The sequence below is a fragment of the Falco rusticolus genome, chromosome 2, assembly GCF_015220075.1.
Source record: "Falco rusticolus isolate bFalRus1 chromosome 2, bFalRus1.pri, whole genome shotgun sequence".
In the NCBI taxonomy this organism is placed as follows: domain Eukaryota; kingdom Metazoa; phylum Chordata; class Aves; order Falconiformes; family Falconidae; genus Falco; species Falco rusticolus.
In genome coordinates, this window is record NC_051188.1 from 117,712,308 (window position 1) to 117,856,486 (window position 144,179).

Sequence of the window (144,179 nt, forward strand, 5' to 3'; positions counted from 1 at the left end):
GCTGGTCCTCTTTCCTCTCCTGAATGCAATGCTTCATGGGCAGTATCTGAAGTCTGGAAAGTACTTGCAGGGTTTTCTCTTTTGCCTAGACTAACTGGCCTTCACAGAGACTAAATATAGTGGATCTTAATCTACTAGGGCTGTGAAAAAGTCAGTCAAGTCCTGACAGCATAAACCAAATGAAATAGGCTTTTTTTTTCAAGTATAATGTACTTTAGAAAAGCAGATGTTACCACCTTCTGGCAGAGAAAAAAAGCCACATTTTCATGCAAAACAACCCCTTAATACATACTGAAGAGCTTGCAGAGCAATACATTTGGTGTGATCCAGAAAAGTCCAATTTGTGAAAGCAAGTAATTGCCTACAGCTATCTTTTGAGGCCTCCCAGGAAAGCAGAAAGCCACTGAAGAACCCACCCTTCTATGGCCAGCAGGGTCTGCGGTGCTACATCCTCATTACACCAAGCACCACGCAGAGTGCAGCTTGTAGAAGACTGAATATTTTAAGGGCATCCTCTACAGTTACATATATTCACAAAACCAGGACAGCTGGTCTGTTTTGAGCTAAACCTGTTCACTTGAATCCAAATTCTACTTGAATGAAGTTGTCCTCACATTCCATCTTCCATGTCAGACACAACTCATCTCTGTTTTAAAAATTGTTCAGGTGGGAAGGAAACTCTAGAGATCGCCTCGTTCAGGCCCTGTTCAGGCAGGGTCAGTTGGAGCAGGTTGCAAAGGACTGTGTCCAGGCAGGCAGGCTTTAAATATCTGCAAGAATGGTGACTCCACAACCTCTCTGGGGCACTCACGCCGGTGCTCAGTCACCTACATAATAAAAAAAAAAAGTGTTTTCTTATGGAATTAGATGGAATTTTCTTTGTTTCAGTTTGTGCCCACTACGCCTGTTGTCCTTCCACTTAGTACCACTGAAGAATTTGGCACGGTCTTCCTTCGTCCCCGCATCAGATATTTAGAATTGATGAGATTCCCCTAAGCTTTCTTTTCTCCTGGTTGGCAAGTCAGAGCTCTCTTATAGCCTTTCCTCACATGAAGAATCCTCTGGTCCCTTAGCCATGAGTCTCCATGGCCCTTAGATTATCCAGCATGTCCATGTCTCTCTTCCACTGGAAACCCAGCTCCAGACACACTGTTCCAGATGCAGCCTTGCCAGCAGTGTGCAGAGGGGAAGGATCACCTCCCCCAGCCTGCTGGCAACATTCCCCCTAGCGCAGCCCAGGATGTCGTTGGCTGCCTTTGCCATGAGGGTGCATTGCTGGCTCATGGTCATCTTGCTGTCCACCAGGACCCCCAGGTCCTTGTCCGCAAAACTGTTTTCCAGCACTATGTGCTATCTGAGCCTATGGATGCACATCAGGGCAGGAACATGAGTCCTCATTGCTTGCGGTGATCATCTACAGCCAGAAGATGTGCAAGCATCACATCGGGCCAAACACCACAAGACAGCTGGATCGGCAAGTAACTGTACTGCAACCGACATTCACTGGCTGTCCTCGAGGTATTTTGTATACTCTATTTTCCTCCGAAGAATGGCAGGGAGCAGTTGGAAAGCTTCTCAACTAACTGGCTAAGCCACCCTTACACCTGACATACTATTCCCATAGTCTTCTGTATAACTACTGTTTCCAGTGAGTCTGAGAACACCTGGCTGGCTGCATGCTTGGTTTACGTATGACAATGTAACCTCTTGATCCAGCAGCCAAGAACATGTCTTGGAATTTCCAACAGCAATTTACACCACCTTGAACCTCCCTGGGAACCCTCAAGGGGCTGCACAGCCCCAGACTGCCCTGGCTGCTGTGCTCTAATGCCTACACTGGGCTTGTTTTCTGTGCTTCAGACTCAGATGCAACAGCAGGCTGACAGCATCCCTTGCTGCCGAAGGACAACAAACAGGATTAGTCAATTTGAACATCCACTTCCAACCATTCTTCAACCTTGAGAGCCTTTGAGTACTTGCCAAGTTAACTCTCTTAACTTTTATACAAGTCTTTGCTGATTCACAGAGGCAGAAGAAAGTAATGATGGAAACACATGTAATACTAAAGAAGAGATCTTTGTATAAACAGCCCAGCTGGATAAAACAAACGACAGAAACCTTATGAAACAGTTTTATCCTCAGCTTCCACTCAAGCTGTGTGGCTTCTCCCACGCACAGCCAACTCTCACCCCTCCAGGACTGCTTGCGACCAAGCTGCAACCCACCGCATGCCATGAGGTCCCGAGTGCAGCCTGCATGACGCACGTGCACAAAACTCAACAGCAGCCCTTTATTCAGCTTACTGGAGAGAAAAATCTGCGCTTCCTCTGCTTACCAGTTGTGCTGAGCCAGAGATGAGCAAGGCGGAGCATTTCAGAGTGGATTCCTGCTAACGAGCTAACATTTCCAAAGCGGCTCAGGCAGATGCAGCTGTAAAAGTACTGCAATTCCAAATCATCGGCCCCTAGTGGAAATGAAGCAATGAATAAGACAGCTGCTTAACGGTGATCTAAGAAAGAAAATTATGACTAACATTTGTGTTATTGCTCTAACACCTCCCTTTTTGCTTTATACAAAGGCAAAGTGTGCTGAACATAACATTCAAAGAAAATATTTTAGCACTAATTTGTCTTCCTTCTTACTACAAAGCTAAACATCATCTACCCCAAACAAATACATTTTTGATGTACTGAGGCACGTGGCTATCCAACGAGCATGTCTTCTCTCCCTTCAGTGGAGCTCTGGTGTCGAAATTATGACACTTCCCACCCACAAGTCTTTTGAACATTTGACTTCATATGACATCCAAAGTCATTCCTTCATGGTCTAAACCAGTTTGGCAAAAGTTGTCATCATTCCTCATCTGCCACATATAATGTAGTCATTTGAACAACATGCCATGAAATAGCTACAACAGATCATTGACCCACTTGGCATGTAACCAGTGGGCTGAGCAAGGAACCCTCCCACAGCTTTGGTGCCTAGGGACCTGCTTCACCTGCTGTTCACAGCGAAACACATCAGTAGTCTTCCAACGCATCAGTCATCATCTATGTTGGGACCACAAGTCCTTCAGAGAACCTGCTCTGCCGTTGAGGAGCAGCAACCTCCGAGCACCAGCCAAATCATGCTCCGTGACACCCCTCGAGCACCCACATCCATGTAACCGCACCAAGCTCCTGCGCAGCAGCCTGTGCGCGGAGACACGCTCCTGCCACAGCTGGGCTCACTTCAGACTTCTTATTCATCTGGGATCCTGCCAAGTGCTTCGGCTGCTGCAGCTGAGGGCAGGAAGGCATGCAAATACCCCTCCCCGGCAGTAAAAACGGAGGCTCAGATTCAGGCATGTCCCACTCTCTAAATAAAGCTTACAGGGACGCAACTCTTATAGAGCTAAAAGAACCACTGCTCTGTCAAACGCTTATTTTGGCAGGTTTTCTTAAAGCAGAGGGGCTTCTTCGAGCCCCCTCTGAGACAGGCTGCACAAACCCTGGGCCGATGCTAGAGAACCTGCACTGACACATGCTCACAGCAAAGTTTTTCCACAGCCACATATTTCTCCTGCAACCGTCTAAGCAGAAGTGTGAAGCTACTGTTTGGCAACACTTGTACTTGCCAAGACAGTTTCAGCTATAGACTCTTAAAAGGAACATTAACATATTTTGCAAAGTTTTCAGTATTTGCTCTCCTGTACACTTCTCATGTACTTTTAAAAGCTCTAAATTAATGTGGAAACTAACCTTCTGCATTACTTCACTGTTTTTACAAAGCTGTTAGATACAGGCACCCTCTTCAAGAACTTGAAATACAAGTATTTCTTTTCCAGCCTAAATGATTGTACGATTTACAAGGCTGTGTGCCTTGCAAAATTCACCACAGGTGCAGGGCACTCAGGGTACACCTGACTCTTCCCCCCTTCCCGTTATAACTTACACAACTACCAGGAGAGTAGCTTGCACAAGGAATAAAGGAGGGAACTTGACAGCTGAAGGCATGACTCCAGAACAGAGTGGTAAACCATTTGACATCTTTTGTAGACGAGGATCAAAAGGGGACTCCTAATGCATCAAAACAACAAGATGGAATTACTTGTAGAAAGTGCAGACTCAGGTGAATCAATAAAGAATACCTTATAATCTGAGCAGCTGTGATTTTGTAATTATTATTGCAAGAAGCAGGGTACAACAAGCCCAAAAAAATGCTCATGTTGAAGGCTGGTAGGTCACCAAACAAACCGGAAGCAGATCTTCTCTTGAAAAGAAATAATAATCCCTGAAAATGAGAATTCTTTTCATCATTCATATGCCACCTAGAACATTGTTTCTATTGCAGTGATGCTGAGGGTTCACAGACAATAACAACATCCAAACGAACTGTGCAATTAACTTCAAGGGCCACATATTCACTCTGATTTTCAAAAAGGTTTCCATGTGAAGCCCTTAGCTTTTCTGTAAAAGAAATAAAAGAACTGGCACCAAAAAGCATCATCTGGGTCCACACAACCGCCTCACTTAAATTATCGGTAGATAAAGCAAAGTGGAGACAGCACTTTGGCATGTACTGATTCCCCTGATGTGTGGTCAGGCCAGCAAACAGTAGTTCTGTTAGAGGAAGCTGTGCACATCCGTGTGCCAGCCTCTGGCACCCCCAAGCACACCACTGACACCAGTTATCCTCCTTCCAGGGCACCCACCACCCCCTGCTATACTTACCAGCTGGCCCAGCAGCTCAGCTGCTCCTCCTCTTAACCAGCTCACCTCTGGATGCTGCGTCTTGCAGGCTGCTTGCTTGATTTCTTTCTTCCTCTATAGCTAGAGGCTATCAGGTGGTGTGCGACAGATCCATCAGCAGCCTCTGTCATCCAGCTGTGACCTGCAACAGCCAAGATGTCTGTACAGCTGGGCCTTGTCCCTCCGCCACCCTAGGGAGCTGCTGCCCAGATGCAGCACCCCTTCTGAACATCCAAACCACACCAAAGTCAGCAAGCTCCCCCCCGAATGGCTTGTGGCTCTATGCCAGACACCGTGGTACATGCTCTGAGGTTGGGAAGTCCCAGGAAGGTGGCTTCATGGCCCCTTCGGCTAATGGAAAAGTAAAATAGAAGAGGGGAAGAGAACAACGAATTTTTAAGAATCCAAATCTGACCTTCTGCAGCCAAAATAAAACTTCATGTGCAATAAGCACGCTGGCACTAGTGCGCATTGCATAGGTAAAAGTGTGCTCAAATAAATTTCTCGGTTACCTGTCAGATCAGTCACTGTGAGAGGCAACAGCAGGGTTTTACTGACATTTTCATACTGCAAACAATTTTTATTCTATTCTGCCATGTATTCCAACAGCTGTGCTAGCAATGCCCTTGGTAATAGACGTCAGATTCTCCTGTTTCTTTCTATATGCTATATTTAGATTTGTTGTTCAAACCTCTTTATCTGACTATTGGCAAGACTCATCAATTGTCGGCAGCGTATTATTATAACTAATCAGCATCTTACAATTACATACAACGGCTTCTGAATAATATCAGCTGACTGGAATCCTATTTGAGCCAGTCAGCAGTAGCCACTAGAGAAAAAGCTTTACCATTTCTAATTTTGTGTTATTGATCCAAAAATGCTAGAGATAAAACACTGCTGGAAAACTTCCTGGAGGTTATGTCAATACATGCTGAGTATTAATACAATAGTTTTTAAGAAGCCAGACACAATGGTTCATCCCTTTTAGCACGTGCCTGAACTTTGGAATTACCCGTTATGATTTCTGCATCATCATTTAACTGAAAAGCACATCTTTTGCCCAAAAAATGAATTTTAAGGTTTAATGGGAAAATTCATCCCAGCCTGAGCAACAGTTCTCTGAGTAGTTTCTTTAAGTGGCCAGATCTGTGCAAGCACCCAGGCAGCTACACACATGAGCTATGAATTAATACATTTTTGTCACGGTCCCCTACGCTGCAGTTCATTCTCGACGCATCACAACAGAGCTCAGCCAAAGCCATCTCTGGGCTTCGTTGCCTCTGGCCGCCCAGCACAGCCTGTGAGAAGACACGAGTGACACCGGTGGGAGCTGTGGCATCTGGGGAGAGGCAGCAGCCTCCAGCTTCAGGCACACTCCGAACTCTGCTTTGCCAGGAGCCCTGCCTCCTCTTAGAGGTACAACACACTGCTTGTCAGCTCCTGATGGCATTTGCCTCCCAGGGGCAACCTTCCAGCTTCCCCTGTTGTTTACGAGCACGCTTCACCTATAATTTTTTAGCAAGGCACATCATGATCTGGCATACCAAAAGGGTTGCCAAGTCCAGGGAGAAGCTATTTAAAAATGCTTTCATGCCAATATTATTCTTCCTCATTCCTGTTTCTACCAGGGAATAATTTTTAGCACAATGAAAAGAAAAAATATATCACTCTCCTGTCTTTTCAGACTAAGGCTATTCAAATGGGAATTAAAACAGTATCTTTACAAAGAAATCTTTGTTTGCAAGCCCGGCATACCAAGCAGTACCTTTGGAGTGCCAGTGAAGTTTAATCAATGGCATCACCTTTCCCAACAAGGCACGAAACCTTCAAAAAAAGCCATAGGAAATCTGAAACATCTCATCTTTCAACAGTTTGCATTTGACAGTGTTTATTGTTAGCGCCCTCCTTTTAACTCCTACTCACGTAGCAGAATTCACTGGTTGCCGGCTCATATGGCATTAACTGCATCTACAGGCACCCCTGGCGCCCTGCGACACCACGACACGCCAGGGCTGTCAGCCTGCGGATCAACCTCCCCAGACTGCGTCCCGAGCCCACGTGAGTTTTAAATGCCCACAGCGATCAGTCACGCTTAAATAACAGCACAGCAGCAATAAGAACACTGAGCCTGTTGCTTTTTTCCCTTTCTTTACTCCTCCCACCTCCAAACTACGTCATTTAAGCTCTTTTTTTCACTCAAGCCTCTGACAGTACTATAGAACTCGGTAGCAGGGTGATGAAAAAAAGGTACAGCTCAATCCCAGACTTGCCTTGCTGCAAGGCATGGGAGCAGGGAGCACACCTCACTGCTCATGGATCATCAGGACACCTCCCTGAGGGTCTCACCCTGCCACGTCACTCTGCTGGGAGGCTGAACATCTTCCTATTTTGGGAGACTCTGGGACCTACCTATATGGAAAAGCTGTCCCTCCTTCCCACGTGCTGATTTTGGGGAACAAAACTGAGTGGACATGGTTGATGTGCAGGAGAAATACATCATCTTACTCTTCGCAAAGGGCAGATTCTGGAACAGGCACCTGGTCTGGGAAGACAGTGTTTAAAAGAAGAATGAAAAATGCAGCCAGAATGGCGGTAAATGGGTTTACAGCTAGTCATAAAGAGGCAGAGAACTAGAAAGTGGGTTCAGGCTTTTATCCAAAAATTGTTGAGACGGCCTCACAGTAAATACAGCCCTAGACAGCAGGATTCACAGCAGCAGCATCCATTTTATCCTGAAAGGTCCTTGCTACCCATGTCCCACCAGTGTCAGTCCGGTCCCAAGCCACGATTTCATGTGGCGCCAGGGTGAGTTCTCACGCATCAGGTTTGATCTTGTACAGATCTTTCCTCCTTGGCATTTCCATGTAACATCATAACCGATTTATGAGAACACTGACACAGGTGGATTTACTGGCGCCTCAGCCCTACACAGGGTCCAACCCTTGTACCGTCACCGAGCCCAAGTCCATCACTTTTCCCACACCATATTTTCTTTTTGCTTTACTCATCGGTTCCAAATCTAAGAGGCCAAAAGAAGTGGAAGGGAGGAAGATCACCTCTTCCAAACAATCCTCTTTCCCAGGAAGAGTAAGCTGCTTTGATATGGACAGTCTGAGCAGTTGCTCAGACTAAACAAAGACAGCTCCCGTGATGAATACATGACAGCGCAGGATTTCAAATGAGCAAGTAAGTGCTGGAAGTGAATAAATAATTCAGTAGGAGAGATGGCAAGCGTGCCATTCAGCTAAGATTTATTATCAAAGAAAAAGACTCACTGGAGATGATGAGAAAACTTTTTGGAGGACAGATTTTCTAGCAGCCGATGATTTGCACAAGGACTACGTTGGTTGACTTGTATTTATTTCAGAGGCGTTGACAAGAAGCGGCCGTACGCTCACATCCCTAAACCGCTGCATTGTTGCCATGAGCATTACCCACAGAGTCCGCCACGTCCTGCACCGCAGCAACCACGTACTGGGCTCCCTTGAGTTCAGAGATCATCCTGCTAAGCTCTGGAAGAGTGATAATAACTGTTGCAGATTCAAGCCGAAACAAATCAAGTTAATAGATTTGTTTCCTTGCTAGGGAAGGAGATTTTATATCAGGCATATGCATCTGTGCAGCAGAACACATAACCTTGTGGCACTACTGTCCTCTGAAGAGCTTTTCTGTGGTTCCAGTGAGCTTTTAACATCTTCATGGGGAACAGATCTCAGCCACCACCACACGCTTAGCTCTTCTGCCACTGCCCCCCGTGAGGAAATGAACCAGAACTTCTAAAAGGGTTTGGAGCTGCCCACGGGAACTCCCTTCTTCTGCCCAGTTCATGGTCTTGCTCCCCCAGTCTGTGCCTTGTGTAGTCAGTTCTGATTGCACCTAGCAGAAGGCACTGGATTTCCCAGCCAGATTCTCATCTTGGATGCAGCAGCACAAATCCAAACAAACTATATCAATAAGCTTATTTACTTTGAGAAAGCAGCCTCACTTTTAGCACTCTAAATAATTGCCAAATTATGGAGTATTTTCACATTCTAGCAGAGGCAGAGACTAATTCCTGAAAGCTTAACTAGATTAACTAACTAGATTAACTCTGCAGACATTTATTGCTCAAGCTCACACTCTTTCCTTCAGTAATTACTGGTCTCTCTAGAAGAAAGACTTTGAGGGCCAGTCATTCCAATGAGGGTTAATTAGTTTGTGCCTGGTCTTTGTCAAGAAGCAGCAACGAAGTCTCTGAATTTATCCTATTGAAATCATTTTACTGCTCATATATTGTAATTTTCAGATGAACACAGGCATTAAGTTTCAATGGATAGAGCCTTCAGACTGAACGTGCCCAATGCAGCCAAACAGGATGCTACTGCCCAAGGGCTGGGCTGGCTCCCCCAGGGACACCAACCCCGCAACCACCACCCCCATTCTGTCCTGAATGCTCACACCACCTCCCATCGACGGGGTTGGCTGCAGTGCAAACCTTTGATCCAGCCAAAGAATATCAACCCCCTCAAAATAACCACAAACAGATCGGAGTCAACTCATCTGTCATTTTCCTGACAGCCAGACAAGACGAACTGTTGGACGCAGTGGGAGCAAGCAGCTGAGACACTGGTACGGCCTCCTGCAAATATCAGCTGCTATACAGTTGAATTAAAACTATGGTTTCATACTGTGCTAAGTTATCAAATGGAGAAGAAAAAGAAGCTGTTTCCACCTTGTTGTGGCAACGGATTGAGGCATGGCAGTAGGATCGGTAAAACTATAATCTGATGAAGGAGTTTGCTTGGTTTTTGGCTGGGATAGGGAAGGTGGTAGGGAGGAGGTAGAGCAGGAGGATGAAAGATTCTCTAACAGACTGGTTACCTACAGGGAGAGATGAACACCCTAGCTTTAATTTTAGCCTAAGCCATTTACATGAAGTAAAAACTTTGGAAGATATACCCAAGTCCTGAGTATTCCCATGGCATTGATCACAATAGCACTTGACGTGAGAAATTGGGAAAAGCAGCATTTTTTTAAAACACAAAAAGATCAACCTCTGTAGCCCACTGCCCAATGAGAGGAGGGTATGTTGTCAGAAATATGCAGAATTTAGAAACAGGACAGATGCATTAATGGGTGAGCATCAGAACTCCGAACCCCCCACTGCACCATGGAAACAGACCTCAGTGCTCCAGGGTCCAGCTTAATGACACACCACCCGAGTGTCTCGCTCCTTTACTTGAAGCACCTTTTTTGCTTTTCATGAAAAAGGATGAGAAGTCAATTACACTTGAATTAAAGATGCTACTTGACTATGAAAACTACACCAAGAACCAAAATAAATCATCTCTTTACAGGAGGAGAAAAACCCATCCGCACCTTACCACCTTTGAGCCCTCCTGTACGTGTGAAGAATGGATTTCTGCTAATGGAGCCTGGCCCAAAGCTCTCCTCGGGCGGTCCTGCCTGCTGGTACCAACCCATCACTGCAGAGAACCGCCTCTGCAGAACACACCCGAGGCAGAGCCAGCTCTGGAGCACACTGGAGGGTTTTCAGTTCCCGTGGAAGATTTTTGTGAGCTTGCTAGCTGCCTGGACTGCCCTGAGACATGGTATGCCACAGAGGGGAGGTCTCCAGGAGATCCCTCTGGTGTGCGGAGAGACAGCGATGGACTTGTTGGAGCCTCTGAAAGTCACAGTGGTGCAAACCTCTCAGTCTTACCAGGCAAGACAACAGCAGCGCCTGCTGCCTCCCTTTGTCACTGTATTACCATGTGGCACTGGGTGACCTTTGCGTGCAGCATCTCCATTGCTGGTCTCTGTAAGGAGCTCACCCGGGGCAGCTAATTCCTAGCTTTGAATCCAGCGGAGCTATCCTGGCAGCACAAAGGCTGGGTTAGCCTCTGGGTACGTGCTCCAATGCCATCTTAGTTGGAACTCTGATTTATTTATTTCCCAGTCAGTAAAAACACTCAACCCTACCAATTCAGTTTAGCACAGGTGCAACTTTAGTTTTCTCATTTCCCTGTACCTATTCATTTTCATTTCTATGCTAATTTGACTTTTCACTATTCTTTAACCTCATGCAGCAGCCTCTTGCAGATTTCTTGTTATTTACTCATCTGCACTCAAGTGTTGTCTGTGACCAAAATACCCCCTGAAGAGTTCAATGACTCACTAGCTTTTCCCCTCCTTCCCCAGCATCGTCCTTCTCAGTGCTGTACCAGGAACAGGGGCTCCAATATCAGAGCTCATTGCTACAGAAAGATGCAACAGGATTCCTGAGTAAATGAGCTCCCATCGGCAGCGTTCCCTCCAGCACTGCTGCAACGACCGGGGAAAAAAAAGCAGACAACTAAGAGGCTTCTGCTTCATTTTTTTTTTTTTTTTTTTTTTAAAATTTTCAACATCAAAGCAATTAGAAGTGAGATGACCTACAGATCGGAAGGTCTGCTGCTCTGCAAATGCCAGCTCTCCTCAAGCGTCCCCTTAGCTCTGCTTCACTACAAACCCAGTAGCTTTCCAAGCACTGGTATGGTAAACAGCCTTGAGAAAGCAGCATTTCCCTCACCAGTTCAAACCACTGGCAAATCCAACCCAGTAACTTCCCTGCAACAACAGCCAAGCTGTCCCACTGCAGGTGCCTGCAGAAGCACAAGAGGTTTTGCCCCCTGAAGTCATACCAACCTGCGTGCACTCAGCCCCAGGCTCAGCACCACAGCCTGGCAGCACCCACCCATCGCAGGCTTGCCCTCCCTGCTGGATATTCTTCCCCAAACCAAGGCACCTGCTAGAGATGTTGAGTCAGGAGAACATTCCCCTCCCTACGATCCAAGGTCTGCCCACAGCACCCTTCTCCATAAAGCTGATAGAAAAATGCCACCCCACAGCACCCAGCTCCCCTTCTGGCACCCCTCCTTGCCTGGCCAGGCAGCCCCCCGCGTGCAGACGGGGGGAGCAGGGATCACAGCCGAGCCCCTCATTAGCACCCAGCTTTCCTTACACCGCCAGGGAGCCGAGACAGGTCAGTGCTGTTGCAAAGCACACAGCTGCGGCCGGGCACGTCTCACCAGGCACTTACGAACGCACCTTTAAATTGCAAATGAAGCTGCAAACCCCACAGCAGCTGCACAAGCCCATCTTTGGCAGGTCTGGGTAAACTCTCTGTTTACCCAGGACTTGGAAGAGCCTTACAAGCGTCTTGCTTAGCACACCATGGCACTGCAAAGGATTTCTTCCAGGCCCTCCAATTAGTTAAAATTTTCTTTATTATTCAGTAATGGATCTAGATGTTTGTGTTCCAGATTCTTCCACACTACCAGTCCAGGCTCCGCTGTAACTACAGATGGACCTTTCTTACCAAGGTGCAGGAGCAGAGATGCAGGGGATAGAACCAGGACAAGCACAATACGTGTCACTTCAGATTTATGCCCAGGAAGGACACATCCCTGCATCCTTCTAGAAAAAAACCAGGTCTTCACTTCAAAGGCACTTCTGAGCGTTAAGGAAAGAAATGCTCCCTACCCTTTTCTGCACCGACGGATGAGCTGGCACGTTCCAAGCTGCAGGGAGGACACCGATGTACCAGCCCATAGGCTGCGTGTGGCATCTCCCCTCAGCCACCGCAAGGAAGGCAGGCTGCCCCCCATGCTTAACTGCTTTCCTCAACAGCTAAAAACTTCCTTTTCAAAATGCTGGCAACTTGATCTTGTACCTCTTTCTCCAGCCTTTTGAGATTTTTGATGTGCCCTTGGTATGAGACTGATCGGTGCCTTCATGCTAGCAAGATTTAAAGTCCTTAGAATTCACACCGGATATCCAGTTTCCCAAACTAACTTCTTGATGCATTTTGTGGAATATCTATTTTTCAGCACTTCCAGTAATGCTTCTATTTAAATGCTACATGCTGCTCCTTAACAATGCTCTTCAGCAAGCAGCTCAGGACAGGAAGGCAGGGCTGTGGATTTTCCTAGACAAAACCAGGTAGGATAAAGAAGAAAAAAAGGGAGAATAATTACATAGAAACCCCCTGGCAATCAGCAAGTTCCTTTCAGAGTATCATGTTTAGACCAATAATAAAATGGTAAACCACAAAAAAAAAAGTTTTTACATATTATAAATGTTTGTGAAACTAAGCATATGTGTGTTTCTGGGCATAAAAGAACCTTTTCTCCACTTTCCTGTGCCCACGTCTGTACAAAGGCAGAAATTGGATGTGTCTATTCATTTATAAGAAGTTGAGCATCCACATCCTTGGCTACACATCCACCACTGCCTAAACTTGCATGTGTCATAGCTGATCAGCCAGCACTACACTATATCCGAGGAAATACTGCTCCCCTGAAAACGGTGATTTGAATTTTACACTAACTGGTTTATACCCCAGGGGTATTATCAGCATTGCAGTCAGATTTCTACAATTAATTAGTTCATCGTCTGCCCTTGATGATTACGTGGCACTTCTCCATGGCAACACTGATTGGCAGAGTTCACTTTCAGAAGGAGAAGAAACCCACAAACCCTGAGATTTCAGCTCTGCTGGTGACACCGGCAGCGGGAGCGCTCGGGCTGCAAACCCGACCAGGTGGGAGCTGCTGGGCTGACTTGTGCTGTGCTTCGGCGACCGGCGGGTTTAGCCATGCCCAGGCTCAGCTAGCCCTCTGCCATGGGGCTGGTGGCTCGTTAGTCACGTGTTGACTCATTATTTCAGACATGCTAGAAAACCAGGCAAAAGGAAAGGCACGGGCTTTGTAACACCTCAGGTACCATCCTCACCTCAACGGAGCCGGGATGCTGGGGAGGTGCCCTTTATTCCTTGCCGTGTTACAGCAGGAATTGGTTCAAGCTTTCCCTGTTGCCTGGCTCAATCATGCCTCTGACACCTCCTACTTCGTAATACTAGTAGCACCTAGGCTTCAGACTGTTCTCTACGCTGGAAGATCCTGACAGTTTGTATATTTGGTGAAGCACACCCAAGACATCCAACAACTTGCCCAGCAGTGAAATATCGACCCCTCTGAGTTGCAGTGATACCTGCTTAGCAGAAGACACGAAAGCTGCCACAAAGCAGTGAATTACCATAGCAAAATCAGACAGAATTAACCATGACTATACCTGGGCTGGAAAGAGTTAGCAGAAAAGCTCTGAGTTGGCAGTATTTCCTCATTCTTCGATGAATCAGGGACCTACTGCTATTTTGTAAGAAGAAACGAAACCCCAGAATTAACCAGTAAAATGAGGATACTTACCATGGAGCCAGAAAAAAAACAACTCCAAAACCTCCTCTCCAAGCAACTTTTGCCTCCGTTGTACGGGGATGCTTCGATGTGGGAGCTGATGGCTACTCCCATCTTTTCCAGCCCGGCTCCCAGCATCCCCTGCTGAAACTTCTCTGTTTTGAAAAATTAACCAGAGCAGGGACAGAAACATCACTGTCTGCCCACCAGATAGCTTCATAAAGGTATTGGATTTTCTCTCCTCTCTAGCAAACATCTCATTGTTCATATAAAAAAAACAAAGCACACCTCCATCGGGAGAAACCTTCCCATTTCAGAGCAGTCCTTGCCCTCATGCCTCCTGTCCTGCCTCTTCCAGGGGGGCCACAAACCGTGCGGACCCTTCACAGCACAGGTTCACCCCGGCTCTTCGCCGGCTGTACCTCTATTGTGCAAAATGCTGGGTGGGTGGGGGGAGCTCATTTGGTGCTCACGTATCTCATAAAAGTGGAGCTGTCTAATTGAGTTACAGTAAAAAATCCTAGGGTTTCAGTTTCTGCTGCATGCTGTTGAAGCCTCACTCAAAGGCATCACTGCTGTTGCAACCCCCAGCTTCCCATCCCTGGTGTCAGTGAACACCAAGTATCTATTTTGGATGCAAAAAAGCAGCAGGCTTTAAAAGTGGCACAAGTCATTAACGAACCCCCAGGCAGCAGGTTCCTTGCGCAGGCTGCAAGGGGGACGCCGGGTGGGAGCAAAGAGGCAATTACAGCTCCAGCAATGCCTGACTGATTTCAGATGCTCTGTTCCCACTCGCAGCTCACCAGCCAGCAACTTCAGCAGTGCCCCAAGAGCTCAACAGTACTAATTGGTAGGATTTCAACTACACTACAAGTCTACAGCGCTTCCTGGCCGCTCTGATGGAATTAATTTCATCCCAATGCCTCCATGTTCATATTATGCATCCTCCTCCTACAAAAATAGCATTTCTAATAATTAAAGCCGGGTTAATTCTCTGGCAGCTGCTGCGAATGTTTACAATGCCACCACATGTGGCAAAGGAACCACATGCCCCATGCTGTTTCCCATGGATGGGAAAAACCCACCCTTCTTGTACATTTTAATGAATAATGCTACTAAAACACGTATGTTACATATGAGATTGGATGGGGTTATTTGGTAGGAGATTTGAAAGCCTAAATAACAACTGTTCTCGACAAAGGGGGGCAGAGGAGGGCTCAGGAGCTGTCAGTCCCTTGGGTGGTTACATCCCTCAGTCTGGCATTGCCCATGGAGAGCTCTACTTTTTAAATCCAGCCCAGCGAAGGGCAAAGGAGAAAGGCAGCTGCTGCGTACAGATGCACCAGGAGGTAACAACCGCACCACCAAAAAGGAAGAATTCAAACTGAAAACAATACATCTTAAAAGTAAATAGCACGGATTGGCCAAATATACCTGCACACTGGAGATCAGGAGGGCCCCAGCCAGCAGAGCTATCAGGTGTTTGAACAGTCTTTCACAGAACAGCAGCTTTCCAGGGGAAGCAATGCCAGCCTGTGAAAGCAAACAGAAGAGCAACCAGCTGTGGCGGTGGAGAAGCTCACTTTCACAGCCCGAGATATCCCCCATGTCTTATGTTCCAGTTCTGAAGTGCTCCGTATGTCTCAGCAGGGGACATGCCCACCTCCCCCAGGCACCAACCTGAGTCTCAGAGCTCAAGTGTCTGTAAAAACAGGGAAACTGTTCGCCTTCCAGGCTTTTGATCAACTCACCATCCAAACTGGGAAGATGAAAGCATTTCTGTTCCCTGGGAAACATGGACACTACTTGCTTTGGTTTTTCTACAGATAAAATATCCAGGACTACACGAAAAAAATTTCTAAGTTGCAGTAAGGACTTTGTAAGACTCAAGAGGTACATGGTATGAGATCTGTTACACCCAAAGCAACAAGTAGCCTGCGATCTCTCTAATTTCATTTGCAGCTTGGGTAAGTCAGAGCCACACTTTAATCTGCTGCTGTCAGTTCAGACAGCATTTTTCTCCAGGTTCATAAATGTTACCCAAGTGAGTTTCCAACAGAAATCTGCTTGGACATTAAGATGCTTAACTAGCAATACACAACTAATCCTCGTCCCTCTTTCGCTGCTCATCACATCACTGACAAGCCTGTTTGCGCTGTCAGCTTGAGGCAGCCCCAGTGAAGCCCGGGCACAGCCACCTCCCACCGCTGCATCACGGAGGGGACCGAAGGGGCTGCTTCAGACCGAGCCGCGAACCCCCGGCAGCTAACGGCACTTTCAAACCTTCGTGTCCTTTGCTGGTCAAGACTAATTTTCTATTTTCAAGAACTGCAGAGTAGATCAACAACAAAGAATGACAAGCACAGTTTAAAATTAGAGTTCTGAAGCGGACCGTGCCTACCCCTTGACTTCATTTCTGATGCCAAATAATTCACTATTTGTTACCAACCCCTACCATGCTGCTTGTGGGATTGTTTTCAGGGACCGGATATATGTGTGTGTGTGTGTATATATAGCACATTATTTTTTAATTCGACTTGGCACACCCACAGAGGTCCATCAGTCTTTATCCTGACAAAGAGCAAGCCATGTTCCTTCCCACTCATAACCCTTGACCCTCAACATGATTCCATTTCCATAAACACTGAATCTGGGTGCTCCAGTGACTCCGAGAGCAAACCCCACCTTTGCCTTCACCTAAACCAGATCACATTCACGTGCTGCCGATAGGGAAGGATGCCTGCAGGACAGCAGACAGGTCACTGTGCCAGGCTGCTTTGCCTTCCCCCTTTGAGATCCGAACACAACAAAGCAGATTCAAGGACAGCAGCGTGAAAAACCGCGTTCTTGCACAACAAGTCTAATACGCCTACTAAGTTAGAGACAGCTTCCTGAAAACTGGGAAAAGTTCTATGAAAAGTCTTAGTTAAAAATTAATTACCCAAAACCTGTGATAAAGGTAAAAGACCGGTTAGGTTCATACGTTGACACAGTTACTAGAAATTATCCTGTTATGAAGTTACACATGACAATAAGCCATGCTGTGTGATCACCTGCTGAAGTGATTCTGTCCATACAACAGGATTTATGAAGAAACAGGGCCATAAAGTGTCACTGCATCATTGATCCCTCCTCTACCCACAAATAATCAGATTTTTTTTTTTCCTTAATAAACTATTTTAGCTGGAGCAGGTCTCTGGAGATTATGAAGCAGCATTAAAGGCACCATTAAGAGGCTGAGCTCGTCGTGAGCTGCACCTACCGTAGCTGTGCAGTTTGCAAATAACCTTTGGTTCATTACCATGGCAGTGGAGTGAACCATGACCCTGCAGCGTGACAAGTAGACCACAAGCCCACAGCGCAACCAAACACACAAAGCAAACTCTCACTTTATCAGGGAGTCACCATTTTTATCAAGGTCAAATTTCAGTGACCACTACCCACCATCACCTGACGCGCAGTACACAGCTGCACTAAACCAAGCAGCTAGCAGGACGCAGTTCCTCTGTTCCAGAAGCTTTACTTGAGCTGTATGTTCAAAACCAGAGGACCAAAAAGCAGGCAGCAAGTGTTGGGTTCTGCAGAGGAGTACCCGGGGACCCTGGTGTCAGCAGCACCCGGGGTCAGGTCAGCAGCATGCCCTTGCAGCAGCGAGGGCCAGCTGCCTACCGGGCTGTACTGGTAGGAGTGTAGTCAATAGGTCAAGAGAAACTGTTCCTTCCTTCTCTCCACGTTTGTGAAGCCCCACATGGAGTGCTCCATCTAGTCTTGGCCCTCCCAATGCAAGCCAGCATTTGCCATGTCTCTTGTAGTGACCAGGGGGGACAAAAAAAAATAATTCCAGACTTCCAAAACGAAGCAAACAGAGCTGAAGCTGAAGTACAGCACGTTTCCGAAAATCTTCTCCCCATCTGTAAGTTCAGTCCACCCGTGCAGTCTCCAGAGGTTGTTCTGGCACCACATGCAGTTCTGAGAGAGGCATCCTATCAGTCTACCCTGTGTTCACCAAGATGATCTGTGTTCTTTTTTTTAAGCAATTCCTGAAGTACTTGGGGCATTTTTAGTCACTCAGGACCGCAAGCAACGGCAAAAAGCAGTCCTTTAATTACATTCGCACCCCATATGGTTAGCTTCGAAGGCACGGGAGCAGACTGAGGACTGACAGCCCGTCTCCATTTAGCGGGGGTTTATGTGACGAGCGACACGCGTTCAGCATGGCACACACCCTAACCAAACCCCACGCCTGCTACACCGTCACCTTCATCCAGAGACACTGAGTGGCTGTCACAGCTACCGTACCTGTGACGGCCACAGCACACAGACGAGCCTGTTTCAGCGCCCGGCGCCTGCTGCAACACCATTTCCAGCTGCCGAAAGTCTCCCACCACGATGCAAAAGGCTCGTTTTCTTTGCTCAGTTCACCCTGCTTCCTAAGCTGCACTCACATAAATGAGTGGAGAGAAGCGGCGCTACCAACAAACCAGAGAGATCTGTTCTTTGGCTAGACTTACTTTCATTTATCAGTAAAAAAGCCACTGAAACAAATTCAGAAAAACTTCTGACTTACTACAAAGTATCACAGCTGAATGCCTTTCTGAGATACAGGCATCGAAGGCAAAAAACCCGTGAGGGAGGGAGGACACCGCTGAACACAAATTGAGCGGTATTGAAATAAAAACAAAACTTACTGCCTTCCAGGAGACTTTTTTCCTTGCAATCCGACATGAAGAATTTGCACAACATCCCGAGATGCAACTAGGCTTCAAGTTAACAATAAAACCACGCAGACTGCCCCCCCCCCAAAAAAAAAAAAAAAAACCCAAACAAAAAACCAACCCACCTTTATGACTCCATGTGGTTTCATAAGGAAGCTCTTCTAATGCACACCAGGACTGTTTCAGATGGTGCTTGTTGAAGAATGCTGGAGCAGGTCCAAAGCAGCTCCAAACCCATTCAGGGCATCCACTAGCTTGCTAGGACATAAGCACACTCTGGTCTACCGTAGTTTCTTTAAATCAGCATCTCAGGAGCGCACCGACATCAGTTCCTTTTGGACATTAGCATTTAAAAAATATTCCCCAAAACACTGCTAAAAACATCAACAGGGGGCACGGGGGAAGAAACTAGCAAGGGGAGAGGCACAAAAAAGTCCAGAGTTTGGTACCAACTACAATTGCTGATGGCAAGAGAACCTGAACCGCAGCAGAAGCCCTTCTGCTGACGCCACCAGGCAGCCTGGCAGGAGAGGGGCAGCTCGGTAAGAGCTGGAAGCGGAAGGCGCAGTGAGCACCTACAGCATTCAGACATCTTCACCCCCACGGCTTGGTCTTCGGACACAAAAGGCCGATGAATTTTTCAAAGTTCTGCAAAGTTTCAAAGCATCTTCAGGTAGGATCACTTGTATTTTCGCAAAAGGAAGACTTACCTGAGGCTTCCGTCACAAGAAGAACTGATGTCACAACTTGCTGTGGTTATTCGGTTGCACTTTAAGCTGTTTACTTTAAGCTGCCACGTTGTGTTCTGCGATTTTGACAGCAGCATTGCCTCCCCCAGTCTTCTTAAAGAAAACTGATTTTTCTTCATTAATACAAAATTACCGAGTTATTTCCCAAAACAGTAACTGAACTACTTACCGTATAATTACTGCTTTTAGATACAAGCATCCACCAGGCATTGCATTTCACGCGGATATCCACCGAGTCCATTACACTCACTGTACAAATCGTTCACTCGTGCCTGATGAGTGACACCAGAAATTCTATTATCTTTGGCTTTCTAGACAGATCTTTTGATGGACTAGGGAACAGCTACGCAGCTATTTAATCTGTACACAGATTCAATCTTAAAACAGACGGTAAAATTTGGATGTGATTTCACAGTAACACATTTGAAAGTGACAATTCTTAATCTCTCACTTTGTCTCAAAAAAATGTGGCTTTTGCATACCCTGCCGTAACCCACACCAACCAGCTAAGCAGCACCAGCATCCAAACCAACTACATCCCTCCTGCTACTAGGACACATCCGAAACTGAGTGGCTTTCTGGACAGTTTGTTTCTTTAAAATGGTTTCAGAATATTGGTCAGTCACTGCTTGGACAGAGAATAGTATTTTTTTCTTGATTGGTAGCACTATATTATCCTAGAGACAGTCAGCTCATTTCTGCCATCAGATCAAGATATGAACTCCCACTACTGAACATGCTCCTCGCTAGCTGTCCTGCCTCAGGAAGGCAACAGGCAAGCAGCCCAAAGCACAGGGCTGTTTCCTCCGAACTACTGCACTCCATTCCATGCTTACCTTTTTTCTTGCTTACTTTACGTCAGGCATCCCCTGGAAGTAAGGTGATTAACCATTTGCAATGCTGCACCTTCTTCATTTTTTCCAGCTACAAGGAACATAGTTCACGTTGACAAGTTTCCCATTTTCCACTTTGAAAATCTCTCCCAGTTAAACACATACACCCCTTCCACATCCCTTCACAGATGCCATTACAGAGCATAAGAAAAAAAAAAAAAAAAGAAAAAAGCAACATAATCTCAACCATTTCCATACAGTGAATGTCTACTTTCCATAGAGTCAGAAATTAGTTAACACTCCCAAGAAGGCAGAGCAGAAAGAGAAATAAGGTACAACATAAAACCTGTACTTCATCCTAGAAATGCATTATTTTCTCCTTAATAAAGCCTTAGCTAGGCATATTGGTGGGAAATATTTAGCCAAGAATATAAAGAGAAAAAAAAAATCCTCAGGGAGAGACTGCTGCCTATGGATGTAGAAGGAGCAAAGGTGTAAGGAAGGGATAGGAAACAGACAAGCTGCAGAATTAACAGAAACAAAATAGGGTTTAAGGTGTCTGACAGCTTCTTCAATCTGAATTATTTTAATTAATAACCCTGAATAGAACTGAATGAAACAATGTGAATCCGTGGAGCTCCCTTTTAAAGGTGGGAAATGCAGCAGACCCACGTTGCAGGTTCTGGTTTATGCAACCAGTGCACAGCATCGAAGCCCCTGGTGTCCTCCGGCTGAGCAAATGAACACTGGGAGATGCTGGAAAGTCACCTTTCTGTCCAGAGACAAGCCTTGATAGCAGCCATGCCAGCTGTGGAAAATTAAGAGACTGCTCAACTTTGGTGCACGGAGACACACCTGTGCCATACAGCTTAAGGTACCAAGTCCAGCCAGGAAGAATTCCTGATCTCCAGGGCAGGGGGAAGGGTGGGACTTTTAAGATCCAATTTTTTGTTAGCCAAGTTTGAAAGAGCTTGAAGAACAAACACAAACTACATCCCGACGTGTAAGCGCCTTACCCAGTATTTGTTACTAATCCAGGGCTTCTACCAATATTCCTGGCCCCAGGAAAGGCTCCAGCTGACGGTAAGTGACATAGTAAGTCAAGTTCCAAGCATTAGTAACAAACCCCTGCACCCCAAAACCGTGCACATCCTCCTCCAGCAACCTTAAGCCTTTTCCCCATTTGCTTAGCCTACCTGGATGAACCCTTCGACAAGTGACACTATCCAGTCCATCTGGACTTTAAAACCACCTGGATCAATTCAATACAAAAGCATTTTATTTGCCCCTAGCAATTTTCCTTTTTCCTCTCAATTCATGTGAAAGGACGAAAGAACTTTGTTAGTTGCGGGATTAAACTCAGGCAGCTTCAGTTTTTACACTTAATAGCAGCAGTCGCATCAGTAGCTGAAGTCTTCAAATAGCCAATTTAGTCAATCAAAACAGAAAACCAAATGCTCTACATTTTCATTACCATACTTGACAAGGAATTCAGCTTTTGTCACAGGCAGTACCTAAAAATAATTATTCCACAACCACTACTGCATTTTGGAGAGGTTATGTAGATTTGTGGACTTTCTGACGCGTACCACACAGTGCAGTGACAGGAGGGAGCACACCTCATCTTTTTTAGCAGACGCTCCCCCCCCCAGCCGAGCAGGGCTCACACACCTTTGCTGGTGCATTGCTGCCCTGCGCCTGACCCAACGCTGCCCATGTCCATAAACCAGCAAGAAAAATTTTACTTTCTGAATTTTTCAGGAGCTGAATGGTGTAAACAAACAAATACCGGCCCAAAATATTTTGTGGTCAACAAAGGAGCTGTTCAAGCACAGAGTATCAAGTCATACAGAGAACTATAAGAAACTTAATAGGACACACAAAATGAAGCATCAGGAAGATTGAAACCGCAGGCACACCATCCCTAAGGATCTAACGCAGCAAGGCCCCTGGGAGCAAGATTTCAGAGATCTAGGAGTAATAAACAAATACAACTGAACACCAAGAAAAGGGCAAGTGGAAAAAAGACAGTTGAAAACTTTACACATCACCTCTTAACCACTTTGCTTACAATCCTTAAATGACGCAGCCAGATTATTATTTTCATATAGATGCAAACCTGAACTTCCCAGCATTCCAACTGAAGTCACACAGCACTGGACTGGAACCAGGGGCAAAAGTAGCAGAGAAGGATTTAGTCAAAGGCACCTAAATTATCGAGTCACATTATGAGCAGTAAGAGTATCTGATATACTGCTACAGGCATCATAAAAACACAGCACCCGCTAGAGTAAGGTTCTGCTGGAACTGGAGCAAATTCAGGTGTGCTGCAACAGCAAATACTTAAAATCTTCCTCTGGTAATCGGCATTATTTCCTGTAAATCTGTGTTCAATTATAATTCTAATTTATCCCAGTGGATGAGCACATTTCAAGTTGGAATATACTAAATCTGGCTGAACTTAGTCAAATTAAAATTACATTTTAAGATATTTACCATACTGTATGCAGTCAGTGTATAACCCTGCATAGTAAATTCAAATTCATCTAAGCTGGTGGCAAGCTGGAGTCCACTTTTCTCCAACTTGGAATGTAGCTTACTATTTTGAAACCAATTGTACAGTCTTGATTACTAGTCACGCAAAGGGTAGAAGAAGCACAGCTTGACTCGTAGGCTCTGAAGTAGAATTTATTTTCTACTGGCAATTCAAGGATCTAGATTTAGATACAGCATAAAAATCAACTCACATAAGATGACAAAAAAGACTAGGAGAAGCTGCCCTGAAGGATTGCCAGTGCACATTAAAATGCCTAACACATCTCTGGTTGGGTTTCACATTGTCTGAATAATTATTACTAAGACTCAGAATCTATTTTTTGTGCATTTTCCTTCTGTTTCATTCAGCTAGAAGTACGAAGCTAATTACCATGCACAATGCCATACTTTTCAATAAATACAAAAACATCAAATCTTTGCTTTCTGTCAGGAACTCTGAGGTTTGCTAGAAGTTTGGGCCAGAACTTTGACAGGTAGGTCCCTTTACAAGCCCAGTTTTTGGGTAAGGATCAAATCATACGCCTGCACGTTTCCAAGCAGCTGGTGATACCAGAAGCAGCGTAATCTAAAAGTTGCCTGAGCTTCTGAAGCCAAAGTCTTTATGGAAAGCACAATGAGGTCCCTTCCCAGGCTGGTTTCTTAGCAAAGTCACGCCTGCCTAGCAGTTTCTCACTGCTTACAAATAGTTTCAGAACAGGTCATCTCAGTTACACAGCAAGACAGAAAACAAAACAAAAAAAGAATGAGGGTTGGTAGGTTTTAATGCCACTGAATTTTCTAAGCCATCTACATCCACAGGGCAAAACCCCAAAACTTTTATTATGTGTTATTCTGCCGAGATTCAACCACTCTTCTGCTTTTGCTTTTTACTGGTTTTCACCACATTTACAGTTTACCATAACTTTTACGTATCTTTTGAGCATTTCATTAGAACAGAACTATCTTGAATCAGCTTCACAAAAACTGGTCAGGTCATTCACATCTTTCCACACCAAGCAGGTTGTTCTCAGTTTCCCAGTAGTCCAGAGCTCTACACCCCCACATACTTAAGATCAGGTAACACAGCTTTGAACCACCACTAAAAATGCAGGCTAGCCTGATTAATCTCAAACTTAACGTCTTGATGACATTGGCAGGATGTCATACATGTAAGCAGCAATGAAGCATTACCTTTGCTACTGGAAAGAAACATGTTTTCAAAAGCCAAACCCAGTCTTCCAATACTGGACACATACCACAAGTGGACAAAAAAACCCCAGGACACCTCCCACTAGGTGTCCACTGTTCTTAACTGAGCAGTTAAGAACAAACAAGGCCATTTTTTTATATTTTTTTGCCTGGAGCTTTAGCTCTCCAAGTCGGTAATCTCTGAAGCGAAATTGTTTTGACAACTTAAGCCACCTGCTCTGTTACTACAGCACTCACACGCAGAGCCTCCAAACACAGCGGTTCACATGAGTAGCTTCAGGTCTGTGGCATCAGAGAAGTTACCATACTATATTTTAAGGACTTACCTATACAAGACAGCATTCTGCACTCAGTTTTGTATCTGAGAAGATACAGAAAAGAATCTCAGAAGACAACAGCAGGAGCACTGCCAGAAAGCAGCTAAAGCCAAGAACTGGAAGGTGAAAACCTTCCCTCCACTCTTCATGAATTATCAACACCTTTACTGGGCTTTCCTCAAGCTGGATACCCAATACGTTACATCATTTTGTGACCTAACAGCAGTGGTCCCTTAATGATCTCTTGTCAAGCATTTCCCCTTTTATAAATAGTACATTTTTTTTTAGTTTTCCTTTTTTTTTTTTTTTTTTTTTTACACATCCAAAACCATTTTGGATGCATACCAAACATGAAATCTTGCATTTCCTGTAATTAAACTAGCTTGTAGAATCTAAAAGATACTTGAGCAGAGGACAATCTACATTTGCCAAAACTAGAGACATACACAACTCCTCCTCTTCTCGGTTCCGATCTCCTTCAACAGTGATTTTGGTTGTGCCATTTACTTAAGTGCTGGCTTTACACAAAGTTCTGTATGCCCCCCGTTAAATAAAACAAACGTTGAAAGGATATCTCGTTTCAGCATCTGGTGCCACAGGTATTCAAAAGTGGTGCTGTTCAGAGAAAAACACATACCCCACACATACAACCAGAGAGAAGGAAACTTATCACCAAGAAAAGTGGATGCATTTTCCATACCTTAAGCAATCTTAAATCTAAACAACATATGCAAAGTTCCTATCTTCAATGCTTTTATTCAAATCAAAAGACAAATACAAACATTTGAAAATGTACAAAAATAAAAGAGAATGTTTTCTACATCTTAAAGCAGATCAAACTTACTTCTACATGTGCAATCCTTTCTGTGGGAAATCCTAACAGGCAGACGTTTTTCTGTTTTCTTCAGAGCACTCTGCCAAATCCCCTCCCTCAAATCTCCAGCCACACTTAAGACTACAAGCAAGGGTTCAAAAAACTTAACACACGCAATGTCTCTGAACAGGTTACAAAGAAACCACTTCTCACAGGTAATAAACATAATATATCTCCCTAATGACTTCAGGGCAAACTACACGCTGACAGGTGGTCTGCAATTCCAGCTTCCCCTAGTTTGTCAATACATAACGTGGGCAGCGCAGCTGGACTACAGTTCTTCTACCTAGTTTTATAAATCCAAAAAAAGCAATAATAGCTTTGTTGATAGCATTCTTCCTTCCCCCCTCTCTCCCCCAAAGTTCCAACCCTTCAAACAAAAATGTATCTGCAAATAAGAGGCGGTAGAAGAGGTCTCAACCCAAAATAATTGGTTTTTTACATCATCCGCCAGCACAATAGAAACTGAAATGATCATCTGCTCAAAATCACATTGTACTAATGAATGCAGTGGAAGCATTATCACAATAACAGCTTTAAACAATCCTATAATATATATCCCAGTATTGTTTGTATCAAGGTTTTCTCAGTGATATTGATCAAATTATCTCAAGCAGTATAGTTATCTCGATGTTCTGTCATTCTCTTTGCTTTAACATTTGGCCAGGACAGTGTTTTCTTTTCACGATCTGGCAGTAAATGCTTTTTGCAGCTGCAGTAATGTAGGGATAGGTGAGGCAACACTGGTGGGAAGAGGTAGCTGCTGACACTGATGTTACTGGAAAATATATTTTTGGGGCACATAAGCCCTCGTTAAGGTCTCAAATACCACAGGAGGCTTTGAAATTGAAACCAGTTGCTCGATTTACGCAAATGTGCTCAGTGCCTAAGAGAAAAAGCAAGTTAACAGCATTTCAAAGAAAGCTCCCAAGAAATAGATTCTCTCCAACCTTTTCCTTTGCCATTCCTTCAGTTGTCAACCTCACCCACATCATGTAATCTCTTGCTTAGCAAGAGAACAGTTAATGTCCACTTGTACAGTGTCCAGAAAATAGGCACCTAAACCATAATCATCGAACTGCTACCTGCAACAAACCAGAAACACTAACCCAGCCCTCTGTGGGCAGGGACCTCGAACTTCTACTACGATGGAGATAAATGCAGGTTGAATATAGGCTGTATAATGGCATCCTGCCTGCAGCACACGACTAAACTACCTTGCAATTTTATTCCTTCTACAGCTACGACTCTTCCCTCTGAAAAATCCAATCATCTGCAGAAAAAACAGTAAATATTACAGAAACTATGTTTAATTCTGAAACAATAGCTAGCTCAGTATGACATAGCCATTCTCAATATTTTGCCTTCAGGTCATCTGACTGAAAATCATTATTCTGTACCTATGTGTATAGAATTCACTAGTTGTTTAAGTTTCTCTAGCAAATTTTAATCACTGTCTTATTTCCTGCTGTCTTAAAATACTTTAAGATTTTCCTGTGAGCTCATTTCAGCACTAACACATTATATACTTTTTTTTTTACTTAATATTTTTCAGTCCAAAGGAAAACTTGTTTTTCTAAAAAGATCCTGAGCACATTTTTTCAATCATTATCTTCCCCCCCAAAAAAAACCAAAATCAAACCCACCAACACCTGATGTGGGATACTGTTAGCACTGGTAACATCGGGACATTCTCCAGTTACTTCACACTACTGGTTAAGGTTAAAGGACAGTGCTGAAGACTACCTGAAGTCTGCTTGAGGCTTTCTTTTTCTTGCTAATACATAAGAACACATCACAGGCAGTTTTACTGCAAACTGAGAAGCAGCCAAAAAACTTGAGATGTATTTATTACCAAACAAGACAAACTCTGCAACACTTAACATAGGACCCATACCTGGAAAAAAGGCTAAATATCAATATGTAGGTAAGATGCAGCTACATGTAAGACAATTTTCAGAGAGTTAAGTCTAATAATCTACTTCTTGCAACCAAGTTTCACATAGACCTAGTGTGAAGCTACAACCAGCAAGTACACCAACTGACAGGGAAGACCAATATGAAACACGAAGTTTTTGATGTAAGAAAATTGCTTCGCTTTTAACAAGGTGGGAAGACACACAACATACATTATGAAACAGGCAAGTCAGTATTTGAGAGGTAGTCTAGTTGCTCATTTGACTGGGAGAGGTAGAGCTAGTTGACAAATCAATAGCCAGTCAAAATTATAATGATCCCAAAGTTTTCAAAGATGCAAAAAAATTACTTTCAGCCCAAGACTGCTTATGCCACCAGGGATTCGTTTGTCTTGCTCATATTTACTCACTTTTACACAGGTAAGGGTATTATAAAATATCCAGTCAGGGAGAGAATGCTCCCAGAAATAACCAGGGAAACAGCTTAACTACGTTTTGGCATGTGCCAACCAATTAATCTAATTTATACATCTTATGACTAGGAAGGTTAGTAAAGCTAAACGCTCTTCTCTTTTGGCAGGTTGATAGAACTACAAAACCAAATACATATCAAAAACTAGAAGCAAGTTAAGTCTCAAATTCTATAGGGTTTACCTACATAAAATTCTCCATGCGATTTCTTCCCACGGGAAAAAAGACCAGTTAGTTTAGAGAGCAAAGCCAATGAGACATATTGGTCAGACAGTCAACAGGTATTAAACCCCTCGCATCTTAAAAGTTAAGACATCTGGGTACGGATTCATACATAATGCTCCCTTGGATTGATGTAGACTCTTCCAGGTCCTGAGTTTGGCGGGTATCTGCTGCTCCAATTTTTGTAGTATGTTTGCTGATAAACAGGATACATATGCTGCAGACCTTCCTGCTCCTGTGGCTCTTCCACCTCGCAAGTAAGTTGCCCTCCATTCACAGCCTTCTAAACACAAACAAGAAGCATATCAGTTTCACAGTTCACGTATAGTACCTGCAATTCCTATTCTTGTTAAAGCTTTAAGCAAAACAGAAGGCGCATGATGTCCAAATCAGTCCTATGGATCAAGAAACAGGAACTGAAAAAAATTCCAATCAGTAACAGACACAAAGTAATAGTAACTACTCAGAGTTAACCTCAAAATGTTGTTTCAAAGCAAGTCAGACTTTAAGGCTGAAAAATGCTAACAAGCAAATCACAAACTATAAAAACATCTGTTAGCATTCCTGTGCTTTGTTATTTTATTCAACAAAAACTTCAAAGCTGTAGTGTCTATGTATTTAAACTCAGTCAGCAAAACTACCTAGGAAATACACGCTATGAAAATGATAGATACTTTCTGCTTCATGGACACCAAACCAACACATCCAAAGTCATCGACTGGGACGGACAAATACTTTGTTCTTCATGAACAACCTCCTTATAAGCTTATTCTAAGGAACATGATGAAATGAAAGCCTCAATCAGGAATTCAAGCCATCTTATTATTTACCATGCGCTGCAAGTTTCCAGTATCCTTCTCTCTGTACTGGCTTTGCAAAGCAAAATGTTCTTTCTGAAAGAAGAAAGTTACAGTGGAAACAAGTCAAAATTCAACCCTGCAGCACAGATTTGCTTTATACAAAAGTGCTAATAATCACAAAATACACTCTGCCTTGTGAAGTCTTAACTGAGCACCATTTAGAATGCTTCTTACAAGTTAATCTCTGGCAGCAAAAGATGCTATTGTCAATTTAAGAAGTGTTGTTTATACATTTAATTTTGACCTTTTTATTTAAGCATAGATCTTTTTAATCTTTCTCAAATGTGCTTAACATGACATTATTTTAGGTAAGCCACAGGCTAAAAAAAAAAATATCCAAAGGTTTTCACAAGGATCATACAGATTGATGCTCAGTGATATTGCACAAAAGTATTAACTGGAAAGGAATTTACTTGTACGCTACTGAGAGTAGAAGGGAGTACATTTGCTTTTTAACTTCATAAAATTAAATTAAGCACTTCCTACTGAAAAATTTAAAACTTCTAATGAGACTACTGAAAACAAATACAAGAAAATGCTTTTCATTACAACTCATTTTATTCTACCCTTCTTAATTAAAGCAGCATAGATATATTTACAACTCATCTACTCAAGTTTGTTTTGCTGACTGCTTTTCCAACTGACAGCCCACACTCCCTAGATGTTTTACCATTAGCTTTTTCTGTGAGGTCTAGAACCTGTTCCTCAAAGCATGTCTCTCCAAAATATGAGTTCAGAGGTCTAGGAAGGCTGGATAGCTAGATGTACATCAGGAACTAACTGGCATTCTATCCACAGGACAAGACAAGAGCTGACAGCAACCAAAATCCTCCTGAACACACATCACGTGAACACCCCACATCTCAACATCAACTGCGGATCTGCTCCTACTGTTCAGCATGGCTTGCTAATGCCACCGTAGCCATACACAGCAGTAGGTTCTGCAACTCAGGTAGGAGTCCACTGCTTGGGTCATGAAGCCCATTAGTCCTTTGGAAAATTGGCTATGCTAGAGTAGGAAAAAAAACCACAAACAACAACTTGCTGTCCAGCTGGGTCCTGCTACCCGATTCCCTCTCCTGCTTATGACAGTAGTCTTCAAAAGTCAAGTCTGTTCTGCAGTTCTTCGCCCTTTGTTGTCCCCTGGAGTCCCACCACCAAGATCAATACAGGTCTACAGGCTGCTTAACACTAAGTTTCAGAACTCAATAGCAGCACATAGCTATCACAGTAACAAAAAAAGTCATAAGGTGACAGTGATCTAGTGATCAAAGCATTTGAGAGGCGTCTCTATCGCTTAATGCTTCAGCCAGGTCCCACAGAAAGTCCATGGCAAAAGCAGAGGTTCTCAGCTGGCAGATGGCCCGCGGCGCTCTGCCCTCTGACATTTCGCACCAGAACGGTTCCCGGGGGTACCGGGGCCCTCAGCAGCTTTCTGAGCCACAGCAGCCACCAGCACTCCCAGTGGCACCACTCCACTTGGGCCTGACACGAGTGCTGGTGTTAGCCCTCAGCTCCAGAGAGCAAACACTGGTCGGTAAAATTACAGGTACACAGAAGATACGTAAATAATGCAGATGTTACCCCTGTCCATTAGAATACACACGGGTTAAAGAGTGAAGACACACAACTTCTAGATAGAAAATTGTATCCTACAAAGCTTGTCATGTCAACTATGTTACCCCTGGAACAGCTGGTCTTTGTTGGTACTCCTGACTTTTAAGAGGCCATAGTTGTGGCTTACTTGGTATACATTTTACTGATTCATGGCAACCAAAACAGTATTCAAGTACACAGATGCTTCATAACCAGCTAAGCTGAAACCATCTAAGAAACAGCACCAGATGGAAGTCTTGCTCACTGCATGCAACTGAAGAAAAATGAGCTACACGTAGCTTATCTATACTTCATGTACAGTTAACATGCAAAGACAGAAGTATTAGTGTTTATCAGTAGATGCTATTGTTAGAAAAGCAGCTACACTGGCACATAAATCAGCACACTTGCTGTGCTCTTGGAAGCAAGCTAGAAAAACCTGGCAGAAGGGAACTTCCGCCAGAGCTCACCCAGACATTTTGTTGAAGTAGAATCACCCATACCTATGTCTCGCCTGAACAGTGTTTGGAGATACTATTCAAAAGCAGGTCGGACTACAAATAATTTTCCCAGACAGCCTAGTATCCTCACTATTCTGCTACTAGCAAAATCTCATTTCCTCAAATATGTTTTTTTGGTGGGTTTATTTTTTTTTTTTTGTGTGTGTGTGGTTTCTCTTTAATTTTCTTGGTTTTTGTTTTGACATCCAAAGGAAAACAAGTAAATTTCTGTTCTTTGCAATGGTCCTTCACTTGGTAGGAAGAACATCGCATGTTCCAGTATTTCTTTCACAACGGCCAACTGCCTCCTTCAGCCAATCAGCCCTGTACAAACCGCGATAAACACTGTTCAAGTGCCCCACGGGTCCTCCGATCGTCTCATGCTTAAAGTGGAAATTTGCTCTCATCTCAACAAGCAGACTACTGCTACACTTGGCAGCTGCTGGCAGACAAGAACAGATGTTTATCTGAGTGATTTACCACACTGATCCAATCATAGACACCAGGCATTTAGGTTTTGCTCAGGTCTCTACCTAGTGGGATCTTGGGACTTAGACTGCTTGAGTCACAATCCACTAGCAGCATTTCTCAACTAAGAAGATGTTTCCCCCACCAACTTCAAGCTTCCTTGGTAAAGCTCAGGACTCCCAACTCATTCTCCTCCCTCAGTCATCCTCCTAAACCTCAGCCCTCTAGCAACCTCTGGGATTTTTTTGGAAAAGGCAGCAAAACTCCTGGAAAACATGCAGTTCCTGTTGCGTAAAGAGGGTAAATAAAAGAAGTTCTCTTCATAGTAACATACAACTAAGTGTATCTGGGTCATGTATAAGGAGCCTTCAATGACTATCAGATTTATTCAGAAAACAGAGAACTCTGCAGCTTAAACCCGCATGTTTTAGCTCCAGTCTGCCACTAACCAATATCACAACTTCACCAGTTGTCTGCCATCAGCAGCCTCAAGGTGACCAAGTTGGAAAAAAAGCTGAAATAACATTACAGCAGCTGAAAATAACAGGCTCAGGTATAGCCAAAGGAAACAAACATATACCTTGAGGTTACACTGCCACTGGTCTAAGAGATATCACAGTTACGACTCGAAAGGTAAAACTTTACAGACGAGCAGGACACAGCCTGAACAGCTGTAAGATTATGGAAGACAGAGTGGACCAATATATGGTGCCTGTGATTTTCTGCCAAAGGAGAGGGCAACTGCACTGCGGTAAGAGTAACCGCATGAAAGAAACCCATCAATCAAAGCTAGTAAAGAGCCATCGTATCACGAAGAGCTCATTTCTTTAACAGGGTTCATATCAGAACAGAATACAAACAGGCTGCATTCTCTGCGGTTCACAATAAACCTATTCAGGCTAAGTTGGATAGTTGGATATAATTTTTTCTTCACTGCAAACGGGTCATTATTTCCAACACCTGCCTGCATACATGAAGTTGCTGAATACTTCCATGCAATTAGTAGTTACAGCACTGATTAGCTTATATATACACATCTTGAACATGTAAATTAAGTTAGATTTTGGGCTAATAAGAGCCCAGTTCTGGAACTGCCTCCCTGATTTTCCCCTAAACAGTCAAAGCACAACACAAGAGCAGAGCACTGTCTCCTCGAGGACAGACAACGTAAGACCTTCCAAACTCTGACCCAAGAGCTAAACAGACGCTCAATTATTTACAAAACCATTAAAATAAACACAACTTGTCACTTTGTGCATGTTTATATACTCACCTCTAATTTGATTTTATCTGGCAGACAAAGTTCTACTCATTTCAGGAAGAAATGCTTCCTTGCCCTTTTTCTGGGCTCTATTGAATAAATACACTGCACACGTTACACAGCACACTTGAAGGCGTATTTTCAAATCCCAAGCAACTCGGATCCTTCTTGGGTATTTACGGCTTTAAAGTCTATCAGAAGGGGTAGAGAGTATCTAAATGTTACACTTCAATTTTCTTCTTAAACTTAGTTTAATAAAAACCTATACTGCAACTATACATTTGCAGCTCTGTGAATAATGGTATTTTTCCCAGGGAAGAACTAGCACAACCAAACACTTCCTCAGGCAGGAGCAGAAAACCTTCCTGCAATTCAGTCAGCTCACTGAGGGGCCACTTTTGATCACGAATTTTAGATTAGACAAGCTATAGAATATATTAATGATAACGTCATTTACTTGACACAGAAGATTCGACACCTTCTTTTGTAAAAAACTTTTCTTTTTTTTTGTCACCATTATGGTGGAGTAACTTTTAGTGAAACAGGTTATTTCCAGACTGACAGTTAATCACCAGCTGCCTGAGTGGAAGAATGGCCAATTTTAATCACACCAAGCAATGCTACCTAAGAATTATAGTTTAGGATATAGTTTACACCATGGTATCACTAATTAACTTCTTCCCTGTGTGCCTCACTGCTAATCGTACAGGGACACAACAGGCTAAAGCAACAGCTTTTACACAATTGGCAATTTGTTCCTGGTTGGTAACTCCTGCTTTCCCCAAGAGCCTCACAGTGGTAGCAACAACATGAAGTAGCAAAGTTGCAGGTCTCACGGCAGAGCCCCCCCAGACACCCAACAAAAATTCAAACAGGGAGGTAACGTTTGCACTGGTCATACACCCACGTTCTCACCTTCAAAAATATTTTGGCAAAGAACCCAATCTCAGTAACACTTCATTCTTTTCTCCTCCCTTGCCCTTAACGTTTTACTTTTCCACATTCATTATTTAGTTCAAGTTTTTAAGCAATTTTGAGTTAACTTGTAACGTGACCTGCAAATGCATTGTGTAACAAGTTCAAAAAAATAATCTTCTAATGTTTTCTACCTACTCCACACTTCCAGTAGTTCTTTGCTACCATCTTCACAGGCCTGTGACTCCAACTTTAGTTTGCCATGTTTTCTGTCTTCTAATTAAATGGAAGGGTTTTTTACCCCTGCCCTTAAGGCCACACTGCGTTTGCTTGTTGGGTCCTAGAATGCAATCTGCAGACCAGTTCTGAGAATATGTGATTTACCACTTATCAGAAGAAGACACTGCTCTTTCATACCTGTGCTAAGAGCATGAAGTCACCACATCAAGCAGCAAAAAGAAGAGAAGTCTTAAAGGCACAGCAGCAGGCTGTCCCCACGTGCCAAAAGACGAGCCAGTGGGGCAGACCACCGGCCTGGCTAAACAGAGAGCTTTGGCTGGAACTTGGGGAGCGGGGGAAAGGAGAGCTTACCCCTTGGAGAGGACTACAAGGATGTTGTGAGGTTACACAGAGCAAAGGTTAGAGAGATAACAGCCCAGCTAGAGCTCAGGCTGGCCACTGCTGTAAAACGTAACAAAAGAATGTTTTGACAAACACATTAGAAACGCGAGGAGGACGAAGGATAATCTGCATATTTTACTGGCTGCGGGGGAGAACGTTGCCACAAAGGATGAGGAAAAAAAAGCTGAGGTACTTCATGCTCTCCTTGCCTCAGTCTCTAATAGCAACACCAGCTACCCTCAGGGTAACTTCCAGCCCTGAGCTGGAAGACGGGGATGATGAGCAGAATGAAATCCCAACAGTCCAGGAAGAAACCGTTAGTGGTCTGCTGCTCCACTTAGACATACACGAGTCTATGGCGCCAGATGGGATCCACCCAAGGGTGCTGAGGGACCTGGCAGTGGAGCTCACCAAGCCGCTCTCCATCATTTATCAAGTCCCGGCTAACCGGGGAGGTCCCATCAGACTGGAGATTAGGCAAAGTGACAACGATATACAAGAAGAGCAGGAAGCAGGATCCAGGGAACTCCAGGCCTGTCGGCCTGAACCTGGTGTGGGGCAGGTTATGGAGCAGGTCATCCTGAGCACCATCACACAGAACACGCAGGACAACTGGGGGAATTGGGCCCAGCCAGCGTGGGGTTATGAAAGGCAGGTCCTGCTTGATGAACCTGATCTCCTTCTACAACAGGATGACCTGCTTAGTGGATGAGGGAAAGATCATGGGTGGTGTCTACCTGGACCTTAGCAAAACCTCTGACCATCTCCCAGACCATCTCCCATCTCCCTGGAGAAACTGGCTGCTCGCGGCTCGAACAGGTATACTCTGTGCGGGGTTAAAAGCTGGATGGACAGCTGAGCCCAAAGAGTGGTGCTGAACGGAGTTACACCCAGTTGGAAGCCAGTTCCACATGGTGTGCCCCAGGGCTCAGTAGTGGGGCCAGTCCTGTTTAATACCCTTATCGATCTGCATAAGGGGACCGAGCGCACCCTCAGCAGGTCTGCAGCTGGCACCAGGCTGGGGGGAGTGCTGACGTGCTGGGGGCAGGAGGCTCTGCGGGGGGTCTGGGCAGGCTGGGCGGATGGACCAAGGCCAGTTGTGTGAGGTTCAACATGGCCAAGTGCTGGGTCCTGCCCGTGGGTCACAGCAGCCCCACAGTGCTGCGGGCTGGGGGCAGAGCGGCTCAAAGCTGCCCCATGGAAAGGGCCCGGGGGTGCTGGTCAGCAGCCGGCTGGACATGAGCCCCCAGTGTGCCCAGGTGGCCCAGGAGGCCAACAGCACCCTGGCTCGGATCCGAAACGGTGTGGCCAGCAGGGCCAGGGCAGTGCCCGTGCCCCTGTGCTCGGCGCTGGCGGGGCCGCACCTCGAGCCCTGGGTTCAGTTTCGGGCCCCTCAGGCCCAGAGGGACGTAGGGGGGCTGGAGCGTGTCCAGAGCCGGGCAGGGGGCTGGGGAAGGGGCTGGGGCACACGGCTGGGGGTGCTCAGCATGGGGAGGAGGGGGCTCGGGGGGGACCTGATCGCTCCCTACAGCCGCCTGACAGCGGGTGGTAGCGAGGGGGTGTAGGAGGTGTAGACATCTCCCAGGTAAGTAGTGGCAGGACAAGAGGAACCAGCCTCAAGTCCTGCCAGCAGAGGTTTACTTTGGCTATCAGGAACAATTTGTTCATGGGAAGGGTGGTCAGGCACTGGCACAGGCTGCCCAGGAAGGTGGTGGCATCACCATCCCTGGAGGTGTTTAACACACACGCAGACGTTGTGCTTAGGGACATGATTCAGTGATGGACTTGGCAGTGTTGGGTTAATGGTTGGACTTGATGGTCTTAAAGTTCTTTTCCAAACTAAATGACTACGAAACACACGAGGAACAAGAACCCCTGCACCACCACCAAAGGCTAATGTTCTGTGAGCAAAAAACTGCCTGCTCAAGAATTTCTACCAACAGTGGATTTAGACATGATTTAGACAAGCACTGGAAACCAGAACTGGAAATTCCAGTGGGTTCATTTATGCAATTAATTTTAGAGGCAAAGAAAATCTCACGTGGTATGCAAACACAACATCTTTGCTACAGAACAAAGCTGTACCTTTTACTGCCATGCAGCAAGTGATTGAACGAAAATCGTCAGGTTCACTGTAGCTGGTGTTGAGCTACAGTGTTTCTATGCAGAAAAACACAGTGTACCTGGGGTTTTGTGCTTGGATACTTACCTTTACATCTTCCAGAGTTTCATAAAAGCATTGAGTTTCATTTTAAACATGCTCCTTCTCCAAGTCCTTTAAAAGCCTAAAGCAATTATCCCATCATCATCATCTTACATTTTCTCATCCTTTCCAATTTAGAAATCCCATTACAAAAGCCTCCACCAGTAAAAAGCTTGTGCCTCATCTAGTCTCTATCTGGTTAATTGTTTTTTCCATTGTAAGATCCTTTTATCAATACAGATGAGTTTATCTATGCACATTTTGTGCTTCCTTCCTTCCTTGTTAGCCTAAACAGCTCTTCAATCTAAGGCAAATTATAACAATAATGCTTCCTTCTTCATCAAGGAAGAGACATTCCCACCTGTATTAAGACCATTAGGAAAAAAACCCCACAACTAGAAAAGTGCAAGAGTGCCACAATCTATAAATGAATCAATATTATGCTAGGTTTCAGAGTACTGTGGATGATCTTTTCAAATTTGATCCAGTAATGCCTTCGTTCAGTAAATAGCGTTATATGCTTTTAACTGTGCTAATAAAATTCCATCATCTTCTTCCCCGTGTCAAACAGAAATACAAATATTACCATTAAGGAGCTTTAGCATTTGACAGGGTTGCCTGGCTAAATACGTGACATATTCTTTCAGGCTGGCAGTCTCAAGTCAGCCTTCTCATGGCTAGAATTACCTACTGGGCTGCTTCTCCCTTCTCCACTTCTATTTCTGTCACTACAAAAAAGCTCTATTATTTTTTAATATTTCAAGAACTCTGAACATTCATGCACTCCATTGTACAAAACTACATTTCCCCCCTGCTTTCCTTCAAAAGCAAACCAGACATGAATTCAGTTTTCACAGTGTCAAAGACTGTGCATCTCAGTCATGTTTCTAGGCAAGTAAAGTTTGCTTCTGAGCAATATATTCTTTGTAATATAGTGAAAGCAACTGTAATGATTCAAAGGATGCCTGAATTAGTGCTTCCTCTCCCACTCCTTTTATAAATATTATGCAACAGAGGAATTCTTTTTTAAGCCACTGGAATTCTTCCATTGCTCAACTTCCTCTCAATTCACCACAAAACTCATGTGCAGGCAGAGACCCCCCTCTCACCAAAGACGTAACCTTCAGGCTGCTCACTGCTCTTTCACATTATGTGCCAAAAATAGTTCTGAGTATCAAAATAGTATTTCCATGACAATGACTGTTAAAAAACCACCCGGACAAAAGCGATAGCTTTGTCACTAAAAAAAGTTGATAAAGATGAACTACAGTCTTCACAGTAAATTAAATTATACTGCCTTATTTTTTCCTTTGTTCCACTTAATACTCCTGTGTTTTGTACTCTGCCTCACTTTGAGGGCCATAAGTGAAGCAGTCTTTCTCAATTTTTAAATTATTCACATGTATACGTAAACTGTTATCTGCAAATATCAGTACTGAGAAATTATTATGAGTACTCCATTACACAGTAATTTTACATATACATGTAGCTTATTATTTAACATTAGCACGTAAACACTAATATATTCTTAAAGTATACTTAAGCTTCCAAGTCTGAAGGATGAACCATGAAAGACACTGACTATCTAGTACTATCTAACATCTGCAACAGCCCACTTCATTTTAACACCGATACCTACCTACTCAGGCATGGGTAAAGTTTAGTAAAATACAACAGCTAGGACACAAACAGGAAAACTGCAGCTTCTTCAGTTGCACCTGGAATACTTGATCCAAAATACTTTTGGAATACAAGATCCAAAAAAGCCTCTGTGCATGGTTTGAACAATAACCATACAAAAGACTGAAAAATTTGCACATTACGTTTAACAACTTGCCAGAGTCAGCTTAAATTGAATCAATCCACTTTCAATCCTGTTATTGTCAGCATACAGAAGACACCATTTAAGTTCATTCTCCTTTAACTTTGCTTTGCACCTTTGTGAAGCTTAACATTTCTGCTCAGATTGAATTAGACCATCTATTGCTGTTGACAATGCAGTGATGCGTCACTTGCAGTTTTCAGTGTAACCAGAAGCTTTCACCTGAGCCGCCTGGAGAGGCTTCACCAGCATGCTTCTCACTTACGACTGCGCAGTTCAAGCAGCACCTGGAACCCAGAATACACGGCTAGTACCGACTTCTAGACCAACAGGATGAGACGTAGCGACAGGCTGCTAACTTGCTCCTACCTCTTTACAGCTGTTCAAGCGTTGGCTTACTACACCAAAACAATGCAACCAATCACTTTTTGGCTAAAGCTAGTATTTTGACATGTATTTCTATTGAATAGAGTAGAAGTTCTTGCCTAAAGCATAACAGAGAGTACATGCTGATTCTAGGTAGTATCATCTAGGAAGACTCAACCTCCAGCTCTTTTCAGTTTTGGAGTTCCACAAAAGAGAAAAAGAACAGGTACACTAACAATGTTATGCCAACATCCATTATTTTTAACTAAAGCACAGTTAACATTTAAGCCTGAAGGAGAGCTAGATCACTCTCCTCCCTTCCCCAAAACAACTTTAAACTGTATTTATCCAGCTTGAGGGCAATGAGTATACAATTCAGTCTGTTTAAGGTCTTTTCTCTATTTACAAAATATATTTAGATAAAACATTTTATTGTGTGTTCAACAAAGACTGCAGACAGCTTCACCTTTTCTTAGTTCTTAAGTGTTCACTAACAAAAGCCAGAGTAAGCAAAACCAAGAAAGAATTCAAAGACAGCAGAGTTTCAAAGAGGAAAACAGTACGGTATACACTTTATGAGTAGCCCTGTAAAGGACAAATAACTGCATTTCCTTTTGTCATCATTTTGTCATCTAGCAGCACTACAGATGCACAAATACCACAACAGTCTGTATCTCCCGATTCTGTAAGCAAGAGATTATTTTACCATAATACTTAAGGCATAGGAATGTATTAGCAGAAGCGTGACTCACCATCGCATTCATTGAGTGTTGTAGTGACAGAAGAGTTACTACATAGTTAGCACAAGACGCCCAGCCTGAGCACAGTAAAGCATTTTTTCTTTTGTGCCATCCTAGGTGTTACACCACCTTCAAGATCAGAAGGCAAAAACCTATTAGGCTTTTGGCCAACTAAATATTTTATACCTTCAAAAAGTTAGAATAATCAGGCTGCTACTAGAAGTAGCAAGGGATCTGAGAGAAGTTTCTTTCTTCATTTAGCAACAGTATGAAGAAGTACTACTCAATGTGATATCTGTAATAAGCTATGTTCTTTTCATGCGTTACTTTCATGTAGAAGGGGAAAGCTTCTATTGGCAACTCTTATTTGGTGAGCTTTAGTAACCAGCAATCACATTAAGAAAATCCTCAAGTGTATTTTCAGCATTACTAAGATATCCATAAAAATCCATCTTGTAAGTAGTGAAGATTTTTTTCCTAGAGCATGCCTCTATCAGAAAAAAGGCTTTTATTGGTCCCTAAAACTGCAAAGGTACAGTGGAGTACTGGAAAAACGCTATTTGTTATAAATAATTGACTGCCTGAATTACCTCAGTCTTATAATTCAGCACATCAGTGGTTAGAATCATAGTATTTACACAAAGCACTGGTGATGGAACAAAAATTCCATTAAGAATAATTACGAACCAGTTCTCACTAATACTGTTAGGTGATTAAGTTTTCTTCAGTTAATTAGAAACCTAAAAATCAGACTGACTGATTTTTAATATATACCAGACAAAAAAGCAAAAAGAAAAACCAATCACACTTTGAGGGCTATAGTCAGGATCTATAGCGTTCACGAACAGACTATTACACTTCATATAATGAACTACTCCATGCTGTCTCCCACAAACAGGGCCCTTCTGTGTTTCCTAGTGCAAACAGTGGTTTCACAAGTTTCACAAGCAGCCCAACCCAGTACAAAGCCATGCTGTAGCTAAGGGCAGTCCTACCCTTCCTTGCTCCCCACTTACTCTATCTGCCTCATCTGCTAGAATTAGCTTCCCCTAGTATCACCTCCTGTTGGATCAAACTACACCCCCACAAACACTAACGCTGATAAGGAACTTAAATACCTGTAGCCATCTTGTTTGCACAGCATTACTTTAAATCACATGAAGCTACCCTTGAAAGCATACTAAAATTTCATGTACTTGCGACACAACTAGTACAGTCTTTTCTTGCTGGTAAATTCAAGAAAAATAAAAAGATAAAATTACAAGTTACACAATTACAGACATTTCAAAGTGATTTAGTGATTTTCACTGGCAACCAAAACCATACTTTGGTAAATAAGACACACAACCGCCCAAATTCTAATATATCCCCACTATTCAGCCCCTAACAGCTTAGAAGAATGGCAAGGAAGGCTATGATGCTCAAGTCAGTTCTTAAGATTACTAAATATATTTGTTCCCCCCAAAACAAAGGTAAGTTTTTTAAAACTATGTAAATTCTCTTGATGGCCAGAAAACTCCAACTATAGCTTTTTTCTACTTCAAGAGGAGCAGAGGCTGTTAAATGCTACTGGAGACACAAAAAGGACCTATCAACCAGTTTCCTGACCTTTAAGGATGACTTTAACACCAAGGACCTAAGACTCGGGTATCACCCAAGTACAAGGAAACCTCTTGGTTGTGAGCCAACAATCAGAAGACTATACATTACCAGGAAAACCAATCAGACTAACAGAACAAAGTTAACGCTTTTCTTACCTCAGTTTAAGATGTATATAACCACATACCCACCTGAAGCATAGCTTCCTTCTGTGGTACAGGGAATGCTCTCTCCTCGCATGTGGATGGTTTGTGAGTGGGTGGAAGATCAATCCTGTAGCGAAAAAAGAATGAAATACGACATGCCGTATTTGTGAAGCCCAACTGAATCGTCAGATAGTTACTTTAGCTGCCAAATCCTCCAACACTCAACATTCAGGGACACACACCTCTCAGTCAGCAATGACACACACGAAATACTGTCACGCTGAACACATCCACCACTAGTAATAATTCAGGCACATGCTTTTTGTAGAAAAGCACTGCCTATAACTTGTTATTTATCATATAAGGTGTAAAGTAGACCTCCACAAACTCCAAACTAAGTAGGACTAGGGATTAGTAGTATCTATCATCATTTCTAGGTTATGAGATACAGCTTGAGCAACGCTTACTAATACAGCTTTTCTTTGAAAAGTCTTTGAGAAAGCCTTACAATCAATACACTACATGCAAGACTTCTCTATTGTAACTTTCTCAGTGAAAGCAAATGGTTTTAAAAGAAATAAAACATTTAAGACTAGACATATAAATGTGCTTTAGCTACAGAATTCAAGAGAAATAAACAAGAAAGTGACATTTCAAACCATGTTAGAAATTACTGTTGTAGGAAAACACTTGACTCATCTTGCTCAAGAGATTCAAATTCTGAAACTTATTTTGTGCTAAACACTGCAAGTTATTTTATTCTATTCCTCATTAGATATATACAGACATGACAGACATTTTCATTTCTCATTCAGTTTAAGTGTTAACTGTATACAGCATGTGTGAAAAGGCTTGCATTTACAGATATTCAAAACATCATCACTTCTTATACGTGTTCCAAACAGGGTCTAGACATCATACACTTTTAACTGACAAAAATCTTTTCAGACTTTTTTAGTTTGCTTGGTTTTGTTTGACTATATTGGATGCTTAAAAGAAGTAACTGCCTGTCTGCGCCAGAGACTTGAAGAAATAACCAACATTCCAGAAAGCGCGCCGAGTCACACATCTGTGGGCGCTTGCTTCATTTTACACACACCCCAGGATAAATCTTAGCAAACCTTCACTGCAGCAAAGCATGGTCAATCTTCTCTCATGTTAGACCTATGGTTATGATAAACTAGCAGTCTGTACCATCAATCAAGACAGATCTCTCCCCTGTCCTCCAGCTCAACTGATGAGTTTCCTTTAAAAAAAACCAACAACTTCTGAAGAGTTAAATAAGATTACCTCTAAAGTCATTCTTAGCTGCCTCATTTCTTTTTCAGAAATTCAAGTGATTTTACATTTTTCTACTCTGAAAACACAGCCCTGAAATTATGACAGCTGAACAGCTGTTAAGTAAACTCAGACATTCAAAATCCTATATAGAACAAACACTTTCTGCATATTGCTTTGTTTCAAAAAAAAAAAAAAAAAAAGCAACACATACTCACACTTTGTCAAGATAGGATGGCCTTTTTTTCCTTGGGGTCAAGAGCACTGTCACAAAGATGGTGATGATAAAAAGAGCAAGGACTGCTCCAATCACAGCCCCTGCTACAGCAACAGAAGATGTCTGCTTAAATGGCACATCTGCAATGTGATAGCATAGATTACACCTTTGAGAAGTTCACACACTTTCAATACTCAGATAAGCTTTTTCAGCATTGCCCTGAGAAATGTTTCTTCCTTCCATGACCGAAGAGAAAGCTTTGGCCTGCACTAGCACTCTTGCAGTATCAGGTCAAGTCACCCCATCAAAAAACCTGGTTGAATTAAGAGAACTCATGAATCATATATATGATTTCAGAGATTTCATCGACTACTTTCAATAAATACTAGCTGCATGCTTTTATTTTCAAGTTCAAGGCAAGATTTTTACACTTACATGAGCAAATGAGGTGTTAATTCAAAAAGCTAGACAACTATGGCTTTATTGGCAATCTTTCTTTAAAGTCACTGAAGTCTGCAGAAAGGAAAAAGGGAAACTTAAAAGCAGAGGGAAAAAGAAATATACTACTAGGAGCAATGAACACGTGAACTCACTAATAATCCGCTTACACTTACCAATAAGTAAACCCTAACACCATCATCTCTACGACTTCCTACTGCAAGCTACAAGAAACAGCCACTTTGTAAATAAATTTTAACAGGGATAGAAAAACTTTTTTTTTTTTTTAAAAGCACTTTTAACCTCAGCGTTGTCAAATCCAATGTTTAACAACTCTCATACGGAATTAACACCCTTGTCAGTCTTTAAAGGTCACCCATTTCACTATGCTAGAAATTCAGTAAGTTTTAGATCTCAGGACTGTGAAAACTGCTTGCATACTTTATTTCAGTATCATCAATCTCAGTGTTTCAAGCTGGCATCAACAGGCTTATCAAAATGTTGCACAGTTGGAATAATTCACTTTAGCTTCAACTAAAAATTTTACCTGTAAAATACAGGTAGCATATAGAAATAATGCTCTGATCTATACTGGTTACTGGGTCAGAAAGGTAAACAGAAAAAAGAGTTTAAAATTAACACAGCTCTATACTTGTAATGTATTTCTAATAGTTTACTTCAGCTATTTTCCTTTGGAAATAATCCTGTGCTGTTTCTTGAAACTACACAACCATCCTCTGTTTATTACCAGAGGAAATTTTAAGAGCTTCTTCAACTATATATTCTATTCACACGTCAAAAAAACAAAGCTACGCAGTCTCTTTTACCAATTACTCATCATTCTAATGCTGTTCTGCCTGTATGCTGGACAAAGCCATCTTTTTCTCATCCCTCATTTGGGAAAAAAACCCCAAATAACCCCAAACCAAACCACCTTCCTTCCAATTCAATAAAGGCATCCCTGTCCTCTCACTGCATATGAAGACACACAACATTAGATACATACAGAAATACTCCCCTGGGATCACTTATGCAGGCATGTTTAAGTAGCTTGGGAAAAAAAAAAAAAAAAAAAAAGAAGAAATCAGCGTTTTGTGTGACTATCTTAAAGTTAAGGCATAAAGACAGATTAACAAGTTGCAGGAAGCTATTTCACTCCAGAAGATTAATGTAACATACCACCCTCAGTGATCTTTGTTCTATTTTACAAAACAGTTTTCTTGGCATAAGCTCCATTTACGTCTGATACCAGCCTACATATCCGTAAGAACAATAATTCCCACTGTCTCCAGCAGAATGGGCACACAGAGCAGTGGAAGGCTCACCTAACCACTGCATTTTAATTGGCTTCAGTTTAGTTTCCACTGGGTGCTCGTAAGTAGGAAAGTTGCAGGGAACCAATATACACTGTTAGGTCCAGAGTACACAAAGATGCTTTGGTCTTCTCATTACACCAGGAGAGTTTGACTTTTCCCTACTGCACTGATTTCCCAGAGTCTTTTTTTCTGGTGAACTCTCCTATAATATTGAAACATCAAAGTATTTTATCTTCATTGAAAGTTCAGCCACTAAATCCCATTTTGGGTGAGATGACAATAGCCTCCCACTTAGTACTGAACACCAAGAAAAATAGCAACATCCCAGAAAGTGCAGTGACATACAGGAACTGAAGTGCAATTACCAGAGAGCTCACTTTCTTTGCTTTTTTTGAATCACGTTGGCAAAAAAGGAGGCACAAAACTTCTATCAGTCTCACCGGAGAAACGATCAGACACCCAGACTACCCCGCCAAGCTGAACAAGCCAGAGAGCACCCGAGGTGCGTGGTGCCAGCTACACAGCATCTTAACCACCAGGTGGTCAGAAAAGATGGGAATCTATTCACTCCAAGAAATATGGTTAAAATAGAGCTACAGTAACTGAAAACAAAACCTGAAAAAATAGTACTTTTTTTTAAAAAAAAAAAGAATGTGAAGCCTAGACAGTGTATGAGCTGTGCTTAAAGTGAAAGTGTTTGGACAGCACCTATCCCCATTTATCATTCCCAAGGTTCATACTTTTAAAAATAGTTTCTGAAGACACTTATTTTGTAAGCTTTGAGTCTCCACGAAGGCATGCTAAAAAGCCCATCTCGGCCAGCTTACCAGCCACTGGTAATGTTATGCTTTTTCATCTCCAATTTTGAGAACGTACCTGTCAAACATTTTTGAACACTACCTATGTTCCAGAATGTAACAAAAAGTTTATTCACACAACAGCCATTTATACTTACAATCAATTCTTTTTACAGCAGACATAATGTACAAAACATTGCAACACGCGTAAGCCCTATCGCTATTATCAACTTCAAAACATTTCAACTTCTTAACCCATAGGAATTAAATATATATATATTTAAAAAACAAAACAATCCACAGAGACAAAAGCAAGATATCCCATGTGGAGAACAGGCTTATGGTTACGTTTATTTCCAAATAACACCATCTTTTAAAGATGATATATCAAGTATTTTTCATTTGAAGAGAGGTATGGTATCTCTATTCCAGAAATAATTTGGATCAGAACCTTCTGCTAGAAAATCTAACTCCTTTCCTTGTGTTTGCACCCAAACTACAGCTACACACAATATAATTTGCTATTGTTCTTGAGACTTTGGTCAATCATGTTATCAGTACTCTGTTAATCCAAACATGAACTTAAGTTCTTCAGGGATGCTTTTCCATTTGAATTTCAAATAAAGCTGTTGTCTTACTCTTCTTTAAAAGACATGCAGTCATATGCAATCACAGTGTATTGTCTACAACGTTCAATACAACTATTTTTGTGAAGCTCTAAATGCTGTAAAGCTACCAAAGATCTTGAGAATAGAAAAGAACTTCCAGCATGAATGCTCACGCAGCAGCCATAATTACGCAGCCTATTTCAAAGGCAGCAAGGATTTTTCCCTTTCCAGGTTTCAAATACTAATAGCCTTACCAGCTTCATTTTCCTCGAGCTAAACACTTAAAAATGGCACTTCAAAGTATCTACTATTCTAATTATGAATTTATAATTGTTCTGTAATTCCTCTAAAGTTATTTCATTCCTCCCTACATCATCATCAGAACTAGTTTGGTGAACCTGCCCAAGACAAAAAGTAGAACTACTTCAGAAGTCAAATGAGATGCCCTACATACAATGCTGTTTTCAAGAACAAGTTGTTAAATCAGTATTGATCATTTGCAGGGAAAACAAATCCACTGCAGTACAGAAACTGCACAGTTTATTCTAAACTGCTGTTTCACAGATGCTGTAACAGATTCTGTAGTTGCACCATCAGAGAATGTGTTTTCACTATGTGAAGTAGCAATGCAAGTGTGCACTTCCCTAATAATCTGAGATGTTATTTAACCTCTTCAAAGCAAGCGCTATAACTTACTCAGAAGCAGCGTAAAACCGCTGATTTAACTTCTGGTCATAAAAAAATCTAGCAAATGCTTTGACACCTCTTAGCATGCTTAATGTTTATTGGCACCCAGGAAAACAACCAAATTTGCATTAGCCTCCAGCTTCAAAATCTGTTAAGAGTTTTCTCCTTAGTTGTGTCCACTTCTCCAGCTTTCAAATTCAATGCAGGATTCCCACAAAGCCTCAGAAACAGGTCTCTGAAATTGCAGCCTGTGTACTTGCAAGAAAAGTCTGGTATTTGTTAATGAGTTTTGACATCCTGCCAATTACAGGCCTATCTTACTGTATGTACATATACAGACACTAGCATAAGCTTCAGAAATCAATGACTATAAAAAATATTTTTCATCTTATTCAGAGACAAGCCTTTGACCTGTTTACACAGTTACTCCTCAAAATTTTGTTCATAAGTTAACTTCAGTGCAATGACTTTAAGTACATAGTTACAAGAAGGCTCATTAAAATGCTAAGAGGTATTCATTTTTGTGCAGAAAAATCTGAAAATAAAGCTTTGATTCTGCTGTAACTCTTTTTAATTTGTGAAGTATTTGCTATACAGAAGCATTAAGTTTACCATGGATGGTATCTAGATTGGAGTAATTCACTTAATCTGTGAAGTAAAAGCCCCCAAGGATTTTAGTTGATCATTGCCTTAGGTAAACTTCTTTCTAAATCAGAGAGCCAAGACAGCCACTTTTTATTCTTAAACGATTTTCAATGGCAACTTTAATTTAGCCTTTTTTACCTCTGACATAGACCAATATAAGCACTCTGCATTAAAACTCAAATCTTAAACAGTAGTACAGCATTGGGAAAAAAAGCAGCTCAAATACATTTTCCCCAGATTCAATATTTCCATTGTGTCGAGTCACAATATAAAAATGCCCCCCCCCCCCCAAAGAAAAAACATCAGTTTCAAAAAGTTTATTCCTCCTCTTGTGTAAGTATAAACAATCTGAAAGTGATCAGCCAACGAAATGAACCGTAGGTACATGTTTAGTTTTCAGTGGTCACTACACATACCACTCCCTCCGAGATATTACCGAGCCATCTATGTGAGAAACAAAGTCTTCTTCATTGTCATCATAACATTCACCACCCATATACTTCATTCCCAATGTTCCACCTTCATAGTAATCCATTGGTCTTTCATAACGTTCCTGGTACCTGTTAATATTGTCTATATTGTTCCACTCAGGTTTTTCAGGGTCTTCTAAATAATCTTTAGATATTAAGCTGTTCATTGGATGCTTTATCTCTTTTTTTATACTGTCAGGGTAAGAATCCACATCATCTGACTGAAGAACATCTATTTGAGACTCTTTCTGCATATCTGATGGTGGAATGTAGTTCTTAGCAAAGTAGTCACCACGGAACGTCCGTCTTCTCCTATAGCAGATAATTCCAACCAGAACACTGACAAGTATGAGGAAGAGCGCCCCACCCACCGCACTACCGATGACGGTACCCCAAGTGTCTTCCTGCATGGCTGGCAAGGTTGATGATGGGAAATCTATTATTCTAGGCTCTGTTGCTAAACCTGTGATGCCATCAGTCGAAGGGTGCCAGGGAACCGTGGGCAGTCGAGTGGTAGTAGTAGGAGGATCTAATGGAAAGAGCAAAGAAGTAGACAAGACACAGAAAAGGCACAGAATGTCAATGCAAGCTAAATCAGTTAAGGGTTTATAAGAAAGCAAAGTTGATGGGTATGTTCTACAAGAATAGTTTTTCATTCTCAAGTTCATGGCACTACAAAAAAAAAATCATACACTTCCCACAGGCTTTGAACAAGCTTTATACATGTGGTTTTGAGCTATACTGCAGCAGGATAGGAAGTATGGGGAGGAAATAAAAGTATTTTTTAAAGTAGACATCTTGCCCTCCTCAAAGCAAGGTGATGCAGCTTTTCTGCTCAGATGTCGACTATTCATAGTTCATTTACTTCCCCCATGGAAGAATGCCACCTATTAGGAAAAATCCAAGCAGTCCTTCTATCTTTCCAGGCAGCAGTTAGAAATACTCGATCAAATTAATTGATTATGCCACAGAGTAAATTATTCCACATCAAATTCCCACTTCAAAAATAGTTCAGGGCAGCAAATGCAAGAATGAAAAACTATGAGTTGTGTGCTCAGTCAGCAGCACATGAACTACTGATTTTTAAGCTATTAAGCTATTCTCTCCAAAAACATTTGTTGCATTAATACAATTTACTCCGCTACACCTTGGGATTAGTTAAAGAAGCACAGTTAAAAATGGCATGTATTAATCTCAAAATAACACTTATGTTGAGTAAGGAGCTTTCAGGATTTTAAAATTAAAGGGAACATTTGAAGTAAAAATGATGTCTAGGCATTGTCCTATAAGCAATTTGATCCCTCATGCAGAAAGAAATTTCCGTATCAATTTCTTAATAGAAAATATAAACTGATTCACATCACGTTATGCAAGTAAACAACAGATTGCCAGATACCAAGCTTCTCCAGCACTCAGCTTTTTCCTTTGTTCTTTAGATCTACTGGAGATCACATCTGTATTGAAGACGGGGTTGCAAGTGATGGGCTGATGACACTGAGAAAGCCTCCTGAGATTATCCCAGTCAATCGCAACGTGACATGCAACTTCAGTTTCTATTTCTGTGCCACACTGAAACTGAATAAAACCGGCTTTTTGCCTCACCCAATGCAAGGTAATTTTCAAGTCAGTAAAGCAACAAACACTCAACATGTTACTATAGCTTGAATATTTTAGAGAGAATATTATATGGACGGCCAAGTAGCTCATTATGTCATTTAGTTAAAAGCCCATAAGCAAGATTCATGGAACTACTGCTACTGTATTGCAGAGGCACCCTAAATTTACCACCACAAAAAGCAAAATAGATAGAATTGGAGATTTGTCATGCTTCCAGTTAGTTGACAAGTCATAACTTGAAAGATTCATAAATATATTTAATTTTACTAGTCAGACTGCCATACAATTCTCATACTACACAGAATTGCCACATTTGTCATGATCACTACAAATCATACTTCAGACTGCACCTCACTGCTGAACAGAACATTAAGCTTGACAGAAGTAAGGTTTTACACAGATTTTCAAAGCACAGAGTTATATTACTTGACTATGTAGAAGTGGTGATTTGTTAGGGAGCTATACATAAATGAAATTAATTTGACAGGAGACAGGAAACTGAACAAGGAAGATTCACTACCAAAATGAACAAGAGGAATTCAGATGATTTTAGTAACAAACAATTTAAAGCAAGTTTAATAATTTAACAAAGAAACAGAGATTATGGAATCCTAGTTTACCAGGGTTCCCACATCCCACAAAACCACAGGTCAAGAAGTTAAACTCAAAACCCTCTTCCTTGAAAATATATTTGCTTTAGACACAAGATTTGTTAGATTAAAATACAGTTTCAGGCAGTACCAGCAATATCTTCTTCCAGGCTGTATGTACTTTGGTTTTTTAGACTGGCTTTGTAATTGTTGATCTATTTCCCTCTGATAAAGAGGTCTTAAATCCCATCTTCCACATACACAATACAAAATATGCATTCCCAAGTACGTAGTATTTGCATCCTGGCAAGTTCAACCATCAAACATGTGAAATAAACACAGTGGCAATTACAGTCTATTATTAACATATTAAAATACAAGTGATTTGCAAAACACTTCCTTCAAAACTTCCATTTCATCCACCAGTTGTCAGGTAGTCCCAGTGCATTATCTAAAAGCACTAATTAACATATTAATCTCAAATTCATTGCAAATATAGCATCATTTCAGTGTTCATTTTGAAATAAATTCCTCGAATATATAACCATGAATGCTTCTACTGTCTATTTGTGTCAGGACCTTTTATTGCTGAAGAATAATGAAATCAAAATAGTCCCTCCTTGTTTATACGGCCAGTTACAACTAAGAACATGTAAAGTTAACTTCTGATGTCACCCAGAGCTTTCTGAAAGTAAAGCTAATTTTTTTTTTCCTCTTCCCTGCACCCAAATAGAAAACAACATTAAAACCAGGAAAGCCAGAGTTTCTTACCTCCACTCCACATAATTTTGCATGTAAATCACACCTTAAATACTATCTCCAAATTAAGGAAATTCCACTCTTGTCTGTTGGTGTGAAAGACTATTCTTTCATACCAACAAGCTCTTTAATTATAAGATTTCACATTGTCACTGATATGTGGTTTTGACTTCTCAATGCTTTCCACAGAACATTAAGCACACCACTTTAAGTCAATTGTTTTAAATGACACTTTATTCAAAAAACATTGATTTCCTACTGATTGTTTTTTCCTAGTTTCTTTCAAGGCCTTTGACAATCTTCTACCAAGAAAAGCAAGATTTACTCTCTACTTCAAATAAAACTAATACCTTCTCAAAGCACCATGGTCACTGTACACTGCTTAGTCTTCCCTCTATTACTTATTTCTCAGATGTTTCCCATGGAAGTCAGTACCAACTTTCAAAAGCTTCTGGTATTTTTACTTTTCCCTCAAAGGACTGTTCTTGATAGTTTTCCCAGCTCTTACAATCCAAATAAATGTAGAAACTCTGCTCAAGATAAGTTAAGACATCCAACTACAAGATACGTCTCACATCACCAGACACTACATCTTCACTCCTCAATCCCCCTGCAGTAAAGCCTTGTTCAAATATCCAGGACCCATCTTTGTTCCTATGGGAATTCCAAGCCAACATGAAGCCTAGTATCAGGGATGAATGGACAAAGAGATGGACAAATCATCCTTAGAACCACACCATTAGCTTCAAAATCTTAGGTTAAGTCCTGTCTTGGTGTGCTTACAAGCACACCATTGTAAAAATCAGCTAGAGAATCTATTTTTAAACTACAACCCACTTGGGATTCAGCCCACTTCAAAATATTTCACAGGTAAAGGGACCACCTCTATAGTAATGAAGAAGAAAACTCAATAGCGGCACACACATCCTTTGGCTAAAACGTGTCATTTAAGCATTACAGAAACAAAGTTTTGGAAGGGAAGGTACCTTGGCTAGTAGTTGTGTATTAATACAAAGTAGTTCCAAAAGCCATGACAATGCCTAGTTCTCCCTATTTAAGGCAGGACACAAAGCCTACACTATTCAAGCCCCACACTTCGACTCCCACAATCCTGTCTTTGCCTTCTGCAAGAGAAATAGGCCTGCTATCAATGACTTGGAAAGCAGCAGTGAGTTGGCTTCACACAAATTACAAGATACTTCTCTGCAGTTCTCATTTTACCAAGTGAAAAGTGTCTGCCTGTACGTGAACTATGTTTGCACAAAGACATATTTACCTCTGCTTCTTAACTTGCTGCTACTGCTGTATTTCCTTTAGATGCTAAATACCTAAAAATTCAAGTACTTCATAACTATGTAGCCAGGCATTATAAAAACAGCCCTTTCTTCCAACTGCTGAACAGCTTATGGTGCAACAACCTTGTAACAGCAAGGAAGGTAGCCTTTCCATGGAAGAAGGCTTTCTTAATATCTGAGGTTTAATGATTTTTAGATTTATCACAGCTTCTCCAATCATTCCTACTCTAGAGGAGTTGAGTAGCCGTTACCAACACTGCATAACCTTCTCCCCACAGTGTCTTGTATACATGGGTTCTGCATTAGAGTTAAACATTTTGCCTAGGAGTATCTTCAGTCTGTTCCCCTCCATTTTGGCAGCATGATTGAAGAGTGGTTCAAGCCTGAAGGCAACTGACCATTTCTTTCATCAATCATCCTTTTTCCAAGTCCAGTGTACTTTTGCACTTTCCAGTTGGAATTTCCACACACCAGATAGAGTATTTTGGCATTTTTTTTTGACATGAGAAAATATGTTATCATAACCTCAAGCTTGCAAGCAATATTCAGGAATGATGTTGAAAGTTCGAAGCCTGCTATACCAGGCAGCACACAAGTCTGCAGTCAGGGCACTCCCTTTTCCATACAGCAGAAAAAGTGGGTTTTATCACTATCCCTAATACAGCTGCGTATTCACAGTGCTCTCAGAAAAGAGGTCTATATATGAAGAAACAGAAACAGAAGTGATGATCAGCCTGTGCTCTGCTAATGCTGACAATATCCACTCTGCAAGAAGGTGACTGTTCTTAGAAGTCACATCTTCCTAGAATTGCTGCAACTGCTGGCTAAAACCAGCTTTACTTTTAACAAAAAGTCTCCTCCAAAGGCAGGCATTTAAAAAGATGACAGAGAAGCAAGTCTATTTTTATCTTAGTACGAGTCTCACAGGTCACCTCTCTCTCACAAATAAAGAAAGGGGAAGCCTCAGTAAACAACATGAAGGTGAGGGAACACAGAGCCAAGAAAATAAAATTCAGTTCCTTGTTTAAAAAAACCAACCCCTGAGTAAATGTACATAGATGAAGTGCTTTACATATAGAGCTGACAACTTGTTTTGGAAAACCTGTTGCTGTAGGACCAAGTCAGGAATTTCAGCACTTGATCACCTCTGAACTCCCTAAGGAGCACGACTTGCTTTTGCTGGACAAATATACATGCCAAGTTTAACTTTACATCACTGAACAAGTGAAGTGTAGACACCTGTGCCTTTAAAACCAGCATTAAAAAAGGCTCTCGCTTCAAACACCCTATATTTAATATTCCCCTACCTGTATAAAGCTGGATCATCTCCTGTAATGGGAAGCTGGTAAATCTACTATTTAGTCCCCTGTCAACTACTTATCTTATATTTCCTTATTCCACTTCAGGAGTCTTAACATAAAGGTTAGGATCACAGAATTTATTAAAAATACAGCTTTATTTTTCAATAAAGCATGTTAGGACCAAAACCATTTTTTTGTTCATCTTACATTCCAATCCTACAACACATTCCAACTTACTAGCTTTTTTTCCCCTAGCAGTTAAAAATCTTTACAACTACCAGCATCATGACTGTTCAGAAACATCAACTTCATAAATCCTCTTTGACAGCTTCATAATTAACATTTGAAAGATGGTGTGATCATACAGCTTTGACTGCTATCTTCAAAGTTTCAGTTCACATTTTTGCCATGTTTTACACAGTGTAAAATAGGCAAAATAGAAACATAAATTAACTGAGCTATTCTTTTACAGTACAGCAGTGCCATGTTCACCATCACTAGTATCTAAATATCTAGATAGTATCTGCTCAGTGAAGTCAAACATGAAGGTGGTAAGCAGTTTGACTTAAAAGTTTACTACTGCAGTCTCATTTTCAATACTTCTGACACCAGTCTCCCACGTTCCCCTCTGCAGGGTAACCTGAATGACAATTAAGATGGACATATTTGTTATTTCAGTCACTGATCCATCCTGCATAATTTTAAGGTCATTTCACCTACTTAAAAGAGCCAGTCACACTGAAAAGTTATTCTTACAGTTACAATAAAATGTGCTTACTATTAATTTCTGAAAGTAATACAGGTACTATACTTCGATTGCCTCACCTATCTCATTTTAATCTTATCTCCTAAACACATAAAGTCTATACCAAACTGATTAAAAGCACCATCTATTATCTTCTCCAGGCTATCTAAAAGCCGAGTGCTGGATGCTTGTTTCAGCATTAAACTGATGTCTACGACTTGCCTGAGCATTAGTTGTAGTGATACAGCACCAGATAAGTTGCCTAAAAATCATGTTTATTTTCTCAGATGTTGATCATGCTACATGTCAAAGTTAAGTTCTTTAAAATTGAAATTAATGTCAGCTAAAGTATTTGTATGGCTGCACAAGCATGTATGTCTATTCTGCTTTTTCAAAAATTTGATTCATTTTAGGAAATATATGCGATTTTATAGTTAACCCAGTTTAGTCTGCTATTCTCAAACAAACTGAATGATAGCCTTTTATTTTCATGTATGACAGCCAGGGTAAAAAGCATGAGTTGTAATTACAACACATCATATTCACAGAACTGACAACTTGAGAAGTGGTGGACTTTAACAAACTTCACCCCTCCTTACAGTTACATTGAGGCTCACAACAGAGCTATAAAAACATGTATCATTATTTTCTGGAGGAAACGTATTTGAATATTACACTCCAAGAGAATATTTCATCCTATTTAATGATGATATTTTTGTTGGACTTGATACAATGCAACAGTCTTTGTAATTTTTTTGAGACTGTCACACAGGCAGTTATTCTTCTCCATAAAGGAGGTATTAGAACCAAGCATCCAAAAGTAACTTCTCACAGAAATTACGCTCATATTGATTTGCAGCACTTGTCAGTTTTCAAAGCCAGAACTGTTCACAAATAATTCCAATGTCTCAAACTATTTAGAAGCTCCCAGTTAACAAGGTCATCGACTAATCAGTTAAATAGAGCTTACTGGTTGTCCACAATACCCTGCAGTGCAGTTATGTCAGTCTGACAAACCCAATCCTTTTTTGCGAAGATGCAGATAACCGTCAAATACGAGTTCTAAAAGATGTGGTTTCAAACATCCTGTACCTTCAGTTTTATAATCTTAAGTTTTCATTCTCATCTCCACCCTTACGTCTTCATATGTAGTTTTAAATTCTTGCAAAGAAGTCGTCTATGTTTTTATCCTTTAACTGGACAACATGCACTCTGACAGTTCACATTGTGGAATAACTCATGTCAAGAACTTGCTAAAGAGCATCACCACCACCCAACATAATGAAGTTTTAATTTTCAAGTCTATTATCTTCCTTACAAAATGATAACACATTAGCACTTACTGATCAAGCTAGCTATTAGCTAATTTAGCTGATCTGTTATGGAAATCTGGAGTGCTTTTTCATTTGTATAGCACTATTCACACATACCCTACGTCGTGCTGTTCTTTCACAAAGATGTCATAGTGAAACATTAATTATGTTGTGTTAATAGATATAAGGATGTTTTCCAGCAGCGGTGGTGCTAAAGAGACACACAAATTTACCACACTAAGATCAACAAGAGTTCTGCATAAGATACTTTATAGTTACTGGATATATGCATCCTGAGAAAAGGAGACAATGAGTAGCTGGAATACAACGCACACATACAGATCATAATCCTAACTTCTTTAAAGCAGAGCATCTTTGACATAACTAAACATAATTGTTCCCCTCCCACTAATACGTCTTTTCCAATTTATTACGGGCAAGGCACAGGTTAATGTTATGCAGGTTAACATTGGAAAAAAACCCCAAACTTCATCTACCAAGAGAATATAATCATCTCAGAAGCACTATGTGAACTACCTCAACCTCAAGAACTTCCACTGTACATTGCTGTTACTGAAGCCAGGTCAATCCCAAGTTTTATTGTAGCTCTCAAATCCATACTTTCAAAAGCTCTTCACACAACTGAAAGCCCTTAATATTTTATGCATCAACTGGCTCTTCAGTTTGCTATTTCAATCACTGACCAAAAAAAAATTCCAACTTTTTAGCAAAGACTTACCTAATATGTAGATTGTCTTCTGATCACTTCTCTGACCAAGTGAATTAGTCACCTTACAGATGTAAGTTCCAGTGTAGTTGTAAGTCAATGGGCTGCTGAACTGCAGAGTATTGTTGACAGACAGCAAACCATCAGGCCATTGCCCATCCAACCTAAAACAGAACAGTTATATTCCAACTGTCAATCTTTAGATTACAGTCTAACAGGTTTAAAATGCTATTTGCAATAGTTTAGAGAGTGAGCTTATCCGTGCTCTGACATTGTCAATGGGCTTTCATTGGATATTCTCAGCATTCACTCAACATTCTCAGCATTCACTCAACATTCAGTGCTTAATTTCTGTTCCAAATCCTTTAAATGACAAATCTGCTGGCACTAGCAAACTGTCTACAGATAACACTGCTACAGCTAAGAAAGCATTATCACAAAAGAAATTGGGGGAACAATCCATCTGCAGCTCTAAAACCCAACAGTCAAACCAAGAAGCATTTAGACTGCTGTCAAGATTATCTGTCTGTTCTTTTGCATCCAGTCACAATAAATATTTGTCAGTACATGCTTCATCTATAGGATGTTTCAACTGGGACTTCCGAGCAAGAGTTTAAGCTGTTTCTTCCCTCTCAACATGCCTTTTCTCATTCCCCATCACTTTTCCACCTAAATCACAGCACTGAAACCAAATTCGGTGCTTGGTGATATATTTGGGGAAACAACTGGTTAAAATTTTTTTCCCCATCAACTGGTTTTTCCAAATCTTATTTCCCTCTAGCGTTCTGCATGCGATTGCAGGAACCACCTTGTAAGCTCAACAGGGAAAGGGCCAGGGGCAAAGGCACTGCAACTATCTTAACAGAACTGCCAACTACCATGAAACACCTGTGTAACTTCATACCATTGCATCCCATTTTTACTTTTATCCAAGTATCTATTAACAGCTAAGCAGGACTAAGTCTACACTCAAATGTGATCAGCAGGTGTCCGTATCTTGGAAGCATTTAGCAAGTATCATTTTTTAAGGTAGTATGGAACAGAAAAGCCACCCCGACACTTAAGAATAGGTTCTCAAATAGAAAAAAAAACCCCGTGGTTAACAGTAAACGTGATCTCCAGGAAATGTAGGTTCAAGACAACATTCCCTTTGCTTTGCTGACCAAGACTATTGCCCAGAATTGCTTCAGCCACATAAAGTTGATAAAAGTGATTAAGCATGTACTTCATAACTCATAGTAACAGCAGTATCTATTTCAAAAAACATTATACAATTGCCAAATGGTCTGAAAGCTCTATTCTAACACAATTCACATATATGCAACTTTTTAAAATGAGAACATTAGAACATTACTACCCTAGCAAATACAATGTCAACTTTGCTTTTAGGGAAGATTTTTTGGTGTGGTTGTTCTAGAAGCACCTAGAATTTGAAACCAGTGAAATAGCACACAATTTCAAAGCAGCTAGTTTCTGTTTCCTTAACCACTCAAGTGATCCTTCTTTTGCACAGAACTGAATTCTGCCCCCACACCCCCCGCCTTGCATTTCCTCATTTACCAGTATTTTACAGCTTCTTGGATGGGTTTTGTTGTTGCTCAAATAAGGCCGCACAGTGGTTTTATTCCAGAAAATTAAGCTTATTCTTGTAAAAGTTGGTTCAATTTTAACCTTAGGAAGTTTATAAGTGACCTCTGAAGCTTGAAATGCCTTCAATGTGTGTATTTCTTCTGGAATTGGAAGTAGAGGTCTTATTGATTATTAAACATATGAATTTTTGGCTGTTGCTATCTCACTGATTTTAAGCTAAGCATGGGATAGGAGTGGCAGCCTACTGCAGCATGTATTTTAGTAAACCTACTTTAGAGCTGCCACGCCGTTCGGATCAGAGGTAGCTGCAATACTGACTTAAGATTTCAATGGCTGCTTTTAGGATTGAGTCTGTTACAGTAATGTTTTGTTTTCCTGTGAAACTGCCATCAAGCCATCGCAAACTTATCAATACAACATTCTCAAGTCACATTATGCCTACTGTTCCTACATACCGAATTATATCTACCATCAAGAAGGCAGGGAAATAGATTACAGCTTCACATCAGTAAACATTCCTGTGATTTTACTGACATAAACACTGTAACATAGCTACATATAAATTTACACTGTCCTTCAGAAAGTTATTTCCTTCCAACAAATCAATTTTAAATAGTTAGGTTTCTTTTTTTTCTTCACAGGACAGATTTTGATCTACAGTTGCTTTTATCATCTTCTTCTGTCTCTTACCCAAAATGCCTCCATCACTGTAAAAGCAAAACAGTAAGTTTCAGGGTAGGACCCACCCAAACCATATTCTTACTTAACAGCTGCATTTCATGAATTGTTTTTTTTTTGTTTTTTTATTTTTTTCCAACTGGGGACATATGTTTGAGACAGTTTCCATCATTATGCAAAACATTGCATTTATCTTGTCTTGGCAGCTACTTGAGCGCTATTGAAAAACATGACAAATTCTGTAATTCAGTAAGCAGTATTTGCCATCTCAACTGTAATTTCCAGATTTTAAAATGCAGATATAGAAAAGCCTGCTCAAGTGTTTACAATCTACTTAAGTAATAATGAAACAGAACTAATGGAATAATAGTTGGATCCCTACTAGATTCATTGGGCTTTGCTTTATATACTGCATCATACACAGTTTATTAGGTTAACTACAGTAGGCTTTATCTTGAGTAATGACAAACTGTTCAGGCTTGTAAGTGTACAAGATATGTACTCACCCGTACTCATATATACACACAGCTTGTATCCTCCTTCTAAAGGCTAGATAATACCAATACAATACAAGTCATACACTCCTTTTGTTTTCATAACAGGTGCTTACTGTAAACTAAGAGATTATACCACTGTAAATGATGTGGCAAGCCCCTTTTTACAAATATTTACCTGGTCCACATAAATTCCATAGGTAATGGATTTGCATCAGCATTACATCTGAGCTGAACGTTCTCTCTTCCAATGAACCAGTTTCCATCATAGCCAGTTACTGAAACTTCTGGGGCATCTGACAAAAAAAGATTTAACCTATCAACAGTCACAATACTTGCTTTAAATATGAACTGCATGTAATGGTCAGCTCAGTGGAGCAGAAGGTGGTTTCTGGGTTGTTTGGGGGGTTTTTTTGGTGGTGTGGGCTTTTTTGTTGTTGTTTTGGGGTTCAAAATAAAAACCAACAACAAAATACACTGAGAAGACCAATACAGTTCCAAGCCACAGTGTAATATGCAGCAGTGGATTAGATCAGGAAAAGTTGTTTTAATCAGTGCAAGTGTCCCACTGTGTGTTTTCAGCAAACATACCCCACTCTGGGGAAGCAAAAGGACTTCAGAAGAAAAGAATCAGTTTAACATTTGGTTGTGGGTTGTTTGACTTTTTTTTTTTTAAAGTGAGAAATGGTAATTTAGAGCTACTTCTCACTAAGAAAATGCAGCAAAGGACCAGCAACAGTGTTTTGAGAAGCCAAGTAATTAGGAAAGAATCAACAAGTTCACAGATGCCAGTTAAAAAGTTTAACAGTTATCCCCTGGCATCATAACGTAGAATTATGTTATGGCTCTAAAATGCAAGACCACTTCAGATAAGCCAGAGGGACCTAAATGAAATATTCGTAAACCAGGAAACATAAGAAGCGGTATGATTTGCTATCCATCTGTGCTCCTACAGCAGAGATGGACGAGTAGTTGCAAAAGCTGCAAGTGTAAGAGAAGACTGAAGGAAGCCTAAAGAACAAGACAAAACCTCTGCTGCTCACTTGCTGCTCTGTTGCTACTATACAATTTCATTAAGAGTTCTGAAATATGCCTTAGCACAGATTTCAGACAAAAACCAGTTCAAGACCAGCTTGCCCCCTCATTTCACTTCAAATACGAAACTTCATTCTCTTATTCACTCTTTCAGACAGTCACAGGAACAAATAACATTTATTTCCATTTCTGTACCAATGACATTTCTATCTAGAACTTCATTGCAACACTGACAAAATAAACCAGTACTAATGACTACTTCATGCTCAAATAAGTGATTCTTTACTAAACAGAACAAAACCAAAGCCACAAGATATTCTAGTCAAACCAAAAGAGCAACGTTAACTTTTTCCAGCCACCACATTTCTTCTAATTGAGTTAACAGACCTCTGATTTAAGAACTTTAAAGCAGCACACAGCTGGCACAGGATACCAAAGGAAGAACTTGAAAATGGCTAGTTTTGGTCACATATGCATTGTCTAACAAAAAACTGATCACATGCCTAAGGCTTATTTCTCTTAACTGGTTTTAGCTAAGCAGCACTGTAAGCCATCTCACTTTGGGCTCGTGTTTTAAAGCCTCAAATTTAAGCCTGGTACAGGTTTAACTTACATGAGCAATCTGAATAACAAATGTTAGCAGTCTATCTATTACATTCTTGTTTCCTTCTGCAAATTAGACTGGAAAAAGCTTAGCAAGTAATTTGAAAATAACTTACTGACCCCCTAAGACCTACTTTCGACTTGTCATCTCAAACATGAATTTTCATTAGAACTCTTTTTAATACTGCTGAAATTGCAAGGCACTATAAACAGTTTACAGATCAGCTAAGTTTCATTTTGTCTGTAATCTTTTCAATGTTAAATACAAACATGAATAATAATATCTACCCATGAGCCAATACGCAAAACAAACAATAGAAACATAATGGTATTCTAAGCTTTGTTACTAATTTATTTATAATACAGAGACCCTAGGTTTCTACTCCTGTACAGCCTACCTCTTACCGCATGTTTTTCTATCCAGTTCAATTTCCCTTTTTCTCCTCAAGCAATAAGTGCTCAATTACTTCCTGGGGAAGGTATACACCAATCAAGAGGGTGGTTATAAGAAAGATACCAAGCAAAAACTACCTTACAGAATACTTACACTGTATGTCCAACACATGAGGGTATCTTATCTCCTTTTCCAAAGCAGGGTGCCTCACGATACAAGTTATCCGTCTTCCTCTTGCAAATCGTGTAGGGACAATCATATACTGACTTACGACTGTCACAGTTTCATTTGGAAACAAAATAGAGCTGGATTCCATTTCACCAAGACCTCCTTCCCAGTCAATCTCTGCAGCAGGTTTTCCAGTAGCTGCTGTACAAGTGGCTGCTATTGTCCTGTTTGCACCATCTATTAGAGGGTTTGGTCCTTTTGTTAAACTCACAACTGGTTCAACTATGGAGGGGGAGGAAAAAAAAACATTTAAAACAAGAAAGACTCCACATCTTTGAAACTGTTGCTGCGCAAAGGAATTAGACAAGATCTAATCCATTTACAGAAAGCTCATGCTAATCAGATATTCCAGAAGTAAGATCATGTCATAGCAGAGATGACAGCATAGAGCTTTGGCCTGCTGATACTTTTCACCTTTGTCCACTCATTGAAGTTTAATGTTGGTCATTCCCTACATTTAATGCATTGTCAGGGAATTCCAACATGGTCAGATTCAAAACTCCAACTAGTACTCTGGCTGCAGTGCCTGACAATGGACAGCTTAAGATATTAGGTTGAAACTATACCATGATTTTTTATAAAAGCTTAGATTCTGCTGTACTTTCAAGCATTACACTTAAAGTATTAATCTATACTGCCAATTTGTGTCATTTCAAAGCTAATTCATTGATTGTTTTAATACCCTTGAGTTAACAGTACAGCAGTAGAAATTCATTTCATTCCATGCTGAAAAGGACAGTTAACCTCTAAAAACGTATTTATGTACAAACATATATTTTATACGCAATCTAACAGGTACACACAAATATACAACATTGTTTTTACATAAAATTCATATAGGTTTGATATAAACAATTTATTTGTATATGTAAAAAATTCTGCCTATATATGTTCCTGTGAACAAATACCCATAGAAGTAAATAAATAAATAAATAATGAACTCTGTGCTACGCCCAAAACTCAAATATCCAAGTGGAAGGATCTGTAAACCCATTGCTCATGCCAAAATTTTTGAGGCTTAGAGAACCCACCTCCTTCTAAAAGAAGCTGAGTTCCTAATGGATAAGTCTACTGTCAAGAGCCATAGACTGAAAAGCTTTTATTTTTTTTTAATTATTATTTAAGAAACCTCTTTCAGACCTGTTGAACTCCAGTTGCAGCTTAAGTCAGAAATACCGTCTGAAGCTTCAGATACAAACCCAGGGCTTGCTTTCTAGGATGGGCCATTTTTACCCTCAATACTAGAAGATACAGATTTCCAAGTAGCATCCCAGCCTACTACATAGTCCTTGTCTTTTCATCTAATGAGGTTATCAGAGTCCCCTGAAGTGAAGCCATCTCTACACAGCATAACACTTCAGAACCCAGCTCAGTGGACCAGCCCTCACTAATCACAGAGCACCGACAACTCTTGCAACTTCCACAGCTTTCGATACTCTAAGAAAGGGAAGTTTAGTTCACAGACTCTTTCCTAGAAGTTGAAGCTGACCCACATATCTTGAAATGAAATAGAGTTCACAACTACCTATACTTTCAAGAGAACTGGGTAACAGTAGCTTCAGCTTGAGTGACTTCAGTGCCAGAATCAGTTTTTGTTTTCTGCTCAGTCTAACACTGCTCATGTCTGAAGGTAGTTTATTATCTGTGTGATTACAGTAAAAGGAAAGGCAACTACTAAATGGATAACCTTATAAAAATACGTTTTCTGTTCTATGCTTGTAAGTGCTTAAAGAATATACCTCATTAACAAACTGAAGGTTGTTTGGGCAGATACTGAGAGCAGACTAGTTTCTACTTGGCTTCTCTGAATGCCTACCCTCTGCTTCGTTAGCGACCCTACTGTACATAAAGCAACAGCGGCATTTTTCCCACTAAGTCCCACATTCACTCTTCTAGATTTGAAGTATCTCCAGAGCTGCTTTCAAAATCTTACTCCCTGCTCTCCAACACTAGCAACAACTAAAACTTTCTGCAATAAGCTTGGATATGTGAATGGATGCACATACCAAGCATCCCATCATCTGAAAAAAAAAAAAGTGCCTTTCAAAGCTACTATGGTGAACGTGACATTACATAGCTTGGATATTTGACCCATGTTTTTCCAGGTTTTCTACTTGGAAAAAAAATTACCCATTGTGGTGTTTGGAAAGGTTTTTTGTGGATTCTTGGCTGACTTGGTTTTTATGGAAGTGTAACTTCCATACACAGACTCTTGGAGCAGTCCTCTTTTGTCCCAGGACCATTCAGTGTGCCACACGAATCGTACTGCAGCATGCCCTACACTTTCACTGCTCACTGTAGTGGTGGTGGGGGAACACATGAAGGGGACCAGGAGAACACTGGAGAAGCTGCTTCACCCATTCACTAGAAATATTATGCTCTATTCGGGTCAAATAAAAGATGGTGGAGACAATGTTTAGCTTGGGAAAGGAAGCCACCAATCCCAGAAAGATCCAAAAGCAGAAGCGACCTGCTTCCACAATGCAATAGCTCAAGGGCAGCGGCAGTTTCCCCTATCCCCTTTAAATAATGGGCAAAGGAGAAACTGACTGAATGGACAAGTGTTATCACTGCACATGGATCATCTCATTCATAGATCTTAGAAGAATAGCCATGCAAATCCAAAAGAGTATTACAGCATTAATTATATTTGAATTATAAGAAATGGTGGCTCAAGTATGGAAGCCAGATGTGCAGTTGTTTAGGAATTCTCAACTAATTTGCACATCTGTGCTAGCCCTTTTACTGATTTATGACCCCTCTCCAATTTAACCCTACTTACTCTAGTTCTCACGCAAGCAAAGAGAACTCTGATTGTCCAAGTCCTTGCACTTTTAGAAAAACAACATAAAGCATCCAGAAAATAAAGCGCCTCAAATACTGTTGCATTGTTTCCAGGCCTCTAAGTTTCTTCTTGATTTTAAGTACTTCATAAGCCTTTTTCAATTGCTTCTGTTAATTTTAACCAATTTTTTTAACCATTGTGCACAGGAGATCTGGATGAAGTCAGCATGATCATAATATCAACAGCATTTACCAACTACCATTATATTCACTAATTCCTTGACAACAGCATGACACGGAATTGCCAGCCCCTTCAATCAAGTGACACTTTGATTAACTTCTTTCCAAAATACTACTTCTGCTTTTTATTTTCTCTCCAGTCAAAACCAGCAGCCTTATATTTCCGTGTAACTTACCCTGCCCACTGATTAATCCTTTATTATTGACTTTAGGGTTTTTGATTTGTTTTGTCGTTGTGATTTGGGTTGTTTTCTAAGACCAGTCAGTTAACTCATGTGTTATCTACTTGATACTTATTCTTAGCCCAGTACATCTCACGAACTAGCATTTTTCTAACACCATTACTTTATCAGACCTGACTGAGAGGATCCATTTTCTATACTAACATGCATCTTTAATGCCTTATTGTAAGAATTTGAACATTAGTGTTTGAGATTTACTCCTGGTGACGGATCTACACCTTTGACACCCTTGTATGTGCAGCCTGTCTTTCACTCACAGCACTGGCAAGAAGCCTGCAGAACATCTGATTTATGAATACCCATGCTTAGTAAGGCAACAGACTCAAACCAACTATTTAAAATAATTATGTACAGTGCTGAAGCTAGTAACACGAAAATTACATTAGCTCTGCAAGCTATGCTGCCACACATCATCTCTTCTGCCTTCAAACACCATTTTGGCCACTTTACTCAGCATCTTAAGAAACAGCTTGACACAAAATTCCTTGCCATTTTTTGCCCTAGTTTGACAAAGTAAGTTTGAAAAAACAAAACTTTAGACAAGATCCATGCAACTGTTTGACCTAAAAAGCATCTTCATATTTTCACAGTCTTAATCTTCTTTTACAGTGCATTTTAAGACAACATGAAGCACTAGGCAAAGCAAAGTGGGAGTAAGCAAAGTCACCAAAGGTGCTAAGTCTGTTAAGCTTAAGTAGCCTAAGACAGAGGTTCTAAATATTCTTTCTTAGGTAATCAAGAGTACTGTTGCAAAAAAAAAAAAAGGACACTGTGTCCTGTACTTATTTTTTCCTCCATTTCTCTTTGGTGTCACTGCCTTACAATGTACAAGGATCTACCACATGATTAAGTTCAGTATGTTCACTCATTAGAAAGAAATTATTTATTTGCTAATTAGGAATAGACAGGGACTAGGGAAAAAGGCAATGCTGCTTTGACTGGAAACAGTTTCAGTCTTGGGACATGAACTTCTCACTTAAGTGGAAGGTTTTTTAGAACAGTGGGAAAATACAGTCAGAATAAAGCTAATTTTAAGTTACATCAAATTTTAAATTTTGATTGGAGCTGTTCAATGCCTTAAGATTCTGCTGAGGTTGGAATGACTGAGCTCAGGCCAGTAAAGCTCAGAAGCTACTCAGTCACATGCATAGTCTGAAAACCATCACTTCCACAGTATTTTTACCTTTTGAGTCTAGATGTCAGTGTACCAAAAAAAATTTTCAAGGACAGAAAATGTGCTGCTGAGGCCACAGAACATAGTTAAGTCCAGCAGAGAGTTGGCTACCCAGCTGCACACACAAGCCAAGCAGCTGCCAACTAGGATGGAAAGGCATCTTCGCAAGCAGATGCATTTTGCAGTTCAGAGGTTGATACCAAGTCAGAGAGGCTTACGACTATCAGCAACCATTTACATCAAATATAACCCCCCCTATGATCAGGACCATTGTACACTTGAGAAAAGCTTCCTTTACCTATTCCAACTGCAATGTTTGATAATATATATCTCATCAAGAAAGTTGCAGTCCTACATCTTCAAACCCAGAATAGTAAGCACACAGACCATAGATCTGCTTTCCAAGTTCCTCCTCAGGTTCTCCATAAACCTAAAATGTGCAGGGCAACATGGAAACAACTACTAATGTGATCTGAAAAAAATGAAAGAAATAGAAATAGGAACTGACTAGAAGAGATGAGGGAAATCAGTAAGAACCTCCCACTGTATGTTGATAAAGCACAATGGCTGAAGCCTGAAGTACAAAACCTATTACAACAGCTACAGCCACAGCCACTCGTAGTACAGAGAGAAGACAGATGGACAAGAGAGCCATGAGGATGCATGCTTTCTATATCACATAGAACTTCTTTGGTCAAGTTACTTGTTTCAAATTGGATTAAGCCACTTGCTTTGATGCGTTTATTTTGCCCCACCTTGTGGTGAAAACCAGTCCACATACTGTGCTACAACCATCTCATTAATCTCATACAGTATTCTACTACGGTGACAAGCAGAGATCAAAGACCAAGATGATCCTAAAAAGCACAATTTTTCACAGAAATAGTCATTGAGGACTAACCCCAGCTGTAGGGAAGACCACTTGACTACTTGCAGTGGATACAGAAGTAACTTACTGTATTACAAGAAGGTATAAGGCTGTAAGGAGAGGACTTCAGGCTTTCAAGTTTCAGGATAATCATTCTACCTCATACTGCAATAGTGCCCAAGTCTACCTGTGCTTCAATACTGGTCCTTTAGTGACAGCAACGCTGAACCCTCAATGAGATAGACAAAATTAGTTTATGTGAAAAACTGAATTTATATAAGCTCCACATTATGACTATCCAAAAGTAGTCAGGGATTAAATTGCCTTTTCCTTCCCACAACTCCCAATACTGGTCTAGGCAGTTTTCTTTGCATGGTATAAATGTAAAGCAACAGTTTACATCACCAACCCCAAGCGGATAAATTAACTTACCACATTAGCAACACATTAAGGAGGGAATTTAGTCAAGGTGGTAGCTAAAGCTGCGTTTGGCAGCTTCTCAGCATGCATGCACATACAGAGGTCCCCCATATGAATATTGCAAGATCTAAGTTTAAAGCACTGTACAAACGTTTGCATTAGCACAATGCCTACATAGGAAACGTTTTTAGTACCCAGACAATCAAAAAGCAAGTTCTAAAGAAGCAAGACCCCAAAAAAGTTGCCTCCTCAATGATGACAGTAAAACTATCAAGGCACCTGTTATGAAGACTAGCGAATATTTTTTTTTGTATTGTCATCAGGTTAAAGGTAGAATACAACACATTAATAATTGCAGAATTGCACTAACAAGTTTGTGCTATTAATTTCACCTCCCTTAACAGAGCTGACTTACCTAGTACTGTTACAGTTGTTGACGACTGTGTATTTCCAAGTGGGAATGTAACTGCCTTGCAAATGTATTCTCCTGCATCAGAAAAGCTTACATTTCTTAAGATGATTGTGGCATCAGTAAGCGAGTAGTTTTTAAATGACACTCTTCCTTGGTATTCTCCTTGAACAGATATTCCATATTCAGGATGATGAACAGCAATAGTCTGTGAACTTTTACCATGTATCTTCTCCCAAGAAACTTGTGTTATTGTTTCATTTACATCAATTATGCATTTCAGTGCAACCTTCTTCCCCCAGACTGCTGTCACATGTGGATCAACAATTGGTCCAGCTAAGGCACCTAAAAACAAAGCAATTGTTAGTTGGTACACAAGAAGGTTATACCTCTAAGTCTTCACGTTAAGCCTTCTTCATAATTAGCTTGCATTTTTCAAAGATAGTTCCTACTTTCTTCTGAACAACCACATTCTACCTGGTTCACAGCAGCGTGGAATCATTACAAGAGCATGCTTTAAGTAAAACCGTGAAAGCTAGGTATAGATCAACTATCCTTCAGAGAACACTATCACTAATACAAAGTCATTTTTATAGAGTTGTGTAATTGTCTAACTGGCATTATCAATCTCTTGGAATTTTAACAAGATATAAGCATAGCATGTCTTCAGATATACTAAAAAACCCCAGACAAGGTACTTTAGCAGTCTGATTACTGATGCAGAGCATCAGGTAAAAATTCATGTTAAATTACTGCACTTATTTCTACTATAAGATAAGACTCCTAATAAAGACAATTTAAGGAAAGATACATAAGTGAAACTTCTACCACTTACCAAAACAACTACTTAAACCAGAACAACAATTGGAAGAGTAAAACAAGAAAAACCAAACCCCACAAAATACTCCATTTTAAGTGACAGTCAATCTAAGAATTCAATTTTAGCTTTATGATCCTAGTTTCCAGTGAAGATATGTACCATCATACACATGCAATCTTTCTGCTACACTGTAGTGTGGTGCCTTCACTCTAGATCTTCACCGTGCATTAACACAGCAAATAAGCTAACACTTGACTGTACCTACTTTTGCTTAAGATTCAATATATTTCTATTTAATACCTAAAACACTTCCCACAGTAGCAAGTACATTCTGAGCTCAGCATTTTACACCACCTCCTTTCAAGAAAGGAAATCCACCAGGACCAGGCAATTCATTAAACTATAGGTCCATAATTTCTTCTGCAAAACAGTGCTCCAGTAACTTACATCATTTGTTCTCTTGGAGTAAACCAACAAGATGAAAAAGAATCAAACCCTTAATCCACATTGTATTTCTTTTTACTGTGCTCTAAGTCTTAACAGAGAGCTAATTCAACTGCTCTGATTTCCAGTTCAGTTATTATATCAAGCTGTAACTAGTGAAGTTCACCCTTGAACCAACAAGGTTCACATCTAAATTTTACTAGCCCCAGTGTCACAGCCATGAACAGGTCACTCCACTTGACACATTAACTGCCTTTTCAGTCAACAAGTTCCCACAAAAGAGAAACCACGTGGTCAGGAAAAAATTCTCTATATGCCTTTATGTATGATGCCATCGTTAAAAGCTTTCTATTTCCCATCAATTGATTTTTTTCAGTGTTCAAACCGTAACTAAGTCAATGAAGTCACCTAAACAAGTGATTGAAAGATTCAGCTATGGATTTCTTCAGTATAAAACTACTGACTAATGCCAATAGTATGAAAACACTAAGTTGCACAAATAAACCAAACTAAGCCAGAACTTCATACCAAGATTCTCGATATGCCAGTCACTAAGAAGGGGTGGTGAAGAAAAAAATAGCCAGAAAACAACAACAACAAAAACCTGGAGTAAGTTTCACAGAGAATATCTACCATGACTAACCCATGAGTAATGAAAGAACATTTCGTCTAGTGTCCTCATGCCTCTTCAGCTAACACACATTGTTGGGACAGACATTCGAAAGAGGGCAAACAATTCAAATACCAACTGAAACGTGCAGAATTTTGCCCAAACTTAGTCTCCACTTGCCATTGCTAATTTAAGCATGAGGTGGAGTGTTCCTTTAAAAGCATTTACCCATTGCTTTCCACCTTATATTTATATAAATGTACAGAATATACATCATTCAAGGAAAACCACACTTTTGTTCAGAAACCAGCAACTTGCAATATTTATATCTACTGAATCTTAAGCTGTACTGAACCTTAACATAAAGATCAGCTCTATATAACTAACAAACTTAATACACAAAAGCCCTACAACTAAATTTACACAAAAGCTGCTCAGACTTCTAGGAAGGTAACTAACTGAATTGGAAAGTCATCCTAGTTAGTGGAAAGCACAAGCCATTTTGTTTCCTTTTAATTTTATTTTTTTTTTTTGACAATGCTACTCCTACTCCTAATGATTACAGGCTTTAGCTACACAAAGATGACCACAGTACACTTAATCTGTACTCAACTAATAGTTATACCTTTTATGAAGATGCAAAAATAAAACTTTTCCACCAGGGAATATTCTAAGAGATCATTTGTGCCATAAGAACATTGTGTTCTCACATTAATTGCACAAATTTTCAGAAATCAAACTTTGTTATTTCTGCTACTTTCAAGATTTACAGATTGAATGAAGCTGGCCTCATACAGAATACACATACACACACTTGCAGCTGTAGAACAGTAGTTACATCTTGTTAATCCACCTTCTCCAGTAAAGTAGAGCAACAGATCATTACAACAAATTTTACACATTTATCTCATCTTCTGACACATGCTCAGACTCTAAAGACAAAAAACCCACCATAATGAATTCATCTATGCTAATCCTTTAACTTGAACTTACATATAGCTTATATAACAACATATATACTCTGAAGTGTTGTATTTTAAAATCAGTTTAAAACTCAAGTGAGAACAACCACATCTTTCATTTGCTATAGCATCTCTGCTTTTAAGCTTCAGTTACCATTTAACTAACTACTTTGCGTGCTGAACAATCAAGCTAGCAGTTCAAACTAGCAAATTAATTAATATTCAGGGCTTTCCAAGACTCAGGACTCTAAGACAGGTATTTCCCTTGATACAGCGACTTCCACTCGAAAGTCAATATTTTGATTAAACATTTTACATGAATAATGAGTAACAGCTACATGTCCACTCCAAAATAAAGCTTTAGAGGCTTATGATGCAGAAGAATCTGAACAAGATGACACTGCAATGCCACATTATTCATCTCCTTAACTGATCCAAGGTACTAATGTATAGGACACATTTACTGTTTTAATAAATGTCCAGCTCTCGTCTTGAAATCTAATACTGAAATCTGACTTTCTCTACTTGCACTTTCATAATATCGAAGTCCTTGCTTATCATCATACCTACATCCCTTCAGGAAACAATCTGCATTCAATTAGTAATCATGCAGCCTCCTTGCATTTTTCTTTAGGTTTGACAGTGTCTTTGTGGACCGCCCCCCCCCCCCCCCCCTTTTCTTTTTGCTCACTTCAAAGACAGATAAAATATCATCTTCCCTCTCATTACCTTAGTCATGTGTGCTCTGACAGCTCATACGTTCTAGCATGTCTTTGAGACATGGAATGAGGTTCCTGTATAACCCCACTTAATTGAACACACTATCAGATGACTTATTGGTGGGTTAATTACTTGAGTATCATGTTGTGAGATGGCACTCAGTCCCATTCACTTCAAAGCTTTGCACCTAAGTGTATCGCTCAGCCTGTCCAAATGCCTTAGAACTCCTTGTCTCTACTAATCAGCCAGGCTTCCTCCTTTAATGAAACTGTTCATGCTGTTGTTCAGACTGCACAGCCAACAGGCAAAGGGATTTCCCTTGTTTTGATCAGCAACAGATTGTCCAGTACTGTTTCATATGCCGTCTGGCATGATTGCCATCTCCAGGACCTTCAGATGTTTCAATTTTAGCTAAGTCCCTACGCACTAACTGATTTCTTAATCGCACAGTCATCCAACACATGCTGGTCATACTTCAAGTCTATCACAAAAGTACCTTGTGTCTAAAGCTAACAAGTTAAGCTGGTGGATACTCCTCCTAGTTGGTCTACTTGACACATCTATTTGCTAAACTATTTGCAAACATTCTAATAAAACTCAAACTATTTCACAGCTAACACTATTAGTTGCATGCAAACACCGACAGTCCATATCTCAGCTTCTCAAACTGCAGCAGTTGCTCTTTTTTGTAACTTTAATAACTGACAGGACTTTGCAAAAAGCAGTCACATCTACTATTCATGGCCTCACACTTACTTATTAATACCATGAGACTGCCCTACCTCAACTTCAAAGTCTTAAGATAAAACAATTTAACAACTGAACAATGGATTACCTCATTTGAGAGTGCAGGGAAGGACAGCATAAGCTTCTTGCTCTAGTATTTTTATTAACACACCTCCCAGAGGAACATGTTCTTGGTCCTTTGGTTTCCCACCACCCCTGCTCCTGGCCCAAGACAAGTGGCACTATCTTCATTTTCCCACCCACTCTTCACATCACCAAACAGACCAGATTTCGAGGCCCAGCACTGCAAATCTCAGTCCAAATTGTACAAGCTATTTTTTTATTTCAAGCAGACACTAGATTTCATCACTTTTTTTTCAAACAATTTTTTTTATTAGGTTTACATTGTGTTCACTAGCTCTCCAGACCATCATAATAATCTTATTCAAAACAGCAAGGTACTGACCATTCTCACTTCACTTGTCAAAAAGCAGTTTGAAGAGTAACCAAAAGAAAAAAACCAACCGTAAAGCTCACTTCCACCTTTAAAAGCCACGGAACTAGGAGCTATCAAATATTGATCATGATAACAGAAGCTGTTCACTAGTAATTCTTCATCAAGCTTATCTAACTGAAAAGAGATAGTGAGCAAGTAAGGTCTTGAAGATATAATGACCTTCTTCATACAAGAAAAGTACTCGTGCTACAAAAGAGCATAAAAGAGAACTTCCCACACTTCCAGGCTTGTTATTTGTTGTAATGAACAGCAGGTTTAGAGATTTTTCTATACAGAACAGCCATGCACAAGTCTAATTACAAAAGCAATCCATTTTGTTACTTGCTGTAGAACCACGGTCTGCTTAACAGCACACCACTGGCAAGACAGAGACCACGCTTTCACTACCTGTCAACCATTTCCACAAGACAATGAAGCCAAACTGCAGAAGAGCAGAAAACCCCAAGTTTTCCCCTACATCAGCAAGCTACTCGGCTCATGGGTTTATCTGGCTTTAGGATACACTAATGCAAGGAACTAAGAAGAGTTCCAATCAACAGCAGAGCAGAAAAATAAGAACATCCCATTTTGGTGACAGCAAGTTGCTACGTCAGCAGAACTTCCCATGAAACACACTTAAGGTCAGGCTAAGCATTATTTTTAGGTCAGTTTAATTTTAGCTGACATCAGAAAGCTCAGACTCGTTCTTCCAGCCCCCCCTTTTCCTGCATCAGCACTCATCAGGCACCTACGAGAGCCCAGCTTACAAGAACTCAATTGTTTTCTTCCTGATTTAGCTCATTCCCTGCTCAGTCAATCACGAGTGGCAATACCACAGAGGCAGCAAGGGCAGCCACTCATTCTGGTGGCATTTTCAGATTTGTTTAGCTGGAGAATCAAATCACTTAAGGACACTGCAGAAAACAAGCCTGAAACCTCAACTTGAGGCTTTATAAAAATATATGCTTAAATTACTGGGAAGAAATCGGCATGTGTCTTTCGAGTACCAGAGCATGAACAAATTACTGTGTCAAAAAAAAGATCAGAACCAAGGAATGGAAGAGATTCAAGATTAAGTAGCACAAAAAACTTCAACGCTAGCTTCCAATTAGAATTATTAAGCAAGGACTCAGGAAAAACCCCTGCACTTACATGAAAGAGATGGCATTACAACCTAGCGCTCTTGCCTAAGGACCTGCTTTATCACAAGCCTTGCTTGAAACGGAGGGTAGCTTGTCACTGCAGGTTTTGGGTGGGAAGCAGGCTGGGAACAGAAACAGGGCAGGAGGTTGGCTTCTGTAAGCATTACATTTGCTGGACTCTCAGCTCAAGTTCCCTTTTTGTACAGCACTCGCTCTTCTTTTTAAAAAAAGCAAACTAGAGGCATATTACTTCCAACTTTGAAGAGCAATTCTTAAAACCTTGTTCAGTGTTTATCACAGCATTGTAACAGGCATGCCTAAGCTTACCAAAAAGCAAAAAATGTTGGTGAAATGAGGCATAGCAACTGGACAGTCTGAAGCCGAGACTACTGAAATCCTCTTAGCCTTTTTCTGCATTTCCCAGCTATCTAATGCTACTTTTTCATTTTATTTACATTCAAGGGACTCAGTCTTTTTAATCTGGAGCTCAACTTTACCCAATACCAAAAAGCAACTAGGAACATTGTAACAGTTGTTTAAAAAACTGTTTCCTAGATTTCTCCCATTGCACTGGTAAACCATTTGCTGATGCATCTATGAACTTCTGAGTGTTGTTAACCTTTTATACCTACAAATGGACCAAAATTATCTACCAGTCTTAAGTTTAAGATGTGAGCAGCTCTCCTCTAGGTTACTGTAGCCTACACGCTTACAAAGGCCGTACTAAGGGGAACATCTATTTTAGTTGAAAATTCTAAGAGTTGCACAAAGGTAAAATTTTTCATGCAACCAAGAAGCTATAGAAACTGGCCACAAGAACTGGCAGATTTTCAGAAAGCATGAAAGAGTCAGTCTCTTCAGTACTGTGCCCATGTTAACTGCTGCTGAAGCACAGATTTTACTAATAACACCAAGCTCAAGACAAACAAAATCTTAGTTCAAGTGCTATCATAGGATGTTCTGCAGAATTTTTAAATACTTTGAACCTACACCTGCTGCTCCTAAGGGTAGAACTGACAACATATCATACCATTCTACCAAAAGGCTCTTGTTATTCAATTCCCTCATTCCTCACAGCTGATGGAAAAGTCAATTATCTTCCTCCAGCTGCTGAATCAACTCTCTCTCTCTCCACATATATATAGATATCAAGGAATACTGATATTTGTGGGGATGGCTACAGCTACCATTCACAAGATAATGCCCACAGAGAAGATTCATACCACCTGTTAAAAGGCCAGAGAAAGCAATACTGGATAAAATACTCCCATCCTAATACAAATGGGTCAAGATGGTAAGATATGCAAACCTCTACAGCACCAAAATAAACACCTATTATCAGCAAGACTGACATCTTCATCACAGAAAGGAAACTGATTAGAAAGAGGTATTTTACTCCAGTGCAATATGAAGTAGAAGAAAGAAAGTAGTTAAACTCAGAGTTCAACATTAACATAGCTTGAACCCACCTCATGAAGTCATGAGTTGGAGCTTCAGAGAAGCTCTACAAGGCACGGCTGTGACCCACTATGCTTATTTCACAGTGTTGTTTTCACACGCTAACTGGTGGTTCTGTTCTAATGTCACTACCCCCACATCAGGCCAAGGCCGTGTGCCTGTATAATCTGCTTCCTACCACGCTGCACAGACCTGTTGTTTCAAGCAGCAGGAAACTAGATACAACCCAAGACATCAGAAGAAAGTTTAAAAAAGGTTAAGCTCATGATTCAAATTGAGTTGTGAAGGACACCCTTAGAAAACCAGTTTTATAAGGTTAAAGCTTTAAACCCAGCTGCTCACCAGGAATATTTACTAAGTCCCATGAACTTTAAAACTTCATCTGGAATTTCAACTTAAACCATTAGCATCAGTCTGTCTTACACACTCTTACACTAATATTCTTCTATGTATGTTAACACATAGCAAATTAAGACATTCATATTTATCCTGATACTAAGAATTCAGATGTTTACAAGACATGTTGAACTAATAAGCGAGGCAAGCTATGAGGCAGCTGGAAGCTCTTCCGCAATGAACATTCCAACCTCTCTCTAACGAGACAAACTTCCCAATCCCATCCCCTTTCAAAAGCAAACAAGTGAGACACTCCTTTTCCAAAAAAAAAAAAAAAAAAAAAAAAAGAAAAGGATTAGGCTCAAAAGCAGGACAGAAGAACATCATCTCATCCTCAGTCCCACTCCCGCATCCTCAGTCCCACTCCCTCAAAAAACTAGCAGGAAGAGTAAACAAGTAGTTCAGAAGTCAGGCATAGAAATACATACCACCTCCTCTGCCTAAACACCACAAAAAGCTTCACATTTCCATTAAATAAGTTTAAATCCCCAGGTACCAAAGCAACAGATATAAATACACTAAAAGAAAAGCAAGAGATAGTAAAAAAAGCAGCTACTCATATAACTCAAACCATTGGTTGGAAAGTTTGTTAGAGCGCTCCAAGTGATCTTCAAAATATTTTGAAACACACGAGTCAACAGTTCTGACAAACCAACCTGGAGAAAAAGGCTGAAGTACTCCTATGAGGCATCCAGTTTAAGTACACATAACCAAAACATCCAACAGATACAGTGGGAGGTCAAAATGAGCATGAGCTTCTGTTCTGTGTCTTGGTTGAAGTTATGTACATAATTAATCTTTACCAGGCAGTCTGAAAAAAGCTTCACGTTCTAGTGGGTCCAAATTAGAATAGTTGTCAGCAGGAACAAGTATGAGCAACAGATACAGGGTGTTAAGCAACTAGTTAGAGAGCAAAGACTGTTCTGAAAGTTACAGCAAGTATACAGTGACTGTATCTCAAGAATTCAAAGCCCTGGTTTAGAACACGCTACTGAAAAAGTAACCTCCCTGCTCCAGCCAACACCAGTGAGGCTCCATCTGGAGCTGTTCAGCTTGAACATCATACTTCAGGTATTAGCAGCCTGGAGAGTCTGAAAGCAAAGTGCGCTCAAAGGCCTGGACAACATGACCTACAAGGAAAGACTGGAAGAACTGTTGGTTGTTCTCAAGGGCGGCAACCCAACAAAAGGTCCTGAAGCACTTACACTGCAAAAAATTCCAGCACCGCTGAGTGTACCTGTGGAGGTCATGAAGGAGAGAAACAGAAGAAACAAAAACCCACCACAAAAACAAGCAACAACAAACCCCACTGAAATTAGGAAATCCTTTCATGCTACAGAAAGTGATTTCCTCAAATGAATACCCTGGCCAAAACTGTAAACCTCCACAACCTTTAGAAAGGTTTGATGTTTAGTCATTAAAAACCCAAATATCCAAACTAATCTAAGCTGAATCCTGCACTGGGGTACAGACATGATCTGTTGTTGAAGATTTTTGCTGGCCTAACTACTGTAAGATTATTAACAGACATTATTAGTAAATTAACAATCTAGTCTTCCTTCAGATTCTTCTTAGCTGGTATGACATGCTGCTAGCCCCAGTCACAAGCTCTCCTTTCAGGAGCTTATTTGCAACAATCCATTCAATACACTTAAACCACTTGACCTCTCATTTAGTTCACTCAGACCTCACTACTCTGAGAAAATCTCAGACTATGTTGCTTTTAGAAATCTCACTCCCAGGTCTCTTACTAGCTACCTGCTGATTCACATTTTTTTCCACCTGTGTTTCAGGACCATCACCACTTGCTTTGCAAATCAAGGCACGAAACAGTTATACATAAAGCAATTATCAAAAACTTAAAATATTAACTCAGAAGACGTCTAGGATGGCAAATTATTTCATTTTTAACATTCAGTTAGTAGCACTTCAAAAAAAAAAGAAACCAGAAGTTCTGTGTTCAAGAGCACATACATATACATATTACATCAGCACACTTTCAGCTCCTTTTTTCATCCTCAGGTCTACTGCATTTGGGGTTTAACTTGAATGTTACATCCAAGCTATTCAGCTGTTTTCTGAAATATTTTCCACTGTTTGCTGCTTCTATTTGTATCCTTTCCAGTTACTCTTTTCAGTAAGTGTTTTCTTCATCAGAGGGACAGCCAATTCACAGCAGGTGGTCAGTCTTCTCTATTAGTTTCTTGTATTCATATCTATAAGCAGATATTCAGCTTTTGTCATGTATTTTTTTAAAAGCTTGTAACTCCTCAAAGCTGTATATATGAATCCACATGATATCTCTATTAGCACCAGTTTGTCCTCAACTGAGTCGCTCCTGAAGAGATTAGTTTTCTCATTCTGAGCCACAAATAAGACTTGGAGAAAAAACAGACAGCCTTCAGCTTTGAGAAAAGTAACTCATTCTGAGTATGTTCATTTTTATGTTATAACATGGTATTTCAACTTAAGTTTAGTGTTGCTTGCTTCAAGTTGATTTTAAAAGCTTAATTTTCTTGTTTATCTGCAGGGCTTTAAATTCAAGGTGACGACAAATTCTGCTCAGGAGGTATAGAGCAACACCTCACCACTTTTAGTCAGCTAGTGCTTCAGCTTCTCTGCTTTCTATAAATCAAGTACACAGAACTTCATTTGCCTTGAAGTCAGCCCCATCACCTACTGCCATCTGTCCTTCATGATTCAAAGAGACAATTATGTACATTACACAAAAATCACCACTTTCTGGACATCAATTCATTCTTAAAAGGTTTCAATTCTAAGTCCAGAAGTTCCAAAACTGGCACTACTACACCTTAAGTTCAAAGCAGATGCCAATGTAGTTCCATGACAGAGGACACCCTTCAGGACGGTACACCACCTCGTTCATACTTCGTATGTGCAGCTGCCTTCATGCAAGACCTCTGGCAAAGACGGGCCTGACTTTCCTCTCCAGAATGTAAAGCTGGGAAGACAACACAGCTTCCAGTTCACAGTCCGAACTTCAGCACCAGATATTCAAACTGCCATAAATCACCATAATTCTACCATTCAGAACTGTATGAGATGTCCAGCTGTGCCAGTGAAGGGCAATCCAGTGGAGGCAAGGCTTACTGTAGGATTTTTCTTCAGGTGAGTACAGCACTTAAGTCAAAAACGCTCTTGACTTGAGCAGGACTGACTGTACAATTGACTGCATAGATGAAAAGAAGGCAATGAAAGATTGTCACATGACTACAAAATAAATGTGACCTGAACATTTTATACAAGTTATTGTAAATTGGGGTGGGGGGTGTTTATCACCGATAGCATCTGTGTAACCTCACCTTTCAATACCTCACATAAACTGCTTCCAAAAGGGAAGATGCTCTGATCAAGACAACAGTTCTACACCGAGATTCCTTCTCCGCACTCTACATATCCTTCCCCATCACCCAGAAACCTAACAGCATAGAGGATTTGTGCTCTCACCAAGGGAAAAAAAAAAAAAAATCACCAAGAGTAGTCACATGTAAAAATACAGGCAACTACGTGCAGGGGCAGTGGTTTGTCAGGACAAACATTTACTCCTAATACTTTCTGCTGTCCCCAGCCTTATCTGACCTGTCAGCTTAACCCTCAGTTGATTTTCAAGTACTGATCCATCTCCTGTTCGGTTCACAAGTTTTCTGCATCCACAGCATCCTCTGGTGAGGAGCGCTAGCAATCTTGCCACCAATTCCAAAAACACCTTCTTTGCTTGCAGCTTGCCTTGTTTTAGCTTCATGTGATGAGCACCTACTTTTTGCACTGTAAGAGTTAATCTGCATACGCTGTTGACATCACTCACGATTTCAAAGATCCCACCATATCCCTCACTTTCCTCCCCTCCTGCCAAGAAATCGCCTCTTTTCTCAGCTAAGTCTTAGCCAACTTCACTAAGACGACCACTTTCATATCTTTGACCCTTGCTGCCCACCTCTGAACCTACTTCAACCCTAAGATCTGTGTTGTTCTTCAGTTTGCTTTTAAGATCAAGAATCAAAACTGAAGTATTTGAAGAACAGGCAAACAACCTATTTATACACATTAGCACAGCGTGTTCTGTTCTCTTACTCCCAAACACTTGATTTGACACCCCCACCACCCCCACCTTTTAAAGATAGCTAACAGAAAATACTCAGTTCACAGAACTCACCATTGCATGCTCAGGGCCTTGTTTCCAAGTACACCAATACATAATACTTATAATCTATAATATATATGGAGTTAACTTCTCCCCTCAACAAAGGAGGCCTTGGGGGTATCAGTGAACATTTATCTGTACTTCAGCTTGTTTCACTATTCAATCAGTCCATTCTGTAAGGTCCTCCATAACTCTGTGTAATAAATCTTTATTCCAACTTACTACCAGCAAAAAGTAGTTATACATAATTAGGGCACCTCATGCTCCAGGAAATTCAATAGGCAAGATCCTACTATCCTCCAGCACCACCCAGAGCTATAGCTTCCCCCACATGAATTCTCTTCAGGAAAAGGTCATAGCAAGACCACAGCGATTGCCAACTGAAGGTTTGGCCTAATAAATACCCTCCCCATGCTTCCTTCCAGACTCCAAACTGCTCCACTCCTTATTCAGAAAAGCAATTTAATACTGTCACAATATCTGCCCTTTTTTTTATTATTTTATTTGAGACTAAGAGGAAAACTGGTACTGGGGCATCAGGCACTAAATATCACAGAAGTCGAAGAGTTACTGTCCCATCAGTCCTGCTCCATTTAAAAATCTGGCACTTATCAATGGCATAGCAGTACAGCGTCTTCATCTTCCACCTAGCCACAAACTCGCAATGCACAGGAGATGCACACAGAGTCCAACAATTTCCTTTCCAAGTTACATGGTCCTTGTTTCAGCACCACCACTAACAAACTTGCCATTACATAAACAGAAATACAAGACAACTCCAATCAGAATCCAAAACCACAATACCAAGTGATCAGTACAGGATTTTTGCCATCGCTGCTTGCCGTCTTTTACTAGAAGGCAGAATGCTGTATTCTGCTACGTAGCAATAGATGCATACCCTTATGATTAGTATGGCAGCATAAATGCAATATGTATCGTGCTAGATTACATGAGCTAGACAGCCCATGTCTATCAGAGTATAAATTACTGCGGCAAGACATTCTTCACTTCATAATTCTGACTTCTTCTGTTAGACCCAAGCATTCAGAATGCTCAAGTCCCAGGAATCACTATTTATCAGTACAAGGTTGCACAGCAAAGGTATTCATAGAAAGCCTGCAAGGTCTCCAAACTATTCAACAGGTCATCTCCGACACAGGTATAAACTGTATTAATCGTTTCCAGTCAGGATACCTACCAAGTACCACAAACACAAGTGAACTCCAAGGTATAGGTTTCTTCACTATCCATTTATCATTGACAAAGGCAAACAAGCTCTAATATTGATTTAGAGAATAATGACTTCCCATAGGTACGAGGCAAGGGACCTCCAGAGGCCACTTACTCCTGCTCAGAGTAAGCCCAGTTAAGACTGCTTGGAGACTCATCCAGTCAAGCTTTGACTATCTACATAGAGAGAGACTGACGACTCGGCCACTTTGGGCACCTGCTTCAATATCTGTTCTCTCTCACAAAGAAGTATTTTTTCCTTACATTGGCTCCAAATTTCCCACACTGCACCTTGTGCAGCATGTGAGGGAATAGGAACCTCTGAAGAAAGCCTTGATCCACCTTCCTGACATGCTCCCATCAGGCAGCAATGGCAGATCCTTCCCCCTTTCCCAGGCTGATCAGGCCCAGCTCCTGCAGCCTCTCCTCACACACCCTGGGCTCCAGCCCCCAGCCAACACAGAGGCCCACCACTGGGCTTGCTCCAGTACCTCGGTGCCCCTCTGGTACTGGGGAGCCCCGAACTGGACACAGCTTCCTGTTCCAAGATCCCTTCCCTCAACCTGCTGTCATGCTGAATGGAGCCTGGGATGAGGTCATTTTTGCTGCGAGGGCAAACTGCTCAATTTGTTGTTCACCATGTCCCTACATCTGTCCGCCAAGTTGCCTTCCAGCCCACTGGACCACAGCCCATGCTGTTGCAGGGGTTATTTCAGTCCAGATGCGTGACTTCACACTTGCTACTGCTGATCTCCATGACATTCCAGTCAGTCCATTTTTCTCCAGCATGTTGAAGTCGCTCAACGTCACAGTCCTGCCTCCTGGTGTATCAATTGTATCCCTGTTTGGTACCATCCATCCACAAACTTAAAAGCACACTATATCCTGCCTTCAAGGACATGGAACAGTATTTGTCCCAGTATCAATGGACAATTGGCCACCAGCTGGACTCCACACACCCTTCAAGCTGTGCCAAACAACCTTTTTTTGCCCTTCATGAACCTGGAGAAGGCCTAGAGGAGGATTTTCTCCATAACCATTCCAGGGACTGAGGCAAGGCTGACCAGGTTGTAGTTTCCTGGATCCACCTTTCTTGCATGGGTATGTCATCTACCTTCTTCCACTCACCAGGAACCTCCCTCAGTCACTATGACTTTTCAAAGGTGACAGAACATGACATCAGCCAACGCACTCAGCACCCTAAGAAGCATTTTTTTGTCCACGGTCCTGAATATGTGCAATGGCTTAAGTACTCTCAAACTATATCCTCCTCTACTGTGAGTTATGCTACATCCTCCAGATGGTGCTAGTAGATTCAACTAACTGGGAAGCCAGAGGACAGACCCCACCAGTGAAAAAAAAAAAATAAAATCAAAGCTGAGACAGGATATTGTACACCTCAGCTTCTTCCATGTAATTCCTCACTAGGTCCCCTGCCCCACTAAGCAGTAGGCACATTTTCTTTAGTTTTTCTTTTGCTGACAGTATAGTTGCAGCACCCTTTCCTGCCACCTTTAACATCCCTTACTTTCCAGCTGCTGCCGAGCTAGAGCTTTCCCAGCTCTATATCTATGCTCTCAGACACTGTCTCCATGTTTGTCCTGCTTCAATCTGCTGTGGATCCCTTTTGTGCATCTGAGGTTCAGTGAGGAATTCCCTGTTCTTCCATGCTGTTGGAATGACCTGCTGGACCTCCTGCACATTGCAGGAAACATTTATTGTAGTCTGAAGAGGTTTCTCTTGAAGATCAAACAGCGGTCTTCAGCTCCTTTGCCCACCAGAACAGTCTCCCCCATGAGAACATCACAAGCAGATCCCCAAACAAGGCAAAATTTTTCTTTGGCCAGGGTTATGATTCTACCATCAGTCCTCACCACTCTCCTTAGTATTTCAAATCCCAGTCTCAAAGCTGCTTCAGCCAACAGTACCATTGACTGTTACTTCTTCAACCAGTTCTTTGTTTGTGTGTAACAGGCTAAGTAGACAATCTTCCCTAGCCAGCCCATGATCACCTGCATCAACAAATTGTCTTCAATATACCCCAGACATCTCCTGGATGGTTTACACCCAGCCCCATTGCTCTTTCAGCAGATACCGGCGTGGCTGAAGTCTCCCATGAATGCCATAGCCTGCAATCATGAGGCTTCTTCCAGGTGCCTAAAGAGGGCTTCATCTACTTTTTGATCAAGTCAGCAACAGCAGACACTTAATAGTTTTGATCTGTCCTCTTAACATTATCCATGAGCTCTTAACTAGCTTGTCACCTGCTTAAGGGCAACACTCCATGCATTCTAGCTACTCTTCTGTAGACCACTATCCCTGCCTCACCTTCTCAGCCTGCCTTTCCCAAAAGACATGAATCCAGGCTAATCGCACTACTCCAGTCATTCAAACTATCCCACCACATAGCTGGAACCCCAGTGAGATCATGTCTGCAGTTGTGCTCACTTGTGCTGCCTTCATGATGGGAGAGAAAACAAACTCTCCCATCATCTCCTCCTTGGACACTTCTTTATTGCTCCTCACGTCTTCCCTCCAGATTAAAGAAAAAAAATCTGAGGATGTCCCAACATACCTAGTTTATTTAAAGCCCTCCTCACCAGTTCTGCTATTAGATAATAAACTCCCACCCTACTTCATCAGATGGACCCTGTCTCTAGCTCAGCAGTCTGTTTCTCAAGAAGAGCTCAGTGATCAGGAGTCAAAGTCCTACTTCCAACACCAGCCAGATGCATTCACTCCTACCAGAGTCTTTCTCTCTCACTGGGATAGGCACCCAGGCTGTGGGCTCTGCACTCACGTCTTACACTTTTGCCCTGAGAGTTCTTTAGTCACTCTTGATAATGCTCAGGGTGACCCTTGGCAGAATCATCAGTGAACACATTGGTATCTGCAAAACACAACACTCAAAAGACCAGACTTGGTCTCTCCAAAACATCCTGGATCCAATGGCCCAGAAAGGGGGAAAGAACTCAAGACATCCAGTCCACAGATAGGGTGTCTCCAAACCCCACAAGAAACTCTCTCTGATAACCATCACCCTTTTCTTTCCAACACTAGGTCCTTCACACAAAACAGGAGACTTAAGATGCACAAAACTAGGTGCACAGATATGATGAAACCACTAAGCAGTATTAGCTTCCTCCATCTGGTAATTGAAAGTGCTGAGACTACTACTCCCCAGCAGTACAAATCCCAGCTAGCCATCAGTAAGCTTTCTTAAACAGGAAGAAAAAAAAAAACGCTGTGTCACATCTCAGCTGGTACTTGTTTGAAAGGCAATCTAAGTATCACTGTGCTGATAGGCCTAGCAGATACTGCTGAATGCATGACCTGTGGAATTCACAAATCAGAATTTTATCCTGCATGTTACCAAAAGCAATAGCTGACTAAGGCATCTTCGCAAGCAAGTCCTTCGCCATTAGTTCGAGTATTACATAAAGATCCAGAAGTTAGCCCTAACTGCTGAACTCTAGTGATTGTGAATTCATACCTGATCCTTCAGGCATTTCACAGCCTTTACAGCAGCCAGCACACAAAAGCTCCAATGGTCAGCCAGAACCTACATATTAACTACAGAACTGAATGGCACACGTGTTGGAATGATGGCCAACTCAGCTGGCTATATGAAGCAATGAAGATATAAATTGAGAATTAACATATGTCCATGCCTATATTTATAGGCTTGTGCAGTACCACAGCAGTACTTAATTATTTTGTTATACAGTAACTTAGTTTTCCACAGCTATGTACTTTCTGTTCTTCCCACCCTACTGCACCTCTCAGACCCAACTTCTCCACTCATTGTTAACAATGTCTTGTTTGCCTTGATCTATGGACTCTGAGAAACAATTAATGTCAATTTCTGAATTTCACAATTACTCTTTATGTTCAAATATAAGGTCTAATAAAAAGCGATCGCATTTAAGTTACAATTCCTAGAACTAAGCCATATTTTACCTACTCAGAAGCATGGGTGAAGGCGAGAAGGATTTCTGAACTGTTTGGTCAATAATGGCCAATAAAGTCAGAGTGAAAAGTACAGAGATTGCTTTTCTTTGTCACAGGCAACTAAGTTCATTCAGTATAAACACAAGACAGTTTAAGAAATCAACAAAAACAATTTTGTAACATAATACTACCAGAAATGCTAGCTGGTATTGACAGGATGAAACGATGGCCATTTAAAGGCGTGCCATTCCAAAAGCAGGGTCCATGAAATTCCTATTAAACTTCAGCAAGACTGGAATTTTTAGCACAAGTAACATCCCCTTACTCAGGATAACTTAGACTATAAGGCATTTCAGCCATTTTTGAGGGAACAAAACTAACAGAAAAATACTGCTGCATTAATATCTTTAATAGGATACTGCTTTTACATAGGAAGATTAAAGAAAAAATTGCAAGTCAAGCAGAAATGGACATTGCTCCAACTTTAAATGGAAAAAGGAACATGGCATGCTCAAAAAAACCTGCCCACTGTATTTGGTGGTATGAGCATACAGTCTTTAGAGAAAGCTCAATGATAAACTGACAAAAAATTCTGTGCAAGCAAAATTCTATATTGCTTAAAATAAACACCTGGTATCAGGATTTGGGGGTGGTGGGGGTGGGTTTTGTTTTTTTGTGAAATTTGTAAGGAAGGATCTGACATTCTGCTAAGCATACAGCAGCAGTTGTAAGCATTTAGCATTCCTTGCCCCCAGAACATACCTTCTACACTGGAATTAGAAAACCATCAAAAACTGGTCAGGAACACTGACTTATGTGACGTCTTTCTAGCTGAAGGGAGAAGACTGCCAATCCCTAGGAAAACCTCAATTCCCCTAAGCAGACCACTCCTTTGCTTTTTATATGCTGTCTTCCCACATACCACCTACTCCAGGAAAAGCTGAGGTCTGGTGGAAGAGACGGGCTGTACTTTGCACTACGTGAACTAGCAAGGCCTCGAGTAAGTTCAGAAAGACAGCTAAACATTAACTTCACATTTTCAGTGACTTGTAAAGTTCCAGTGTCATCTGCCAATATTTAACAACTGCAGCCGTACAATGGAATAGAAAGCCAATGTATTTTGTCAGGAACAGCAAACCAGAGAACACAGTGCCTAAATCCCAGCTGTCCCTGACAGGACCTGATGAGTTACTAGTTACACTGGGAAGTTATGTGATGCCTGCTGCCCTCTGCACTGCTGACACTGCTGGCTTTTTTTTTTTTTTAGCTCTTAAGGCCATCCTCCACTGCAATCTATTCCAGGAAGTTAACCCTTCTTGTCCAGGAACTGCCTCAAGACAGCAGGCCTAGATAACCAACAGCCAAGCATATGAATGCTGTATAATAGCTGCTGGATTTACAGCCAAACTTCATTTTCCCCATCTGTCACACTGCCACTCGGCTCCGTGCTGTAAGGGACTGGTCTTAGGAACTCAGTGAGCTAACAGAAGGAATGCAGGCAAATCTTTAAGAAATTCTCTAAAATGTATTATTTATATTAGGAGATAACAATGAGATCCAATTTTAAAGTAAGCTTTTAGCAGTCAAATGCCTTTACAGGAAAAACTTATTGCAGACTGTACTTGGACATTTTAATCTTAATAGAGAGAGACTTCCAACTACTTCTACTTTTCTTCCAGGGCTAGTGCCTACAGTATACTAGCTCCTGCCTACCCATGCACAACAAGTGAGGCTCAGTTAGACTGAAAGGGACTGCTGGAGGTTATCCAACCCTATCCCCGAAAAGCAGAGCCAACTTTGAAGTCGGATAAAGTTGCTCAGGGTCATACCATAGTCGGATTCTGAACAGTTTGAAGGACAGAGATTCCACAACCTGTTTCAGTGCTTCATTCTCCATGTGGGAAAACATATTGCTAACAGGTTATGAGAACTCTCTCGCAGCTTGCGTCTGCTGCCACTTATCCTTTCCCTGTGCATAGCTAAGGAGAGTGTGTCTTTGTTTTCTCTTTCACCTCTATTAAGCAAACATAGCCTGCGATTAGGATCCTGCGCTTCAGCTTTGAGAAAAGTAAAGTCTAGACAAACTTGCCTCTCATTCCCCTTCCATACATTATGTACTACTGACCTCCTATCTTAGTGGCCTTCCACAGACTTGCCCTATGTACTTGCAGCAATCAACTCGGGACCCCTTTTCTGAGCAGTCTCAAACTGAGGTGACACCATAACCCCTTTTCCTCACTTCAGTTTTTACCTCATCTGCAGCCACATCAATCTATCACACCTAAGCCATGCCTCTTGAGTCTTGGAAAACACAGCTGTAAAGTAGCTCTCAAAACACACGAAAAGACCTTCCCCAAAAGTTCCCGTGTCCCATAGCCCTCACCTTTTTCTGTCAAGCTGAACACTCTCAGCAGAATCTTTTGAAAAAGTTTTACATTAAGCTTACATTAAGACCATTTCTTGATAACAGATTACGTTCTGATTTGACAGAATGTTTAACAGAAATTTAAGTTAAGAAATGCTCATGTGCATCAACTGTGAGAATCTGGTTTTGTCAAAAGCCTTACTATTTTATAGCCATTGAACTCAGCACTTGTTATACACAGAATCATAGAATGATTTGAGTCAAAAGGAACCTTAAAGCCAGTCTAGTTCCAATCCCCTGCCGCAGAAGTTATGTGCAGAAGCTTAAACTACCCCTGATACCACAAGCTGCTGAAACACAACCATGCAGAACTTGGTATACTTCCTATACAGGATATCCTGGATAAATGGGTATATTACACTTGCCATTTACCGGAGGTAGACTATTTTATGCTACCTCAGCTACATATTAACACATTGAAACTTTCAAGAGGAAGCATCTACATCTCCTAGGAAGTGATTAACAGTATGGTCACAGCCATCAAATGCTCATGCTTGATTTCTCTAGACCTATAGTGCCTCTTTAAATGTTAAGAGTACCTTAATGAAGTCATAACAACATTTCTTCTGTTTCAAGAAAGTTTACCTTTTGAAGTCAAAAGTGCATGGAAGAGTTTAAAGCACAGAAATAGTGTGAAGGTTAAGGGCTAAGCAGTAGGTTTTTGTAAATATTGGTAGTATTTGCATTATAAACATGTTCAAAAACAGAATGAAGCTTAACAGCTTTTGATCTTTGCTTCTCCAACCTTTGGTAATAATCTTTAACACAGTTTACTGTGGAAAGGGCCAATGGGTGATGTAGGAGAAATTAAGAATGAATTTTGGGGGAAAAATTACTCCAAGTTAATACAAATCAAAAGGCTTTCCCCCCTCCCCCCCAGTTACTCTGAAGAAGTTCCTTGCATTTGATGTAATTGAATTTACACTTAAGTAAACTTACTGTTGTTCTATCACATTATGTACAATGAAAAGAAATTAAGTAAAACTAGTTACCCAACTTAAACGTAACCTCAACCTTTTCACATTTTATGTCCAGCACGCCTTCATCCAACAGGCTGTTCTGAAGTGTGCTTGTCCCAGCAGTAATTAGTGTTCAGCTTAACCATAAGCAGCATGGGTGGTATCGGAAGTAAAAAAGCAGCAACAGAACTGGGCAAAGAATGCCTACGCAAAAGAGGCTTAACAAAAATTTAAATCAAACACTAATTTGTAATCTTACAGCTCAAGGGCTAGTGAAAATAACAGATCCAAAACGAACTAATTAAATCATCAAGCTAGCACAGTGTGTTTCTTCCGCTCATCTGTACACACATCAGCTGGGGAGACCTGTTTGACTAGCCTAAAAAACATACTTGCTGAATGTAAAGGCTAGAGATTGCCATTTCAGTGCCTTCAAACTCTGCGTGTGCCACTGCATTACAGTGACAGCAGTAGCACCTTCTAAGTATTTAAAATAACAGTCACTTAAGGAAAACATCCTGTTCAAACTAATTCCAGGAAGACACCAAGGACAAATTTAAAAGCTATCATGTTATACCAGCCTTGACTAATAGAAAAAGAGAAAACAATGATCCCCTGTACAGATACAAAGGTATCTTAAATGCCAGATAATGAAAACCTGATACAGGGGCACGGAGCAAAATCAGCAAGAGCCATGTACTGCTGCAGGTAATCCTAGTACACCAGTCAACTCAAAGTACAAGCTACACTTAACTAGCTTTCATGCTGAGAACACAAAACCATGCTATTTTAAGTATCACAAAATTAAAATTGCTTTTACTTCTGTACACTACTTGAAAAAACTGGAAAAAAGCACAGCTATTGAACAGATGAATGCAGTATCAATAAAAGGATAGTCTGCAAGTTTGTTATTTTTCACTACCTGAATAGTGACTTTCTTGATAACATGCTGATGTTAAACTTAACCTACGCAGTTCCCCACACTTGGGAAAACACAAGTATAGATGACAGATTTCAAGACTTTCGAAGTTTTTCATTCTTGCTGCTCATTTTATTCTATTGATTACCCAGAGACAGACCAAATTTTGAATTCACATGTAAAACAGTTCCAAGTCTAAAAGTTAATTACCTGAAAAGCGTAAGGGGAAAAATAACTCTTGAAGCATTCATCTATTGAGTTTGTTTGGTGCTTTTACTTTGACTTGGACGTTGTCATGCTATGCCTTGTAGCTCCACACCACGAGCCTGTGTACTGAATTGTGCGGCAATCATCCGCTGGCCCAGCTTTTTCAGAACCAAGGTAAATACTAGCCATGAGCCCCCTCAAGTCTTACTCATACATATCTACACCTCTTTTTAACCCACTATTTTACACTCTCACCATCTTTTCACACACAGGGGAGTACGACAAGCTTTTATGTAACAGCTTGTTCATCTACTACATTTTTCGTCTACTCTGTAGACGGAAACACAGTAATCACTTGCCCTGACATTGCCTTTACTGCACATTCTGCTGTTTAATTGCTTCTCATCTATTTCCTTGCATTTTATCCACATTCAGCTATTTCCATCTTTTCTTTCTTAGCCATTCTTGGCATGTCTTCCCAGACTTACATGATACTCTCTTCTAGGCAATCCATTTGCTTTCTAATCAGGAATAGTGAACAGTGTTAATGACCCCTCTACCTCTAACAAGAAAGCTTGATCAACCCATCTCATGCCTAATCCAATAATTCATCATCCTCTTGATCCTCTGAATAAAAATACATTACTGCATTTCAAATAGCTCTGATCTGAGGCAGTGAATACAACTGTCCTTCAAACTCATACTTTTCAAAAATCTTGTTTTAGATAGGCTAACCCTACCAAAAAACCCATACAAAACCCCACATGGAATCATAGAATGGTTTGGGTTAGAAGGTAAAGATGATATATACCTCCTCCTCTTCAAACAACACAAAACCTAACAACACATGGCATGAAAAAACAGTAATAATCAAGTAATCACAACTACAGACAATTTTCACTAATTAACAAAAACTGGCCATTCAGTACCTAATTATCAAGTCCCTAAGAAAATTCCTTACAGGAACTTCTGCATTAGTATCCATGTACCAGTCAGTATAACAGTCATCAGGATTAAAAAAAAAAAAGTTCAAATAATCCTGATTCAATACAAGGCACTCATTCAAAGCTGGAAACAAAAGGTCCAAGTATAAACATAAACAGTGCCAGAGCAAAGTAACCTGCCATCACACAGCTCGGCTTTAAGAGGCAATGCATCAGGACTGCAGAGCAAGCAGACAACACACAAAACCTCAGCACTCTCACTTCTTTGCAGCCTGACCTAGCCAGCCTGTAGCCACACATTCCGATAAAGCACTCTGGACAAAGTCACGTTCAACTACAGGACTGCAGGTCAAGCTACCTCCACAGCAACAATCTGGTGTGACATGGAATGGAAAGTAATACTCTTCAACAGATAACAGAATCAACACTAAAAAAGGACAACGTTTACTGACAGCCCTGCAAGTAGCTGGCACTTAGCAGGACTACCTTCTACCAGTTTGGACACCAGGTTGTGTACTTCTCTTGCCCTACTTCTATTCACTACTGATTTTGACTCTAAAAATTGAGATTCAGACTTTCTAAAGCTTCTCAAGTTTTTCTCTGAGCTCCACAAGTGCTACTCATTAGCCCCACACACTGCTTCCTGAAGCAACACACCCTCAATTCCTTTCCCTTTTCACAGCAGATGCATTTACTTTGGTGATTTTTGCATACCTGAAAAGCTCTACCACCAGTACCTGAAAGGTCATCAGCTGGTACAGATGCCCTGTAAAGGCAACATATTTCTGCTTTTCCTGCTACAGAAAAGTTCTGTGTTTCCCAGTATCATCCTGGGATGAATACTACATAAAGGGGATAGGAAAGAGAACAACCTAGATTTGGCCATATTTCTAAACAGGACACTTGACTAAGAAATAAATCCTGCTAGAGCCTTCTTTTGTTCAGTATCAAAGAATCTTCATATTCCGTGACATTAAGTTATTTAAGGAGGCAAGAATTCAAGAGACTCTTCAATCTTTATGTAGCTCAAGTGGCTAAACAACCATCATAACTCTTTTACAATATTCAATGCATTCACATCCTAACAACTCAAGTAACATTACATTTCACTTCCATATATACAGGATGGGAGTTCTTGCACACCAGAAGCCCAAGTATTGGCATCCTCACTTTTCATTCATCCTAAAATTTATGATTACTGTAAACCTGCTTTCACCCTGTCCATGCAAGTTTTATAACCACTTCTCTCAGAGCAACTTCAACTTGCACTATTTCCATGCAGTGCTACAGATAAATATTAGACAAGACAAATCTCAATTTAAAAAGCTGTCAAGAATTATAAGCCTATACAATAGATTTTATTTAAATGTTAGCATCTGTATTTTGTTGGTTTGTAGTTATTTTACATAAGCACCACAGTTTCACAGCGATCTTGAACAGGACAGAGCTACCACAACACAACAGAGCTAATAACTGTTCCAAAACAGCACACCTCGTATTACACTACATTATCCTGAAGAACAGCCTTAAACTTCTGGCTTTTTTTTTTTTTTTTTTTTGCTTTGCTAATTATGAAACAGCCTAAAACAGCCTAGGTTTAACTCTCCATTTGAAGTTACACTGTTTTTTCTACCAGTGCAGTTGCTTTGTTTCACACGCTGCCCTGCCTAGTACATAGTTCACCAACATTCCATTCCCTCTAACTTTTCAAATACCTTCTATAGTTTTCCTACTCCTTCTCTTACTGTTGTTGTATTGACTCACCTAACAGCTTTTTAAAAATGCATTTCTCGCCATACCACTTTCAAAAACATAAATGCACATTCAGAGGGGAATTTCTAAACTATCATTTCCTTATACATACAAGGAGGAAAAAGTGGTGGTGTCTTTTTGACCACTCTGCCACGCTTTCCCAGTTCCTTGTTCTCTTGACCTCATACTTTTGTCATGACTTAACCTGGAAATCATAAAAAGAAGTTTCCAGTCCAATAGACTGTTCTGGTCAATAATTACTTGGGAATTTCCCTTTTTTTAATTTGCAACTCCTTTTCTGTATGTAGTGCACTGTATACTTGTATTATCCACATCTTTATAATTCAACCTTCCCAGCTCCGCTACAGGCTGAAATTCTTGTACTCCAGGCTGATTTAAGAAACAGAAAAATTCAGTGGAAATTTAAAAACATATTCTACAAACACCTCTTTTACTAGCCTTACTGAGAAGCTTAACATAAGCAACGAAAAGTGGAAAAAAAATCCTCAATGAAGTCTCAAAAAAATGCATCTTCCACGTTTTTCTTTTCTATTCACCTCACTTCAAAATTTTGCTTAGTTTTTACTTCATACTTACACTCCAAAAAACTTCGCAAAAAACTTACCACTGTGTGCAAACTAACAAGGCACTAACTGCAAGGAATTCATCATCTAGTAGCATAGGTGAAAAATATTTACCATGATGTATACCAAGTTATTTTATAGATTCAAGGGTACAATGATGCTTCTTATGAATGCCATGTATCTCCCCTAGTTCAAAGCTATGCTGAATTTGAGCGTATAAATTTACTACATACTTCATGGCATCACACACTATTCAACCACAAAGTAGAAAAATTACTTGTACATGCAAGATGAATCCAATAGTCTCGACTTCCTAAGAAGAGCGGGATTTATTAAAAGCAGGTCTACTTTTATGCAAAAATCCAAAAGTTGCTGTTATTTCAGAGTCCACATATGTTTTGTCTCTTCCTTCTCCCTTCAGTTTTTTCGTTTGAAAAGTGTTGGGCCGTTTATGCAATATTTCTCTGAGAGTTACAGATTGAGTAAGTAATCATTTCCAGCAGTCAGTCAAAATGATTGCATAAAAATTCATTTGATTTTATAGGGAAATTACTCTACCGGTTTGATGGTTTTGGGGATTTTTTTGTGGTGCTGTTTTCAGTTCTTCCTGTTGCCAGCACTATCAGAACTGACACCCAGTAGGAAGAACGGTCTGCAGTTTTGGGTTCATCATACTCAAAATGTATTCACAAGCATTCTTAAAAGGCAGTCTTTATATTACTTTCCCTTCACACACACCTGTGACAATTACAGAGATAATTAAAGCAATTGTGGCAAGTTTTGCGGGTGGAAAAAGTAAAAACAAAGATACTGATGAAAAATCATCTTCCCCTGCTCCACACCTTACAGTCCTAAAGTCGCTGCTATTTTAAGTTTCCCCTTTTATCCATAAATAATACTTCAAAATTCTGCACTTGAAAGAGAACATTACTTCAACACAACTTTCCCACTTTTGGCAGATGTTCTGAAGAGTTGGAAGTCAAGTTCGCATGTGTCAAAAGGAATCTGGGAAGACAGACATCTGAATTACGCTCATCAAGACTAAAATAGTAAGCTACTCGCATGACACTGCTCTGAACTTCATTGTTACTATTATCTTCACATTTACATGTAAAAATAGCTTGGCAAGGTTAAGTCAAGTCTGCAATTTCACCTTTTTAAATCACAAAAGAGCAGCAATCACCCTCAAAAAAGGGAAGAGGAAAAAATCCCACTAGCGCAAGAAGTTTGCCCACCCTATGGAAATTAAGCATTCAAGCCTTAAGGTTTTGAGATGTGGCGCCTTCTTAATATTGAAAAATTAGCAATAATCATCTTTACTGAAAGTTACATCATTGCCAGAGGGGGGAGACTATTACATGCAAGAGCACAATCTTAGAGCAGCAGTGCCTGAACTCCCTCCCTGAAAAAGCATTTGATACTACACAACTGTTTTATAGTGGCACGCCTTGCAAGTTCCTCGGTATTTTATTTTTTTTTTCCACATGAACCTCCGGGGACTACCTCCTCTAACTTGTTCCTCCCTCCTTCAAGAGGGAAAGGACACAGCGCGTCCTATAATACAACATCCCTGCCAACTACTCATTGCTGCATTGGGAATACAACAGCAGGATGATGGGGTTTGATGTGCTCTTGCCCAAGTCCACTACCCCCCCCCCCATGTTCCACTGCTGTAAAAATGACACTAGATTGCACGCAAGAAGAAAAAAAAGAAAGATAAAATCCTGCTGGGATTTAGTTCCCAACTGCTATGCCGCTTGCTTGCTTTCCACAGGAAAAAGCGGGGTGGGGGTGGTATTTTCCGACGAGTGGTCACGGGAGCCCATCACCGCAGTGTCCCCGGAGTAGCTGCTCAGGGTGTAGAGCACGCAGATCCCTTCTCACAGGAGGAGCGCTGCGACCTAAACCCGTGAGCCTACGGCTAACCGGCACCGGTCTCAGCCCACTTAAGGGGGGAACAACGATGCAAGGCAACGGAGACAAAAAAATCCCCCCGCCCCAAGCGCGGCCGGGGCGCACGGAGACCCACCCTCCCCTCGGGCTACAGCGGGGAGCAGCGCCGAGCTCCCGCAGACCGGCGGAAGCCGCCGCTCGGGACGGGAATTCCGGCCGCTGACCTGCCGCCCGCCCGGCGGGAAGCCCCGGCCCGGATAAACTTCCCCCGCCGCCCTGCGGCCGCCTCAGGCGGGCGGCACCGAGCCCACGGCCGGAGGAACTCGGAGGCTGCCGGCGGCGGCTCCCGCCCCAGGCAAGGGACCCCAACGGCCGGCACAGCGGCCCTCCCCGCCGCGGCCTCCCGGGACGCCCGGCGCTCGCTCCTAGCGGCGCCGGGCTCAAGGCGCGACAGGGGGGGAGCTTCTCGGGGAGAGGGCGGGGGAAGGCGCCCGGGGGTCTCCAGGCGCCGGTCCCCCCCCAAAACCCCCTCCTGCCCCGGGGGAAGCTTCCGCGATTGCCAGCCGCCTCCCCCCGCCGCGGGGCGGCCAGCAGGTCAACCGCCACCCCGCCGGGCGCGCACGCAAAGTTTCCCTCAACTCGGCCGAGTCCCCCGGAGCTGCCCAGGCTCGGGTTTCTCTCCTCCTCCACCCGCCCCCTCGCCCTGCCCCGGCCGCCAACGGGAAAAAGTTTCACTTACTACAGCAGAAGCGAGAAAAAACCAGCCCCAGCAGCCCCAGCCCCGGCGGTACCGCCGAGCGAAGCCGCCGCCGCTGCTGCCGCCTTCGCCGCTGCCACCGCCACCACCACCACCACCGCGGGGAGGCACCGCCACCGGCCGCTGGAAAAAGTTCCCGGCGGGCTGGAGGAGCTGGCGAAAGGGGGAAACCAGCGGCAGCCTCCGCAGCGGCTTCGGCCCCTGCCATGCTCCGGGCTCCGGGCTCGGCTCCCAGTCGCCGCCGCTACGACGCCCTCCCGCTCCCCGATCAGCCGCCGCCTCCCCGCACCGGGTGCGTGTGTCACTGAGCAGGGAGGCGCTGCGCGCCGCTCCCCGCCCTCCTCAGAGCGGGCCACACCACCCCGCCGCGGGGAGGGGGGGAGGGAGGCGTGTGCCGTGCGTGCCTACCTCGACCCTCGCCCCGCCAGCTCTCTACCCCCTCACCCCCCCGCCCCGCCGCAAGTCGCCTCGCCCCCCGCCTCTCCCGGCCCGCTCTGTGGACTCACAGACGCGCCCGAGGAACGGGGAGGGAGGGGTTCCCCTTGGCAACGCGGGCGGCTGGTGGGAGGGGGTGCCACATCGTCCTCCCCCGGGGGGGCTGTTGGTACGGCCCGGCCCGCCCCGCCCCGCCCGCCACCGCCCCGAGCGTGGTCGGGGGCGCCGCGCTCCCCGGCGGGCCGGCCTGACTCACCGCCCGGCCCCCGCGCCCGCCCTCGCCCCTCGCCTCGCCCGCCCCTCCCGTCCCGCTTCGCCCCTGCGGGGAGAGGGAGGCTCCGCCACGCGTCCACCCACAGCCGCTGTCCGGCGCATGCCGGCCGCGGGCCCCGCCGAGGCAGCGGGAAGCCGGCGGGTGAGGGGCGCCGTGCGGCAGAGCGGGCGGGCGGCAGCCCCGCGGCCCGGGGGCCGCTCAGCAGCGCGTGTCCTGGCCGGGGTCCCCGGGGGGGGCCGGCCGCAGCCCCCTCAGCCAAGCGGCGGGCGCGGCGGCGGCCGGTCCCCTTGGCCCGGGGAGCGGGGGCCGGGCAGGGCCGCGCCCCCCGCGGCGGGACGGGCCGTTTCCTCCTCTCCCGGCCGCTGCGGGGCCCCGGGGCAGCGGGCCGGGCGTGGGCGCCGGCCCGTGGTGTTAGCGGCGGGGCGCATTCCCGCCCGCGCCTCCTCATGGTGGTGGGCGAGCCTCCCTCCCGAGGGGTTAACGGCCGCCGCCGAGGTCGGGCAGGGGCACCCGTGCCCGCAGCACCTGCCAGCGTGGCTTGCGTAGGGCCTGGCAGCCCAGGGGGAGCAGCGTGCCGGGCAGGGCCGTGAGAAGCTGCGGACCCCATCCCTAAGCCCGCAGGAGATGACTCCACGCAAAGGCAGGCTGAGGATCTGAAACCCATCTGGGAGCAGCGAGCCCTGTGCAGAAGTCACCGAGGAATACCAAATACGGCCCTGTGCAGCCCGCGCAGAGGGGCCTCGGGGGTCCGCGGGCAGCAGCGAGGGTCTCCGTCACGCCAACGCCTGCAGGGATTCTTGGCGATGGCACAGCCTGGAGCTTTGCTCTGGGTAAGGCTGTCACCGACGAGGGCAGAGCCGCTCTAGAGAGAGCGATGATGCCTCAGCTGCAGGCGGAAACCAGCGCTGTTAAGTACGGTGGCAGGGCAAGTTGGCCACTCTCAAGGTGAAGAGGGGATTCCTGCTTTTGTCCAAGGTCCCAGGAGTCCAGCTAAGGGCTGTCTCGGAATTAGAGCAGGCTGTAACCAGGTCACAAAATCACAAGGTGACTTTTCTAGGAAATAATGGAGTCTTTGCTGTGTCTTGGCACTGATCTGAACGTCAGTGTTGTGGGCACAATGTTAATGGATGAATCCCCAAATCAGATTTTTGATAGCAAAATAGAGACACTCTATTGGGTTGAGAGCCTTGCTTTGTTACAGTCTAGGCGTGCTTTTTCATTTCAGATGCACTATCCTTGCAAAACTTCAGGGAAAATACTGACAAGCTGTCTGTACCATACCTGCTGCTGAGACATTTACTGAGAGCAGGTTCCGTACAAGCCCCACATTTTCTGCAGTACAGTGTAATATTTAATAATTTCCATAGATGCTGGGCATGAACAGCAGTTTCTCTCAAAGCTACGCATGGCCGAGTTTATCAGATGCTCACAATAGTATGTTCATCCGGTCTTCAGCTATGCTGAAAGTTTGCCAATTAACTGGCCTCATTAATTTGTAACTGTGAAACAAAACAGAATTCAGGCGAAGCGTTACTAGAGGCAAACTGCTAGCCGTGATGGACATTTGACGTTCATCAATGTTTTGCTATGCAAACCAACGTAACTAAGAGGACTCTTGAAGTTTTGTGAAATCAGTGTAATTCTCTAAGTCTAAATCCTCAGCTAGTACAAGGCTGTTCTCATGCCAGTTTGCTCTGGGACTGGGACTCGGGATTGCTCAGGTGGTACACAGGATTTTGTCCAAAAGTGCGTAAATAGGTCTCTGTGGCAGTTTGTATAAAGGGGAAAGAGAGGGTTTTCCCACTCTGCTGATACTTTTGAAGCCTGGCCCTTCGCTCTGTTGCTAGACTCTTTGCTGTTTTGATTCCGTGGAAACCAATATATTCCACTATGCCAATAAACCTGGATAAATATAATATTGAATTACTCATTAGAGCCCAATTTTTATTTATGCTAAGAGCCTTTTTACATGGGAAAATTGCTGAGCATAATTGTAGCAGAATAATTTATACTGGTATGGCTCTGCTGATGTAATGTTTGAGGTAGATGTTTTAACTGGGTGTAATTATTCCATTTCCCTGTATAGATGAGTCCTGTATAGATAAATCCCCTTTTATAGTTAACAGTCGAAGCAAATTACATCTCATAGTTACATTTACACCAAGTTTAAGGCACTCTTAGGATGGGCAGCAAATATAATGGGGCCATAGCGTAATTGAGAGCACAACCCTTAAAATCCTATTTGTGACAACTGTAATCAAATTGTCGTCCGCTATAATATTTTCCCTTTTTCTCATGCCAAAACAACAAAAGGCATTAAGTCTGTTTAAAATAAAATGTTTTGAAGGTCTAGCACCAGAATATGTACATTGATTCATGCAAGCGAAGGAAGCAAATGCAGTTTGTCATGTTTAAACAGAACTGTGCCCAGTCTGTAGGTAATATCTTCCAGTGCCAGATTCAGCACTGTCGTAATCAGGCATCCTGGGGACTTTGTGATACAAAAGGAAATTTGACTTCATGATATCAAGGCTAAATTTGGCTCCCCAATGCTTAGAACACTCCTGAAGGCATGATGCTCCAAACAATTAATCTTGCATAATATTGAATAAATGCGTATAGGACACACTGGCTCAGTTCTTGTAAATCCGTTGTTACTGGCATATTTTTTCCATAAAAAGACGGTTTCCCACAGTTGGCAGCAGTCCTGTTCAAAGGCATCTCTGAGCTGTAGAAATACAAAAGACTGTACTTTATTTCCAGTCCATATTTCCCTCTCTTTCTGGCCATTGTCCACCCACCTGCCCTTTCTACCACCCCACCCCCCTGCTCTGAAAAAAAACCCCCTTACCCTTAATTTAGACCAGGGTGTTTGGCAAGCCTTTACTTCTCCATTCTTAACCCTTTTGGTCATTTGAAAACAAAGTCCTGAAGCAGTGTGAAATTAACTTATATGCATAACATTTGAAGTGACGGCACAAATTCCCGCTGGAATGAAGGGCTATTCACTTCAGTGGGAATCGGCAAATAGATTTGTAGCAGAACAATGTGCTTTTCTGAAAACTCTCGCTTCCATTCGAATGCATGGGACGGGGCCTCCCTGGCGATGCTTGCACACCACCACCCGTTATGACCCTTTAAAATAAAACTACACCAAACCAACTCCAAACAAAACCCGCTCTTTTTCCACGTGCTTCCAGCTGGATGAGATATTTAGCCCGTCATTGCAGGGTTTCTGCAATTTGCTGAGAAGTGGTTGTGTTTCGGCACCGTTCCTCCGGCCCAAGTCAGAATACTTGTGTCTCTGGGTGTGCCTCAGCAAAACTGCAGCCCAGAGTTGCTGTTTTCTGTGCTGTGTGGAGAAAGGTGCATGTCCAATTCCTCGTCTAGAATGCCATGGAAAAGCATCTCTGTAGGCTGTGCAGCAGGCATGATTGACAGCAGTTCCAACAAGACCAAAGAACGTGGGCTGCATATTTATAAGCACGCGTCTCCCAACCCCGTGGTGGATTCGATGCTCTGATCGTCCACAAATGTATTTGGGAAGGGCTCAGGCAGCACCCCACAATGCAGAGAGGTTGGCTTATCGCTGGTAAATTATGTTTTTAACAGTGTTGGATACATTTAGGAATTCTGGGGTGGAAGGATGCTCTGTAATCATGACTTACAAATAAATGACTAAGATTAAGAATATATTGTAGGCTTGGATTATTCTCATATTTCCCAGCTCTTTGCATACCGTATAATGCAAAATGATCTGGGTTGTCATCTCATAGAAAAATCTATCATAATATTTTGATTCAAATTATAAGCAAGCTTAGCCAAGAATAACATACGTACAGTCTCATGGTATAGGATATTTTTAAAACCTATTTGCCCAGTACTTTGCTTATTAAAGATGACATACTTATATCTTCTTTCAATCAAAGACTGTCCCTTTAAGGAGAAATCTGAGTGACTGACTCCTTCTTCATTGCAAAGTACAGTTAGAAAACTGGTTCTCTTTGCACACAGAGTGGCCTTGCTCTCACACATTTGTGCAAGAATTTTTATGTCTCAAGAAAGTCCCAAAGCTCTCTCGCCTTTTTCACAAAAGAGTAATGCAGTTACTCCCTCCAACATTGTATTTCGTACCCACGGTCAGGCATACATGTCAGCCACTCTACAACGCAACTGAGATTCCCGTTGTCTCAGCCAAGAGGTTTAAGACTCCCAGCCAACTAAGTAAATTCCTCATTCATTTCTGACAGACAAAAAGTAATAGGTAAGGAAATGGTATGGTTCCCAGTGAGATCTCTGGTTGCCACTTACCTCGTGGAGAAAGAGGACAGAAAACTTATGGATTCCTCTCAGAAGGGTATTTGCAAGACAATGCTTCCTCTGTTTGCTTTCTGCTCTGCTCCCCTTTGCTGTAGTCTCTTGCTCTCCTCTATGCTTGTTTTCTTGCCTGTCTTTCTCCCTCTTTAAGTATTTATGCACATTTATATCAAGTTATGATATTTTATGCTAATAGGTGTGAAACACCCCTTAATTTGTGTGTGCCTGTATGGACAAACACACAGTTTGCTTATTTTGTTCTAAACCTACCACATTTCTTTCTAAGCACCAGCTTTAGATACTTCAAATGAGCAGAAAGAGAGCAGAGGAGAGAAAAGGGAAGGGAAGGGGTCGGGGAGAAGTGAGGAAAAAGAGAATGAGTGAGGGAGGGCTGTTACCATGACGTTTCAGAAGCAGGAGTGTAGTGGTATAGTTAGAGAGGAGTAAACCCAAAGGATCGTACCCTGAGCAGCAGGGAGTAGCTGGTGTAGCAGCAGGAGGGTGATAAATCTCGCCGCACAAGGGAGAGCCACTGACCTGCTGCTTCCTCCAGCCCTGCCTAGGGTCATGGTGACGGAGGGATAATTGCCCAAGATAGTCCTGGTTCAGCTCTGTAAGAGCATCCTTGCTCTCCCAGTAGATATTTCTCTTATGACACAAAACCAAAATGAATCTGCTTTTCTACAGGGTCAAAAAGAAGAAAGATGACTTGACTTCTGGAAAAAAAAACAACAAACCAACAACCCCCACACACACACCACACAACAACTTATATCTCAATGAGGTCACAATTTTGTAGTGCATAACTACATCTCACAATGATATTTTCATTGTGCCAATTCACTGACATGATCCCAGCCCCAGCAGGAGGTTAGTTCTTGATTCAAGGAAAAGGGCGTTTTAACATTCATTTTAATGGGAACCTTTATTCATTTTTAGTATCAGCACTGTTACACCAGCTTCACTTAATTATGGGAGAAGAAGCAGGTTTAGAATTCCCCAGAGGAACTGGCTGTTTTTTCTTCTCAGACTTGCTCTCTTCATCTTCTCAACTGCTCCTCCCTTAGTCTTTTCATTTTCCTTGAGAGTGCTTATTCTTATCCTTAGAAATGAGCACATCTTGGCGAAATTTTAACTGCTATAAATGGTGTAATCTTGTTACTTTGCTTTTCTTCTTTTGCACTGTCTTTTTCCTCTGTGGATTGGTTGTTATATGCAATGGGTTTTCCATGAGTGGGGTACACCAGCCCAAAGGCTGTGCCTGCCTGTGCCTCAGGGATACAGCTCGGGTAATGTATGAAAGATGCATCAAGGTAAAGTCACAGGGTAACATGCTCAAATCCTGCTCTTACATCCACCATTTGTACTTGAAACCATGTTAACTTCTGCAAATTCAAACCCCAACACTAAGATTGAAATATGCCATGGTTCACTAAGAAAAGGTCACCTTATTATACCCGTAAATTTCTGCTGTATGACGCCTGTGTACGTCGCAGGTTTTATTATGCCATTTTTTCATATCTATAAAAATTGGTGTCGGCCCAAAAATCAATGAAGCTTTTGGTCTCTGAATGATTTTGGAGCACATTTTGAGTCACTTCCAGATGAAGTTTTTTAAAACTTTGAGTGGCAAAGAGGAATGCATATTAATGTTAGCTATTTTTACAATTTTACATGTATAATTGAATTCAGAATTTACCCTTCTACTTTCAACCTGAAAAGAGTAGCCTAGAATGCACCTACACACTTTGATCCTTTGAAAAAAAAAAAAAAAAAAAAAAAAGAAATTGTAAACTGAGGGAACCTTATTAAACTTTAAAAACCAGTCTCTGTGCAGAGTGCTTCATTTCTATACAGCTTTTTAATAGATGCTGTTAGAAGCATACGGATCATCTCTAAAGCTCTGCTTGGACCATTGGTTTGTCTCACAGTTTGAGAGGAGTATACTGGTGCCCATGGAAAACCTTCCTGAGACTGAAGTCTTCTTCTCTATAATCATCTTGCACCACTTCAACTATTCCCATGTACAAGAGAAAGCTGCATTTAGAAAGAAATGAATAGCCTTATTCTTGTAAAGGAGGGGGGAAAAGCGCCTTTATTGATAATAACTACACCTAAATTGCAGTTTTGTAACTTACCTAGAAACCACATCATGATCCAAACTGCTATGTAACAACGACAAAATCTGTGTAGATAAAGGGCGCATGAAGAGTGGATCTTTTTTTCTTTGGCTGTCCAGCCAAAATATGAAAAAATGTAATTTCAGTTGTGCCACAAAAAAAACCCCAACATTGCTCATTTTTGGGGGTTTTATGAACATTTCTGACCCTTTTGAATTAGGCCAGTTTCTAAATCAAAGCATCATTTAAATGTGAAATATTGATGCTGCATTTGGGGAATATTTACTGTTTCAGTCTTGCGGTCCTCCAGAATAAGACATTCTGCCGTTTCCTGGAAACTGTCCCAAATTCACAAATCTTCTCAGGCTCTGCAAAAATGAGGTTGGGAGTAATATTATTTTTGTGGAGGGGGAGGGTGGAAGAGGGGGAGCGAGGGTACACCTACACTTTATTTAAGATTTCACAAGGCCTAAGAATTTTTTTCCTTTAATTTATAGTAATCCCCTCAGAAAGGATTAAGGAATCCAAACAGGCCACCCTGCCACAGAAATGCAAAAGTCCTCTTTTCAGCTTACATGAAAAAATCAGTTTAAAGGAATACTTTATGCGGGCTGTACAATTATGAAACACCTGACCTTCTTCTAATGTCATCCTTTAGCAGACACAGCCAAGGAAGGATACAGGCTTAACTGGTGAAACACACGTGTGTGCAACTTTAAGCATGAGAAGAACCCAAATCAAAGAAATAAAACTTACCCTAAGTTACATGTACACTTAATTAACTTGAGAAACTGAAGGCTGTAAAACGTATTTCTCCTGCCCGCAAACTCACACCTGCTATCGCGTTGTAAAATTAGTTGCATCCTCAGTACTATCCTTCAACAGCGAGTTCTGGGGCATAATTATATATTTAATTATCTCTTTTTTGTCAGCTCATTTACATCCAAGTACATTCAACAGCATGTCATCTGGGATCAATTCTTCAACAGTGATTTTATTCTAGTTTCTATATGATGTTACTTTGGTACATCCACCCTGTTCCCACCCCTGAGCATATGGTGTCTCTTTTTTTAATACATCTGAATTAGAGAAAAGTACTAACATTAAATATGACTCTCTTGGCTTTTGACAGTTGCCAGTCCCAGAGTTGTTTGCAAATGTTTTTGATACCAATTTCGCTTCTGTACCACAAGTGCTTTGTTAACATCTGCTCTGCAGCAGACGATCATTTTTATTTACTGATTTATTCATGTATCTATATTTTGGTGTGAAAACATACTCTTGGGCTTTACTCCGCAGAAGGAGTAGAGCAGAGTGAAACGCAGTCAGTCACGCTTTGCACTTGAAAGGAACAACGCCACGATTTCTTTGTTTTCTGGGTAATCCTAGTTATAATAGGTAGAATGGCAAAAATAAATCACACTCTTTGTTGCCGCTCTCCCTCCCTCAGCCAAAGCGCCATGCTTTCTCTCACGTACATCGTCTATCAAATATTGTTTAAGGATCTTTTTTGCACCAGCTGCTATCCTGTTTCACTTTTTGCTTCAGCTAAGCTCGCTAAACAATTTGATGAGCATGAAGAATGATGCCAACCTGACAAATCCTGTTTTTCGGATTTTTCTTCCCAAGTTACCCAGTCATGAAGCACCACGAGGGTGGCTGCATTCACTTTTGGGGCAGCGAGAGCCAGCAGCCCCCTTATCTCATGGTTCTGCAGGGCTAGAAGCAATATGGTGGAACTGTGTGGCTTTTCTGTTAGTCTCTTCATTTGTTACATGTTTATAGTTATGTGAACAGGAAAATCTCTTAATATTTACAATCTGGTTGTGTAAATGACTTTGTGTGGTTCAGGAAGGGCAGCATCCAGTTCGTGAGCTGCATTTTCAGGGAAGACTCCGCGTTCCCACTCTCGACTTCTGCCATTAGCCTTGAGCAGGCTGGATATATAACCTAATCATTTGAAGCTGAAATGGCCATTTGATGTTGGTTTTAGAGCTGCTTTAATTTTATCAGTCATGTTCTTCCTCTGCTTGCAGTCAATTGAATGAAACTCGCAATAAATAAAATAGGAAATACAGAGAAGTAACAGATAGTCCTGAGCACCTTAACCCCTGCCACCCCAAGACTGACTTGAACATTTCAGAAACTGATGGTTTTCCCTGAGCTGATTTCCCATGAGCTAATTTGCCATTATTCCATGAGCTGAATAATGTTGCCATGCTTTAGAAAGGTTTTACTAGCATGGGGTTTAAATAAACTGCATAAATAGTTGTGATTATTTGGGTAGCATAGTGATTCTAACTCTACGACATAAAAATTAACCCCCCAAATCATGTAAAATTCCAATGAGAAAGCAAGCACTTTTTCACCAGGACAGAAAATACTCCCACTTGGATAACTCAAAATGTATAACCAATTGTAATCAAACTTTCCATGGACCTTGGGCTGAGACTGGTCTAAAATACTCAATCCAAACCCTGCCAGCCATTTTCAGCTGCATCGTTTGTTCGTTGCATCACTTCAGTTTCCCCTGAGAAGCCTTCATCAAGGTCGTAAGCTCTCAGGAAGACAGATGAATAAAAAAGCCTCTCCAAAATCAGAGTGACTTGTATTCTTATTGATGATGTTCCTATTAATAATACTAGAAATGAGAAAGGAAACTGACTTATTTGAGACAAAAATAAACAATTTCACTTGTAGGGTTATGAACCCTGCGTAAGAACCAGGGGATTGGCATTCTGTCAGGTTGTAAAAGAAGAAAAGGTAATTTTGGTGCTGTCTCTGCCTGTTTGGAAGACATTGCACACTCTCTCATATATGTGGAAAATAGTATAAATTATGTACGATGCAACTCCTTTCCAGGAGGAGAAGTGCTGTAGTCCTTAATTTCAGTGTATTATGAACAGAGATTTGTGCCATTAAATATTTATCTGTCCCTGACCACTAATACATAAGTATGTCTTTTAAGAGTTAAGGGCACAGAGGTAGAAGACAAAAAGTAATTTGGGGTTTTCGAGTTATGTGTTACTAGAGGAACTAAGCAAAACAGAATTATGGTTGCAACCCAGTCGTGATTCTATTATGTAGCATTTACCTAGCTATGTATGGATATATGTCTCTAAATAGGTATATTAGATGCAATTTGTCTTATGCATTACCCTATCCTGAAAAGACTTATGCATACATTTTATTTTATATGTCTGGTGTGACCAAAACAATGTCACCGACACATGTAGAGTTGTCTGTGCGTGAAGCTTAACAATATAGAAGCCCTGATCTCACTTGATTACAGTGATTTGGGAAAATTCACCAAAACTATTTTATTAATCAGAAAAGGTAGGTGAATTTAAATCAGGCTTTCTCATAAGAGAGCATATACCATTCCCAAAAACGGCTGGGATTTCTGGTGTGGGTGAGAGTCTCCAAGACTAAAAGTTAGCCGAAAGATGTAAAACCCTATTTACAGAATTACATTGACGGCATTAGCCCTCTTCAGCAGGCAGGGAACGACGCGGGTGAAGAAAGAAGTCACTGAAGCACTGATGCGGGGACACGCTCCTGGAGACCCAGATGGAGCATCTAACCCAGGCAAGGGAGGAACCTCAGCCTGGGAGGTGGAGGAATGTTTTGCACAAGGCTTGCTTTTCGATACGGCTGTAGACTGCTCACGACTGTTGTAGACAGCTTGGAAAATGCCTACTGGCTTACTTTCCTGAAACAGAAATACTGTTTCTTTTTCAGCTGTTATGACTGTGTCTATTGTTCCTGCTCCATTTTACAGTGAATATTTTTACATCCTTTATTGTTATAACAGCAGGGATAGATAATTTTTTTTTTTCGATTACTTGAAAAGTCGCTGAAAGTACGGTTCTAAAGTGACCAAAATTGTTCACACCAATGAGTGTAATTTGGCAAATAATTACAAAGGAAAAAATACGGAAGCAGTATCAAAAGTCCTGAAAGATTTCATTTCAGAAACACCAACTGCTTATTTTGACATTTTTTTTAATGAATCATTTTGGCTTTTCCTTTCAAACATTTTTCATTGGTGAGTGGTCTATATTTTTAAAAGACAAAATAATTAGAGGCACGTAATCTGAGAACAAAATGCAACATTTCAAAGAAAAATACACAGGAAAAGTCCATTTTTATTTCAATATAGCAGAAGATTTTTTCCCCCTCTTGTTTTTAATTTGGATTATTTAACTAAAAAGAATCGTAATTTGCTCTGCTGTATTAGTAATGACTGTGGGTGTCAGTAACACAATGTATGCATATCAGTTTAGATCCAGTTACATTTTGGAAGGAAAAAACACGCACTGTAACTGTGGGACAAGGCAGTTAATATGGGTTTTCAATGTTCACAGACAACACAATGAAGTAAAGGTGGCTACACCCTGTGTGAATGTCTGGCCAGCCTAACTAGGTCCTGAGCACTGAAGTGTATTAAAACAAGAAATGAGACCAGGGCTCTGAAGATGCCTGGCTCAATTCACTCCATCCTTTGAAAGATGTGGAGGGTATGATGAGGCGGCTCTGCAGAAAAAGGCTGTCATGGTAAGGACCTCGTCAAGAACCCACGAGTTCACTGAAAGACTGGCTTAAGGCCATCCTGTATAGATAGATATAAGGGAAGGCATGGGCTTGCTTTATCTCCTCAGGTCCTGAAGACTTGCTGAAGAAGCAGAATGGGACAGCTACAGGAGCAGAAAGCTTGCTGCACTCAGGAGTGGTTATCTGGAAGATGTGTTTGACACACACCAGAGTCCCCTTTCAGAGCTTTGGCATGGAAGTGTGACACGCAACTCTCATAAGTTGGGCAAAGAATGGTTAATGTGCATGGCAGCACCCCAGTGTGTACAAGTGTTAACTGTTAAGGAAGCTGTGCTGATGCAAAAGTTTAAAAAAAAAAAAAGGATTTGGACCATGTTCTTTCACTTATTATTTTTTCTGAAATGATGTAAAGCGGATCCAGTGAGACCCCACCAAGCATCTGTTGGCTCCTGGTTGTAGCACAGAAATCCTCAGTACAAAATTCTCCCCATGAAATGACGGGGATCAGGCTTTCCTACACAAGAGCTCTGTTCTGCCAGTCAGTTAAGAGCCACCATGCTGCAAAGTTTAAACCTTTTCTCTTCTATTACAGCAAAAATACAATTATTTTGTAACTGCTTATGCAAGCACCTCTGTAAGTTGAAATAGCTCTATATCCCCTTAGGTTATCACTAGTGAATTAAAGTTTGCATATGCCAACTTTTTCACATTTGTGTGAAAGGAAAACAGAGGGGATTAGTCTTAATACCTTAGAGCTAAATAAATATTTACTAAGTTTGATTCTGCCATCATTTCATGGCCAATGCTAAGTACAAGGTGACTGCAGGACTGCTGAAAATATACAAACAACATTAATCTGCTCGTTTTTTCCCCGTTTTGAAATGTATCATAGAACCCAATTTCATGGCACGCTTTGATTTTATATGTATCCCTTCCCAGGTTAAATAGCCATTTTTTGTCACTTCTGACACTTTCATTTCTCATATGTGTTTCTCAAATATAATGCTCCGTTTCCCCATTTAGATATGCCTTTATGCAAAACTATGGCAAAGATTTACTGCTGCAGCAGCTACTTTTTGACTCTATCAGACAGCCAGCTATTTTGTACAAAATCCTTCCTGTTACAGGATTCCAGACTACCCGTAGATCACTCCAAACAAGAACGTGAACATTCAAAACCAGCTCTCCTGCTAGCAAAAATAACGCCTTCGTTGCTCTCCATATAAAATTCATCTGGTAGTTTATCACATGCATTCGGTGTAGATAACTAATGATATTAAAACACCCATGTAGGTGTAAATGTGTAAGTTTCTGGTATCTGATATCAGTAATATCTGCTGGATTAATTAAAAAAAACCAACATACAGAACGATGATTTTTGCACTGTTCACCTGCATGTAGGGTTGCTATAATTCACAGAATTTGCAGCTGTAGTGAGGATGACAAATTTGTGTGTGGTCAAGTGTAGCACCTTCTACTGACTAGCTTCAGACTGTGCAAATGAAAGAGGTTCATGCCTCTTCCCTTCTTTTGGCTCCAGACCATTTCCAAAGTCAGCTGCAGGCCTTGGACATGATTCTCGGGGTAACTGATGGATGGAGCCCCAGCAACATAACAGATTTCAGCCCTCCTGGGGCAAAGCAGAGCACAAAGCTAGAGAAGCTGCACTTGCCCACTGGTGGACTGCATCCCTGTGGCATATCCAGCATGTAGGAAACCATGCACAGGTGCTTGGCCATGCAGACACAACTTATGGCTAGCCTCCTTTCGGCAGGTTATGGCAGCCTCCCTTGCAAAAATATTATGTGGCTTCACAGAAGACACATAACACGTGATAACATATTAAAAAAAATTGGTAATTAAACAAGGAATTCCCCCCCAACATAGCCCTCCAGGAAAAAAAAATTCACAACAGGATAAGAAAAAACCCAACTAAAGCCACTAAGTTGCCACATGGATTGTACATGAAGACTCCAAGGCTCAGGCTGACACCATGGGCACCTAGGGGAAGTGTCTCGTGCAAGGTGTTCTTGCTGTTAAAAAGCATTGGGGGATTAATCTGATGAAAATTAAATTTATTGTTGCCAGTCTGGATTCCTTCATAGACAGCAGAGAGGAAGAGGCATTTCTGCGTTGCAGTTCATCTCATCCTAAAGCGGACAACTAAAATGGGGTTGATGAATATACCCTTAAAAGTGTCTGCTTCTCACACTGAACAATTAGGAAGCCTGAGCTAACTAGCTCATGTGCAGCCATTTGCGTTACAGGCATATAAATCAGGGAAAGGGAAGTCCAGTCCTTATGAGTGTATTTTGTGCTATGGGCTCATCATAATTTCTGCAAGTCAAGCGTTGCAGCTTGCTTTAGGAGCTTGCTTTAACTGAAAGCCGGAGCAATAGCTTGCAAGGCAAAGGGAAGAGGTACTGCAGGCTCTGGCTCACTGTTACAGCCCTCGGTGGTCCCTGCTGGGTACGCGCGGTGCTGACTGTGCCATAACCCCCTCGCAGGCACCATGTGTGTAACCGACCCAAACTCGGAACAGCTGCGGGAAGGAAAGTGTGGGATTTCATCCCATCTGGTTCCCAAGGCTGAATCTTTGAGCAACTCCGCTACTTGCCAGAAGTGACTCCTGTTTTCTCAAGTGCACGAGCCGCGCAGCAGCCCTTCCTTCTGGAAGCTCTGAATTTTCTTACTTATTTCCACATACCTGAAGTCAGATTCCTGTCGGGCTTTTTTCTTATTTTTGCTGACCCACTAGACCATAAACAGCATTAGCATCCAGGCACGCTATTGAGACCAACGGTTTCATGGACTACACAGGGAGTGACTAACAGCCTGGTATTGAAACCTTGGAGGTTTTCATAACCATCAGTCCTCTTTCCGTACGAAGGTTTTCTCTGACAGGAGAATATATATATATACAGCTTATGTGCCTTTTACAAGGATGCACCTTCAGGGGTGTCAGGCTCTAAAGGGCACACAGGCTTGTTTGAATGGTGGTGTAACCGTGTGTGCTGTTGCTGTTCCCTCCATGTGTATGCGGATGTAAGCACACACATGAATTCACATCTAAAATCACTCTTTCCTGAGATTTGCCCTTAACTAATTATAAAAACAGTGCTACAAACCCATTTGCCACTCCAAGACTTCTCCCTTCAGAGGCATCCATCTCAAATGCAAAATCTGGATGGTGTTTTCTCTGTTTTCTGGCACCCCACCAGGAAAGTAATTTACAAAACATACCCCTACGTTTTTAATCCACATGAAAAACCCTTTAGTTCCACTGGAGGATGAAGTTTATGAGAGTTTAACATTTTGGAGACCTATGCACATCGACGTACAATCACAGTAATTTTTTATTGACCTCCTACTGATTTCTTTTCCAGCTTAGTGCCATACACAAAAACTCCTGGCATGGCACTGAGCTGTAGTTCCTGAACCTGAGCCGTGTAACACTTGTCAAGTTATCATGAAAATTGTGTACCCATATCAAACAGTAGTGATTCAGTATCAACAGTCAAAACTGACTGTTTTAACATTGTTTCTGGATTTGCCAAAAGGGAACATTTTCCCTTTTTTACCACAATTCAGATTTATATGGAGATGTTTTGATGTTATGATAAAGACATTTTCTGTTGAAGAAGAAAAACTACCAAAAATGAAAGAGCAGAAAGCAAAATAATAATTAAAAACCATAACAAACTACGGTCAAACACGGTGAGGTTTCAAAGGCGTCTGGGTTCTCAGCAGTCTTCTAATTATGAGATCAGCTTAGCAGAGTTAAGGCTAGGGTGCTTGGAAGGGTTGGCATGGTTGACAGATTTTAAAAGAAGTAGTGAAAAATAAAAATCCAATGGAAAAATTGAGAGGGCTTAATGGAAACATATTTTTCTAAAATAGCATTTGACCAGAATATTGAAATTTATGCATGTAATTGATTCAGTTTAGGTACTTTTATGATCGTTGGTGACCAGCTTGTCTGGAAAGCATGGCAACTTAAGCAGAAAAGATCGCCCATTGCCATGATAAAGAATTAAATAAATATGGGCTCAGAAAGATGCCTCGGTTGGATATTTTATAGGTACTTTAGTATGCTCTGAAATCTTTTACCCCATTACTATTATGGTCACTGCTCACTCAGGAACTAAAAGGTAGGCCTAGAAAAAAAAAACAACAACCAACCAGAGAATACTGATGTTTAAAGAGATGCTTTATTCTCCCCAGAATTCATGCTAAATCAGTATTTTGACAAGGTACGTTAAAGGCATTCTGTTACGAGCACCACCCTGCATGCTCACTTGAGTTATTGCAATTTGGATCATTATTTCTCATACATGGCAGCTAAAATCTTTATTACTTAAGTTATATCCATTTTTTAAAAAAACATTTTTTTAAATGCTTTCTTACTGTTTAAAGTACTGACGGTACAGAATTGCAAACTTCCGCACAGCGGAGGTGAGTGAAATTAAAGAAGTGTTTTAATCATAAATATGGTGGTGGATACCTGTGTAAAGACTCCGAGTCCAATTTATGCTCCTCATGATGAAGTAATGTGTGGCCAAATTACAGAATTATCAGTTTGAAAATGAAATTTTCTAGGACCACTTAGTGCCCATACGTATGAGAGAAAGTAGTGCAGTTCAAGAATTCCGGTTATATTCCTTTTGCAATCCTTGTGCTAAAAAGCCAGACCTAAAAATCTGTTGCAGGCATTAGAGTTCCAGTGTTGGAATTACTCTTGATATTTATCATACCTCTGAGACCATACTGATATAATTTTGAAGCCACATCAGTAACAAACATAATCTCTATCTTGGATATTTTAAGTTCTATCCAGACTGTAATTTACATTGCCATCACCATCAATTATATCACAGTGGTGTCCAGGACTTCAGGGTAAGTGCAGGAAATATAGGTGCATGCTCAAGCACTCTATAGAAAAACACTTTATTATCTGGCCGTCCGCTGGTACCCAGGGGATGTACAAAGCAGCTTACTCAGTGTGCAGCAGCGATAGTATTTGCGATATTTCTGGGAGTGTGGGTGCTGGTGGCAGGTCATCTCACCCAGCAGTGCTGGCAGGGAGGAGGGGGTGCCCGGCGCCCAAGGGCCAGAACAGAGCAAAGCGTGAAGCTCCATCCTTTCAGACTCTCCTAGGAGCCACACATTGGGGAGCCAAGCAAAGCCAAGAGATCTAGGACCCCAGCCCTATAACAGACCATATTTTTGAAGCACTCCTACAACGTAGTATAGTCATAGGAAAGGTGGTGGTGCCCCACCCCCCCACACCCCCCCCAGCACCCCTACAGATTATAATGTAACTGATTTTTGTTGCAGAACTGGTGCCTATGGAAAGTAAACCTGGATAAAATCTTTGCTAGATGCAAAGCACTTGTGTTCACCGTTCAGTTTAATGTGTCTACTTTTTCCTGGTGGAACCTCCTTTTCTGCCTTTCTGTGGGAATGGAGGAGGGGAGCACAAAGTGACTTAGCATAAGGAAAAATATAAGTAGAAAAAAAAAAAAAGAAATTATATTTAAGCTTTTCTGTTCTGGAAGTCAGGGGGAGGGAGGCTGCAGATGATGCACATATGCACATATTCACATTTATTTGTGCAGATAATGCTGACGTAACTTGCGATTTCTCTTTCATCTCATAACATTTGTATATAATTCTCACATTTTCAGTATCCATGTCATTGTAATACCATGCTAATTTGTACTCGGTTTCTGTATTATGAGTCACTTCATTACATCTTACTGAAAAACAAGACTGACCCATGTTTGCATTCCCATGACTGGAACAGCTTTGGAATCTGCATGCAGGCTTCTCATTGTCTTTGCTTGCTTTTGTCTTCTCAAACCCCTAGAAAAGGAGATTTTTATAAACGGCTCATTGTTTCCTCTGTGCCTGTAAAACATTGCATCAATATTACTCAAGAATTACAGGCAACTTTAGTGAATGCACATGTACAGACCACTAGGAATTCCTGATCTTTGTCTTCTGTTGCAATATGAGCCCGTACAAGTTTGTCTGACATGTGAACTGTACAAAATCTTTCCTGAGCTTTTTTTTAAGCTCTGGTTTTGTTCATGGGAATGCATGGCATTTTATTACTTCAAATGTGAAGATGTTTGTTATAATAAGGACGGAAAAGCTGAAACCAAAAGCTGTGTGAAAGAATTTTAGTTAAGACAACTTGCTAGCTAGGACACTCATCTCCTTCACTTATACCAGCTGTGAGTATAATATATATACTAGGAAAACCGATTTATTTATAGAATGCAAACAGGAAAATAATGAAAGCATCTTTTCAGACAGACATTAAGATCTGCTTTGTTTATCATGTTTGTTCCTTCCAGCAAATTTCACCTGGTTACCTGAAGTGATGTAATAAATCGCTGAATATAATGTTTTCATAGCTGGACAAACACCAATGTGTCTTGGAAACGAGGTATATAGCTTTAATTGATTTCTTCTTGTGTAGCTGTGTTGCCAATGATTAAGCTGAGATAAGAATCACTTCCAATAGAATTGTACTTTAAACGTATGCATGGATCCCATCGCAAAGTGTTGGCAATAAATAAACCCAAGAAGCTGATGTCATGTTCTGTGAAATGACGTGTAGCCTTGTACACAGGCTGGGGTACTGTTCAGAAGGCGATTGCTGGAGGGAGAAGGAATGCAGTGGAGTTATTCCCCAAGAACTGTATCAGGAATCTTTTCATCCGGTCAAATGACATGCCTGTCACTGAAGTATATTCCCCTAGGCAATTATTCTTGCTTTTATTTTGCATGCAGCAATTTATTTTAATACTTTATTAGCTAACCACAGAGTAAAATATCACTGACCTTCCAGGAACGTTATTGGATGTTCTGATGAACATTCATGTGGAAAGACAAAGCTGTCCAAACACCTATAGTTAAGGCTTGTAAGTAAACATTTTATGTTGTTTTGATACAAATCAATCTTATGAATTGGAAACAGGGGATGCTATTTGGCTACATGTGCGTGACTTCAGGCATTTTAACATCAAAACAAAGTATCTGATTCTGTAAGCTGCAGACCATTTCCACCAGGGAACCAAATATTGTACATTCCTGTGTTGATCAGTCAATATTGAGGGTGTTGAAGGGTTTGCAGAATCTGGATGCAAGGGAAGAGGTTCATATTATTTTCCCACTCACTACATCTTTCCTCTTGAGTCAGAAGGTGACTGTCCCAAAGCACATTTACTGGAATACCTACAGATGACTTATATCGTTGCTGATAGCTTTTGGTAACGCTGCTGCTGTGCAGTAGAAATCCTGTAAAGGTAGAATGAAAGCCTTGAAGATAAGAAAGATTACTATGGGAATGTCATTATTTGGAGAGGAAGAAGTAAATGCCCTTCCCTTCCCTTCCCTTCCCTTCCCTTCCCTTCCCTTCCCTTCCCTTCCCTTCCCTTCCCTTCCCTTCCCTTCCCTTCCCTTCCCTTCCCTTCCCTTCCCTTCCCTTCCCTTCCCTTCCCTTCCCTTCCCTTCCCTTCCCTTCCCTCTCCCTCTCCCTCTCCCTCTCCCTCTCCTCTCCATCTCATCCCCACTCTGCTCCTCTTCTCAGACTATTTTCTGGATGGCTCTTTTATGAGTTAGGAGTATCAAGAGTAATAGAATTTATAGGATCCTGCAATTCTCAAATATGAAGAAGCTAACTTCATACTAATAAATCTTATCTGCGGTAGAAAAATTATCAGATTGAATTTGAGTTTTCTTTCAGCCTTGGTGAGAACTGAAAGATTCAATATGTTTTTAATTAAAGCGGCCTAATGGAAGTCCAGGTCATGCTCTCAAGTCTTTCTTTTGGCAAAGCAGAGGAAACAGCAGGTGTGCTAGAACTGCTATCTTCCCTGCAAAATACAGAAGTCAGAAAACATATTCCAACTCGCAGCTCAGTGTTTGGCTCCCCACCACTCTCTAGGAGGATGGCAGACAGATATCTGAGTGATCCCCCTCAGCTCTGGCTGAAAAGATTCTTTGCAAAAGAGATATTCTAATTCAGAAAAGGATTTATCACCAGGAGCAGGAAAACCATTCCACATCTTCCCCATCCCATATCCAAGACAACGAGGTGTGGCAAGAGCTATGAGACCTGTGCTGTAGGTTATAAATAGGAAAATCAGGCATGTTCTTTAGTTCTAATTGTTGTGTAGCTGGGTAGCAGGGCTATGCCTCTGTGCACACTGAGTACTCTCAAATCATTAATTCCTTGGGTGGTTCAGGAATATCCCAACTGTCTCACCATGGATGAGATTATGGACTGGCTTGAGACAATGGACCAACCTGAAACTGTGATTGACTGGACCTTTGTAATACAGTAGCTGACTGATTGTTCCAGGAACCCACCTGGTGGGGATTCTGGACAGTTCTAGAAATTGTCCCCTCTAGGCTAGACTCCTGCTAGAGTCTAGTCTAATGTCTATGCCTAAATGTGTTTATTAACGCCCTGGATGGAGTGTCCCAAGGTGTCCCTGCTGCAGAAATGGTGGGATTGTATGTAGATAAAACATTTGTAAATTTACAATAAGAAGCATTCCTCCAGAGACGGCTATGTGAGACAGTCTTACATCTGTAGCTAGGATATTTAAGAGATTTTTTTTATGTAGTTAAGGTGTACAAGTAGCAATGACTTATGCATGTGCTGTGCTGGTTAAGTAGGATTATGGCCTGCTGGATTATAAGAACTGGGCAAAGCAGTGGTTTGAGGGGTCTCGCCTGATCCAGCTGAAGATGTTGCTGCAAGGACCCTTGCAACAGACACCCCCATCACCACTGGCCCAGTCCTGTTTGGAAGATTTCATTCCCTGTGCAAGCCCAACCCTATGCCAACATCCCAGTAATAATATTTCCTTCTGACAAGCACACCGTCTAACGCTCTGCCTGTGCATTAGTCAGACCCTGACTAAAGAAGAAAAGAGCTGGTTTCCTAAAGTCTTTTGGCTAGTGAGGACTAACGAACCTGAAATAAGCATGGCTTCCAGCTGCACGGAAAGCAAAAGGAGTGACCTGAGGTCAGAGCTCCTCTACTTCTTCCCTGCTAGCTCAGCTGGTTCCCTTCTCCCTCCCCTCCCACTGCTGCTGCTGTTCCCAGAGGTGGTGGAGTTTCAGTGAATGCGTCCTGTGGATGTGACTTTGGAACCAACTGTGAGAGACCTGATTTGATGATGCAGGATCCGGTGGCTTGTAAATCTAGGACTTTGACCACTAAACAACTTCCCCAACTTAACATTTTCGTAGACACTTTGTACCCTTGGGATCCCTTAAGGAGTTAAGTTATCCAGGAATAGTGTGTCTATTTGTAATGAAACCTGTTTTCAGTCTTCAGACTGGAAAGCAAACACGGTATTTAGTGCAACACAGGGCAGAATTGTTTTTCATTTAAAGAAAAAAAGGGAGAAGGAGAGAAGCAGGGGCGGTGAATACAAAGCCGTCGGAGGGCACAGGCTCTGTTAAATGGCTTTCACCTTCTGGCAGGCAGGAACGCCGGCGCCGGTGGCCGGTGGTGCCTCTCTCTGGACCCTGCCCACCACGACCACAGGCACTCGCCAGGCAATGCCACCGGGATTTCCCACAGCTGAGGGCAAAGCAGCCCCCCTGGGGGTGGTGATGACAGGTTACCATACCTGCGTTTGTCAGGTACCCGAGGCCATGCAGTGCTTTATACTTGTATTTCAGATTCCTACTTTCCTTTCAGAGCAATCTCTAAACTACAAAAATAAAATAAAATAATACAAAACAAAACAAAACAAAATAAAATAAAATAAAATAAAATAAAATATCCAACTTCTATTGTTCTTTCCGGAAAATGCATCTTCACAGTGGTTGGCTCAGGTTAGCTTCTTTTTCTTGTGTGGATTGTAATACAGGGGTATATTACAATGCTGCAGAGTTTACTGAAATGGAGAAGATGAACATGGTAGCAACTAGGCTGAAACCTGTGAAATACCAACCATCTAAACGTCTCAGTTACTCCCTTTAGAACAGCAAATATCTATAACCCATGTGGGTGTCCCAGATTTCAGCATGTGGGGTCACCATTGCAGAGATGAGTCAAAAGAAAGTTGGAAGGTTTGCTGGAAACTGCCCATGCTAGTGCTGAAGACACGGGAGTTTTGGCACTTATTTTAGGAGGAAGTAGAGTGATCATGAACTCTGTACCTAAGTCACAGGAGGGATTCAAGGGGGATGCCAGAAAGGTGTGAAGTCAAAGCAGTAGTGCTTCTTCTCCACCAGCTTTAGACACCAACACCATCTGTACTGGGGGCATAAGAAAGCAATTGCCATGGATCCTCCAGAAATGATTTAAATTAAAGGAATCAAGGGATAAAATAGAAACAGGGTGAAAAAACAAATCAGCTGGGGAAAAAAAATCACAGAAGGCTTGATTTCTCATCATGTGTGTATTCCGCTCCTTAACAGCATTAAAAGATCCTCGGAGCAGAGCGGGGTTCAGTGCGAGCGGTGCATACATCACAGCTCACGTATGTTTTCTGAGAGCTGGCCTGACGGTCTTCTTGGCCAATGTAATGAACAGTGAAGTGCAGAATGCTTGGCATAGAAAGTAACGCCATCTGTTCTCAAAGCATGGATCCTTGTCTCAGGGAAGGGAGCTGCTGTTGCTGTTGGTGAGGAGGTAGGTAGTTGCCTCACTGGAGGTGAGGCTGACCTGGAGTTCTCAGAGTATCGAGTACAGCAACAGTTTTATCATCCTCCACACCATTCCTTGCCTGATAAGCCCCAGAAGTTATTTACACTTCAAATCACTCCAAGGTTGCTGGCTATTACAGTAAGGGAAGACATTGTGAGGCAACGCAGACTGCACGGTGTAGCAGCAAGTTACTACAAGTGTATAGAAATTTCTGCCATTGCTGTCCTGTGTGGGCCAAATTCATTAGAGCGATGGCTGGACCAAAGTGCCTGTGGGGCCAGGGGTCATGAGCTGAAGTCAGTGGTGGTATAAATAAAATAGTCGGCTTTCTTGGAGGATGTCTGCATTTATTCCATCTGAAAAAAAAAAAAAAAATCCTTTCCTGCCACTGCTCAAGTACTTACCCTTCCGTGGTTACCGGTTTAATCATGCTATGTATAAGCAGTCCTTGACTGCATGCGCTTCCAACCGGTTCCTCATTTGCCTGTTTAGTCTCCATTAATTTTTCCTCTGCAAAGGCAGAGAGCAGCTTTGCCTCACACAGACCACCTGAGCCTCGGGGACCTGCACGCTCCCCCTGCGCCACATGGGTGGGCACAAGCCCCTCTGCACAGCCCACTGCAGGATTCCTCCGCTCCCCACAGCCGCACCACGTCTGACTCCAGTAGTTCCTATTCCTCACCTCACCAGGGTCATGGTCCTGGAACATACTTCATCTGCACCACCGTATAAAATAGGCCTCTTAATTTTTTATTTCCTATGGGAAGAGGATAATTCAGTCCCATGGCATTTCCCCCTCCATTGAGTAGATTTGAACTAGTCAGCCAATTCCAATAATCTGTGATAGAGAGATGTGGGCTTAAAAGATAGTTCAATTCCTACAAATGTAAAGAAAATAACAGGTTGCAGAGATGAACAAGACCCTTTTTGTGCCTTTTTATGGTAAATGCTACCATTTAAGGTAATACTTTAATTAAATAAATACCATATTTACCTTAAACATAGGGTACCACCTATTTTATTATAAAGATGAGAATGCACACATCAGAGGGTGTGATAAATATCCATCCACAGCAGACATTTCACCTTGAGCTCAGAATGAAAAAGGCAAAGACAGTCAGCCATGAGACAGCACTTCACAGAAAATGAAGCTTCATCAGTCTGGTGCTTGTGGAACCTCCCATGTGATAGATTTCTCACTGGGGGCCCTCTTCTACCACTGTGAATTTAATGTGATTTACTCATCCCATGGGTAAATAACCACGAATAAATTGAAAGATTGTGAGACAGACAGCCATATGTAAATGCTGATAATGACAGAATAATAACTAATGCTAAAATTTATCAGTTCTCAAGTGTTTTTTTTAGACTGGTAGCCAAGTTAACAAGCCTCAGTGCTTCAGTCAGTATCTCCACAGCATAAGCGAGTGGGACTTGCGTTGTTACCTAGAGCATAGAGGGACTGCGTGTAGCATAGTTTAAAGTGCTCAGAAATGTACCAATTACTATGGTGTCAATGGCACTAGAAGATTATCAAGAGCCTTCTATCCTAAGGTTTTAGGAAATTAATTAAAAGATCTGAACCCTCATGAGTCCAAAAATTCTTTATTGTTTAATACCATAATCTTCTTGCTATAAATAAGAGGTCTAGTCATACAAAATAATCCAAAGCATTTTGCAATGCATAATCCAGCGAAAAGACTCTGGTTTTGGTTCAAAGTTGGCTCAGCTATTTGTAGCAGGTGAGGACAATAGCGTGATTTTGAAGCGGTCAGCTATTTGAAAGGTCCTCTGAGGGACGTTTGTGAAGGGGAGCGGTCGTTTACTGTCTAGGGAGAACTTTGTGAAAAGGAAGTTCTCCACATTTCTGCATTTAACAAGAAACACCTCTGGAATGAGGCTTTTACAGGCTGCGTGTCAGGAACCGCAAGGCAACACCGTGTCCAATTTGCATCTCCATTTATGTAAGTTTAAACACAAATAAAATCCCAAATCATCATAACAGCAGCAGCTGAGGATGAAAAACAGGTAAATCAAGGAAGGGTTGACAACTGTCATTAATATTCATTTATCCGTGTTGCCAAACCACCACTTTTAAAATAAGGGTGGAAAGTCAAACGGAGGTGTTTAATTGGGCAAATAACTTCACTGCTTCCTTATGCTTCTGAAAGGATATTCAAAGGCTTTCCAGACATTAATCTTTTAATTAATCCAAAGGAAATCCTTGGATGATGAGAAATAGTTACAAAGTGGACCTGAGGGATTGCCTCGTGTAAACGGCAGGACTAATCCAGGCATTCAAACATGGATATCACATCCTGGCTAACCCTCTATTCAACTGGTACTTAAAGTCGCCCTGCAGCTCGTTGCACTGAGGGATATTCAGCATGGCTTTTAATGCACTTGTGTGGACAATACCTGTGACAAAAGCCTCTATCAGCTGTTTACAGGACAATCACATCTGCTCTTCGCATGACTTTGTCCTCTTTTTCTGGCGCTCTTCCCTTTCTCCAGCCCCTTTCATGAAGAGATGTTCAAATGCTGATAGGTAAAAGCAATATGTTAATCCGGACCTTAAAAGGATGGTAGAGGAGGAGCCCAGATGCAGCAACACCAGCATAAACTGTAGTATGAAGCATGCCAGCTCTTCATTGATCAAATACATCGTGCTCAACAAGGCTCTGCAGCTGGCTTCATAACTCCCATGAGGTCCTTTATAGTGTCGCTGGGAACCTGGAAGTGAGGTACCATCTCGTAAGTTGCCAAGAGTAACAGCGTGTGCAATGCTCCTTGTCTACCAAGGACCAACTTCTTTTTGCTTTGGTCCCTCAGCATACCTACTGTTGACTTGAACTGGCTGAATGCCCTTTGATGATTTTTAGATTGGCTAATATTAAAAAGAGTTGAACTGGACACCACTTCCAGATAAACCTATAGAAAAATGCTTAATCTTTTTTTTTTTTTTTTTTTTTTTTTTTCTGCTGCGGGTTTGTGCCAATGCTGTGAAAGTCATGCGTCAGCAAGGAGTGATAATCTATTTTTTCTGACAGATAGATGCATCCCAAAGTTTAATGGGGCAGAATAAATTAATGACAGTTGTCTGAGAAGAGCTAAATGATACTTCCTCTTTTCTGTTAGGGCTTTTCTTTTTTTTTTGTATTTTCACTTAATTTCTCAATGATTCAGTATTGTAAAAGATATTTGCCTTCTGGTTAGAAGGGAAGCCTACAGGAACTTTTGTTCTCCAGAGAGAAGTGCAAATAAAATGAAATTCAGGAAACAAAACAACCATTTAATTTACTCCCTGAGCTGTTTGCACCTCACCTATGTATAGACAAATAAAGGAATATTTATAGGAATATATTAAAAAGAAGCAATTTAGCAATCCTAGGATTTCTCACACGTTGTGTTCACAGGGGCACAAACTTCAAAAAGGTGGAAACTGTACAGATCTCTTTGCTTCACCCCTCTCCCTTCTGCACCCCCCACCCTCTGCCTAAGTGAGCGGCACAGAACAGGGCACTGAGTAAGTCAGTCATTTTGACTGAAAGTGCATTGCATTTTATGGGTGAGTTCAACTCTTTCCTACCAACACATCTCGTCAGGCTTTGCCTGAGGAGGGGAAAATGAGAGCTGTGTGAGAAGCAGGCTGGGCTGGGGATGGAGCCCTGGGCTGGGCAGCACTGGTCCAAGGCTTGCCTTCCCCTGCTGGTATTGCCCAGTGACCCGCATTGCCCCCACTGCCCCGAGACAGCTGGACGGCGGGGTGGTAGTGACTACTTCTCACAAATAGATGCATCCTAGGTTGTTAACACCACGAAGTTTCAAGGTGACTTAGCAGGGGGTGAGGGACAACCCAGCTGTTCAGAGGGACTGCGAACAAGCAGCGTTTTGCTGCACACCCACGTACAGATGCAAGTGGTGGTGTAATGCACATAAAATAACTGCCTAAATCAACCCAGCTCGTTCAACCATAAACAAAAAGTTGTTGTATCATGGTTTTCTCCAAAGCTTTGCTCCAAACTCTGAAGGCCCCCACCAAGATTCCAACAGTAGGTTTTGTGGCCAGACCTTTTGTACTTGGCTGACTACAGCTGGGCTCCTAAATCCGTATTTTGGAAACTAACTGGGGACTGACAGAGCACCGAGAAATCTCACTGAAGCTATTGCCTTTGAAAACCAGGCCTCCTTCACTTCTGCACTGAAAACTGCCATAAAAGCCTTCATTTATGCACCTAAGATTGAAAATACCAACTAAAAGTTTTACATTAACTGTAGATTAAACACAACTGTCAGCCAACAACGAAATAAATGAAAGTCATTCCCTGCCCTGACCAACGTTGCTTTTTCTCACTTAAAAAAGATCTGATTGAGCGTCTGGCATGTGCCCCCGGAGCAGTTCCCGTGTTTTCAGAGCCCAGGCTTGGTGTCCTCCTGCACCTTTCGCAGCCGCGTTGAAGCTGTGCCCTCAAGGGATCAGCCAGGGCTTATGCACTGGGTGGCAAAGACCAGCAAGTAGAATACAGCAATTATTTTTTTTTAATCCCCCTGCCTTGTCATCAGTGTAGCAGCTTTTTCAGCTCCTCAATTGTCTGCATTCCTGTGGAAGGCATGCCACAATCACAAACCACTTTTTTTCTTTCTTTACCTCAGTCCAAACAAACTCAGCCTAGCCGTTCATTTTCTCTCTCTGCAGCCAATATTAACTTCAGTGTGCACTGCTGCCTCCTCAAATCTTTGTTTCGCTTCCCATTTCCTTTGTGTTAAACCCCAGAAATGTGAACTTCTAATCAACATCTTGCTTTAATTCTATTACACTTACTTCTTAACACATGTGATCCTAATTCAGCCCTTATTTTTGGAACTTTCTAACTTTCCCGTGCAACTTGTTTAGATGTCATTCATCATTTTCTGACTCATTTCCCTCTTTCTATCCTCCTTTCCCCATTAAGAGGAAAACACAAGCAAGGAAAAAAAAAGAAAGAAAAAAAGAAAAGAAAAAGAACAATTTCTATCAAAAACACCCAGTCATTTATTTTCTAGTAGGTCTTCATGTGAGGTGGTCAACAGAAAAATGTCTGTTGTAAGTGATGGAAGCATAATACAGCATTCATGCAAGTCAAGGGGCACGTTTGCCTTGCAGTTTTTAACCTCTTCTTCTGTCTGGGAGAGCAAACAAAAAGCTGTGTGTGAAAATGAGCATAAAAATCACCTTTTCCTTTAAAGTCTTGTACTGGGATGAATGTTAAGTGCCAGTTCCCATCTCCCGAAAGCAAGCTTCTAGCAGGCAGCCAGCCATCTCAGAGAGCAGCACACTTTGTAGCAGCAGCAGCAAAACTAGGAAAGTTCCCTGCAGCTCCAAACAAAATAACCAAACCTCTCTCTGTACAGATTTATGTTAAAGTGATGTTGTTGAGAACAGCCTGCACCACCTCTAGCTTGCAGGGTAACGTGCCTTTTCCACTCACCGCAGAAAACAATAGAAAGAATGAAGCGGCAATACCAGCCTGTGAACAAAAAGAGCTGGGAAAGCGTGGGGAAGTGACTGCCTGAAATTTTCAGAAGTGCCCAAGGAGTTTTTCAGCAGAGAAACACACACTGAGCATGGTGACACATGAAAGAACTGAGTAAAGATGAAGCCGCTGCCTGTCTTCTCCATTTTCCCTTGGGACCCACGAGGAGCAAACATCATTCCTGTGGCAGAAATACTCTCTAAAGGGCGGCAGTAAATTAGACCTCCAGCGCAGCGACTGCTGCAGGACAGCCCCAAGGCAAAGGGTTGCTGCAAAGCAGTCCCTCCATCGATGTTGCCCTTACTGCTAATAGTAATTACCCCTGAGAGCCCCAGCCCGCTGCCCCAGCCCAGCATCGCACCCCGCAGGAGGCTGCTCCGGCAGCAGGGGAGACGGGGCAAGCAGCCGCTTGGAAACAGCAGCCTGGGAAATGATCTCCAAAGAGAGCAGCACGATGAAACAGAACCATGCTTCCCCTTTCTCATTCATTTTTTTCCAGTTCTGCAGATTCATCAGCTTCATGTTGGAAAGCCTCTTGGTACTCACCGGAGGTGGTACTGTGCTGATGTGCCTCCATGCCAAATATGCTGAGAGGAATCCTACTGTGAAAAAAATGAGCTAAGGAGAGGACAAAGGAGCACACATATGTATTCCTCATAAAAATATAAACCCCACAGGTCTATGGGCTGATACGTTTGAATCATATTGATTTGACAAGATCCTGCTGGCAGTAGGAATGAAAGAGAAGTCAGGGAAGTGGCACGTGCATGTGCTTGCCAACCATTTTTTAACCACATCACGTGGCCTCAGGCTTCTTTTCTAAAGATGACTATTTTTTTCAGCCCCAAATGTGTCTAAAAGGTTTGGCAGAGGGGGATCAACTTAACAGCTTCACAACCCGCAGCTGTGCTTAACAACTGTCAACGTATTCAGCAATTCCAGTCGGGGCCGGGAGATCCTCAGACTCCTTGCTTGGTGGGTCACTGGTCCCGTGAAGACTCGCACCTCCTGCCCTGGGATGGGGCTGTTTCTAGGGCTCATTTAGGTGTTTTCACTCATACCTGTTTTGCCCTGCTGAACTGAAACTTCTTAACTCAATTTCTTAACAAAACTTACAGCCTTGATCCAAAGCTCAGCTGTTTAGATCATTACCAACCCATTTGCCTGACTCATGCAATACAATTATTCCATTTTACAGCTACTGAAGATTAAATTTTGAAAAATGCTGTAGCTTCATGATCAGTTTAAACTGCCATAAATGAGCGCCGTGGCTGTCGGAAGCAATCCCACTTGGCTCCCAAGCCTGGTGACATTTCTGGCACACGGAGTCAGCATTTCCCTCTCTGCTGTGTGGGGTGAGGAGTCCTAGCCCAAAGCCTGTCCAGGACACAGCTTTGGGTTCAATGATGCTGAGAGCTACTTCTTGACTTCACAAAATTTCAGACACTAAAGCAGATGTGAGGGAGGACAAGATGAAACCTGTATTTGCCCTTGGATTCAGGTCAGAATCCACTTGAAGTGACAACAGGTACAGAACTTCATTTATAACTCCAGCCTTGGATCTCCATCCAGCTAAGGTGCACAGCAATATTCCTTTCTATATTTATCTCCATTTACCCCTTTGAAAGATTTGTTTACGTTCATCATTGATGTAATTCATGTTCAGAATTCATGTTCCTTTGTGGTGACATAGATCATCATTGACACGGACAAACATAATTTCCCATACTTGGGTTCAAAGCTCAAATATAAATCCTCTCGCCAACCTCAGAAGCAAGACATACAGTCACGCAAAATTTAGAAAATCCTGTCAAGGGTGGCTTTGTTAATTCTTATCGAAGCATCTCAAGGAAGCCATTAGCTGTAAGCCTATAAATACTTCATAGACCTACGGAAGGAAAAGGGAGGAGTGCCATCTTCCTGATGTCTTTGCAAAAGCCTCACCAGTGGATGCAGAGGAGGCTACACCAATGCCACTGGTTTAACAGACGCTGAACATTTGGCCTTTGCTGGGTTGGATTTTAGATCTCTCTTGAGCTTGGTACGAAAGAACTAGCAAGCTCATCAAGTTGCACAGCAAGCATGAAGCAGCTAAATGTTGTTTGCTCCAAAAAACAAGCTCTCTGTAGGGAAGTCTGGTAATGTATACACTTGTTGAAGTCATGGAAGAAGATGAGCTTTTGGATGCTAAGAGCAAGTCACTGGAAATGACAAGTAGGCATTAATTACCCTTGTTAACATACTGAACACGTCTACTACCTTCTATGACAAAAGCAACAGAAAAAGGAGAAATTAAGTAACACTAGATGAAACCTGACAATACATTACATTTTTATGACTTTTTTTTTTTTTTTCTGAGACACTTGCTGCATTGTAGGGCAGGTACAGATTGCTTTGCAACCTTCTGCTCATGCCTCCCCTGTGTGGCGTGTCTGTCCTCCCAGAGCATCTCCCTCCACTACTGCATTTCCAGGTGATCCAGAGCTACCACCCTGCATGTAGATTCTTGTTCTGTCACCAGCCCAGCAGACACATCTTAAAGTCAGCAGGATGTCACCAGTGAGGGCAGATTCACTCAGCTCAGCTGTGATGAGGCTATTCCAATGCACCAGGATCAGGATCAGCAGCTGGATGGGGCAAGTCACAAAGCAGATTCCAACCTACTTCGAGCAGGTTGAAACTCTGTTCCCCATCCTGCTATTCCATCTTTAGCACTTTGTAACTGGTGTGGCAGTTCTTTGCTCGGTTTTTCAACCTCTTGCCCCATTCTAATAAGCACAGCTCATTTCTACTGTTGGCAATATTACTATTCATCATGTTAGAGGATGCTAAATAGTAAATTAAATATGTATGTGTAGGCAATGTGCGGCTGCTTGGAATGCACAGTCCATAAACGTTTCTGGACTGGCCCTACAGATAATCCTACTTCAGACAGCTGGAAACAGCTGCCCTGAAAATGGAACCTTATCTGACAGTGGTTGCTAACTGGTGAGTCAGTTAGTGGATGGTGTTACATCAAAGTGGATTAGGGAGGAACAAATCTAAGGTTCGGTGATAGGAACGGAGATGAAAGGACACAGCAATAAAAATGGAATAGACCTGGAGAGAATGGTTATCAACCTCTGAAACACTGAGAAACAGGCCGGCCAGGCACACTGTGTGAGAATTAGCAGGCTGGCTAGTCTTACAGCCAGGAGTGTAGAAACCTGCTTTTTTTCTAGGGGGATTAAGATAAGATAAAGTAGTTCAGATAAGACCCTGTAATATTTGGTGTTTCTCTAAAAGAAAACAAGTACGTGAAGTTGCTTTGCAGCTCATAAGGGTTGTGAGTCCCACACGTGTCCCTGATAAAACACCAGAAAATGAAGCCCACCCTTGCAGCTGGGTTCCTGGCACACTGCTTCCTAATGCCAAATTAAGGTCTTAATTCAATACTGACTCAAGGAACCATGACACCTACCGAAGCAAAACCACTATACACTGTGCGTTCATAAAGATCTCCCATCCAAGCTTGAACCATGCCCCTGGCTGCCGGACTTTGAGATCTTAGTCCGTCTCACTATGGGCCACAGACAAAGCTACTGCAAAGCTTAATGCTGCTGCACACAGCGAATGAATCACACATTCTGGTCATTTGAGTGGGCTGAATAATGTTTGTTACATCAAGATACGGATCTCATTCTTCTGAACAAAGCAAAACATTTAATGAAAAACTGGCATTTTCTTAACATAAATGAGTAAGCACAGTAATTTGCACTTATATAACTCCTTTCATCTCCTCCAGAGCTCAGAGCTTCTGCACAGTGAAAGGTGATTGTTTTTCTTTACTTACATTTTAAAGGAAAAATTGAAGCACTTGTGAATGACTTGCACAGAGTTGAATCAGAACTTGGGTCAGTCTCCTGCTGTCGTTGTTGTATGTTGCTGCATCCTCTTCACTACCAATCTAATAGTTTTTGTTTGGTTTTTGCTGTTTGTTGACAGAGGATAAGTTTATGGCAGTGGCAGAACGATTTGTTACTTCATTATATAGATTTATCCGGCAATTTGGAATGTAAAATAATTTCTGTACTATCCATTATAGTTAACTTATAAATACTTGGGGCCAGCATCATCAGAACCTGTTGAGGATGAACAAAGAACGTGGTAGCATGTGTTTTTCTTTTGGCATCAGCATGGGCTTATGTAGCTCTCACTTTCTTCTCTTGTATAATTTTTTCATGCCACTCCATCTCTAAATCTGGTTCGCTGCACAAACAATTGTTGATGCACAATGGAGAGAGTGGGATGTAGGGAGGGAGTGGCAATGGGCAATGAGAACTGCCCTGGCCAGCTTTGCTACTGAAAAAAAGTTATCCGTGATTATATCACTGAATTGGCTGTGTCCTCGACATACCGAATATAAAATGATTGTGTATTTTAAATGCCAAACCCAGATATCTCAAAGGTTCAATAAAAGCATATGAAGTCTTTATCTTTAGGTCAGTAGTTCAAATCAGAAGCACAAGATCTGATGTCGATTTCTGAGTGGAAGAGGGCTGACAGCACTGATTTTCACTCCTCTCCAGGCTCTTATTAAAGAGGCAACAGCAGAGGGAACACATTACCCGCCGTGCCCTAGAGGCAGGTCAAGGCTGAGCACATTGGCAGGTCTGTGTAGGATGCTGTTACTCGCTTTGTCCCTGTTGAATAACTAGGAAATTAATCCCTTGGGTAGTGAATGTGATACCTTCTGACACCACAAATTCACACGGGCAGATGGAGGGAAAGAATGTGAAGTGTCTATAGAACTGTGCTGCGTAAATCAAAAGCCACTCAGAAGTAATTTATGTTGGACAAGCGTAAAGCCGATGCAGCCGAGTCATGCTGGCTTCTAACTGATCGATAATAATATTCAGTAAAACCATTGCAAATGTCCAGCTTTTAATTGGCACATAAAGTTTTATGAAACCGGATCATCACATAAACAGCAACGGCATGTAAAAACTGTAACAAACACACCAACAACAGCTTAATAGTAATTCTGACAGAACATATTTCATAAGAACCTGTTTACCACTGATACCCTTCATGAACTAATATTGGAAATAAAGGCTATTAAATTTCAGTCAACCCATGAAATTACTACTACAAACATTCATTATTTTATGAATCAGCCTATTGACATTCCTTAGCCTGCATAAAGAATTATGAACCCTTGTTACACTAGTACACCGTAGCCTAGCTCCAGATTACAAATTCAGCACTGTGTTCACAAACTCTCACCAGTGTTTCATTGCTTATGTGTAAAATGTGTACACATTTACCAGCCTTGCTAGGAACACAGCTAGATAGAAATGGTTATGTTAAAATGCCAGGGCTTGGCATGCATTCATGCGCAAAAGCGAAGCTGTGGTTCTGCTGAAGATGAATTTCAGGGCTGCATAAAAGAAGGCATAATTTTTTTCGCCCTGCTAACAAATAAAGTGAAACTTTGCGCACAAATAACTGTACCATGTTGATGAGTCGATCTACAGTATTATGAGTTTTATTCATGGGTCAGCATTACCGCCTCTGAGCTGAGCTACCCCAAAGGGCCGACTACCCACGCCTTGTCTGCAGACCCTCACGGAGCTCTGCTGACAAAGCCTGTCATGCAGACCCGGGTCAGGCAGACAGGAGATCTTACTGTTGACCAAATTCCTCTGGCAGCTCCCAGAATTATATAAAGGTCTTTTTCCTTTGGACCAACTGCCCACAGTAATGGTTTTGCTGGCATCAGGACATCTGAGAGGAGATGTCTGGTTTCCTCTTTGACTTGAGGGTGTCAGCGGGACTTTCTGAACGTAGACCTGGCCTGACCTAAAGGACTGTAGGAGACAGGCATGTAGGGTATGAACCAAATCATAGAATGGGTTTAATTCACTCATCTTTGCTTTGAGTTGTTTTTAGGTTTTTCTAGTCAGCAGAGCTTCCATTCTTTCCCTTGGCTATTTCACAACTGAACTTGGCTCAAGGGCCAGGAAGTTGTTCCTGGTTTTTTCAGTTTATCTTTTATTTTCCGTTATTTGAGGCTTTTCTCGGCACCCTTCGGCAGTTCTTGGGTCTCCTTGACGTTTCAGCCTGTGCATACACGAAGGGCTCTCAAGCCAGTGAATGTCAGGCTTTCTGAAGTTCTCACGGTTGTCAGTAAATGAAGTGGCTCTAAATATTCCTAAGTGGGAAGAGAGAAAAAGTCCAAAAGATCGTAAAAATTCACACTGACTTTGGGGATCACCTGGAGGAGATCTGAAGAAGGAAGCAAACAGCAAGGGAGTTGTTCTGCTGGTACAGACATTTTCTTTTAATGTTCCCTTGGGGGAAAAAAAAACACAGACAAACTGCACCCAAAGCTCTTCCTACATCTTGTGCATAATCCCATAAACAGTTCTTATCTTTATCCCCCTTAGAGAAAAGTATCGTGCTTTGCCATATGCCTCATCACCGAGTGGCAGGAGATGGTGCTGACCGCCGTGTCAGGCATTTTCCTGTCCTACAGGGTGGTTGGTTATGCTTTTCATTAAACAACATTTCGAATGAAGTCTGCTTAGAAGAGTTGGTTTTGTTGAGTAATCCCTTTGCTACACACTTGCTGCAAACAGATCATCGGTGATGTACAGGAGTAAAATGCTTTTCTCATCTTGAGTTTTGTCAGTTACCATATGTGCTCACGCAGACAATAAAAGACAACGCGTTCTTGCAAGAGTTCTGGAGACTTCTCTGATGTGAACTGATAAATCAGTCCTGATAAGAGCAAACAGAGCTCCAGTCCAAACGGAGATATTCAATTACGTGATTTTCACTTGTCAATGCATTCTGACAGACCCATTTAATATGTCAATATCTTTCCAAATAGAATTGGACATTGCTGACAGCATAAATGACATTAAAACTTTTTTTCTGATTTGTGTTGCTTACTTGGTCTGTGTAAGTTTTGTTAAGTTGGAGAGCTCTGGTTCTGCTGATTTGGGACGAATATTTGTGCGACATTTGCTTTTCGTGTTGTTAACCCAGGACATTAAAACACGGTTGTTAATCTGCCTGGGAGATTCCTACATGGCATGCATTCAGACACGGAACATGATACGATCTGGGCAGAGATGAAAACTTGCAGCTGATTCGGGGTGAAATTGGATGATATTCCTCCTCGTTCAGACTAATTCCAGCAGAAATCTGAAAAGAGGTCGCTGTAAGCTTTCCTCACTCACACTTGACTCCTACATAGTGCAATAAAGTGAGCGTGAATCTCTCCAGCATGACAGGGGTAAACAGCCTGGCGGCAGCGCTTGCTGGAGTTAGCCATGCTGAAGCCTGTTGTTGCCAGAGATCCTCAAATCCAGCTCCAGCCTGCAGCAGGATGCCAAGCTGACCAAAGCTTTGATAGCGGTCTCCCTCATCCTTCCCTCCTAGCACCATGGAAGTGCCGGGGTGGCTTGTGAACTGAGGCAAGGGTATGAATGAGAAAGCTGGATTTCATTTAAAAAACAGAGAAAGTGAGTAGGCAAGACAGTATGGGGAGAGACAGACACCCTGTGCCCACCACATGACTGAGGAGTTTCTGCCCACCCAGGGTTGCTCTTCATCCAGCTACCTTTGGGTAGCATGCAGGGGTGCGGCACTGCGCCCTGGGCAAATCCCCCTCCCCCCCACCTGCTGCCCACCTGCCCTGGCTGTCCCCAAGCCACTGCCCAGCCCCGCACCCACCACCTGGCTCCCCCTGCCCCCTTCCTCAGCACCGGCACGTTCCCCAAGGAACGTTACCCCGCACAAACAGAATTTTGGACCACGCGGGTGAAAAACGGTGCAAACATAAAACTATCCATGCTTTGGCAAAGAAAACTTTTTAGAAGTGTTGAATAATTTCACTGTAAAGTCAAAGGTTCCCCACAGACGTAATACAGGGGATTTTGAAACACACGTTTGTCTCTACGTCTGCAAGTACTCGTGAGGTTTTCCGTGCAAAACTATATGTGCAGATTCAACCTTCTTCTGCTCAGAAGCTGGGCAGCCAGGCGTGAGCCCCCTGCTCGCCTCTGCGGGGGCTGAGCTCAGCCCTGCAGGAAGGCACCGCACGGCTGGGTTCTGCAGTGCAAGGCGGACTTGCTGCATCTCACCGCGTGCGAGAGCAAACTTGCCTGTGCTTTGCGTGAAGGCAGGGCGAGGTCCTTTCTGCCAGCAAAATGCAACGTTGCGATGTTCCTGGGTGTTAAAAGGGAAGCCAGAAGACTCTTCTTGCTTACGAATAACGTCCCACGTACAAGGTCAATTTTTAGCTACTAAGGTTTTGCCCACTATTCTAGATATTGTTTTAAGCTACCCCTTCCTCTCATTCTCCGAGAAAATCATTTTTGCCTGAATGAGGTATCCTTCTCCCATTCCGAATTATTTTGTGGTGGAATAGTCCTTTCAAAGTCTTATTTTTTGTCTTTTTTCCAGTCCTGTCAATGAACGCAGTCTGTGCACGAGCTGAAAGGATCTGCGTTTCTCCCCTATGGATGTACATATTGCCTGTTACATGTGCGCTCCAGTGACTTTCTTCTCTAGTTGCACATATTTAAGTCCAGCAAAGTTAAATGGACAGCACATCTAACAGGTGAAGCATTTTACTAGTGCATATTTGATATGCTAGCTTTGGAGAGGTAATGGTGTCTGACCCTGTCGCCCACAGCTGAGGATCACTGGTGTAGTAGTAGCTTAGTATGTGAAACCCAGAATGCCATGTTGGTTTTGGTGTATTGTTTTCTCACTTGTAGCTGGGGATGAAGAAGCTTATGTTCTCCTGGGAATCGCTTCGAGCTATTTGCACAAAAAGTACATCATGAAAACGTTGGCTTATCAAAAAAATTAAATAAATGTCTATTTTCTTTATTAAAAAAATGCCTTTCTAGTGTATTTCAGCTTAAGTCACCATTTCACTTTTACCAGCAAAGAGAAAATTCAGGATGCCAGAAGTGCGAGGTATTTTCTTGTGTACCATCGAGACCCCTGGAGGCTGGGGCCGAGCTGGCTAGCTGCCGGGGTGGGCAGCAGTGACAAGCACACCATGCTGCCGCCGGGGTGGGCTGCCTTCCACCCCCACTGGCACCCCATACTGGGATGCTCCCTGAGGTGCTGCAGCATGGCACTCTGCACCGGATACCCAGCCAGGCTGAGCGCACGGGAATGAATGGCTGACACATGGAGAGGGCAGGCATGAAATCACTGCTTTCCCTGGAAAACCGCATCGGCTAAAACATAAATGACTGGCAGAGAATTCAGTGATGCTCTATTTACAGCATTATTTCTAACTGCTGCATTAATCAGGAATGCAACTCGGTTTTCTGACTTTACTTATTAGTTACACAGTCATATAATATAAACTGGAGGTGAATTAGTTGGCTCCATAGCTGGGCTTCCAAGATGTAAATATTTTGAAATTCTGTGGTGAGAACCTGTGTTCGCAGCCCGAGTTTGTTTGGAAGGTATGTGCTAGTTTGGGAAATATATCCTTCAAGCAGACAGTAATGTTACCAGAATCAGAAACATATGTAGATTTTTGCCCTGAGTTAAGCATGTGTTTGGGCGTGTGTGTATGTGTATTTCAAAGACTGTCACAAAGACATTTATAATTGATTTCCTTCTAATATGTTTAAAACATTTTCTTACGCTCTGTAAATTTTCCTGTAAGAACAACAAAGCTGCTGGTGAGATAGCTGTTTGCTCAAACGTAGAAGTTAACAAAACCAAAACAAAATAAAGCATTATTGTCCACTGGAATCAGAAAACAAAAACATATGTACGTACTTAATTCTGAAAATACTTTCTAATTCTTTCTAGATGTCAACGGACATTAGAGTAACGAAGTGGATCCCCGGAGGCGCTCCGGGCAGCTGTACCTGTATCACTGAAAGTCAGACGCAGAAAGAACACCTCTTTCAGTAAGGACAGCTGCAAAAAGCTTGTTTGGATGTAGCAAGGCAGAAGTACCCTGATAACTTCTTGTTCTTTTCCTTAAAATTACTAAAAAGAACTTGTTTCTTTTTTCCCCTCATCTAGAAATCTCAGAGCCTCGGTGTGCAAACTAAAGCTATGGCAGAGAGGTTTGGGACAGGACTATTCTATTTCTAGCAGGGTTTGCATTTTTGTTTCTTTTTTTTTCTAGAGATTAAGATTTAAGACTGTTCATTTACTTTTCTTATCATTCTTCCTCCAGAAAAATGCATTAGGTTTGGCAACCTGGCTGCCAAAATCTTAATTTTTCACCCTTGTAAATTCTACAAAGCTATATCATGGTGGCAGGCCTCTCTAATGAAAAAGTGTGGATTTATTTTCCTCTCATGGCAAATGCTTCTTTCATTTTCTGTTTTTTCTGGGGTAACATCGGCAAGCCAAAAATCCGTATTCATACACCAGCATCACAGTGCAAAGGATAACATGAAATTGCTTCTGTTGGAAAAAGAAGAAATAGCTTATTTGTTAACTTTATGGCTGCGGGTAAGCAATGCTGATAAAATATAAAGCATGCAGTTCTTCTTTAGGGTGAGGGGTTAGGTGCTTGATGCCAGTCTGATGTGTAGATTTACCTAGTGCTCCTCAGAACTCTGCTGAGACAACAGGGACAACGTTGCAGCTCCAGCCACACCAGCTCCCTGAGGTCTTCACGCCGTTCCTTGTGGTTGAGCTTACAGCCCGAGTTCGTCTGGGCACTCACACGTGCTGACACTGGCTGTATAAATTCTTTGCTAGTAATACGGCTTCAGGTGGCCGAAGGGAAAATAGGACTCATTTTCACCATAAAATACAGTGTTGTATATTACACTTCAACAGCTGGCATGGAATCCCACCACCCCGTTAAAAGGCTGGAGAGGTATCCAGCCAGACCTACTGACTTAGCTGGGTATTTTGTGCAGAGGTGAGGGGATAAGAAAAAAAAGTGGTTTTTTTCCAAGAGGAATGGGAAGAAAAAAAAGCAGGCAGGCATGTAATTTGTGTGTTTGCCTTTTCCTGGCTTTGACAGGGAATTAACTGTTGCAATTTAATTGGTAGTTGTTTTAGAAGTGCTAATATAACACCTCAAACTTCAATGCTTTATTACAAAATGAAGGGAAATAAATATTGCAATACTATTCTGGATAAAATTCTAGTTCTATCTGAAAGCTGACTACCTTACTCAGCGTAAAGGATGACATTTAGCTGATCACTCAAGATTTTTACTTGAAACTCCCTGCCTTTCTTAGGCTTCCTGCAAGTAAAATGCACTATAGATTTATGATAATATACCAATATCCAATAATACATATTGTTTCCTTGATTATCAATAAGAAGTGTGAACTATGAGAAAACTTTTGGAAATTTCCAGGTTGACAAATCCTAGAGAAAAAGAAGTTATTAGCAATAGCTTCCCTTCCATCCTTTTGGCAACAATAATTCCAGGTTCCACAGGGTCACATATTACACACAAGACTTCCACAAACCCACATATTTTTCCAGCCCTTGATTATCTTGGTAGCTCTGAAATGACAACGTTCCCTTCTTAAATGGTTTTGTCCAAAGCACGAGAGTTAAATACTTTCAAGCGCTCGCTCATGTGTGATATGAGACCTAATCATGAATAAACCCCAAACGAGATGTAATCAAGAGGTGACGGGGTCAGGCTGGTACTGGGCATTAGGATATGCCAGTCAGCACTGCTCACCTGGAAGACTGCTCTGAGGCCATGGCCGTGCTGGTAAGCGCATCCCTGTGCTTCGCCCGCGGGATAACAGAAGACAGCGCCGCAGATAAACTGGCAAAAATCAGCAAAAACGTGCCCGCAGAGCGGAGGCAGCTGCAGCCCGCTGGACCCTTTCTGAAAAAACGGAGGAAAGTAGGTGGTTTCCAACCTGCTGCAGGCTGAAGCAGGATGTCAGAAGGACTAAGCCAACATTTTTTCTATTTAAGAAGAACAAAGAGCCCTGGTAAACTTTTTTTTTTTTTTTGGTCGTTGAAGAGCGGCTGATGGTCAGTGGCTGGAAGAGCGAGCTCACCGATGATTAGCAAAGTGATTAGTTTACCAGTCACCATGCCTCTGCTGAGCTGCAATGTGAGACAAACCACAGAATGAATACACTTTACAATGATCTTGGAGCCCACTGTGAAAGACATTTCACTATTAATAAACACCCCTTCCTAAAAAGCTCCTTAAAGTCCCCATTTCTTCATTTGAAGCGGGTGAGAAGCTGGTTTTTCAATGGTGGGACATGAACTATTCTTACTTGCATCCTTTTCACAGGACTGGTGACATGCTGTAAGCGTAACTATCAACTGGCCCAGTGATATTTGCTGCGAAGATCAATGAAAAAAAAAAATCATTTATATGAATGCCTTTTGTGGTAATTTTCAGCTCACATTTTTGATCGGGAGCATACGTAATGTTGGTAGCTAGGACTGATTGAAGTGTGGTTAGCAACAACAGCTGGATGTGAGTTAAGAGTAGTAAAGGTGAAGCCAAGCTGGACAGAAAAACAAGCGAACCTGTAGGGTTGTTCGTAGTGCCACTGTTTTTATGAAGGGAACAAGCCTTAAGAAAAAGACCGGGGAGCCTGCTAATTTAAGGCAACTTGAAATTCAACATGTAAGTTTACCTCTGTAAAGACAAATAGAGTCATACCATTGAGAGAAGCTTTGTCATTCAATTTATTAGAAGTAGGGGAAGGGAAGGGTGTGTTATAGAGCAAAGCCGTTATACTTACGCTTCAATGACACCCTTAGCCCTGGAAATGTGCAGGGGACCTCTGTGGTCTCACTGGTGCTGCCTCACTGGGACCAATGGATATGCGGTTTTACCACATCCAGTGTTTCCTCATCCTCTGCATGAGCAGAAGCTTTGATCCCATAACGTAAAGCTGGATGTTAATTTTCCTAGCAGCTGATTAAGATAAAATGTGTACTTAACCTGTTCAGCCTCTTGCTGTTGAGCTGCCAAGAGGGATTGCTTCGAGACCTGGCTCAGTCAGGTCCAAATGGAGGTCAGTATCATAAAGTTTATGCCCAAGAAAATATAAACTTATACCACTATGAACTACAGGGCACACTGCATTTATCTGTATGCATCTTAGGAGTATGAATCAGAAATGAACACAAATGAACTTTCATTAGTAAGCTTATAATATGCCTTAATAACCTCCCTAAAATTAATTCTGTCTCATATATCAGTAGTCACGCATCATTCCCACCAATACATGGCTGTCTGCATTTGAAAAAGAAACAACTTTGCACAGGCCTGGAATGGGCTGTGAGAAAAGAAAAAAAAATATTCCCTGTTCAGATTTGTTGTGTAAGATATACGTAAATATTTTTAAATCTAGTTGACCATTGACATGCATGTCTGAAATTCAAGGACAACTTTCAAAACATAGCTTAGGTCAAGGTTGGTTTGTGAATACCTACATTAATATAATATCATAAAACTATTTTGGGATAGTTTACCAGTGACCTCAAGCAGAATGTCTTATGATTCTCTACCAAAAGCTTAATAACCTTCCAGATATGAATTTAAGGAACATTTTAATTTTATTATTATTATTCTAAGATTATACCCACTCTGAGCAAAACCTCAGTTAAATTAATGCCTGTATTTACACAGTCTTGAAGAACCCCCCTAACGATCTGCCTCAGCAGCAGCAAGAGGGACTGTGGCCACAGGCACACCTGGCTGTGCCAGCCCGACGGTGATTTCATTGTGACACAGGCGCCAGAGCCATTCCCAGAGCCGCTTCCCGGGGTCCTGCATGAGTAATAAGCCTGACACAAGACATCTACCCGTGCTGCGGAGGGTGTGCCTGACCTCCCTGCAATCAGATTTGGTTTGATTTTACTGTGTAGACCTAAATTCCATTTGGATAGGAGAGCCAGTGGCAGGGAACAAAGTAACTCTTTCTTCGTCCCCGAATGGAGACATTCGTTGTTGTTTTGTTTGTTTTTATTTATTTTTTTTTCCTCGGGTGAGAACTGTGGCTCATTTGTTTGAAAGATGTTGAAAGCATTGGGTTTCTTATCATGCTTCTCAAATGTGAGATTAAGTAGTGATGAGGTAAAATGTAAAATATATACAACTTCAAGTAATTTTTTTCTGGCTTTTTTGTTAATTATTCATAGCATACATCTGGAAAATAGAGATGTGCCTGCCAGTGGGCAAAGAGCTTTAGAAGACAGTACTCATCTTTGTCCGTGCAGAAAGAGTACCCTGAAGCTACTGATGGAAATGAGCCACGAGACAAGCGATTATCACTTATAAGGGAGGGATTGTTGGCTTAGGCGGGGCTGTGGCTTAGGAGGGCGATGTACCTGTTACAAGCTGGTCATGGTTAACAGCTTAATAACTAGACCCTGCCTCGTCTGGGGCTAGCAGGGCAGCGCTGCCCTCACTTGCTTTTTCAATTTTATTCTTGCTAGGAAATCAGCTGTGAGATAGATTTGTTTTACTATTAGAGGAATGTAATTCTTTGCCAAAAGGCTAACTTCAGAAAAAAAAAAAAAAAAAAAGAGAAGAAAGTAAAAGATATTGCAAATTTAAAGTAGCTTCAGCAGAAGACAAAAGCATGGTAATATAGTGATACATCCCAAGTATGAACACAATAAAATATTCTGTGTGGGTGAGGTTTTGAGGTTTTCATATAGGTAGTAAAGATATAAACTTCACATGTGGTCCTGGTACTTCTGCAAGCATTAGAACAGTAGTAGAGAGAATTTAATGTTCTTTTCATTTTATCTAATGTTTTCTATGGCCAGAAAAGGTCACTGTGACTAAGAAGAAATGGGATGATAGATGGATTACGTGGAAATGATGTAAAATTTAATTGTTGCCACTTACCACCCTGCTCAACCCTAGTTCAGATGCACCTGTAGTTCAACACCCCCAGTGGTGTCTTTGGTGTAGAGAGACAAGCTTAAACTTGCTCATTTCAGATCTGAATACAGGGAGACAAAAAACCCCCTCCAGTGCTTTCCAGTCCCAGAGCCACCCCAGAGCTCCCACCAGTGCTAACTCAGTGATGGGAAAAGGAGAGGGTTCATGGTAAACCAAGCCACAGTTGATTCAAATATTTGAGCTATAGTACAAATAAGGCAATCTTTGAAAGACAGCACAGCTATTAAACAGTAATGAAGAACTGAAAAGCAACTCTGCATAATCACCGTTCAGCTAAATGATGATTTCACAGATGGAAGAACAGATGAAATTCAGCCAAACGATTTTAGGGGCAAATGAATAGGCAATAATGTACTTAGGAAGCATTAGCCTCTCTTCATTCTCAGAGACAGTGACCCATTGTTCACAACTAATAAACCCTGAGGCACAAAGAGGACAGAGATAGTGGCTGCCTAAGATCTGCTCAAATCCGCACAATAAAACAAGTGTAGAAAAGCATACGTTACACTGCATCTTAAAGTAAAACGCAGCATAGAATTACATTCATACACTCAGATTAAAATGCAAGCCCTGCTAAATGATGGCAAGCTACAACTCTCCTCCTGGATGCCATGAAAGTCACTTTTGCTATAAGTTAAAGGATCATTGGTTAGGTAGCAGTTTAGCTTTCCTTCGCTCGCAGGCCTTCCTAGGGCTGGCACAAAGAAGCATGCAAAGGAGTCACCAGCCCTTCAATGCCAGCTTGTCCTTGAGAGCTGAAAACGCAGAAATAGTGCGCTATTATCTGTTAGTAGTAAAGCAAGTTACAAATGAGGAATGCACTGCGTGGCAAGTGCCTGAGCCAGTAAAAACCCACACCGATGGCTTCAAGAGACGAGTGACTCCTTTGGTTTTGATAACTGCCGTATCAGCAACTTTGAAAAAGGAAAAATGTCTGATTGTAAATAGATAACAGTGTGAGTATTACTTTTGCCCTGGAAAAATAGATAATTACATGCTCTGTCTTTTGAGGATATTTTACCCCCTAGTACGTGTCAAAAGCTAGTTTCCACACTCAGGTTATCAGGTTAGTGGTCTGAAAGCTGCAGTACAAGAAAAGGACAAATAAACCTTTGTAGTAGCATGTACTGTGGAAAAATTTGGTTCTGTAAGTGACTACCATTCAAAATATTTTACATTTCTGTGTTAAATTTGGTGCTGCAGGACATAAACAATGTAACCTTAGAGCTACTGTGACACTAAAACATCTGGCCTTGACAAGCAGGATTTCTTCCCCTGCAGTCCCCGTCCTGTCTCCACAGAAGTCCAGACCTGTAAAATTACTGATATAATGGAGAAAAAGAATGGGTAGTTGATGCTTATTTATTTGTTAAATACCAGAACTACAGGTCATCTAATTAAATCATCAGGCAGTGTGTTTAAAAAGCAATCTGCAGGAAGTACTTTGCGGCACGGTACAGCTGATGTCAGTCATTTGCATGGGATACTGTAAACAAAATTAAAAATTTATCTGAGCTCCGAGGGGTAGCCAAAGCAATGGAGGATAATTCTGCTGGCCAGGATGTCAGGCCTTGAGATAAACGACTTGCACAACAGAGCACTGGGGGACCATGGCTGTTCGCAGTTTTGTGTTTAGGGACTGAGTCCAGGAGCTACGGCCAGCGGGAGTATTGCACTGTACTTGGCCTTTTATTCCTACTTTTATTTCTACTTGTCAGTGTCAGGTGGCATACTGTGTGATGTGTTCTACTTGGGTGTTTAATCCCATTGTAGCACACGTTGTCCCTCATTTTGGGGCATGCCATCCTGCTGGTGACTTTGGGCCGTCATTGCATTCATGACACGGTACGCAACATCTGCTTTCCGTGAGGGTCTGGTCCCATCCTCCTCTCTTCGGAGGCCAGGAGGAGGCCAAGCTCTGCATTCACATTGCACCCCAAGTCTGGAAAACATGCCCTAGAAAAATTTGCCCCCACCATCCTAGATATCTGAGAAATACCCTTTGGACACAAAGAAAGAGCCAAAAATTAGTGTTCTGAATATAGTAGCCCTTCAATAGCATGTGACATCCAGTCTCCTTCCAAACTTGGAAAATGTCTGCAGGTAAACCAAAGAGCTCATGGGGTGGGGATAGTGACAAGGCAGCTGTCCTTGTTTCAGCTGGGATAGAGTTAATTTTCTTCCTAGTAGCTGATACAGTGCTGTGTTTTGGGATTTAGTATGAGAAGAATGTATAGGGAGATGACTCCTGAATTGCCAATATAAGAGCAAAGAGGCACCAAGATGAATGTGTCATCGCAGCCATTGAAACCTGGCTTGCCCCTGGCAAAGCAAAAATGTAGAAATACTCTGAGGTACTGAGACCTGATATGTGACCTAGAGTTGCAGAAGGCTCATGCAAATGTTCTGTCTTATTGTGTAAATAAGGTAAGCAAGCGGCAAGACTTCCACTAGGAAAGCTTCAGGGTGCCTGTCCCTGTTTCAGACTGGTCCTGGTGGAACCACTGCTTGAACTCCAGAAGGTTTCCAGAAGTCGTGAAAACTGAAAGAGTTTTGCAGGACAAGGGAGGAAAGTCTTGGGAAAAACTTGTGCAATAATGACTTAACGTAAGTAAACACTGAAGGTAAATAGCTATATTTCACATGCACAGAACACATTTCTGAACTAAATACCCCTTTTTTGCATTGTCATGATGACAAATACAGCAGGTCATTATGTGGGTACCAAAGGTGGGAGAAATACTCAATGCCAAGATAGTTAACATATGTTTTGTGGGTTTTTAGTCATTTTCATCTTTAAAAAAATGGAAAAGCAATGTTGGTGAGGGAAGGGAAAGGTACCAATATTTTTGTTTTCTAGACAAAGAGGTGTCATTTTTACAGGTCTTAGTAAGTATGTAGCAGCGGTGCGGGCATGCAAATGAAGAAAAAAAAAATCCTTTCAGAGATCAAGCCTGTGGAATAAACATGACATGTTGGGCATATTGTGGTCTAGTTAGCACAGCACTGTATTAAAGATTAACCAAATGTGGCCGTCTATATTCAAACTTTATTACAAATTCTGGTGCTGTGCTGTAATCAGTATCCATGTAACAGACATTTCATACATAAAGCTTTCTGTTTCTGTTTTGGTAACACTAGCACACCTCATGTTGTGTTACCTTCTCCAATCAGAGCATGTCTGAACAAACTAAAACTTGAAATTATTTAGTTTGTTAAGATTTTTTTTGAATTGAAGATTTTTGCAACTTGATATTTCCAGTATACTTTGAGAGAATATTCCAATTACAAATCACAATTTCACCCAAACTAAACATCAGAAAAAATTAGTCTTTCCCTCCCCCAAATGGTATGAAAAACTAGATTTTTTTTCCTGTAGTCTTGCAACTTTAGAAGTAATAGAAGAACCATATGGTTTGACTTTTCTGTTACTTAGGAAGAGCAAAAAAATAACTGCTGCCACTGTAGTGAGATGAAGAAATTATATGCTTTAATGTCCAATAAAATGTCACAAAAAATGTTGTAAAGGAGGTTAAACTGAAAGATTAACATACATTGCCCTCCCATCCCATGGAGCTCTGAAACTTAAATGTGACTTTTTGTGTAGGCAAATTCTGGGAAAGATTAAAAATAGAGCTTTGTGCATGTAACTAACACAAAAGCAAACCAAACTGACCATATTTTAATGTGCAGGGTAGAGCAGGAGAGGGCAAACATTTTAGACTGCAGGTGACAGAAGAGGAATTTTTGTGAAAATTAAATTGCCAGATTTTAACTCTTGAAAATGACATACCTGGAGCAATGCACACTTAAAAGCTGCAGACTCTGACAGCTCTAAAAGCTCTACAGGGGAAAAAAAAAATGTTTCTAGCTTTTATGCCATTAAGCAAAACTAAAGCTAAATTTTTCAGTAAAACCTTTGTTGCATATGAATAAAAAGTTCTTTAACATGGCTCAGAGGGTGATAAGAAATCTATAAGGAAAATTAATGAGGGTTGACTACTGATGGGGGTAGGTAGCTGACTGTCTTTGGGAACGTTAACGTCTAGAAGCATTGAAATGGAAGAGACATGGGAATTGAAATTGTGGGTCCTTCTGCGTCATCGCAAACCCAGGCTTCTGGGAAGACATGACTGCCAGGATCCAGAGGCAGAGGAGCTCAGAGAGCTCACCACGTTGCTCATCTTCATGCTTCGAGCATAATGGGAGCACCTTTGGGCAGTGCCAGCGTCCTAAGTTTAGCTGCAGCCTTTCTCATTAGCGGCACGGGCAGCACCCCTGCGGCATGTGTCCGTCCCAGTCCATCCCATCCTGTCCCCTCCAGCTTGGATGGCAACGCAGCCAGGCTAGAAACCTGCAAAAAAAAAAGCAAGGAGTCAGGCTGCCTGTGGAATGATCCCTTATCGTTCAGGTTGCCAGAACATGCCAATTATTGTCGTCTAATGCTTGGCATGAAAGCTGTGGGCTGGGGCAAAAGAGAAAATTAGGCAAGTTCCAAGACGGTATATTAAGATCTTCAGTAAAAACTGCAGATTTGTGTTCTGCCAAGACATACAGCCGTTCATTCCAATTTGAATACTAAACTCATTCTAGAAAAGCGTGTGTGATTGTAGGGAGCTTGATGCAAAAAGAAGTCATGGTCAGGTGTCAGACCAGCAAACAATGCGTACTTTACCATTGCTCTGCACTTTATTCAAGTGTAATCAATCCTGTTGCAAAGTTTGGTGAGCAAGGAGACAGAATAGCACTGCCGGAAAGCAGGCTTGATCCTGGCTTCCTAACAGAAAAGTTAATCAATCAAAGAAACTAAAAAACGAGCTGAACAGGTTTCCCAGGGCACATTGTAAACCGAGAAAAGCTGAGAGTGAATAGAAGGGCTGTCCCGGGGGTGGGAAGGGCAAAAGAAGTGGAAATGCAAACCTGCAGCGTTTGATCCCACACAGAGACTGCGCGATACGCAGTGAGTTATTTAACCCGTAAACTATAGCATCTGTACACAACGTGCACAGATGGATATGGCATGCCAGGCAGCGGGAAGGAACCTGGCAGAGGGTGTCAGTGGTGTTTTCCCAGCGTGGTAGCCCAGGTTACAGGGAGGGAGCTCCAGCTGCTGACGGTGCCAGGAGGAGTGGGAACGTGTGCCCTTCCCTGCTGGGTGGTCACCGATGGCACTCGGGAGCTGGTGTCAGAGCTCCAGTTCTGGTGGTCTGGAAGAGTGAAGAAGAGTTTATACATCCTGCAGGGTCCTGAGCCTGCTGTCACCCTCCGATGAAGGAGTTGAAGCCTACAGAAAAGGTGGCAGGGCTGCCGGGTGAAGGCCACTCAGCTCTGCTATATAGTGTTTGGAAATACAGTAGAAATCAAAAAAGTGTTACCAATAGGGGGAAAATTGCTTATTTTGTGTCTCGCTTTCTGCTGGAAACATGTGGCTCCACATTCATCCTTCATACAAAATTCTGAATATATAATCTTGATAGATTTAGGGAAAACTCACTTCTGTTGAATGAGTTCAAACACAGACGTGGTACGTTACCTGTCCAGAACAGGGAGCTTGTTGCTCAAAGTCAGGGTATTTTCCATTAACCCTGGAGACCACAAAGGGACACCTAGGGAAAGTTTGAAAAGGAGCTTCCAAACCACAGCACGAGCTTCTCAAATGTTATCTGAATTTGTGGAGTCCCATTAAACCTTTATGGGAATTTTCTTCCCCCTTCATTTTAAAGGAAGTGTGACAGGTCTCGTTCAATGGTAATCACCAGTTTGATTTTTGGGTGACACTTGAATAGTTAACTTGTTCAGAAGACTGTTTTGCTTACCAAGTCTCTAGATCATGTGGGTGAGGTCTGTTTGTATGAGGGATAGCTAGAACTGATATAATAAATACCATCTGTACACAAAACTTTGCCTCAGTTAGGGGAAACGGGCAATAACTCATGCTGCAGGTTAGGATTGAGCAGGACACTCAGTAAGGAAAAACTGTTGGTAACAGCCAACTATTTGATACCAGAAAAGCATCTGGTATCAGTCTTTAAAAAAAAAAAGCAGAATTTGAAGCTATACACTAACATATACACCTACATACTTTGATTGACTAAGCGTCACTTGCTTTTGACAAGGTGTGAAGTGTAATACATTGACAGAACTAACAGTTCTTTAAAAAGCAGCAGCTTCATGATTTAAACTGGTTTTGTAGCTTAAAATAAGGGTTTGTATGAAGTGCTTAACTGAAGATGTGAAGAAGGTGGCAAGTGGAAGAATAGTCTGGCAGAATAACCTTCGTGTGGCCTTGGACTATGGAAAGCATTACCGTGTCGGGCAATAGGCCACGCGATGGCACCACGCTGGAATATAAAGTTCAGTTTTTTCCTTTAGATACTTTTCTTTAAAGACTGAAACAGTGATCCACATCAGAAGTTTTAAATTGACCGATCAAGTTCCTGTTAACTCTCTAAACAGGACACGAACCGGTTTCCTGGTCTGTTTGAAAAGGAATCATTGGATGGTCATTATTTCTCTTGAAAAACATGTAGCTCACTTAAAGGATTTGCTTTTTTGCAGCGCCTTGATGCCACGGAGTTGCATAGAGAGTTTTCCTCACAGGCATCAAAGACCATTAATGAGGCACAGTTTTTTGAAGTCTTGTATGAAAGGAATATAATATACAAATTATTTTTTTTCCCAGAAAGTAATTCTACCATAAATTTGAGCTCTGTTATCAAGATAAAAGTTTGCAATTCTTTCTGAAGAAACAGTAAAGGTTACAAAACCCCAAATCTTATCAAGTAACCCATTGTTTTTCCAAGCTGGATAAGAAATCAGGTGATGAAGCAGACACTTGACAGGAAATTTTTTTTGAGCCATTTTTGTGCTGCAATAACAAAGGAGTGAACCTGGGTTATTGCTTGCACAGGCAGTTGTCAGTGTGCAAAAAGGTAAATCAATGAAATCAAAAAGGTGCGAAGATAGCGATTA

At 41.9% G+C, this 144,179-nt stretch overlaps 1 protein-coding gene across 6 annotated transcripts; it reads right to left on the minus strand.

The window, feature by feature from the left end:
* Nucleotides 1-25,042: 25,042 nt before the first annotated feature.
* NECTIN3 (nectin cell adhesion molecule 3) lies at nucleotides 25,043-94,733 on the minus strand. 6 transcript variants are annotated; one of them, XM_037378196.1, is made up of 9 exons: nucleotides 94,388-94,733; nucleotides 66,855-67,193; nucleotides 60,637-60,933; nucleotides 58,630-58,747; nucleotides 55,702-55,853; nucleotides 42,383-42,485; nucleotides 40,932-41,013; nucleotides 28,620-28,682; nucleotides 25,043-28,072 (listed from the first exon to the last, which is right to left on the minus strand). In XM_037378196.1, exons 1-9 carry the CDS (start codon nucleotides 94,611-94,613, stop codon nucleotides 27,896-27,898), a joined length of 1,557 nt encoding a protein of 518 aa, XP_037234093.1. In that variant the 5' UTR covers nucleotides 94,614-94,733; the 3' UTR covers nucleotides 25,043-27,895. The 6 variants fall into 6 exon arrangements, with proteins under 6 accessions (XP_037234093.1, XP_037234092.1, XP_037234091.1 ...); XM_037378195.1 differs by having other exon boundaries at nucleotides 25,043-28,069; nucleotides 42,383-42,521; XM_037378194.1 differs by having other exon boundaries at nucleotides 42,383-42,521; nucleotides 94,388-94,732.
* Nucleotides 94,734-144,179: the final 49,446 nt, after the last annotated feature.

Bases quoted from the DNA above. Each gene is read 5' to 3' on its own strand.
- NECTIN3 (XM_037378192.1), bottom strand. From the start codon at position 94,613: ATGGCAGGGGCCGAAGCCGCTGCGGAGGCTGCCGCTGGTTTCCCCCTT. The intron at 67,194-94,387 runs GTAAGTGAAACT...CTTTGTTTTTAG, and splicing joins TTTTTCTCGCTTCTGCTGTA to GTGCCTTAGCTGGACCAATT. The intron at 60,934-66,854 runs GTAAGTCAGCTC...CCCCCTCCATAG, and splicing joins AACAACTGTAACAGTACTAG to TTGAACCAGTTGTGAGTTTA.